The sequence below is a fragment of the Dama dama genome, chromosome 7, assembly GCF_033118175.1.
Source record: "Dama dama isolate Ldn47 chromosome 7, ASM3311817v1, whole genome shotgun sequence".
NCBI lineage: Eukaryota > Metazoa > Chordata > Mammalia > Artiodactyla > Cervidae > Dama > Dama dama.
The window spans coordinates 51,063,426-51,206,783 of record NC_083687.1 but is presented as its reverse complement, the minus strand read 5'-3'; the positions used below and the strand labels follow the sequence as shown (position 1 = coordinate 51,206,783).

Sequence of the window (143,358 nt, the reverse complement as noted above, 5' to 3'; positions counted from 1 at the left end):
GCAGCATCTAGTAAGGTTAAAAATAGGTACAGTTTCCAGTCCAATAATTCTATTTCTGAAGACACAATTGCATGTGGGTGCAAAGAGACATACAGAGATGCTTACTGAGGCATTACCTCACAACAGAAATTAATCAGAACCAGCCCAAATGTCCACCTGTACAAGGATGGGTAAATAAAATCATAGCACATTTATACAGTAAAGACCACACACAAGTCAAACTAAATTAACCAAATTTGTATGTCACAACATGCAGAAATCACAAAAAACACATAATTTTGAGTAAAAAAAAGTTACACATGGTCTCATACAATACGATACCATGTATGTAAACATTCTTAAAAATACAGAGCAACCCTAAGTGTTGTTTACAGGTAATCTTTGCAGTAAAAGTATAAAAATCAAGGCCTGGATATATACCAAAGTTCAGATGGGAAGGAAATATAGAAGAATTGCTATTAAATTTTCATATATGTTTTTTGAAGCACGTTAATCATTTTTTATTGAAATATAGTTGATTTACAGTATTGTGTTAATTTTAGGTATACAGCATAGCTATTCAGATATAGATAAATATAGTTAGCTACACATACAGATAGAAATATGTATTGTGTTGCTATTTAGTTACTAAGTCATGTCCCACTCTTTGTGACCCCATGGACTCTAGCCCGCCAGGCTCCTCTGTCCATAGGATTTCCCAGGCAAGAATACTGGAGTGGGTGGCCATCTCCTTCTCCAGGGGATCTTCCTGACCCAGGGATCAAACCCACACCTGCTGCTTGGCAGGTGTGTTCTTTCCCATTAAGCCCCCGGGGAAGCCCTGTGGCCTTCATTAGGAGCCTGTAACACTACGGCTCTGGATACTTTGCATCCAGTACAGGAAACCAAAATGTACCCCTGTCCTGCCTCCTGATGACACCAGCTAGTAGCTTCTCCCCGCCTAGCACATCAGCTGGCAGCAGGCTCTGTCGTCTTCGCGCTAACGACATGAAGTTAGTGTGTTGAACATCATTATTTGGCCAATGGTTCTCAACTAGGGACACTTTCCACCCCTAGAGGGCACCTAGCAATGTCTGGGGACACTCTGGTTGTCACCACTGGGGAGGGGGCATTGTTACCGACGCAGAAGGCTGAGCCAGGGACGCTGCTGAGCATCCCAGGAGGCACAGGGAAGCCTGCATGGCAGAGACCCGCCTGGTAGAAACTGTCACGAGGGCGGAGGTTGAGAAGTACCGCGTAAAGCCCATTGAAGACAGATATCATTGAACTGAATTTAATAGAGTAAATTTGACTATTTTTCCAATGAGCCCTTCTAAATTACCAGACATGACAAACCACCTGTTCTCGATCACAGTGGACATTGGGGCTGGATCAGAGAGAGTGGGTGACAGAGCTGCTCCCACTCAAACCCTGACCCCTGATTCTTCCCTCTGTCTCCATGCCAGGCAGGATGCTGTCAGCCAGACAGGGTGTCCGCTCTGTAATCACTCTAATTTGGCAAATCACTGTGGAATCTTTTCTGATCCTGAAAATGTTATCAGGCTTGCATCTTAATTCAGTCTAACCCTGACAGTTTCCAGAGCTATCGGAAGAAACATATACTTCTTTCCAACCTCCCAAGCAACAGTTCAGCTCATCAATGGACCAGACCTCCAATCCACATCGCTAATCAATTGCTCCTTATTCTTAAAGTTCAATTGGTCAGATCCCACAGAGACTATCAATCATGATGAGATTCAGCTTCCTGCATTGGGGGAATTCAAAACCCCCAAATACAGTGGTTTAATTAAGATAGAGTTTTATTTAGTTTTATTTATTGAGTGGGAGCAGCTCTGTCACCCACTCTCTCTGATCCGGCCCCAATGTCCACTGTAGAAGGATCTTCCGTGTCCGTTTTCCTCCATGGCTGTTTCCGAGCCATGAGCACTGAGGATGTGGTCTTCTTTGGAGCTGTATGGTTTCCACGTCCAACTTCTTGCTTGTGCAGGTGCAGAGACCCAGGGGTCCTTTTGAGAGCTGAACAATCGTAAGCTTTTGCTGGCCAAGCTGAGGGCTTCTGTCCAAATATAGTAAGCCACCAACCTGTTTGCTTCCAGTGGGTTCCAAGTGTGAGTTACCTCAATGTAAAACTGTGTCTAGAAACAGTCTTTAAGCCCAAAATCACTGATCATTCATTTTATCTGGAGCTCCTAAGCCCTGCCCAGCCCCTTCCTCTCACGTCGTCGTTGGCTGTCCTTGAGACTGTCAGAAACCAAGAAAGAAACCTGGGTGGGATGCAAGCCCCACCTTCCATCTGATCTTCTTGGCTGGGCTTGTTCCATTGTCTGGAAGTGAGTCCCAGGGAAGACGCCTGAGAAGGGCTGGGGGCCACCTTCTCCTCTCCTGCCAAGGCTGGATGGGCTTGCAGCCACCGACGGCCGCTTCAGTCTGCGTCAAGTAGTGCTGTCAGCCCTCCATACCCACAGGTTCTGGATCGTGGATTCAATCAATCTCGGAGGGAAAATATTTTTTTGTTGGAGTGTAATTGCTTTATAATGTTGTGTTAGTTGCGGCCGTACAACAAAGTGACTCAGCTATGTGTATAAATGTGCATAAGTGTATCTACACGTACACCGCCCTCTTGAGCCTGCCTTCCACCCACTCCCATGCCGCCCCTCTAGGGCATCACAGCGCTTGGGTGAAAAATTCCAGAAAGTAAAGCAAAACCGTGAGTTTGGCACACTCTGGCAACAATTTGTGTAGAATTTACATGGGGCTGTATGAGTTGTAAGTAATCTACAGTTGATTTGAAGTGCATGGGAGGGTAGGCACAGGCTACATGCAAACACTAGGCCATTTTATAGAAGAAAACTTGGGCATCGGCAGATTTTGGTATCTTTGTCGGGGGGTGGGGGGGGTCCTGGAACCCATCCCCATGAGGAATTGAGGGACAATGTGTTGGATTTTTCACCTCTGTAAGACTCCCAGGTGTAAGACTCGGTCAATTCTGACCACAGGCAGCGACATCACTTGGCAAAGGCGTTTCCCCACCTGTCTGCGCTGGCGGGAGGGAGAGCTCCAGCCCTAGTTCGTGTCTTGGCTAAAAGTCACAAGAAGCAACCGGTACAAACCAACACTTCACAGGTGCTCCCTTCCCCCCGCTGCACACGTTCCCCCTCAGCCTGCACGGCTTTTTTGGCTGCTTCAGCAGGTGATGGTCGGATCAAATGTTTTGCTAAGCATCACAGCATCACCAGGGCTTCCCTGGGGGCTCAGACGGTAAAGAATCTGCCTGCAATGCAGGAGACGCGGGTACAGTCCCTGGGTCAGGAAGGTTCCCCCGGAGAGGGAAATGGCAACCCACTCCAGTATTCTCACTTGGGAAACCCCACGGACAGAGGAGCCTGGCGGGCTACAGTCCACGGGGTCACAAAGAGTCAGACACAACTGAGCGACTAACACCTTCACAGCATCACAGGGGTCACTAACTTCCCAACTAATGAGCTCTGTTTCATGACAATTCAAGTCCTGGCTTTCTCCACAAAGCCAATGCCACTCTTAGATTTTATTATATCACCCAACTCCCAGGGGTCACATTTTCTATTGATTAGGACGAGGTTTAGCTGCATCAGGGGCTTCCGTTGTGGCTCAGCTGGTAAAGAATCCGCCTGCAATGCGGGAGACCTGGATTCAATCCCTGGGTTGGGAAGATCCCCTGGAGAAGGAAATGGCAGCCCACTCCAGTATTCCGACCTGGAGAATTCCAAGGACTTGTATAGTCCATGGGGTCGCAAAGAGTCAGAGACGGCTGAGCAACTTTCACTTTCACTTTAGCTGCATCAACTATGAAGATGCAGAATAATAGAGGTTTAAACATAGAACAAGGTCTGATACCCAAAGATGTGACTAGTCAGATGATAAAATAGGTAGAATAGATGATAAGAAACACATACATGTTTATTAATTATGACAGTTCTAGTACTGAGCATTTATGACTTAGATGAAAGACCCATGAGTGAGTGTGATAACAGTGTCTTTCCCAAGTTGGAACAGGATTTGAAATGATGTTTCTCACAAGAAGATTTACACAGATGTCGTGATTGTATTTATTAAATCCTGACTTGGAAGAATTTTGGAACTAAATTCTTTACATACCTTAGTATATACCATTTTATAGATAAGAAAACTAAGACCCAAAGAAGGCAAATAATTCACCCAAGGTTACAGCAAATGGCAGACAGAGACCTGAACTCAGGTGTCTCAGAGACTAAATTGTTAGTTGCTAACTCTCGTCTAAGACTTCCCTCATGGCTCAGACGGTAAAGCATCTGCCTACAATGTGGGAGACCTGGGTTCGATCCCTGGGTCAGGAAGATCCCCTGGAGAAGGAAATGGCAACCCACTCCAGTGCTCTTGCCTGGAAAATCCCATGGACAGAGGAGCCTGGTAGGCTACAGTCCATGGGGTCGCAAAGCATCAAACACGACTGAGTAACCTCACATTCACTCTCATCCGATTCTTTGTGACCCCATGGACTGTAGCCCACCAGGCTCCTCTGTCTGGGAAGAAATTCTCCAGGCAAGAATGCTGGAGTGGGTAGCCACTCCCTTTTCCAGGGGACCTTCCCAACCCATGGATCAAACCCAGTTCTCCTGCATTGCAGGCAGATTCTTTACCATCTGAGCCCCCAGGAAAGCCCTTTAAGCACTGTGGTATATTGTTCACAGTGACTGATTTCTGGTTTTGGTTTTTTCCCTCAAAGGAGTAACTCCATCATGTTAAGTATTCAGTCCTAGACAATCATTCATTACCTGCACAATCAATCTGGTCTTATCAGGAGGAAGGTCACTCCAGCTCTAGATTACTAATCGATATTTTTAAACCACATATTACAGTGTTAATGAGCAGAAGCGGGGTGGAGAGGAAGAAGACATTCACTTTTAGAAAAGAAGTAAAGAGACCAAGAATAGTGTGAAGCGCTTTCATCCCAGTCTTTTCCTTTCCTTCCCTCACGCCTTCCTTCCTTTTTCCATCGAGTCGGCGCATCCACTCTGTATCAGCTCCCAGAAGCATCGCCGCGCTCAGAGCCAGCTCTGGGCTCATGGGTCAGGATGGCGGTGCCGGCGGGCTGAGGTGGGGGGCTCGCTGAGCACATACGGGCAATGTCAACATCCCATCTGGTGGGGAGTAGGCGGAAGAAAGGGCTTCCTTTAGGGCGGTGGTGCCTAGCAGAGACCTAGAAGGATAAACACAAGTTAGCCGAGTTCAGGCAGTCAGGGGGGCCGCTTGTGCAAAGGCCCAGGAGAGAGAGCAAGCGTGGGTTCTGGGTGCTGTTGGCAATGGCTGGGGGCATGGCAGGGGAGTGACAAGGGCCAGCCCGATCACTGCATTCAGGTCCTGACGGTTCTAGTGAGCTGCTCCCCAGTTTGGAGTTTATCCTGAGGGTGACATGAGAGGGACTCCTCAGACACGGCTGGGACAGCTCACTGCAGCTCCAGGGCCCCAGGAAGGTGGCCGGAAAGATGACTTTCAGTGCAGAACCCCATGAACCGTCTCCCTTGTTAAAGCAGTCTTGAGATGATTTGGCTGGAACTCGGGTGCAGGCAATAGGAACGGACAGAACTGGACAGACTGGGATGCCTGCTTAAGGATGGCAGATGAGGTAGACCCAGACGCCAAGCCCAGGACCCTGGTTTCTGGTTTGGAAAACTCAGTGGCGGGGCAGAGGGAGCCGGGGGAAAAAAGCGGGTCCGGGCCAGGTCCTGGGAGTCTTGAGGTCCCTGAAGGGACATGGCCTGGGACGGAAGCTGTGCTGCGCTGGGTGTCCAAAGCCAGTGGAGCCAGGGAAGGGCTGAGCGTGTCCTCGGGCAGAGGTGGAGCTTCTCCCCTCCGCGGAGTCCCGGGCCCCCTCACCTGTGCTGCCCCCAGGGGCCGCGTCCTCCCCCAGGGTGGCCCCTACCCAGGCTGCTCTCTGGGGGCTTATGCCCTTCTTGGACAGTTGCCCTGATCCCCATGCAGAATTAACTCCTTGCTCTCGCAGCTTCCCTCCTACTCAGATGAACGATTTACTGCTAAAAGCCCATAGACATTAACGGATTATGACCTAACACACTTCTGAATTTTGATTGAAGAGAGTCAATAGGATTTAAATCCATCGCAACCTCAGATTTTCCTCTCTTGCTCCTTCTTTCTTTCTCCTTTTCTCCCTTCCTTCCCCCACCTCTCTTCCTCCCATCCTCCTTCCTTCCTTCCTTGATGTTTGGGTAGGTCATCTGTCCTGAGGCGCCCTGCCCCTTAAGACGCCCCCCTTGCCACTGTAACGCCCATTTCCTCAGCCATGGATTTTCCCCAAAATTGAGTATGGGGTTTTTCGCTTTTGAAAGCATAGGTCTAAACTGCCTTTCTGTATCCTGATCCTTTTTTGCCTAAAGAATATGTACCCACGCTCGGTACATTTATTTGCAACGTGGAAACCTCAGATTGCGGTAATTCTGGCACAGACGAGACAGGATCAGCCCATATGTCTGTTCCACCGATGCAAAGCCCCTGGGTCAGGAACGCGGGCAGGGGGTGGCGGAGAAGAAACCACGTGTGTGAGATGCCCCGGACTCGTCAGGAGTCCCCCGGCTGTAGGGCGTTTCTCACACTGCATCCTAATTCATTTGCTTACACGTCCGTCTTTTCCCCTTTATCTTAAGTTCTAAGAAGAGAAATATACCTCACCCTTCTTTGGATTCCCTGTCCCTGGGCCTTGACACAGTGCTGTGTATAGCAGTGTTTAATCCGTATCTGTTAGGCCAATGAATGAATGAGTCTGCCGTTCACAGGATGGGTCAGGCAGCTTCCTGACACATCAAGTCACAGGGGCAGCTTTTCCAAGAGGCAGCAGGTTCCTGCTGCTCCATCTGCCCGAGAAAAAGCGTAAAGAATGTGTATCAATAGCACAGGTTACGTGGTGCATGTCTACTTTGCGGTGGTGTGTGAGGAAGAATTCTGAGTCCACAGACGTGGAAACTGATAGTGAAAACTGAGATGAGAGCAAAACTGGGGCCTGATGGCATCGGGAGGGAAGGACACCAGGAGGACGGACAGACAGGACACGGGACCAGGAAAGGGAAAACTGTGTGGCTGGACAGAGAGACTGATGGCAAAGAAACTGAGAAAAAAAAGGAAATATTGATAAACTCTAAACTTGGTAAATCTTGGTAAACTGATGACAGAGTTGAGAAAGATTGAAAAAAGGAAGCGTACAAAGGCTAAGTGCCCATCCCAGAGACCACTACCATCTTATTCCCCTCTGCTGTTCAAAGCTTTTCTTTAAAAAAATTTTTATTTACTTATGTACTTATTATTCTGTTTTATTTACTTTTGGCTGCGCTGGGTCTTCATTGCTGCTCGGGCTTTTCTCTGTTTGCGGCGAGCAGGGCCCACCCCCTGGTTGCCGGGGGCAGGCTTCTCAGGGCGGTGCCTTCTCCTGGCGCGGAGCCCGGCTGTAGGCGCGAGGCGGAGGTAATTGTGGTCTCACTGCCCCGAGGCATGTGGAATCCTCTCGGACCAGGGATAGAACCTGTGTCCCCTGCATTGCAAGGGAACGTAGACCACCAGGGAAATCCCGTTCAAAGCTTTTCCAAAATCCTCTTCCTAGAAATCTTCAGCAGGAGCAAAGAAAGCATCTTAACTCCTGTAACGGAATTGTAAGAGTAGAAGGAACCCCAACAGTTTTCAAGTGCCCTTATTTCACACACGAGGCAACTGAGGCCCAGAGGATGGAGGGACGTCCGTGTCGGCAAAATCATGGTCTCTGTGCTTCCAGACCTTTGTTCATTCGCAGTAGATATTCACTTACTGTTCCCATTTCTCCAAACAGAATTGAAAAAAATGTTTGTTTTAAAAAATAAGTCAATAAACATCTCTATCTGGAGGAACAAGAAGTCTCGGAGGCAGAGGCTGTGTTTTGATTACTGTTGTATTCCTAGGACCTGGCCCAATGCTTGGCACAGAATGGCTCTCAGTAAGGTTTTGTTTGGATAGATGGATAGATGGGAGGGTGGGTGGGTGGGTGGATGAGTGTGGGTTGATGGAAGGGTGAATGGATGGATGAGTGGATGGAAGTGTAGGCGGGTGGATGGAGGGGTGGGTGGATGGATGGACAGACAGAAGAATGGACAGCTTGGGTGGGTGGGTGGATGGATGGATAAATGTACTCTACCAGGGCTACCAGTATTACGCAGATATTCGTGAACAGACATGTTTTCTGACATTAAGCACTCTCCGACTCCAGCTTGTACTTACATATGGACCATGCCTTCAGGTTGTTTTGAAGAATGCTCCATACACATTGATCAAGTGAGTGAATGTGATTATTGATAACCTAAAGGAGGCTACAATTTCATTGGAAACCTAAGACACGGACACAGCAGAAATAATTAGCAGTACAGGACAACAATGTGTTGAATGTCAGGTGACCCTACCGGCACTGTGGGCCGGTGATGTAGAGTGATTCTCTGGTTTCCTTTACTTTTGAAACTGGGACGCTTTTGAGAGTAAAAGGGGTCCTTATTAATAAATAAACCAAGAGAGTAGGAAGCAACTAGACCATATGGTCAAGGCAGATATAAGGGTGTTTGTTTGCGAGAACAGATTCTCCAGGGGGAGCCTCTGGGTATTTGCATCTACCATTCCTACATTTGGGACACCTGCCATCTCATTCCTAATTAGGAAACTACCACTTAATCTTAAATTATTAAGTATGATCATGCTGTATGTGTTCCGTCAATCACTCGTGTCCGACTCTTCGCGACGCTATGGACCGTAGCCCAGCAGGCTCCTCTGTCCATGGAATTATCCAGGCAAGAAGACTGGAGTGGGTTGCCATGCCCTCCTGCAGGGGATCTTCCCAGACCAGGGATTGAATCTGAGCTCATGCACTGCAGGCAGATTCTTTAACTCACCAGGGAAGCCCCTAATGAGTTAATAAGTATTAAATGGGAACAAAAACTGCGTGTGAATGATAAAGACTAGAGGAATAATTTTTAAAAGATTCTGTACATGCCTCAAGTTTGTAGTAATGAGTTGGCTGTCTTAAACACACACAAAATCAGACACGTCTTTCTAGAGTTTTTAATTACAGACATTTGGCTTTGAGAAAAATGCCTGTTTTAATGATCTAATGAAGGTAATCCAGAATTTTTTTTAAAAGAGCTGGAAATGTTCCTAACAAGGGAAGGTTTATGCCCTTCCTATATAACATGTAGGGGTTTCCCTGGTGGCTCAGTGATAAAGAATCCACCTTCGATGCAGCAGTTGCGGGTTCAATCCCTAGGTTGGGACAATCCTCTGGAGAAGGAAATGGCAACCCACCCCAGTATTCTTGCCTAGATAATTCCATGGACAGAGGGGCCTGGCGAGCTGCAGTCCACGGGGCCGCAAAAGAGTCAGACACGACTGAAGTGACTAAATAACAGCAACGATATCCAAGGTGTAGTCCATGGACCTCAGTGTCAGCATCACCTGGGGATATGCTAGAAATGCAGGCTCTCAGGCCCCATTCCAGACCTGCAGAGTCAGAATCCGCCTTGAACGAGGTCCATGGGTGGTTTGCAGGCACATCAGTGTTTGGGAAGCACTGTTCTGTACCACATTAATTCTTACAAAAGAATGACATTTATTTAAACACTTAAATATACTTCTAGTTTGCCGCTGCTCTCCTGTATAAAATATATCCAAAGTAAGTTTCCTTTTGCTTGTAAGCCATTTCAGCATTTAGAACTTTAATGATGATAAGGAGGATGACCATTGTTTACCAAGAGATCTGTCAAAATGGGGCTGAGACACCTGATATTCCCACAAATTGCATTCTCCATTCAGGGGTAAGGATAGAAAATAAACTCAGCGACTCCTTTCTGGCAGAGACCGGCTATTAGCTCTAGCCAACCAGTTTTGGTGTAAAAACTTCTCCCAGTGGGAGGAAAAACATCAAAATGACAGAAGAAGCCATCCTTGGAAATGCAAACTAATCCAGGAAGTCTGCACGTTCATTCACTGTAAATGTTGAACGAAAGGTTTTATTTGGTACGAGTTGAAGGATTGTGAGCGTGCTCTGGGGGTCCCTCGCCCAGCTCTCCTTTCAGCATTGCTGGCTTGGCCGCCACGGCTGTGCTAATCCCGGCAAGGCCACAGCTGCACCCCGGCGTGATTCTGCGGCCAGGAAATAGGTTCTCCAGGCCCCAGCCCAGAGTGCTGCACATGCGACCCTGCGAACCCCTGCAGGACGAAGACAGTCACGTGGGGGGCAGTGAGACGGGACGCCGGGCTTCCTGGCAGCCTCTCCCCGGCTAACATCTGCAGCGTGTCCCGGGCTGGGAAGCGTGGGGGGTCCTGAGAATTTCTCTAACGCCCCATGACTGTCCCCCAGGCTGGGCACCAGGAGGGACATGGCCACGCGAGGGCCCGAAGCACCTCCGAACACAGAGCTGCACGGCTCTTGAAAGCTCACAGTCTCTTTGCCTGCTGGCATGACAACCTGAAACATTCACACGTCCCAACAATAGGCGTTCATCCAATGTGGGGGAGGAGGAATCAGAGGTCAGGATAATACTCACAAAGCACCTGCGTGCTGCCCTCCTGACAAACACCCTGGCTCTGCCTCCTAGGGGTGCCTGTTCCAAGAAGCATGGGCAGATGCTGCAAGAATCGAGGCCGTGGTCCCAGAAGGCCAGAGAGGCACGAGGTCTCATGGTGATGATCGTAGAATTGTAGCCCTCAGAGAGACCTTTGTCCCCCCTCCCTTTCTCGGCCACTGTCTATCAAACGAGGATTAATCCTGCCCTGGCTCATCTTATGGCAGGAAGGACCAAGTCAGACCAAACGAGAGACTGTCTTTGAAAACCCTTATGTGTCTGGTTTACATGCATGTCAACCAAAAGAATATGTTTTTAAAGATCAGCATTCTTTTAAACTGAAAAAGCAGGTTCAAGGGAGTCAGCTGGTGACTTGCCCACAGTCACTAGACCGTGTGCTGTCCGTTTGCGAGCCGAGCTGGACCAGGTTGCCTTCCCGAGAGACCCCGGTCCTTCCCCGTGGTCTGCAGTGGTCCAGGCACACCTGCCTGCCCTCCATCGGACAGGACGCTCGTGCTCCAGCCTCGCACTAGAGAATCCAAGCCTGAGCTCTCTACTGGCCAGTCCTCTAGCAAAGAGTGATTTTTTGAAAAATGACGTTTGAGAATTCCCTGAAGGGTATGCAAATTATCCATTCTGCTGCATACCCTCAAATTTAACTTCGGATCAAGTCTGGGCATCTGAGCACTGAGTGATTAGATTGGAGGCACTTGCCTCCTTGCAGAACGGACTTGACCAAGCTGTGCGCCCAGAGAGGGGTGCTTTCAGACCCAGCCCAGGAATGTGTCCTCACTTCTAGCTTAGGGACTTTATTGATAGCCCAGCCAGATTCTTCTTTGTGAGGACCCACAGGAGAGCTCCCCCTGGAAATGCAGGGGAACCGTGGATTTTCCTAAACAACCTTTTAATCTTCTGCCCAGCACTGCGTGCTCACTTCCTAACTGGGAGGTTTCCTCTTTCCTCTTTGCTCTGGCCACTGGGAGACTTGGGCCAAATTTGCTTAGCAAATGGAACATATTACTCTGTAATAATTTTATCCTTGTTGCACGCTGCAATTTTCTGATCCCCCTTTCCCTCTGAACATTTCTTCTATGTCTTTGTATTGCCTGTGTTTTGTAAACCAACTCGTTTTTATAAATCAACTGTATCAACTTCACAAATTTCAGCTGAATGGAACAGAGTCCCTGGCCTCATTTGCTGGCGAAGCCTTTACTCAAAGCCTTTATGCCAAGTACTCGTAGCAGTTGGCCCTTGGCGACCATGCTCAGCTATGATTTTTCTGGGACCTATGGAAATCATAATGCAGCCTAAATCCACAAAGTTGACAGATCTTCATTGCAGAAGTTGAGTTTAGCTCCGTAAGATCTCTTAAACCTACAGACAGGTACTGAAGGGCAGACAAGGCACTTGGTCTTTGACGTTTGGTTCCTGGACTCACCCACATGCTAAACGGTAAAATCCCAATCAGATTGTATCATTTGGAATTTGTGAAAATTTGGACCAAGAATGGTTGAAGTTGACTCTTTGTTCTCTGGGTTTATTAAACAAATGAAGAGTGTAATTTGTAAGAAGGAGTAGAAGGAGTAAATGAATATTAAAGAGTTATTTCCCAACAATTTTCATTCTTATGTGTATACTAAAATGTCATTAGATTATCTTCATAAACAATACTGCTCTGGCTAGTACTTTAATATGCTGATTACAAAGTCTTCCTCTCTCTTAAATTAATATTTGATTACTCTAATTAGAAAGTCTATCCTTGAAGGTGATAAATATGTACTCTTGAAAAATATCCTAGTAGTTAAATCATTTGTAACGTATATGATCTTTTTTTAAAATTCTATTTGCCATCATTTTTACTTGCCTCCACTTTTTTCCATCTTCCGTTAGATTTGATCTTTGTCCTCTTTTTATTCATCACTGAGTTAGAATTAGTAGTGATAGTCGCTCAATCCTGTCTGATTCTGCAACCCCATGGACTGTAGCCCACCAGGTTCCTCTGACTATGTAATTCTCCAGGCAAGAATACTGGATTGGGTTGCCATTTCCTTCTTCAAGGGATCTTCCTGACCCAGGGATCGAACTCAGGTATCCTGCATCGCAGGCAAATTTTTAGAAATAATATATTCTATTTCCACTATATTAGTGGTTATCCCTAAAATTTAACACAAACATTTATTTCACTTTTTAATTTAATTTTTATTTTATATTATAGTTGATTTACAATGTTGTATAAGGTTCAAGTGTACAAGGTGATTCAATTATTCCTCTCTCTTTCTTTCTCTCTCGATATATACACACGCACACACATATGCATATATATATCCATTCATCTTCTGATTCTTTTCCCATATATTATAACACAAATGATCTTGATAGTCATGCCAATTCTTGATATCGCTCAAAAATTTAAGTAATACCTGCCTTTTTGACAACATTTGGAAACGCTCACTACTTCTTTGTTGAGATCACCCCCCTCTTTTTTTTCTGTTGGCTGCACTGGGTCTTACTTGTGGCATGTGACCCCATGTACAGCATGGGGGATCTAGTTCCCCAGCCAGGGACTGAACCCCAGGTCTTGCATTGGGAGCGTGGAGTCTTAGCCGCTGGGCCAGCCAGGGATTCGCTCACCCCTTCCTGAACTCCGTAACACTGCATCCTGTTTCTCCTCTCTCCCTAGATGAGTAAGCCTCTGTCCTGAGGAAGCCTTCCTCTTCCTCCTCGCAGCCTCCCACTTTGGGTGTCCCCTAAGTTCTGAGGGCAGAACTTCCTCTCCTTTCGTGTTTGCTAAACAATGAATCCTCCTTCAAGCATCAGCTATCACTTTGAGCAGACGACTCTCCAGTCTGAACACTCGTTTAGTTCCAATCTCTGCTCTCAGATTACCTACTACATACTTCCACTGACACATCGAATTCATCGTGTCACCATTAATAATGACTGTCAACGTTATTCGTTAGCGCCATAATAAGGCTTGGCAAAAGCAAAAATAAAAGTCATTTTATTGATCATATACACCACAGGCTACCGCTGGTGCTTTGAAATGAAATGTCATTTTTTAACCCTCTGAACCATCCTAGAGGTGGGTTTTACCACCTTCACTTTACCTAGCAGGAAACTGGGAAAGAGGGAGGCACCGCAACTTGATTTCAGCAGGTTTTTTCAACATTACAAAAATAAAATGTGAACTCACGTCTGTCATGTTAAGCTGCCTCCCCAAATTTATACCTAAAATTAAATTTCTGTATTTTATCCTAAACTTTTGCTCTGTCCCTATTTTTGCCTATGGTACCATAATTCTAGTAAATATGAAAGCTTAAAATTCTGGGTACTTGATTGGTCCTCCCTCCTCATCACCCTTCATGTTGAATTTGAATCCATCACCAGGTCCTGTAATTGTGCTTCTTCCTAATTTTTCTTTCTTCCTTCCTCGTGTTCACACACTTACCCATTAGTGTCTCCAGTAAACTGCTGCCCACTCCCTCTGCCTGACTCCTCTGCACACCCTCCTTCCCCGATCACCACCGATGAACCTTCCAAGGGCACCACTTGCCCGTCCTTTTATCTGATCAGAAGCCTTCAGCCGACCACACTGCTTCAGGTCCTGAGCCTGACAGGCTAGGCTTCCACGACGGGACCTAAGCTGTTTCTCTGATTTTATCAGCTCCTGCAGCCCAGCACTCCTCTGCTTCCTGGAATGGGCATTTGATTTTCCTTCTGAGGTTTTGTTTATAGTGTTTCCTCACTTGAAATAAATATTCTTATTCCACCTCTTGCCCATGAAAGGCCCAACTCAAGCCTTTGATTTGGTTCTGTGGTTTTTACCTTCCTCTAAAGTTCAACTACTTTATTTATCGGCTGCTCCACCTGGCTTGTAGGATCTCAGTTCCCCAACCAGGGACCAAACCCAGGTCCAGGAGTGGGAGCAGTGAGTGCTAACCAGCAGGGAGTCCTGCAACTACTGGGTTTATCACTCACATTACTCGTTCAGCTCAACCACATGTTGCCTTGGTCGTAAGGGGTGTGTGTGTGTGTCTTGCATCCCTGGTCAGATTTTAAATTCCTTAGAGGGCAAGGATTGATCTCAAACATCTTTTATGTCCCTCAGAGGTTTGGAATGAGTTATTATGTAAATCATCTAGGAACAATATAATATTCAAAGGAAGCAAATTTGATAGAGAAAATGAAAAGAACATGGATTCTAGAGTTAAGAATACCTGATTTCCAGTCCAGTCAACCATGTGAATTCCCTTTCAGATTCTTTGAGAGAAAGTGGAGTTGCTTTTGCCTACCTCATAGCTTATGAGCTTTTCAGTGAAGTATCATGTGTGTAGGCCACTTTCTGGCATGTGTGTGCTGAAAAATGAAACTGTGATGCCTGTTTGGTGACTGAAGAGAGCCTTGACTTTGTGAGCTCTATGTGAGCATCAGTGGTTGCTTTTGAACACCACTGTAGCCACGATTCATTGACAAGAATAAATGTATAGATTATAAGCTCAGACTTAAGTTTGTTCCCTATTTTTGTATTTAGAATTAGACAATTTTAGAGTTGAAACTGTAGAACGAACACCCAAAACAACACTCTTCTAGAACTAACAACCAGAAAAGATGTCCTTTTCATTATAGGGGACTGGAATGCAAAGGTAGGAAGTCAAGAAATACCTGGATTAACAGGCAGGTTTGGCCTTGGAGTACAGAAGGAATCAGGGCAAGGGCTAATAGAGTTCTGCCAAGAGAACGTACTGGTCACAGCAAATACCCTCTTCCAACAACACCGGAGAAGACTGTACACGTGGACATCACCAAATGGTCAATACCAAAATCAGATGATTGATTATATTCTTTGCCGCCAAAGATGGAAAAGCTCTATACAGTCAGCAAAAACAAGACTGAGAGCTGACTGTGACTCAGATCATGAACTCTGTATTGCCAAATTCAGACTTAAATTGAAGAAAGTAGGGAAAACCACTAGACCATTCAGGTATGACCTAAATCAAATCCCTTATGATTATACTATGGAAGTGACAAGTAGATTCAAGGCATTAGATCTGATAAACAGAGTGCCTGAAGAACTATGGACGGAGGTTTGTGACATTGTACAGGAGGCAGTGATCAAGACCATCCCCAAGAAAAAGAAATGCAAAAAAAGGCAAAATGGTTGTCTGAGGAGGCCTTACAAATAGCTGAGAAAAGAAGAGAAGCTAAAGTCAAAGGAGAAAAGGAAAGATATACCCATTTTGAATGCAGAGTTCAAAATTAGAGTTACCAAGGGAACATTTCATGTGAAGATGGGCACAATAAAGGACAGAAATGGTATGGACCTAACAGAAGCAGAAGATATTAAGAAGAGATGGCAAGAATACACAGAAGAACTATACAAAAGAGATCTTCATGACCCAGATAACCATGGTGGTGTGATCACTCACCTAGAGCCAGACATCCTGGAATGTGAATCCAAGTGGGCCTTAGGAAGCATCACTATGGACAAAGCTATGGAGGTGATGGAATTCCAGTTGAGCTATTTCAAATCCGAGAAGATGATGTTGTGAAAGTGCTGTACTCAATATGCCAGCAAGTTTGGAAAACTCAGCAGTGGCCACAGGACTGGAAAAGGTCAGTTTTCATTCCAATTCCAAAGAAAGGCAATGCCAAAAAATGTTTAAACTACCGCATAGTTGCACTCATTTCACACGCTAGTGAAGTAATGCTCGAAAGTCTCCAAGCCAGGCTTCAACAGTACATGAACTGTGAACTTCCTGATGTTCAAGCTGGATTTAGAGAAAGCAAGGGAACCAGAGATCAGATTTCCAACATCTGTTGGACCATCGAAAAAGCAAGAGAGTTCCAGAAAAACATCTACTTCTGCTTTATTGACTATGCCAAAGCCTTTGACTGTGTGGATCACAACAAACTGTGGAAAATTCTTAAAGAGATGGGAATACCAGGCCACCTGACCTGCCTCCTGAGAAATCTGTATGCAGGTCAGGAAGCAACAGTTAGAACTGGACATGGAACAACAGACTGGTTCCAAATGGGGAAAGGAGTATGTCAAGGCTGCATATTGTCACCCTGCTTATTTAACTTATATGCAGAGTACATCATGCGAAATGCTGGGCTGGATGAAGCACAAGCTGGAATCAAGATTGCCGGGAGAAATATAAGTAACCTCAGATATGCAGATGACACCACCCTTATGGCAGACAGCGAAGAATTAAAGAGCCTCTTGATGAAAGTGAAAGAGGAGAGTGAAAAAGTTGGCTTAAAACTCAACATTTAGAAAACTAAGATCATGGCATCCAGTTCCATCACTTCATGGCAAATAGACTGGGAAACAGTGGAAGCAGTGAAAGACTTTATTTTTGGGGCTCTAACGTCATTGCAGATGGTGACTGCAACCATGAAATTAAAAGATGCTTGCTCCTTGGAAGAAAAGTTATGACCAACCTAGACGGCATGTTAAAAAGCAGAGACATTACTTTGCTGACAAAAGTCTATTTAGTCGAAGTCATGGTTTTTCTAGTAGTCATGTGTGAGAGTTGGACTATAAAGAAAGCTGAGTGCCGAAGAATTGATGCTTTTGAACTGTGGTGTTGGAGAAGACTCTTGAGAGTTCCTTGGACTGCAAGGAGATCCAACCAGTCCATCCTAAAGGAAATCAGTCCTGAATGTTCATTGGAAGGACTGATGTTCAAGCTGAAACTGCAATACTTTGGCTACCTGATTGTGAAGAGCTGACTCCTTGGAAAAGACCCTGATGCTGGGAAAGACTGAAGGCAGGAGGAGAAGGGACGACAGAGGATGAGATGGTTGGATGGCATCACTGAGTCGATGGACATGAGTTTGAGTAAACTCTGGGAGTTGGTGACGGACAGGGAGGCCTGGCGGGCTGCAGTCCATGGGGTCGCAGAGTCAGATACAACTGAGCGAGTGACCTGAACTGAGAGTTGAAATGGTCTTCATCTAAATTAATGATTCCCAAGCACAACACTGCAAGGAAATGGGAAAACATTTTTATAACAATTTTTTGTAAAACTAAATAATACAATTTACAGAATTACCCAAGGGACTTCCCTGGCGGTCCAGTGGTTAAGACTCTGGACTTAATTGTGCTTCCACTGCAGTGGCGGGGGGGTGGGACGCAGGTCGACCCCTGGTCAGGAAACTAAGGTCCCGCAGGCCGTGCACCACGACTGGGAAAAAAAAATCCCTCAAGGAGCCCAGTGCAGCCAAAACTAATTTTAATTAATTTAAAAAACCCAGATTTACCCTGTACTTTGTAGTTATCACTCTCCTACTTTGTGTAAGTTAAACATAAGTTAAAAGTCTTTTGTTTTATGAAACAATGGTGATGATACCTGGTGGAGGGTGGCAGTTGTGGGTTTTGCTGTTGACTAGTGACTTTTCATATTCAAACAGAGAGGTGGCAAACTGATATTGATTTCCACAGTATTTTTGAAAGTGTTACAGGACCATGTTACCTCAAATGCTTGGAAACCCTAACCTAGCCCCAGGTCTTTGTTTCAGAATTGAAAATTATTTGACTTTCAGAAGTTAAATTGCTTGTCCGACGACACATGGCTACTGCACATCCAGCATGAGAACTCAACTCTCTTAGCTCCACAATATGCCTTATTCTTCAAGTGCAAAACTGTCTTTCTACTGATGGAAAGAGGAACCTATTTTCCATAAAAGTTTTGAAGAAAAAGTGAAAGTGAAGTTGCTCAGTTGTGTCCAACTCTTTGTGACCCCATGGACTGTAGCCTACCAGGTTCCTCTGTCCATAGGATTTTCCAGGCAAGAATATTGTATAAATTTTATTCATTTATAAAAAACATATTAAAATCCTCCCAAATGATGACTTTATCTCTGTGGAAAAACTTGATTATAGATCTTTTAGAGATTTTAAATATAGGTTTCCTACATTTAAACATTTCATATTTTCCATTTATTTTCAAATAAATTTATTTTCATTAAAAATAATATTGTTTACAAAAAACTCTGGAAAATACAGACATAAAAGCCCTGTAATTCCAGAGAGAATCGTATTGCTACTTTAGTATAGTTCCTGCTAGATATTTTTCTGTGTCCATTTTGCACAGTTGAAATTATATTGCATGTTTCGTCTTTCTTAATTTTACTTATTTAAATTTTTAAGAAGTAATACATTCACATAATTTAAAGCTCAGCGATGAGTCTTTTCTGACCTCTGCCCCTCTATCATCCAGTTCTCCTCCGTAACAAAAATTAATATTTCCAGTTTTTAAAATTTTTGATATGTGCATCCTTGTAGAGATATTTTATGCATTGTGCTAAGGTTCTTTTGCTTAATATTAAGACATATGCATTTCCCAATCTTTTGTAAAAATCTTATTCTTTAGGGGCACATAATACTTTATTATGTAAATATACCACAATTTATTTAGTCATGGTTACATATTAGACATTAAAATTATTCTCACCTTTTTTTTTTCATAACTTTGTATATCCTAGTGCTTAAGCTAAAAGAATGCATTGACCTTTTCCTTTTAGAAATTTTAGGACTTTGGCAATAACTTTCCTTGAACCGATTAAGTTCATTTTACCTCTATTTCCAAAAGCAAGTCTATTGCTTCTTCTGATGAAGTTAGTCAGTCAATGTGGGGTTGAAACAGCTTTTACCCAAATGAACTGACCTCAGGTGGATACATCACAACCTCTATACTCCAAGAAAAACATCCCCTGTTCAGTGTTCCATGAAAGGTAAGCACCGATAGAAAAAACTTTCCAGGGTAAGATGGATAAGGTCTGAGGATCTAATGTAAAACATAGTGATTGTAGTTGCTAACTATAGTTGGGCTTCCCAGGTGGTAAAGAACATTCTCCCGGCAATGCAGGAGAAATGAGTTCCATCCCTGGTCAGGAAGATCCTCTGGAGATAGAAATGGCAGCCCACTCCGATATTCTTGCCTGGGAAATCCCATGGACAGAGGAGCCTGGTGGGCTGCAGTCTGTGGGGTCACAAAAAGTTGGAATGGACTGAGCACACACACACATATAACAATGTTAGACTAGTTCACATGTTTGTATACTCTTAATACTGAATGCACATAAATTAAGAGTCACTAGGCTTATACATGCCTAATACATATGATTTATGAACCTCATATATGGATTAACGGCCAAGTGCTTATACTCAAACTGAGACCTCACCAGAACCAATTAATCTTAACGATTTCAACTTCCAGTTAAAAAAGGAATAAGTTCTGGGGCTTTAACATGGAGTAAGGTTACTCTGTTTAGTAACAGCGTAATATATACCTTAAAGTTGTAAGAGTAGATCTTAAATGTTGTAACCACACACACAAAAACGTACCTACGAGAGGTGACAGAGGTGTCACTAACTTTATAGTGTTAGTCACTTTGCCATATATACATGTATATATAATCATCATGTTGCACACCTAAGTCTACACAATTTGTTGTTCAGTTGCTAAGTCATGTCCGACTCTTTGACCCCTTGGACCGCAGCACACCAGGCTCCTCTTCCTCCATGATCTCCCAGAGTCTGCTCAAATTCGTGTCCTTTGACTTGATGATGCCATCTAATCATCTCACCCTCTGCCCCTCTCCTCCCGCCTTCAGTCTCTCCCAGCGTCAGGGTCTTTTCCAATGAGTCGGCTCTTCGTCTCAGGAGGCCAAAGTATTGGAGCTTCAGCTTCAGTCCTTCCAATGAATATTCAGGGTTTATTTCCTTTAGCATTGACTAGTTTGATCTCCTTGCTGTCCAACGGACTCTCAAGAGTCTTCTCCAACACCACAGTCTGAAACACGGTATTATACATCAATAATATCTTAATAATGCTGAGGGGAAAGCTTGGTGATTTTTTGTTGTTGCTCTGAGGGTTTAAAAAAATATTTATTTTATTTATTATTTATTGTTGGCTGTCCTGGGTCTTGGTCGTGACATGTGGGATCTAGTTCCCTAACCAGGGATCAAATCCAGACCCCCAGGGAACTCCACTGGACCACCAGGGGGACATCCCTTGATGATTTAATTATATATAAAAAAAAAATTGCCAACCTTGAATTCTATACTAAGTGACATAGTCTTCCATAAACATAAAATAGATATGCTCAGAGAAACAAAAATGAGAGAATTCATCAGCAGCAATCTTCAACAAATAAAATATTAGTTATTCTTCAAGCAGAAGAAAAATGATTCCAGACAGTAAATTAGAAATGAGTAAAAATTGAGGGGCAATTAATTAAAAGGTTAAATATGTTGGGTGAATCTAAATAAATGTTGGCTATATAAAAGAGTAATATTACTATTACACTTATTTAAGAGAAAGATACATATTGTAAGTTCTAGGGTTACCACTATGGAATTTGTAAAAGAACATATGACTTGTGAGGTAAGAAGAAGAAAAAAGATAGAATAATTATTTTTAAAGTTCTCAATCTGAAACACATCAATGAAGGGGAAAAGAAAAAAAACATAGAACAAGAAGGATAAACAGAAAAACCTATATAATATTGTAGAATCAAAACTACACATATTAGTGATTACCTTAAATGTAAATGGACTAAACTCCCCAATTAAAAAGACTTAAAGGTTGTCATATGGAATTTAAAGATAAAATTGCTACTTATAAGAGACATATATCTAAAACATAAGGATACAGAAAGTTTAAAAATACAAAGATGGAGATTTATCTACCATATAAACATAAATTTTTAAAAGTTGGTTATAGGTATCTTAATATAAGCCAAAATAGACATAAAGTCAAAAGCATAATTAGTATCTTTATAATAATAAAATGCTTCATTTAGTAGCTAGATATAACAGTTTACACTTGTATGTACCTAATAAATAGCTTCAAAATATGTAAAGCAAAAAATAACTGGAGTAAAAAAACATAAAAACAGATTCATAATCATATTAGGAAATTTTAACACACCTATCCTGATAGATGATTTGAATAACACAAACACTAAACCTGAATATATATTCATATATAAAATTCATTATAACATATATCCAAAATTCAAAGGATTGAAATTCTACAGATTATGTTCTTTGACTACAATACCATTAAACTGGAAATCAAATAGCAATAAAAAACCTAGAAAATTTCTATATTTTAAGATTAAAAGCATACTTCTAATAACCCATAAGTCAAAGAAGAAAACACAGCAGAAGTGAAAATCAATTTTGAACTTAATGAAAATGTAAAATATCAAGACTTTTGGGATGCAGAGGAATTTATAGGTTTAAAGACATGCATTTAGAAAGACTAAAAGTAAATGAACAAAGGCATTTAAAGAAATTAGAAAAATAATGGCCGAAAAAAGGAGATAATAATGAAAAGGAGATAATAATGGAAAGAGCATAATGAAATAGAACAGAGAATAGATTCTCTGATATCGAAACAGAGAATCAGCGAAGTCCAAAGTTGGTATTTTCAAAAGACTAATAAATTTACTCAGCCCTGGCAAGACTAATAAAAGGAGAGAAGTCACACAAAATGTGAAAAATGAAAAATAGACTGACCCTAACCGTATTAAAATCTTCTGAACAATTTTATGCCATTAAATTTGAAAATTTCAATGAATGGATAAATTGACATAGGAAGAAATAGAAAACCTGAATATTCCTTCATTAATAAATTTGAATCTATACCATAAAGCCTTTCAACAAGAATGTTCCAGGACAGATGACTTTACAAGCACATGCATACAGATGATAAAAGAAGAAATAATGGCATTTATACAGAAACTAAAAACTGGAAAGGAGGAAGCGCATGTCAGCTCCTCTTATGAGATATGTATAACCTTGCTATCAAAACCTGACAAGAACATATGAAAGGACAACATATTTGAACAATTTCAGGCCAACCTTTCTCATGAACATGGATTCATAATCCACATTATTAGCGTAACAAAATTAGCAATTTATAAAAGCATGATGCATCCAATCCAAAGTTTTGGTTTATTCCAGAAAGAGAAAATTGATTTAAAATTAAGAATAATTAGTGCAAGTCAACATGTTTATAAAATGAAGGGATGATATCATATGATCATTTCAACAGATGATAAAATTCAATATCCATTCACAATTTTAAAAGTTTAGAAAATTAGTATTAGAAAGGAATCTCCTTAATCTGATGAAAGATGCCTATAATATTTCTTTAACAAATATCATTCTTAATAGTGAAAACTTTCCCCCAGTAATTAAAATCAAGAAAAGATGTCCACTCTGGCCACTTCTATGCAGTGTTGCATTGGAGGTCCTAAAGGCACTGTTCATCACCTCAGATCAGGCCGGGCATGCGCTTGTGGTCAGCAAAGCATTCACCAAAATTTATTTGGAAATAATCTGATACCTAAAGAATAAGCATTCAAGTTAAGGCAATAGGGTAATCATTCCCTAACTACTTTGCCCCAACCACCTATTCTTCATAGAGCCAAGCTTTTCGAAAATACGGATCAGATCATTGCTCAAGACACCCAGAGCATTTTCATGACCCCCCAGACTTGCCTGACTGCTGATTCCATTCTATGTTCCTCTTCCGGTTCTCTGCATTCCAGCCCCAGGAGCTCTTCTCGGGTTCTCAAAGACCTGCTCCTTCCACATCTTGACCTCTGCACATTTTCTTCCCTCAGCCTGGGGCCATCTCCACCACCTTCTTACCAAGTTCATCCTTTAGATTCTAGCTTCGTTAGCTTTGTTACCACCTAATCAAAACACAAAAAAGTCCCAGTAGTAATGCGCATACCTGGCACCCAGACCTTGCTTCCTATTAATGATTCTTCAGTTAGAGGAACGATGGCTACTTGCAGAAACGGCTGGTTCTAGAACTGGGGCGGAACATATACAAGTTGAGCCTGGAGCATCTAACGATGTCAGGAAGCAAAGAAGGACAGAAGCCAAAAAGAGCTCCAAGTGGCCCAAGTTGCAATAATCGGAATAACACTAGAAGTAAGGAAGTGTGTACTACAACCCTGAATACAAAAAAATTCCTGGGAATTCATGATCAAAGAGATGACTGAATAAATTAGTAAGTGTGGGAGAACTCTGTGCAGAAGAATTCCAGGTAAGTTTTGCGGACATCCTGCCTTCGAGGAGGAGGATGGGTCCTTGCTTCTTGCGTGTGTGTGGCCTGTCGTAGCTCCTTCCCAAACAGGCAGAACTGAAAGGGCGGGATGGGGGAAGCAACTTTACTGGGGAAGCCTGCCAAGCCCTGTGTTACCCAGATGACCAAGGTCAACATCAGCAGTGAGAAGCTGTGTTGATAGTCTGTAGTTTGGATATGATGAGAAAGGCATTTTACCTCTGTGGTCTCCTCTTCAAAACACACAACCCAGTCTAATTGTGAGGAAAACATCAGACAAATCCCATTTGAGGGCCATTTTACACAATATCTAACCAAGACTCTTCAAAAATGCCAAGATCATCAGAAACAAGGAAAAAAAAATCTGTGAAACTGTCACAGCCTAAGGGGATACAATCACTAAAATGTATACAGGGACTTGAATGAGATCCTGGAACAGAAAATGGACATTAGGAAAAACTAGGGAAATCGAAATAAAGACCTTAGTTAACAAAAATGTATCAGAGTTGACTCATTAATTGTGACAGGTGTGCCATGCTAATATGAGGTAGTAATAATAGGGGAGGAACTTCCCTGGCAGTCCAGTGGTTAAGGCTCCGGGCTCCCAGTGCATGGGACACAGGTTCAATCTCCAGTTGGGGAAATAAGATCCCGCATGCCACAAGGTGTGGCCAAGAAATAAATAAGTAATAAAAATAAGAACAGAGGAAATGCTGTGGAGAGTATGTGGGAATCGCCATACTATCTTTGCAATTTTTCTGTAAATCTAAATTCATGATAAAAAAAAAATTTATAAAAACCAGCTGCATGCGTGCTAAGTCACTTCACTCATGTCTGACACTGTGCGACCGCATGCACTGCAGCCCACCAGGCTCCTTTGTCCATGGATTCTCCAGGCAAGAATGTTGGAGAGGGTTGCTGTGCCCACCTCCAGGGGATCTTCCCAACCCAGGGATCGAACCCAGGTCTCTTACGCCTAACGGGTTCCTTGCCACTAGCGCCACCTGGGAAGTCCTAAACAAGTCCTGAATACTAACAAAATATGGTATACTCCCCACCTTCCATAAATTATTCCAGTGTCTTCAAGTATTGGCTAGAATAAGGAAATATTCTTAAGCTGGGGAGTGGGTACACAGGTTTTTTAAAATTATTTTTTAAGTCAGTTCAGTTCAGTCACTCAGTCATGTCCGACTCTTTGCGACCCCATGAACCGCAGCACACCAGGCCTCCCTGTCCATCACCAACTCCCAGAGTTTACCCAAACCCATGTCCATTGTGTTGGTGATGCCATCCAACCATCTCATCCTCTGTCATCCCCTTCTCCTCCCACCCTCAATCTTTCCCAGCATCAGGGTCTTTTCAAATGAGTCAGCTCTCTGCATCAGGTGACCAAAGTATTGGAGTTTCAGCTTCAACATCAGTCCCTTCAATGAACACCCAGGACTGATCTCCTTTAGGATGGACTAGTTGGATCTCCTTGCAGTCCAAGGGACTCTCAAGAGTCTTCAACACTACAGTTCAAAAGCATCAGTGCTCAGCTTTCTTTTTTTTTTTTCTTCAGCTTTCTTTATAGTCCAACTCTCACATCTATACATGACCACTGGAAAAATCATATCCTTGACTAGACAGACCTTTGTTGGCAAAGGAATGTCTCTGCTTTTTAATATGCTGTCTAGGTTGGTCATAACTTTTCTTCCAAGGAGCAAGCGTCTTTTAATTTCATGGCTCCAATCACTATCTGCAGTGATTTTGGAGCCCAGAAAAATAAAGTCAGCCACTGTTTCCACCCTTTCCCCATCTATTTGCCATGAAGTGATGGGACCGGATGCCATGATCTTAGTTTTCTGAATGTTGAACTTTAAGCCAACTTTTTCATTCTTCTCTTTCACTTTGATCAGAGGCTCTTTAGTTCCTCTTCACTTTCTGCCATAAGGGTGGTGTCATCCGCATATCTGAGGTTATTGATATTTCTTCCGGCAATCTTGATTCCAGCTTGGGCTTCATCCAGCCCAGCGTTTCTCATGATGCACTCTGCATATAAGTTAAATAAGCAGGGTGACAACATACAGCCTTGACGTACTCCTTTTCCTATTTGGAACCAGTCTGTTGTTCCATGTCCAGTTCTAACTGTTGCTTCCTGACCTGCATACAGATTTCTCAGGAGGCAGGTCAGGTGGTCTGGTATTCCCATCTCTTTAAGAATTTTCCACAGTTTGTTGTGATCCACACAGTCAAAGGCTTTGGCATAGTCAATAAAGCAGAAGTAGATGTTTTTCTGGAACTCTCTTGCTTTTTCGATGATCTAGCGGATGTTGGCAATTTGATCTCTGGTTCCTCTGCCTTTTCTAAAACCAGCTTGAACATCTGGAAGTTCACGGTTCACATATTGCTGAAGCTTGGCTTGGAGAATTTTGAGCATTACTTTACTAGCATGTGAGATGAGTGCAATTGTGCAGTAGTTTGAGCATTCTTTGGCATTACCTTTCTTTGGGATTGGAATGAAAACTGATCTTTTCCAGTCCTGTGGCCACTGCTGAGTTTTCCAAATTTGCTGAATTGAGCGCAGCACTCACAACATCATCTTCTAGGATTTGAAATAGCTCAACTGGAATTCCATCACCTCCACTAACTTTGTTCGTAGTGATGCTTCCTAAGGCCCACCTGGCTTCACATTCCAGGATGTCTGGCTCTAGGTGAGTGGGAGTGATCACACCTTCATGATTATCTGGGTCATGAAGATCTTTTTTGTACAGTTCTTCTATGTATTCTTGCCATCTCTTCTTAATATCTTCTGCTTCTGTTAGGGCCATATCATTTCTGACCTTTATTGAGCCTATCTTTGCATGAAATGATCCCTTGGTAACTCTAATTTTCTTGAAGAGAGCTCTAGTCTTTCCCATTCAATTGTTTTCCTCTATTTCTTTGCATTGATCACTGAGGAAGGCTTTCTTATCTCTCCTTGCTATTCGTTGGAACTCTGCATTCAAATGGGTATATCTTTCCTTTTCTCTTTTGCCTTTTGCCTCTCCTGTATTCAGCTCCTCAGACAGCCATTTTGCTTTTTTGCATTTCTTGTTCTGGGGGATGGTCTTGTTCCCTGTCTCCTGTACAATGTCAGTAACCTCTGTCCATAGTTCATCAGGCACTCTGTCTATCAGATCTTGTCCCTTACATCTATTTCTCACTTAACTGTGTAGTCATAAGGGATTTGATTTAGGTCATAACTAAATGGTCTAGTGGTTTTCCCCACTTTCTTCAATTTAAGTCTGCATTTGGCAATAAGGAGTTCATGATCTGAGCCACAGTCAGCTCCCGGTTTTGTTTTTGCTGACTGTATAGTGCTTCTCCATCTTTGGCTGCAAAGGATATAATCAATCTGATTTCAGTGTTGACCACCTGGTGATATCCATGTGTAGAGTCTTCTGTTGTGTTGTTGGAAGAGGGTGTTTGCTATGACCAGTGCGTTAAGTCATTTAGAACGTCTAATATTTCATTTTTAAATGCTAAACTATAAAGCAACTGTGTGGAAGTCAAAATGTTGATTCTTCCCATGATGGCTACCTCGATGTGTTTTTTTGGTGGGTACCAAATTGTATGAAAATAACTTTTCCGTGATCCTGCTCTCTGGTGTCTGAGCACGTCTGGAGTGTCCAGGGGGTGAGGGACACTGTCTCTGGGGAAGCAGTAGAGCAGACTCGTGGCTAGGTTATGTGCGCTCACAGTTTCCTGCCGCCTTCCTTGATTTTATAACCATAGTTTTTCCTGACAATTTAATGCTTATCTTTTGCAATAGATGATTAGCTGCTTGGGAGTAGGGATGCTTGTATATACACTGATTAGCAAGGAGCCTGGCACACAACACGTGCTTAGTCGCTCAGTTGTGTCCAACTCTTGGCGACCCCGTGGACTTTAGCCCACCAGGCTCCTCTGTCCATGGGATTCTCCAAGCAAGGAAACTGGAGTGGGTTGCCATTCCCTTCTCCAGGGGCTCTTTCCAACTCAAGGAATGAACTCTGCATTGCAGGCAGATTCTTTCCCATCTGAGCCACCAGGAAGCCCCCTGGCGCACAATAAGTGGTCAATAAATATTTGCTGAATGAATGAAGGAAGGAAGGACGGTAACTTGAGGATTCTGAGCTCAGACAGCAGAGTTACCCAGTTGTTGTTGTGCTTAGTCGTGTCCGACTCTTTGCGGCCCCATGGACTGTAACCCGCCAGGCTCCTCTGTCCACGGGATTCTCCATTCAAGAACCCTGGAGTTGTCGCCATGTCTTCCTCCAAGAGATCTTCCTGACCCAGGGATCGAACCTGAGTCTCCTGGGTCTCCTCCACTGGTAGGCAGATTCTTTACCGCTGCCTCACCTGGGAAGCAGAGTTACCTGGACCTGAGTGTAAATTCTAGTGTCCCCACTTGCCAGGACTGGGGACAACAATTGTGCCTATTCTAAAAGGTGATTTATGGAAACATGTGCTTCCTGAGGCTTCTTTGTAAATGTTAGCTATAATTTTTATTAGGTGCTATTGAATGAAAGAGGTTAATATTTGAAAACGGCTTGTAACAGTTTCTGGCGCAGGGCAAGTCCTTTTTGTTTCATATTTATTCATTTTTTTAATATTGCTGTTTACCAAATTAAACTATATTCACTTTGCACAGTCTGCTAGGGATATTCTTTGGAAATGCTTTAACATTCTTTGGAAAGAGAAGGCCTAAATCCTCATTAGTTCAAAATATATTACTCTAGAATACATGTTAATTCAGAAAGGAGCGGGTCTGAACACCTTTGTAGCATTTATGGGGAAATAATTTGTTCTGCAAAAAGGGGATCATTAAGAAAATGGTTTTAGAGTACTTTGGCTACACCATTCATATATAATTAACAATCCAACTTTGCAGGGGTTTGTTATTCATCTGCCAAACAGTGGTTTTCAAATTTTTTGGTCCTGATAAAGTGTAAGAAATGTCTTTTACATTATGACCCAATGTATAATAATATACATATATATGAATGTGGGAGTATATATACCCATATGTGTGTATATACATATATATAAACATATACGTATTTATCTATATTTTAAAAATATGTGTATATTTAATGGAAACAATAGTCCCCTGGAAGGTCCCCTGGAGAAAGAAATGGCAACCCACTCCAGAATTCCTGCCTGGGAAATCCCATGCACAGAGGAGCCTGGTGGGCTACAGTCCATGGGGTCACAAGAGTTGGACATGACTTAGTGACTAAAGAACAACATAGTCCCCTAGTGAAGTATGGATGCACTCTTATTCCTTTTCCAAGTCCATTCCATTCTTTCCATTCCATCCTGTCTCACTTCAAAATGCTACTCAAGATCTACTAAAATAATCTAAAGATCCACTACTGGTTTGACATCTGTAGCTTGATTAAAAAATAAAAAATAAAAAACCACCACCCCCCCAAAGAAAACTGTTCTGAACCAGTTCTTCTCAAACTTCAGTGTGCATCAGAATCGCCTGGAGAACTTGTTTAAACAGATTGCTAGGTGCCAGTAGGCAGCTGGTGGTAGAGAATGTGTCCTTCTAGGAAGATTCAAGGTGAATCTGTTGCTACTGGTCAGGAGACCACAATTTGCGAACCTCTGCACCAGGCAATACTAGTGATTGAGAAAAATCAAGCCCCAGTACATGCTTCTGTTTGCAGGTGTGGTCTGAGCTTTATTTTCAGATTCATTTACTCTTTGCTTCAGGTTTCAGCCCCCACCTGCTCTGCTCCTTAGCTTATTCTGAGTTCCACGGCTTCTTTTGCACCTGGTGTTACCAGTCAGACTCTATGTACCCATCTCTGCCTACTTGCTCTTACTGATAATGTCTTTCTCTTTAGAAAAGGCCAGAAGGTAATAAGATTACTGGGATGGTCTCCCGTGAATGACAAACATAATGACCCAGCCATCACAATAATTCGGGGAACATTTACATTTGATGTTTTTTTCAGGAATCTAAAATGAATTAGTTACTGCCCTGTTATAAAGTCAACCGAATGTCAAGGCAGTGTCTTGAGGCTGTTTACTCGTTACGAATTTTAGTTCTGTTCTCCTCCCGGAAGGTGGAACAATCTATAAAGTTACAAATGAGAGATTTTATTAGTCTTGATCAATTGCTTCCATCAAAGAAAGATACCAAAGACCTATAACAAGGGTTCTTCTGGTAGAATCAGCTTTGGCTTAAAGATAGAAAGGAATTGTGGTTAAACACTAAATCTAGTTGAGGAAGAAAATAACCCTTTACTGTAAATTGATGAGGTTTGGCCAATGGTGGAACCTCAGCCTAAGAGGAAATTGGTGAAATCAAATGTGAAGTCTCAGAATTACTATCGCTAGGGCAAAGAGATCGAATAGTCATAGCATTTGGCCAGGAAACAGCAACGTGGCAGCCGGATTAGGCACTTGTTCCCACACAAAAGAGAAAATAAAACCTGGAGCTAAGATGGACGTAGGCAGGGAGAAGTTGCTGGTTGAAATGGGGAAACTGACGATTTGGCAGGGAGGGAAACAGCAGCTGAAATCAGGAATCAGAGGTTGCTGGTTGTCTAGAAAAAGTAGGGGCCACTGGTATCCAATTCAAGCTTTCAGGAAAGACTTGGTTGGCTGTAAATTCGGAGAAGGGCCTAGCACCTGAATTCATTTTATGAGTTTCCTGTGTTTTTCTCTTTTGCTTTCTAAGGCCTGAAATTTTCTTACTTTCTTTTGAGTGATTGAGATAGGAATTTCCCCAAGTTTTATGGATGAATACTCTATAACAAGAATGGCATTTAACTTCTCTTTGGTCTCAGTATGCACAAACCAACCAACTTAGGTTACTTCTCGATAAAAACTTCAGTTAAATTTTAGGTTTTGGTGGAGGTAGCCAAGATGGATTTTGCTTTGGGGGTGCATAATGAAGGGGATCATTATCGGCCCTTTTCCAAGCCACCCAACCTTAAAATGCCTCCAACTCTGAGAGCAGTGGTTGCTAGAGCTTGGCTGCTTTTGTCTTTCCTGTCCCATCCCCCATCTCCTTTTGGGAGACTTGGGATTCAAATGTAGATGAAATGCAGATTCTTGGGAGAATGGAAGAAGTGATTGGTTGGGATGTCGAGTGGGGAAAGGAAAGAACTTCTAATTTAAGATGTTAGCCATTGTTCTGCCAAGATGCGGAGTGGCTTTAACTCCTGATCATAAGAGCCCTGAGTGGTGCCGACTGTCGATTACCCATTGTCCGTAAAAATTTGGAAAAGGAGATAGCTGGTGTCTGCTGGTCTCCACCACACACTCACCTCAGGTAAGAATTGAAGCTTAGAACCGGTAGATGTGTATTTTAATCACATGTGTCCATCTTCTTCCTTCTCGACATTTCGGTAATCTTTGAGATTTGTGTATTTCACTAGTACAAACCGTTGTGCCGCATGTATTTTTGGCACAATGCGGATATCTTCCTTGATGTGTTTAAGGGACGTGATTGCACTTTTATTCTCAATTCGCCGAGAAAGTACTTTCACAGCACCCACACACGTGGTCATGGTAACTACTGCAAAACTTCACTTTTTGATAAAAGGTGGTATAAATTCAAAGCCATTACATGATCTTGGACATATTTGCTTCTGTTATGAGCACCGCTAAGATGTTTATATTTAAAAAGTGAGGGGAGAGAGTAGAATTTGCTTGAAAGTAAGACAGATTGAACTAAGGAGGTGAAATACATAAACAAAACCGTATTAAACAAACCAGGGGTGTTTTAGGTGAATGAAGGGAACAAAGTGGACAGCTGGCCTCAATTTCTCAGTCACTAGTTGGGTACTTCAGTACAGGTCTCCTCTGCTTTGTTCTTAAATTAAGATGGAAACCAGCTAATCACGGGAGGAGAGAGAGAGATGAGCTTAGGGGAATGGCTTGGTTACTCCTGGTTTGTTACCGAGGTGACTTCTTCCTAGTGGTTACTCTTAATATTTATGCTGGTCACAGCAGCATAAATAATCCAGGTCATCAGGATTGAAGGTCCGTATACATCGGATTTTGGAGTTACCTTTTTTTTTTTTAATGCTGTAATCCCCTCTTCCTTTTTCCCCACAGTGAGGGAAGTCTCCCTGTGTTAGGGTCGCATGTGTATCAAATGGACTAGCTCCAAATCTGAGAATAGTAGTTGTGGATGTCTTCACAGCCTCCTGTCTTCCTCCCCTCTCCTCGGTAACAGTGGGGGCTTTATATTTATTTCGGTCTGTGACTGTATAGAGGTTTGTAGTTAAGATGTGTGTGTTCATTTTATACTGAGGGTCCCTCTTTTTTTATTCGTGTTTTATTGGGCTTGTGTGACTCTGAACCACCTCCCGCAAGTCTTTGAGCACCAGCATAGGTGGGCGACCACCGCTTTGAGACTTGGAGGCTACAGGGTGCTAGTCCTTGCCTTCAAGGAGCTTACAACTATGGTTGATGAATTTGTGTGCCAGAGAGGCGATAAGCAGATGTAGCAAATAATACGTTCAGTGAAAGGCAAAGAGGCGCTCGTGTTTGGAGGGGAGAGAGAATTGCCTGGACGGGTTGAGAAGGTGAGAACTTTGCGATGCTGTTGTCAAGGTGTAAGCCAGTGGAATCAGAACTGTATTAGGTGTCAGGGGCTTTGCTGTGGACGCCGGGATTCCAATTCACAGAATAAAAACCCTGTTTTGTAGGTATAGTGTGGGGGCTGGAGAGTCAAACTTGAAGATGCGATCTGGAAGAAGGTCGTAGTCTAGAAACGGGGGTGGGAGGGAAGAGTGGACAAAACAGAGTCCGCAAAGGTGAGCTCCGAGTGGCTGCGGTGACTCATTCGGTCCTGGAAGTCAGAAGGCTTTGCTTTTGGGGTGACGTCGGAGCAGGAGTTCACGGTTGAATGGGGGAGCATTCCAGGCAGAGGGGGTTGCAGGCGGCGTGGAGACAATGGTGATTCGACTTGAAGTGACTTAAGGGCAGGCGCTGCGCTCGTTCATGGGCGTGGGGACGCTGGAATTCCAATTCACCCAGGTGGGGGTAGCTGCTTTTGTAGGTAGAGGACGGTGTGGCAGGAAGGCCTGCGGGGTCTGTGAGAAGCCTTTTGGTCATTAAACTGCGTACGGGGCACCATCGAATGGGGTTTGAAGAAGGAAACTGGTGGGAGGAGTCTTGTTTTTCGGAGGTCGGTTTCTAGTTCACTGGAGCCGAGGGCACCGGGATCGGGGCGGCCGGGGAAGATGCGCCGGGGACGGCGAGGGCTGGGTTTGATGGGGGCCACGTGAAGCGGCTTGTCCGCAGGGCCCCGCGAGGTCCCCTTCTCCTCGCAGGGAGGCTGCCGGCGGCCGGCCGTTTGGGGCAATCGGGCCACGCAGCTCCTTCCTCGTTCCGCAGCGATGGGGTGACGTCCAGGGTCCCGGCAGGTGTGCCCAGGGGGCCGGCCTACGATGCCCCTCTCCCGCGGCGAGTGCAGGGGGAGCTTGCCCATCGCCGGTCACCGAGCTATCCCCGCCGTCCCCGCCCCGCCCAGGAGAACCACGACTGACAGCCCCGTTCCCTTGGAACCCAGACTTTTCCCCGGAGCCCGGCCCCTCCTCCCAGCTCCTGTTCGGGGGAGGCGGGCGCTCAAGAGGAACAGGGAGGCCCGGCGCGGGGGAAGCTGCGGGCCGGGCGCAGGCGGCCGCGCCCTCGCACCGCCCCGGCCCCCGCCCCCCGGCCTGCCGCCGAGCGGGTGCGCGCTCCGGCTCCGGGTCTTGGCAGCGGCCGCGGGGGAGGCGGGCACGTGGCTGGGCGGGGGCTCCACCTGGCCACGCCGCTGGCCCTCGGCGGGCTGGCCCGGCCCGGACGGGCTCCGCGCGCCACTGCCGTCGGGGTGGCGGGCTACGGGCGCCGGGCGGCGAGGCCCCGAGCCCAGCCTCTGTCCCGCCGGTGTCCGCCCCCGTGCGCGCCGCCGCCCTCTGCCCCCAACGTCGAGGCGGGCGCGCGGCCCGGTCCGACCTCCGCAGGGCCCCGCGCCCCTCAGGCCACGCCCGCCATCAGGCCACGCCCCCGCGCCCCGCGGCCACGCCCCCCACGTCGAGGCGGGCGCGCGGCCCGACCTCCGGAGGTCCCTGGGGCGAGCTCGCCCCGCCCTCGCTCCCGCCCCCCGCGCCGCGACCACGCCCCCCACGTCGAGGCGGGCGCACGACCCGGCCCGACCTCCGGTGGGCCCTGGGGCGAGCAGGCCCCGCCCCCGCGCGCCGCGGCCACGCCCCCCACGTCGAGGCGGGCGCGCGGCCCGGCCCGACCTCCGGAGGGCCCTGGGGCGAGCAGGCCCCGCCCCCGCCCGCGGCCCCGCCCCCGAAGCAGACCCCGCCCCTTCCTGCCAGCCGCTCCCCGCCTGCCCGGCCGCCGGGCCCCAGCGCGGCCTGCCGCTCCCCGCGCCGCCCCGCCCGCCGGCCGCCCCGCCCCGCCCCCCCTCTCCCCCCAGCGCGGGCGGCCCGAAAACCCGGAGCGCGGCTCGGCCGGGCCGGGCGGCCGCACTGGGCATGCTCAGTAGCCGGGGCAGGTTTTTCGGCCGCAAGTAGGAAGCTTTCTGCACTACCGCGGAGAGGGGGAGCCGCGGAGCCCGCGCGCCGCCGTGCACCGCCGCCGCGCCCGCCCCAGCCCGGCCCGGCCCCGCGGCGGCGCGATGAGCCCGAGCCCCAGCCGGCCCGCCGCGGAGTGAGCGCGGCGCGGAGGGCGCGTTGCGCAGCTGCTCCTGCGCACCGACCCGGCCGGCGGCCCGCAGCGGCGGGAGTGAGCGCCCGCCCGCCCGGCGCCTCGCGGAGCAGGAAGCGCAGGCCACGCAGGGACCCGACTGGAACAAAGTGTGGGCCGCCGGCGGCGCGGCGCCTCGCCGGCCCTGCCCCGCGCCGCGCGCCCCGCCGCCCGCCATGGCCTCCGAGGAGCTGTACGAGGTAGCTCCCCTCCCCCGGCCCCCGCCCCGGTCGCGGGTTGCTGGACGGAAGCGCGCGCGCCCGAGTTTGCGGGCCGGGGGGGTCCCGGCCGCGGGGCCGGAGCGCGGACGGGGCCGAAGTGCCGGCGGCGGGGCGCGGGGGCGCCCGGCGGAGCGCTGCGGGGTGTGTGGGGGGGCTTTCGCCTGCGGGGTTGGGGGGCGGGGGGGTGCGGGGACGAGTGCGACTGTCTCCCGACTCTGTTGCCGGCCCGAGCGCTGCCCGACACCGCGCCGAGAGGGCCGAGCGTTGACCGCATGCTCTAATTAGGTTTGGCATTGTGGCCGGAGCCAGGAAATTTAAACCTAACGCGGATCCAACCGTCATTCATTTTTGCGCCGCGGCGGTGCGAGCTTCGAGAAGGGGGCCCCCGTCGGAACCGCGAGTTCTGGGCCACGGGTTTGCCAGCTTCGACTTGGAGCGGTGCGGTTGTCGGTTTGGATCTCCAGGCGTGTCTTGTGCGCCCCGATGTAACTTCTTGACGCGTTGCAAAGTCGACTTCCTGGGGAGTGCCGACGCTTGGAGAGCACTCTGTGCTTTCGGGTGCGTGTTTGTAAATACAGCTTCGTAAGAGATTTCGCTTGTGGATACTCGGTGGGTTCACCTCCGATGTGTTTAGGGACCTGGGTGTTTAGGGACGTAGGGAAGCGTCTGTAACGAGTAGAGCTCCTCTGGCCCCCCGCGATCCCTTAATAAGAAACGGCTGAGCCTTCTGAGGTGTCCTCTCCTGCCGGTGCGTTACCGCCCTTGGCACAGCATGCGGCTGTGTGGTGCCATCCGTGGTGGCCTTCTAGCAACTTTTTGTGAGAAAGTTCTCAGGAGGAGGCTGCCTTCCGTAGAATCCGTGGTCTGCCCGACATTGTACGTGGTCAGTGTACCTTAGCTGGCACTGAAGGTGTGCCATTCTGCTCAAGTCCTTTGCACACTGGCTGTCCCCTCCTGTGTTCAAGATAACTATCTTGGGTCATTTGGGTGTGCGTGCCTACTCAGTCGTGTCCCACTCTTTGCGACCCTTTGGACTGCAACCAGACCAGGCTCCTCAGTCCATGGGATTCTCCAGGCCAGAATAGTGGAGTGGGTGGCCATTTCCTCCTCCAGGGGATATTCCCAACCTAGGAACTGAACTAGAGTCTCCTGCACTGCCAGGAGGATTCTTTACCCCGAGCCACTTGGGAAGCCCCATTTAGTGTACTAAAGGGGGAAAAAACAAAAAAAAAATCTCCTGTTCTCAAGCTTTCTTTCTTTCTAAGAAAGAAAGTGGTGTTTGGGAAAGACCGGGAAGTAGAGGCTGAGACATACAGTTGGGAAAGTACATAGCACAAGGACAGGAGGGATTTTGGTTTCTACATTAGACTGTTGGTGAAGATTTTAGGCCTGAGTGTTGACGCTTTCTTCATTTGTGAGGTTATAAATACACAATTGGGTCACTTGTCCCCTTAGTGTTTGGGTGAGGGTAGCACCTTATACGTGAGTTGTATCTCATGTGTCACAAATTATTCTGAAGACAGCACTTTGAGCACTAGTGCATTATGAACCAAATTTAGTTCTTTGCTTATTCTGTATCTTCAGGTTTTCTGCTCTGGTGGCAGCATTCATTTATAAGTCACCTTCTGTGCAGAGCTTGCGTTCATAGAGCATGTCGTTGAATGCCTGCCCCGTGGAGGTTCCATGGGGAGCCAGGGAGGGATTAGGGATGGGGATGGTTTGTGCCTCCCAAGAGCTTCTGTCGGGAGAACGAAGAACATCGCAGAGGAACGACCCACCTGCACAGCGGAGCTGGTCATTCGGAGTTCTGATTTTGGGAAAAGGTGTTGCAGGGGGTCCAGTTGAGGTGACAGTCGATCCCGTGGTCAGCGTCTTTCCAAGTGAGTTTTCTCACTTCTCCTTTACTTGTAGGCAGCACCGTGTCTATATTAGGATTGCAAGTTTATTTGAAAGTCCTGCGTAGCGATTGAGAGCCTGGATTTGGAGTCAGAAAACCTAGTTTTTGACATCACCTTGAGCAAATTAACCTTGAAAGCTCAGTGTCCTCATCTGTAAAATTGGAATCAAAGCTTCCCTCATAGAGCTGTGAAGTTTAAATGAAAAAAACGTGTAAAGCAGACCCACGGTTCCCAGAGAGAGCGCTCAGAAGGAGATGGTTGTTATTGTGTTTTGACTGATCTAACATGCCTCTCTGAGGTCTGGTTTTGTTTCCAAAGGTATAGAGTTGTCCTGGTTTAATCAAGGCGATATTCCTTGTGAGGCAGTTGGTTGAAGTAAACACTGCCTCTGCCAGGCTGCTTGTCAGGTGGGGAGGGGAATGGTGTGGGAAGCACCAGGCCGCGTTAGTAACCAGTTCCTGGGGCACCAGTTGCCTGGTCTTGTCCAGTTCTGCTTAAATCGAAGAAGAAGTTTCTTGTTTGGGCTCCACCTCCACAATTCCACAGGGATATGTTGGCAGAGAAGAAGTTCAGAGTCTTGCGTTTTGAAGTAACTTGGGATGGTAAGAACAAGGCGTCTCTGTAGCCTCTTGAACTTGGGTGATTTCCTTAACTTTTGTTTTCTCACCTGAAAAGAAATGAGATCTCTGACACTTAGCATGGTTTCTGGTCTGAAGTGACAGGTCCTTGGTCAGTGGTGAAGTGGTGATGGGAGCTGTGCCTCGTGAATACAAAAGAGAGAGAGCCTAGCAAGATGGAAGCAGCATCAGCCTTTCTCAGCATTGAAGAGCTGTTGTTGTTTGAGGGACAGATCTATTTCCCTCCTGCATCTCTAGCAGCTAGGATCAGGGGAGACAGATTTTTCTACATTTACCCATCCTACGATGTCTGTAGTGTACATAAGAAGTTAAGTGTCCTTTAGGTCAGGGATCCACACACTTTCAGAGAAGGCACTGGCACCCCACTCCAGTACTCCTGCCTGGAAAATCCCACGGACGGAGGAGCCTGGTAGGCTGCAGTCCATGGGGTCGCTGAGAGTCGGAAACCACTGAGCCACTCACTTTCACTTTTCACTTTCATGCGTTGGAGAAGGAAATGGCAACCCACTCCAGTGTTCTTGCCTGGAGAACCCCAGGGACAGCGGAGCCTGATGGCCTGTCGTCTGTGGCTTCGCACAGACTGAAGCGACTTAGCAGCAGCAGCCACACACTTTGCTTCGAGGACCAGACAGTTAATACCGGAGACCTTGCAGGCTGGGGCGGGTCTGTTACACCGCTCAGCCCTGGTTCTGTCGCTCAGAAGCATCCACAGGCCAGGCTCCAGGAAAGCTTTCCATGGGTGGTAGAACTCAAATTTCATATAATTTTTACATGTTGTGTAATTGTCTTCCTTTTAAAAAAAAAGAATCACTTGGAAATGTGAAAAAAAAAAAAAATAGAGTCTTAGCCTATGGATTCTACAGAACAGGCAGTGGGCTCGATCAGTCCTGTGGGTCTCAGCGTGCTGACCTCGGTTTTCGATGGTTAGCTGTCCTGGAGGCAAGGTTTGCACGGGGCTGGGGAGCGTGGGGCGTGGGGCGTGGGGCAGTTAAAGGGCTTCTAACCCCAATCCCAGTGCTAGGCTTAGAGCCAGAGTGTGGGTTCCAGTCTTCCCTTCTGGGTCAGGAAGGGAAGAGCTGTGTATCTTAAGTAGCCGAATCTCCCCCAAACGCCCTCATCTGTGAAATGGGAATGAGACCACGGCTCCCGAGAAGAGTGAAGCCTGAGTCACGGTAGCATCTCAGAGCAGTTGGTAACGCTACTCCATGAAACATCTTTATCTTCTTCCATTCTTTAAAAAAAGAAAAGAACCATCACACTCTCAACACCCTGAAAGCAGGCTTTCTTTGCTTTGAGATTTCAAAGTGTCAAGTGAATTGATTTTATCACCAAAGAAAACTGTGAACTTGAGGATCTTAATATATCTAGTGGTCAAATAACCATCAGATTGAGTTCTTGTGGGCTGAGCGAAGAATCGAAAACAATGGAAACAGTATTCTTTTATCTTGATCATTCTTTGTCTCACTGGGTGTGGCTTATTTCCCCCTGAGAACTAGTGTAATAGCTAATTTAAATTTCAGGAAGACCTCAGTTATCTGGTCTTGGCCTTCTGAGAAAATATTTATCCAACACATGCGTGTTTCAGGCAGTCAAAAATGGAAGTAAGCTTTTAAGAATGAAATTACATCTGGTTTATAAAACATATCTTCAGGTTAATTAGTTTGGAATGATAATCAGGATTTGGGGGAGAGTTTAAAGTGATTGGAGTCTTTCTCCTCCCTTTGGGAGAAGATTGTAACCTCTCTCCTGTGCATTGCAAGACTTTTCCGTACACAGTTATCAATCAGATTGTCTGTGTAGTTCGGATGGAAGTCAAACGTCAAGAGACCTTCCATGAGTGTTGGTCAAGATGAGCCAGCATCTGTAGTGTGTGGTTTGTTGGCTCTTATGATTGAGATCCCCTGAAATAAGGAAAGAGAGACCCTAGAGCCTGTATTGCACAGTGAAGTAAGTTAGAGAAAAACAGGTGTCATATATTAAGCATACATACACGAAATTTAGAGAAACGGTACTGATGGACGTCTCTGCAGGGCAGCAGTGGAGACGCAGACAGAGAGAACACACTTGTGGACACAGTGGGGGCAGGATGAATTGAGAGTAGCTTGGGAACATACACACTACCGTATGTGAAACAGCTCGTGGGGATTTGCTCTGTAACACGGGGAGCTCGGCCCTTGGTCCGTGTCAGCCTAGAGAGGTGGGATGGGGTTAGAGGTGGGAGGGAAGTTCAAGAGGGAAGGGACACGCTGCGTCACGTTGCTGTAGGGCAGAAGCCAGGATGACATTGTAAATCAATTATCCTCCAACTAAAAAACATTAAAATAGAGTTATTTGCTGGAATTGATTGTGTGGTAGTAGAGTCACGTGTGTGTGTTTTGAAAATTAACGCAGTCTGTTAAACGTGAATTGACTGAGGGTATTTATGCATTTGCCTGGTCAGGAGGATGAGACATCTCCTATGCGTTTCCTTTGAATTTGCTTCCAGCTCCTGTGTACTTAAGTTTTTCTGTTCTTGCTGTGATACTGAAGATGTCTCATGCTCTATAATGATTTTAACCCCCAAACATATTTTCATGATATGTAGGAAATGCTTCATGAAGTTTTAAGTGTCTGAGCTACATAAAGCCGGGTCTGAATTGAGCTTTTGTAAGGGGTCTTCATTTGTATATTGCGTGTGTGTAGGCACACAGCATTGATGTGGGTCCTATTAAAATGCAGATTCTGGGTCCCAAACCCTAAGTTTGTAATTTGCTGCGTTTGGATGGAGACTAGAATCTCTGCTTCACACACCTTGCTTCTTAAGGGTGGATTTGGGAACCTCTGGATTGCACCGGCCTGTTTCGACAACACGGAGGGGTCGGGATGTGCTTTTGCAGAAGTTGGGCTCCAGGCTCTTTGACTGTTGCTGCCCCTGGTTAACCGAGTCGTTCCAGGAAGGGAGCATTAAACACACTTAGTCGTGAGGTTAAGGACTGTTTCTGTCTTCGTCATTTGGTGTACTTGTCCACCAGGTTGTAAGATTGGTGTGGACTGTCTTTAAGAATTTTTTTCTGGTCATTATTTCCCACAGTTCAGATTTTGCAGTAGTTGTGCTGATTGTTGGATTATGTTTTAAGGATAGAGTGAATTAAAGGAATGACTTAGCTCCAGATTCTTCCTCCCCAGACTTGATGCCCAGGTGTTCCTTTTACACCCAGCCCCTCATTGGCATATATGGTTTTAAGTCTGGGATGGGGAGAATGTGTAACTTTACTGTTTCCCACACAGACTTAACTCTCTCCAGCTTTTTAAACTGGTCAAGGCCTGGGAGGACCCATGTCTGGGGAAGGTCTTTTGCTTTGGTGTGAAAATTTGTTCAAGTCCTAAGAGTTTTTCTGGGGAAGAGGATCAGCAACTTTTTTCTGTTTCTCAGAGGGATCTAGGACTCCCAAAAAAGAATCAAACTTGTTCTTGAGACCTTTGAGCTAAAACTGGGGTTTCACACCCCTTACTGACCACTTTGACGTCATTTTTTTTTGCCAGACTCTGCTCTGCTTCAGCCAGAGCCTGTGGTGCAACGACGCTCAGACCTCATGACTGGGTGTGAGGTTGTATGCTGTTGGTAGTCTGTATGTGACTCTTCTTGGGATTTCCATGAGGCCTGCGGTTGGTATCTCAGCTCCACTTCTGATGGTGCACGGCCTCAGGTGCTATATCGCTGATCCACCCCAGCACTCATGCTGTTCCTTGCAGTGTTCAGCACCCTGTGTGCACAGAACCTCGCCAGGCAGAGCCTTGCTGCTCCGTGCAGACAGTGTTTCTTTAGCTTCACCTGCATCTTTGCCAGTTTCTCTGATTATCAGTCTTATCTCAGAACTTCCATCTGGGTTTTTTTTTTTTTCCCCGCCCCCTTTCTCAAGTATATCCTTCAGAGATTTCTCAAGTGAGGGGTTGTTGGTGGGAAAGTCTCTGGTTTTCTGATTACCTGGAAACGTCTTTATCTTGCCCTCATTTTTATTGAGAAAAAAAATGAGCTCCTTGAGTATTTTCCTTAAGCATCTTGACGCTGTTACTCCCGTGTCCTCTGGCTTCCGCGTTACTGTTGAGGAGGTGGTCGTTGGGTCTGGAGGAGGTCTGCTTTCCGCCTCTGGTGGCCCCGGGGTCCTCTGAGGAGGTGGTCGTCGGTCTGGAGGAGGTCTGCTTTCTGCCTCTGGTGGCCCCGGGGTCCTCTGCTTGTCTTTGGTGTTCTCTCGTCTTAACGGTGTATCTCTCTGTAACTTCCTGTTCATGGGCGGTCTTGATGGATTTCTGCCTTGCTAGTTCTGAAAGACGGTTGGCCGTCTTATCATCTGATCCCACTGGGCTTCTAAAGTCCTCCCCAGAATCCCAAGGGGGTGCTCACTGGCTCTCCCCAAGTCTTATTCTCCTGAAGGCATCTCCTTGCTTCTGTTTTGTTTGCATTCTGGGTATGTCCTTGGATCTCACTTCTGGTTCACTAATGAGCTGTGTCTAATCACCCATTAACTCATCCACCGAGTCTTTCATTTTAGTGGTTGTAGTTTTTGGTTCTAAATATTCTGATCCTCCCCTTCCCCATCAGTCTGGCTGGCTTTCTTCCTCTTTGGGGTTTGTCTGCTTTTATGACTGACTTACTCATTACGGTTGGGTTGGCTTGGAGGAAGTTCCTGGGGCTCATGGATATTTTCCTTGCTTACCGCAAGCCCAGTGAGGTGTTAAGAGTTGTATTTTATTGATGATCTAGTTATTTTGCAGTGAGAGGTCCTTTCTGAAACTTGTTTGCTTTTTTTTTTTTCTTTTTGCCAGACTCTGATTTGGAATTTGTGGTATCACAAGTAGGGATCAAGAACTAGAGCCAACACTTAAGGTTTACTTAAAGATAGAATCCAAAGAAGTGTGAACTGGATTTCAAGGGTAACTCTTTATGCAAATGGACGAAAGAGTTACAGCGTCGAGCCTCTGAAACAGAATGTACAGCACCTTCCCTCTGCCTTCCCACTGCTACGCGCGATTCTTGTCTGACTTCCCTTTGCCTGAGGTCGGCCCGTGGGCTTGGCTGGAGCCGGTGGAGCTGCAGCGGTTGGCCTGCTGGGTCCACCTCTGCCCCCGTCCCTCCCCTCCCTCTGCCAGTGCAGCCTGGCTTCACCTGCTGGGCAGCCCCATCCTCCTTCAGAACCTTATCAGAGGTCATCGTCAGCAGGAAACCTCCCTCCCCTTCAGACACTGTGTGACTCATCTCGTTTTTGTTCTGCACTACTAATAATTTGTATTGCTTAAGCAATACTTATAAGTAAGTAATGTGTAAGTAAAGTAAGCATTACTTCCCAGGTGGCTCAGATGGTAAAGAAACCACCTGCCAACGCAGGAGACCTTGGTTCCATCCCTGGGTCAGGAAGATCCCCTGGAGAAGGGGAGTGGCAGCCCACTCTAGTGTTCTTGCTTGGAAAATGCCATGTAGTCCAAGGAGCCCGGCGGGCTACAGTCCATGGGGTCTCACAGAGTCAGACACGATTTAGGAACTAACAACACCAACAGTGCATTACTTTCTCTAGGTGTTAAATACGATGAATATTTTCTCCTGGAAAGATTGGCTATTTTGGGGGTTTATTTTAGTGCCTCATCTGAGGGTGTGAACGTGGCCAGCCATTAATAATTGCTGACTTTCAGCTGAAATACAAAAGTTATAGTGACTGGAGTTGCATTATTTGAAATTATACCATATATGTGAGAACTGTGCATTTAGGTATCTTGTTTGAAAAGCCATATGGTGTTTTGGAGGAAAGTTATTTCTAAACTTGATACAAATAATTTGAAGGAGAAGTGTGTTCCTGGAAAGAGTATTTGAAACGTTGGCGGCAGCATTTATGTTTACCCTTTGGGTGAAAAGTGTGTGTGTGGGTGGGTGGGGTCTAAGCAATGGTGCTCTCTAGTTGGAGAAGTTAGCACAGTATTTTTGGAATGTCTTTGCCACCTGAGGCTTTCCAGAGGTTGGTAGTTTGCAGCCTGTGTTGGTTGACACCCCCGCTGCCCCACCCCGGGTTGGTTGCAGGTCAGAGGACCTTTGGTTACAGTGGTAATGTTTTTCATCAGTAAATGACTTGGGAGTTCAGAGCAGCCCAGAGTTGCGGGCAGATTGTCTTAGGATGTAACTGACCTGGAAGCCTCAGCTGCTCAGAAAACCAAGAACCAGGCAGAAGACATGCTCCTGACTGTAACAGGTTGTCACGCCCCAGACGCACCGAACGCCCCGGGTCTGTGCTGGAGGCCGATCACCTGTATTTTCGGCATGACACGCTTGGGCTGCCCGGCTTCCTTAGGGAGTGAGGAGCAGAGAGCTGGAAGGGGAGCAGGAGCCACTGCGGGCAGGCGAGCCGACCTGAGGACGCGTGCTCCCGAGACAGGCTGCAGAGGGATGCTGGCGGTGGCATCCGCGTCCGCAGATCACAGGGACCCCTGAGCCCCTCCAGCTGTTGAAGAGCCTGTTTACAGAGAGAAAAGCCCTGGGTTGAAAAGAGCGATCAAAAATGACTTGTAAGACGTTTGGGGATGTAAGCGACAGAGCTCAGTTTAATCCTGTGGTTCGTTCTCCAAAGTGTCCCACTCAGAGGAGAGAGAGCGAACATCGTCATCAGGCGGGGAGGGAAGGGGGTTGCAGGCCTCATCTGGCTTTGAATCCTCTCATCCTCTGGAAACTTCTGTGGAGCCAACAGTGTGTTGCACGGAATGATCTTTGGCTTGACAAGAAGTGTTTTAAGAGTAATTGCCAGTTAATGCTGCTCCATAAATCTTTGGGCCGGTTGATGCTTCGGGAAGACAAGCCGGGAGTTGGTGACTTTGTTGAGCTCCTCACCACCTCTGCACTCCGGGGTAAAGGCAGGGACCAGCCCCGTCACCTTCCGTAACGGCGCTGGGTGGTGGAAGGATTAGCTGATTTTGGTGAAATGTGAATGAGAATATTTGAACTGAATTACCGATAAACATTTTAAGAAAGCTTGTTTCAGCCCTTGTTTTTACCCTTGACGTTTGAAAGACATTTAGCTTCTATCTGAGGTCGTCTGGATGTTGAAGGAAGGGGCAGGGACTGTTTCTGCCTCCCCTGCTTCTCCGAGGGGCGGGGTGCTGGGCCTGGCCTGCCTGCCGCACGCCTCCTGACCCAGGCTGGCCAGAGCCCCCAGGAAACGTCCTGTGTCCCGGGCTCTGTCCTCCCTCCCTCCCTCCCTCCCTCCATCCCGCATCTCCCGTCCCCCGGCCAGGTTGGCCCCTCCAGCCTGATTTCCGTCCTCCGCAGAGAGCCCTTGGAGGCTCCTGACCCAGACAAGCTCTGGCTTGTTGCTCTGCAAGTGGGCGTCCAGCTGCCCCCGTGGCGCACCTCACTTCTCATCCCTGCGGTTCAGAGGGAACCCCCGACCTCCCTGACGCCTCGGGGTCCCGAGGAGGCGGCCCTGGCTCCGGTCCCCCCGCCCCCCGGACTTGGGCCTCTGACTTCCCCCCTCTGGTGAGCGTGCCTTTGCACTCACAGCAACAGGTGAGTGGCTGTCGTGCGATCCCGTAAGGCAGCAGCGGTGCGTGCGGTGGGGGGGCGCTGCCTCGAGCAGGACTCGTGCCTCCCCTCTCGGTGTGTGCAGGTGTGTGCAGGTGGTGGGCGTGCAGACACGCCTCACCCGACCCCACTGGCTTCCGCTCATCCGTGAGAAGGTGGCGTCCCCGGCCACTGTGTACAGGTGTGCAAGTGGTGAGTGTACAGACGCGCCTCACTCGACTCCACTGGCTTCCGCTCATCAATGAGCTTTCTGAGGAAGTAGGAATTCCCAGCTGGGGGAAATGCCGGGGCGACCAGCGCCCCCTTTCTCACCGGCCCGGCTGTATGTGACCTGAGGGCCCCCCCCCCCAAAGGCTCCTCTGAGTCCCCCCGGGGACAGGAGCCCCGGAGAGTGACCCTGAAGCACCCGCTGCCCGAGGAGAAAGGGGCTTGAGCGCCTCGTGTGGGGGCAGGTGGGGTTCTGGGGGCCGAGTGCGCTGCGGGCTGGTGGCCCCGGAGTGGGGCGGGTGCCGCAGGGTCTGTTCTGAAGCGAAGCTCTCGCCTGGTCCCTCTGTCTCCCCGGGTCACGGGATGGGAGCCGAGGCCGTCTCCACCTCCCGCTGCTCTGCTGCGCTCTCCCCCGCCTGCCGCGTCGGGCGGTGTGGTGTTGAACTGTTCACAGAAGTTTGCTGAGAAAACCAAGGGAACAGTAGCACCGCTCTGTCCTTCCAAACCAACTTGTGAACTAAATCCAGCTTCGCTTCCTGCGTATCTGTCCTCCCTCCCCTTTCCCGGAAGGTTCTGTCCCGAGTGGGAGACGGATCTCTCACTCCGGTTGGACGTCATTATCAGTCTAGGACAGGTCATCGGTCAGGTTTCTGCTTGTCTGTTAGTGTAAGAGGTTAGTAATGATACAAAAATGCGGCGAACGTGTGGGGAGGTTTACCTTTCTCCCTCTGGGTTCCATGTACCTTACCGGGGGTTAGCAAAGAGCCATTCGGTTAACATTCTTAAATGATTTATGGGTTTGTTAAAAGTGGCATTTGAAAAATTTCTTCAAAAGAGTTTATAATGATACCCTTTAAATGTGAACCTTGCTTAAACCTTAAAAAAATCTTTCACTTTAAGTTTGGATGAACAGTTAGCCATGACATGGCAGTACTGTCTATGTATATGTAGGTGGTGCCCGTGATAAAGAATCCGCCTGCTAGTGCAAGAGATATAAGAGACGCGGGTTCGATCCCTAGGTCAGGAAGATCCCCTGGAGGAGGGAATAGTGACCCACTCCAGTGTTCTTGCCTGGAGAATCCCATGGACAGAGGAGCCTGGCGGGCTGCAGTCCATGGGGTCACACTGAGTCAGACACGACTGAAGCGTCTTGGCACACATGCAGATCTTCTGCAAAAGCCTTAGGAAAGTTTCTTGGTCTGGGAGGCATTACCCTGGGTGGATTAGGGTTTATGTTAAGGTGTTGGAGGTGATTCTCTAAGACACATGCTAGCTAACACCTTAAAACAAAGAACCCATTAACTATTCTTGCCATGAGGACTGGAGTTTTAAGGGTTTCTTATTTCTTAAACTCTTTATAGTATAAGTTAACAGACGATGGTGGTTCAGTTATAAAAAAAACAAGCAGGATCCTAACCAGCATCCTCCCTTGGTCTCCATCCTTGGGATGACTAAGCAGATGCAGAGAAGACATGACTGAAACAGAATCATTTTCTCAGGTGGCTCCTGGGAGCTCCGGGTAATTACCGGTAGGGTTCCTGTGCCCAGCAGTGAGAAAGTCTTTGTATGGACTTAAAAGTAGTGACTAATTATAGAGTAGAGAATGAACCGGCTTTGTATGAGATTAAGTGAATTTGCCAGGAGCATGAACTTAATGCATCAACACAGATAACAGTTTTTGAATATCACCAAGGATTTTAGGTTGAACAGGTGGCTATAACGAAGCACAAAACATTGATGAAAAGAAAGATCAGAGGTTCCACTTGTCCAGAATTTTGTCCAAAAGAGAATTTGAAAGTGTGCGGGAAACCACTTTTGATTTACAGCATATCACCAACCTAACTCACTAAAACTTTATGGTTTTGAATTACTCTGGTTCTTTCTCAAATTCATTTTTGTGAATTTTTGGCACCATGGGGGATATTCAAAAGACTGTCTGAGGGCAATCCTAAAAGAGGAAAAAGTCTCAAGAATGTTTTGTGTTGTCAGCAGCTTCTTTGAAATAGTTTGGTCTCTTAAGGTCACTTCTGCTTGAATTAGCTGACGCTCGTTTGCCAGGCAGGTGCTTTGAATTTCGTGGTCTCATCACCTTACTCATGGTTTGTACATAAAGGCTCTGTGTATGTCTAAGGAGAAAAAAAGGTGGAAGTCAAAGGGGAAAAAAGGCATCCCATGCTCTAACACCCAGGTTATCCACCACAGGCGGTAGAGGCCCATCATTAGGGACAGCTCTGTGCATAAATGCAGATAGAAGGGTGCATTTACAAGTCACAGTTATTTCATAAAAACAGAATTATATCCGAACTGTTCAGAAGACACATAGACGTTAACACTGAAGGAATCGTGTAGTGTGCTGTAAAAACCTTTTTATGTTAATCGGTCCATTTTTCTTCTGCATTTTTCTTGACTTGTTGAAGTTCTTTGTAATTAAGCCTACTCTTTGTTACTCGTCTTGTAAATATCTGTGTGTGTCCTCACTCTTAAAAGATTTTAAAATCCGTAACATAATCACATATTTCACCCACAAAGTTAATGAAAATTTACATTTTAATGTAATCCAGTTTTTCTTCCTCATTTCATTTCTCGTTTAGGAAATGCTTCCTATCCCCAGGTCACTGTCGTCTTCTCATCCAAAAGTTTTGCCCCTTACGGTGAGAAAGCCCTGCGCTTTGTGTTCGTGGTGTGTGCGGGGATCTGGTGTGTCTGAGCTGTGGATCGTCTGCTGTCTGCGTTTGTTGAACCGGTCACCCTCTTCCCCCCACCTGTCTGCCCCTCTGCCGTGTGTGAAGTTTGTGAGTGTGTGTGCACTCGTGTGCCAGTTTCTTCTGCTCATCAGATGTTTGTCTCGTCCTGATCACACCTGACTGTTGTACTCGGTACGGCTTTACAGTAAGTCTGGGAAACTTGCCCTGCCGGACATGGTGACCTTGTTCTCTTTTCTGAAAGACGGCTCAGCAGTTGGTGGTGGCGCCTTCTTCACTTCCCCGCCAGGCTGGGGTTGCCTGCGGGGGTCCCTCGGTGGCATTGGAGCTGCAGCAGTGGGCCCATGCTCAGCTTCTCGCAGCGGCAGCCAGGGGCTCGGGCTGTGGGCTCATTGTATGTTCATTGTCAGAGAAGGCCCCACTGATAGGGTGATTTGGAACCTGAAAAGGAAGGAATGCCCCTGGAGGCTGGTGTGTCTGGAGCTGGAGAGGCGGCTGGTACGTGAGGTCAGGGTCTGGGGTCCAGGCGGGGGCCCTTTGTAGATGTGCCCAATACTCCGAGTTTGGTCTTTACTGAGGCGGGGAGCCACGGGAGGGGTGACATACTCAAATTCACATTTTTAAAGGGTTGTGTCAGATGCTGTTATATACGGAGAACCAGCTGCGGCAGGCACAGTTGCTCAGGCAGAAGATGCTGGCGTTTGAGACCCAGGGGGCGGCACAGTGGAGTAGTGAGGAGTGATTGCCCCCGAGGATCGGGTGTGACAGAAGGAGGAGAAACGGAAAGAACCCGGGATTTTCGGGCTTGCGTCACTAGAAGAATGGGGTTGGCCAGTTGTTCAGACAGGCGGGACTAGTCAGGGCTCACCTTTTGTTTTATCGCTGGCGAGATCTAAGGGGGTGGATAAGGGTTTTGGACGCGTTAAGTTTGAGATGATGCCTTTTAGACATCCAGGCATGGGTGGGCAGCAGCGGCCGGCGCTACAAGCCTAATGTGTAGGGCACGAGCTTCGGCGGGAGATGCTTTTGGGGGATGTCCGCCTTCAGAGAGCTGGGACGATTCCCCTCACTGACCTGGACTCAGAGTTAGGACGTCTTCATTGGATAAACCTGGGGCTTCTCAGGTGGTAACAGAACTCACCTGCTGGTGCAGGAGATACAAGAGACTCGGGTTCGATCCCTGGGTCAGGAAGATCCCCTGGAGGAGGGCATGGCAGCCCACTCCAGTATTCCTGCCTGGAGGATCCCATGGACAGAGAAGCCTGGCTGGCTACAGTCCATGGGGCCGCAAAGAGTCGGACACGACTGAAGTGAGTCAGCCCCCAAAAAAGCCGGGGAAGGATGGTACCCGGGGAGTGAGTGTAGGTAGAGAAGAGACTCGGAAGTTGATGTCCGGTACATTCCCCTGTAGAGCTGGCGGGGTGGGCGGGATGAAGATGCAGTGAAGGGGACTGAGATGCGGTGTGGGCAGGAAAGCAGGAGAGACAGCGGTGCGCTCAAAGCAGGTGAAGAACATTTGGAGGAGGAGGAAACGACTGTGTGTGTGCCGCTGGGACGACCTAGGACTGACCTTTAGGTTTGGCAGCGGCTGGTGGGGGATCCAGGGGCTACACCTGGCGTGGGCTCCTGAGAGCGTGGGAAAAGAGAGACGGAGGCAGTTCTCAGGACCAGTTTTTCCGAAAGGGAGCCAGGAGGGCCACGTAGGCTCCAGAGTTTGTTTGCTTTAAGATAGAGATTATAGAGTGCTGTATGATGCCGGGGAGGAGCTAATGGGAAGAGAGATGAATGAATCAGGAAGGCGGGGGAGGGTGGAAGCTGCCTCTCTCTCACCCCTCCCCACCTTTTGGTTCTTAACTAATGTTTTATTACCCACATTTAAAAGTTCTTCACAGCCTTTCTTAGATTTATTCAAAGTTGTATTTTCTAACCAGTTAATAATTTGTGCATAGGAAGGCCGATCGCTGTGTCCAGCCACCTTGTTGGACTCATTTGAAAATGTAGTAGATGCTTTTGGATTTATATGTAGGTAATCATCTTGTGGAAATAGGGGTGATCATGTATTTTTTTCTTTTCAAATTTATACCTGCTAGTTGTTAACCTTGTTACTTTGGCTGGGGCCATCAGTACAGTGTTGAGTATCAGTTATAAAAACAAGCATTCTTACTTTAAATTCTGAGAGTTCTATAAAATTTTATTATTAAGGAAAAGCTGTAGATAGTTGCTAAGATACCCTTTTTAAAAAAGAACCTGGTTGAAGTTCTCTTATTTCTAACATGTGAGGAATTCTTAATCCTGAATGGTTAATGAATCGTATGGGATGTGGTTTCTGCATTTATTAGAGATTGTCATTTCACCCCCTCATTCCTTTGACTATTTTAATGTATATTAATGTATTATCTGATGCTAAGCCATCCTTGCATTTCTGGGATAAACGCTAGTCACACTGTATTATTTTATGTGTTGCAGTAGTCCCTTGAAAGAAAGGTAACCAACTTATTGTTTTTTTAAATTATGAAACACTTGCTGAATCTTCGGATTTTCTGTGTTTTGATTTCCTGTTTCTGAAACTTCTACCTGTCCATAAAATCATCTGAACTTCAGTTTGCTTTCAAGATGGAAGAGCTATTTGACTTTGCATTTGAGAATTACTTTGTATTGATTTATTGCTGCTTTCTATTAAGTCAGTTGCAGCCTAAAGTTTTTTATATTAGAGTATTTTAGGATATTTAAAAACCTATAGATACTGGATCTATGATTATCTACCTTGAACATGCTTTTATTTTTTTGTGCCTTTTTCTTACAGATATTTTATCTTACTTGATTCTTTTAAAAGAACCAGTTTTTTATTTTACTGATTCTTTATATCTTTGCTTTCTACTTTATTTCTCGCTCTTGGTTTCCTTCTGCCTTTTGTTCTCTGGTTCTTTTCCTAGCTTCCTGAGTTGAACTTTTAGCTCATGCTGTTCTTTAATGAAGGCTATAAAATTACCTTGTGAGTGCAGCTTTAGCCACATCAATACAAGTTTTATTTTTTAAATCTTAAGTCTCTTTAGATTTTTCTATTTATTTAAAGTAAATTAACCTATTTGTTTGATTAGGATATTTTTTTTTGATGTTTTAAAATCCAAAAAGAATTTAAAAAATTACAGCCCCAAGGATTTTGTCTTATTTTTTGAGTACTTAAATGTACTTAAAATCAAATATTCTTAAAGTGAAATTATTTCTTTACTGTGTGTTTTCTAATTGAATTACCCTGTGGCCAGAGAATGGTCTTTATGAAATTTTAATTCTGGAGGTTTCCTTCTGTGATCTTATAAAAGGGATTAAGTTCAAGATTTGTTTGGTTCAGAGTTCTGTGTGTGTGTGTGTATGTAATGTGTGTGTGTGTGTATATGTACACACACACACAACACACATACATGAACGTGTAAAGAGTTAGGTATTTATCAGGCGCTGACTCTCTGCCCTGCAATGTGTGGTACTCCTTTTAATGAATTTTTCCCTTCAAATTAGTTTTCATATATTGCTACACTAACATGTTTTGGGTAGTATTTTCTAGTCATATCTTTTTCCTTTTTAATTTAAAAAAGTTTGGTTTTATTTAGACGTGTCTCTTGATACCAACATATAGTAAGATTTTTAAAACTTCAGTATGATGTCTTTTATGAGCTTAGTGTTAAGCTTTCTGAACCATTTGGGCTTGTTTAAAATGTTTGCTCTTTTATCCTTTTTTTTTTTTTCCCCCAGTCATTTGTTGGTTTGAGAGGTTTTTCTGTATGGATTGGATATTTATTCATTCTTCTGGTTGGAAGATACAGATTGTTTGTTTGACCTTGTGGTTGCCGTTAATTTCTTTAGAATCTGCTTAACTGTTAATCCGAATGATCAAATCATTCACTGATTTCTTCTGAAATGTGACAGGGACATTGTATTCTCTACCTTTTGAGTATATCTATTCACTGCATCTTATGCTCAATGAGAATGTTTCTTTTCTTTTTAATGTACCAGAAATGGGATGTGCATGCAATAGTTAAGTTTATCTGTCTTCCTTGAGAACATAAAGGACACATAGCTCACTATTCTTCATTGAGATCTCCAACCTCACCTCCACTTGATCAAGATTATTGTCTAGTATTTGTTCTCTTTTAAAAATAAACCAACAATTTTTTTTTTTTTTTAAATCACAAGTTTGAATGTTTGTTTCACTTATCTCTTCCCTTGTATGTGGACTGACCCTGGTGGCTCAGATGGTAAAGTGTCTATCGACAGTGCGGGAGACCTGGGTTCAATCCCTGGGTCGGGAAGATTCCCTGGAGAAGGAAACGTCAACCCACTCCAGTATTCTTGCCTAGAAAATCCCATGGATGGAGGAGCTTGGTGCAGGCTACTGTCCATGGGGTTGCAAAGAGTCGGGCACGACTGAGCGACTTCCCTTTTTTCTCCCTTTTCTTTCTCTTTCTTTCTTTTTTTGAGATATAATTTGGATATCATAGAATTCCTCCTTTTAAAGAGTACAGATCCATGGTTTTTAGTATATTCACACAGTTGTACTCATGTTTAGTCAGTTCAATCCAGCTGTGTCTGACTCTCTGCGACCCCATGGACTTCAGCAAGCCTGGCCTCCCTGTCTGTCACCAGCTCCCGGAGTTTACTCAAGCTCATGTCCATCAGGTCGGTGATGCTATCCAACTATCTCATCCTCTGTCATTCCCTTCTCCTGTCTTCAGTCTTTGCCAGCATCAGGGCCTTTTCCAATGAGTCAGTTGTTCACATCAGGTGGCCAAAGTATTGGAGTTTCAGCTTCAGCATCAGTCCTCTCCAATGAATATTCAGGACTGATTTCCTTTAGGATGGACTGGTTGGATCTCCTTGCAGTCCAAGAGACTTTCAAGAGTCTTCTCCAACACCACGATTCAAAAGCATCAGTCCTTCGGCGCTTAGCTTTCTTTATAGTCCAACTCTCACATCCATACATGACCACTGGAAAAACCATAGCTTTGACTAGACGGACCTTTGTTGGCAAAGTAATGTCCCTCCTTCTTAATATGCTGTGAGGTTGGTCATAACTTTTCTTCCAAGGAGCAAGCATCTTTTAATTTCATGGCTGTAGTCAACATCTGCAGTGATTTTTGGAGCCCCCCAAAATAAAGTCAGCCACTGTTTCCACTGTTTTCCCATCTATTTGCCATAAAGTGATGGGAACAGATGCCATGATCTTCATTTTCTGAATGTTGAGCTTTAAGCCAACTTTTTCACTCTCCTCTTTCACTTTCACAAAGATGCTCTTTAGTTCTTCTTCACTTTCTGCCATAAGGGTGGTGTCATCTGCATATCTGAGGTTATTGATATTTCTCCTGGCAATCTTGATTCCAGCTTGTGCTTCCTCCAGCCCAGCGTTTCTCATGATGGACTCTGCATATAAGTTAAAAAAACAGGGTGACAGTATGCAGCCTTGACGTACTCCTTTCCCGATTTGGAACCGTCTGTTGTTCTATGTCCAGTTCTAACTGTTGCTTCCTGACCTGCATACAGGTTTCTCAGGAGGCAAGTCAGGTGGTCTGGTATTCCCATGTCTTTCAGAATTTTCCAGTCTGTTGTGATCCACACAGTCAAAGGCTTTTGAATAGTCAATCAAGTAGAAGTATATGTTTTTCTGGAACTTTTGCTTTTTCGATGATCCAACGGATATTGGCAGTTTGATATTTGGTTCCTCTGCCTCTTCTAAATCCAGCTTGAACATCAGGAAGTTCATGGTTCATGTACTGTTGAAGCTTGGCTTGGAGAATTTTGAGCATTACTTTGCTAGCGTGTGAGATGAATGCAATTGTGTGGTGGTGTGAGCATTCTTTGGCATTGCCTTTTTTTGGGATTGGAGTGAAAACTGACCTTTTCCAGTCCTGTGGCCACTGCTGAGTTTTCCAAATTTGCTAGCATATTAAGTGCAGCACTTTCACAGAATCATCTTTTAGGATTTGAAATAGCTCAACTGGAATTCCATCACCTGTACTAACTTTGTTCATAGTGATGCTTCCTAAGGCGCACTTGACTTTGCATTCCAGGATGTGTGGCTCTAGGTGAGTGATCACACCATTGTGATTATCTGGGTCATGGTAACTTCTGTACAGTTCTTCTGTGTATTCTTGCCCCCTCTTGTTAATATCTTCTGCTTCTGTTAGGTCAGTACCATTTCTGTACTCATGTGACTGTTACCTAATTTCAGAACATTTCCACACCCCAGAAAGAAGCTCCGTACCCGTTGGCTGTCAGTCCCCACCCTTGGACCCCTGTGAAGCACTAATCTAATTTCTCCATCAGTCTGTCTATACTGGACATTTCAGGTAAATGGGGTCATAGTACAATATGTGGTTTCTCTGCCTGGTTTTCTTTTCTAATAAGCTTATGATTTAGCATAATGTTTTCATGTGTCAGTATATTGTTTCTTTTATGACTGAATAATACGCCATTTTGTGACTAAACCACGTTTTGATCATTCATCATTGATGGATATTTGAGTTATTTCTATTTGTGTGTGTGTTAGGAGTAATCCTGCAGTGAACATTTATGCAGAAGCTTTTATGTAAATATATACTTTCAGTTCTCTTGAATATATATTTAGGGGTAGATTGTATTACATCTTTTAATTATTTTAGCAAGGATTTGAGGTAGTAAATTCTTGACATTTGTACATCTAAAGATAATCTTACTATTGTCATTGTTAATGACTTTTTAGCTGGGAATAGATGTTATTGGTTGACAGTTAAAATTTATTAGCTTTGCAGCTGATGAAAAATCTGCTTCTCTTTTCTTTATAAGTCATCTGAGTTTCTGGTGGTTTAAGATTTCTTACCCATGATAGTTGCATAGTTTTATTACTGAGTCTAAGAGTGGATATGATATACTTTTGATCTGAGTGTGTGAATGATCTGAGGATGTTTGGTCCTTTTAATCTTTGTTACTGCCTTGAGGAATTGTGTCCCTATCTTCATACAGTAAAATAGGTCTGTAGTTTCCTCTTCTTGTTTCATGTCAGAGTTATGTTGGTATCATAAAAAGAGTTATGAAGCATTCCCTTCTCACTTTCTGAAGTTGATTTTGATTCTTTATGAATGTTTACTAGAATTTATCAATGGAACCATCTGAAATTTTCTTTGTGTTGAGTTAGATTATGAATTCACTATTTTTTTTGGTTTTTGTGTTTGTCAAACTTTAAATTTTTCATTTTAATTTTTCTGTTGGTTTTCTGGCTGTATGTCATTGCTGTTTTTTTGAGGCATGTGTAGTGGTTGCTCTCTGGGGACTGCAGAGCGCACTGGGCTTTGCCCCAGTGTAGTTAGCGTCGGCGTTGAGCCGCCTCGGGTGAGGCCCAGAATTTCCTCAGTAGCATATTTCAGTTTCCTCCCTCTTGCGTGTAGTAGTAGCATCATATGTATTTCATCTAAATAGTTTTTCCTGTAGTGTATTTCCATTTCCTCCTCTAATCCTCAGTATTGCCATATGTTACATTTATATACTTTGTAAACTCATTGGTAGTACTGTAATTTTTGCTTTTAAGTTGTCATCTTCTATAGAAGCTAAGAAATTATGTATTATATATATATCTAGTCATCCCTTGGTGTCCATAGGGAATTGGTTGTAAGGCACCCATGCCTAAAGTCTGCAAATACTCAAGTTTCTTATATAAACTGGTGTAGTGCCTTCATATAATCTGTGCACATCCTCCCGTATACTTTAAATCATCTCTAGACGACTTACAATATCCAATAGTGTAAGTGCTATGTAAATGGTGGCCAGTGTGTTACAATTTCAAGTTTTGCTTTTTGGGACTTTCTGGAAGTTTTTTTCCCTGAATATTTTCAACCCACTCTTGGTTGAATAAGTGGGTGTGGAACGTGTGAACACTGTGCTCACACAGTGACTGTTTCCGGCTTTATTTCTTCATGTACATTTAAGTGACCGTCTAGTGTGACTGCCATTCAGACAAGAGAACTTTTTTTTTTTTTTAGCATTTCTTATAGTCACATCTGCTCATGATAAATTGTTTACTGTTAGAAAATGTTCTCGTTTCACCCACAACTTTAAAGAATAGTTTTGCTGGATACTAGAATTCTTGGTTGACAGGTTTTTTTGTTTTTGCTTTTGCTTCCCCCCCACCCTGCCGCCTCCCCTTCTTTGGCAGTTTGAATATTTGGTTCCAGTGTCTTCAGACTTCTATAGTTTCTTAATGAGAAGTCAGTGTATGTTCTTATCTTTATTGTCTTTGTTTCCCTATATATAATATGTCATTTTTCTTTGGCTGATTTCAAGATTTTATCTTTGGTTTTTAGCAGTATGACCAATGCACGTCTTAGTAGTTTTGTCTTTATTCTGTTCAAGGTATGTTGCACTTTCGGCAGATATTTCAGACATCTTCAGAAATGGTTTTCGTTTCTCTTCTGGGATTCCAATTAGCGTGCTGCTTCCTGCTGTCACACGTCTTTGAAGATTCTACTCATCTTTCAACCCTCTCTTGCCTTCAGATTCTTCTGTATTCAGGGTCACTATAGATGTTAGAAGAAAGCGTCCATTTGTTGTTCAGTCCGTCTGCTGAGTTCATTGTACTGGTTGTCTTGTTCATTTGTTTCTCTGTTGACATCACCTTTATACGTTTACTCACTGGTTTCGTATTTTCCTTCAGTCCTTTGAGCTTATTTTCCAAGTCTTTTGAACTGTTTGTTGGCAGCCTTAAATCCGAAATCAGCTCACTTGCAGCCAACTTCTATTGACTGTCTTATCTACACATGGGTCACTCTTTGCTGTGGTTTTGCTTGTCTAGTTGAAAACTGGACATGTTGTAGTGACCCTGGACTCTGGAATTCTTCTGAGGATTATTGGGGTTTTATTAGGTTGGTGCAAACATAATATGGCTTCAGACCATGAATTTTAAATCATTATAACTAGGACATGAGTCTGAGTAAACTCTGGGAGATAGTGAAGGATGGGGAGGCTTGGCGTGCTGCAATCCATGATGTCAAAAAGAGTTGGACACGACTGAGTGACTAAACAACAAGGCTCAAACACATCGTTATTAATCAAAACAAGAACCATTACAATCAACTAACACATTTGCCAGTTAGAAATAAGTTTTGGCATATTATGGCATATTCCATAAGAAATATGGCATATTCCTTATGCCATAGGAATAAAGTGAAAAATCCATGCTTTGGGATTCATTGAACTCTTGGAAAGCATTTTCTGCATCCTGCTGGTTGTAGAAGCGTTTTCCTTGCAAAAAGTTGTCAGGATCCTTGAAGAGGTGGTTGTTGGTTGGTGAGAGGTCAAGTGAGTATGGTGAATGGCAAAACTCTAACCCAATTCGTTCAGCTTTTGAAGCATTGGTTATATGAAGTGCAGTCAGGTTGTTGTGGAAAAGAAATGGGCCATTTCTGTTGACCAGTGCCAGCTGCAGGCTTTGCAGTTTTGGGTGCATCTCATCAGTTTGCTGAGTGTACTTCTCCTATGTAATGGTTTTGCAGGGATTCAGAAATCCTGTCGTGGATCAGACTGGCAGCAGACCACCAGACAGTGGCCAGGACCCTTTTTGGTGTGAGTTTGGGAAGCGCTTTGCAGCTGCCTCTTTGTCCAGGTGCTAAAGCTGGTTGTTGCTAGTTATCATGTACAATCTACTTTGCATCGCATGTCACGATCTGATCAATTTGTTCACCGGTTTGTTGCACAGAATAAGAGAAGATGACACTTCAGAACAATGTGTTGTTTTTGTTTTAATTTCTGGTCAGCTCATGAAGCACTATGGAAAAGGAGATGGCAACCCACTCCAGTATTCTTGCCTGGAGAATTCCATGAACAGAGAAGCCCGGCAGCCTACAGTCCATGGGGTCGCAATGGAACAACTTAACACACACGAGACTCTCACTTATCAAGCCTTTTCACCTTTCCGATTTGCTTCAAATGCCCAGCGACCATAGAATGGTTGACGTTGAGTTCTTGAGCATCTTCCCGTGTAGTTGTAAAAAGATCAGCTTCAGTATTCTCTCAGTTGGTCATTGTCAACTTCCAATGTCCGGCCACTACGCTCCTCATCTTCAAGGCTCTCATCTCCTTGCAAAACTTCTTGAACCACCACCGCATTGTACATTTATTAGCAGTTCCTGGGTCAAATGTGTTGATGTTGCGAGTCCACTGCTTTAAACCCATTTTCAACTCAAATAAGAAAATCGTGTGAATTTTGCTTTTTGTGTAGTGTAGTTTCCATAGTCTAAAGTAAATATAAAATAAACAGCCAAGTTAGAAGTCATTAGCAAAAAACATAAAGCAAGAAATGTGCATTAAAATGATGTATAATATAATCACATTTAAGAATGTATCCCAATATCAAACGGCAAATTTCAACAAGCAAAAGCCACGATTACTGTTGCACCAGCCTAATATTACAGCAGTTATTAATAAATGCTTGGAGTCAAACTATAAACTTCATTTTTCTTGTGATAGGCATCTTACATCTCTGATCTGTTCTTGTCTTTTTGATGTTTCTTCATGCTGGCACCCGGGGCCTGTAAGATTTGGAAGTTGGCTTAGCATCCGGGTAGAAAGGGCCTTGCTCTCTACATGCTCTTTCTTCTGGGGTTTCCCTGGGTTCTAGTTGCCCTGCGAGCTTTGGGCTTTGTACTTTGACGTCTCAAACCTTCTGCAACCCCAGCTGAGCACAGCTGGGACAGAGCATCACATTCACAGATTTGGCTCCATGCTACTCTTTAAAATGAAATGATTTCATACTGGTCTCTTGACTGCTTTTTCCCCAGGCCACTGGTGGTTTCCTTTGAGCATATATAGTTCAGCTGTCAGCCAGAGATTTCAGCATTTTATGCTCCAGATTTGAGTGTTGCTCCTTCTACAATTCTGGTGCTGCCTAAAAGCCCCGAATTTCTAGTTGCTTCCCCAACTCTGAACTCGTGCCCGGCACCTTCAGCTGTTAAGGCTCTGGTCTTTTCCCACCACCGTTTTTGCAGCCATAACTTTGTGGATTAGGCAGTGTCCCGAAGCCGGGGAAACACACACTTCTTACCTTTCTTAGACCTTAGGGTTGTCATTTTTGAGATTGAATCCTTCCCCTGGCTTCTGGATGAGATGGCATCACCGACTCGATGGACATGAGTTTGAGCAAGCTCCAGGAACACAGGGAAGCCTGGCATGCTGCATTCCATGGGGTGGCAAAGAGTCGGACACGACTGAGCGACTGAACTGAACTGGCTTCTGTAAGCACTGTCTTTAGGTGTTTTTTTTTTTTTTTTCCAGTTCATGTTTCATAAATGTTATCAGTGTTCTCATGACTGCCTCAGTCTTCCTGCCATTACAGAGAACTGACTTTGGGTTTGTTTGGAACTATTAGGGAACATTTATCTGTTTCAAGAGCATGTCTTCCTGTGTGCGTTCATTACTTTGTAGGGTTATTCTTTTTTTTCCCTTTGTAATATATTTGTGTGAGATTCAACCACCATCCTTTTTCTGTTCGTTTTTATTTAAAAGTAGCCTCTGCACTTCCGGACGGTGGGCACGGGTCAGGAGGTTTCTCAGTGCGCAGCCCTGACCTCCCTCGTGTTGGCACCCGGCCTGGTCCTCCTGAGACCCGGCTCCGCCCTGCATCCTCGCCTTCAGCGCTCCCCTGGACCTCCTCTGGCCACTGCCCCAGCTGTCCGCATCTGGTCGAGTTTTAGCCGGTCCCCGGCGGTTTCCCTCGGCGGAAGGATCTCTGGCCGCTCGGTCTCGAGAACGCCCAGGGCCTAGCCAGCCGCAGACCCCTGAGCCCCGGCCCGGATTCCGCGCTCACCCGTGGGCGCGGGGCGGAGGTTGCCGCCGGCCCCCGTGGGCGTGCGGGGCTCCGCCGTTGCATCCATCACGCCCCGTGGCTTCCCACCTGCACGGATGGCGGCCCATCGGAGTCTCGTGGCTCTTCGTGATGTTTCCCTTCTCTGCAGTATTTTTGTGGTTTGGGGTCTTCTGGCTGTTCCTGAAGACTTTGATAATTTGTTCAGGGCCTTGGGAAAACTGACACCCTCTCCTTTCCCCGTCCTCCCTGAGTTCCCTCCTGGCTTGAGAGGAGACGGGGCCTTTGCTCTGCTTGAGGCCGGAACGTGGGTTGGAATTCTCGCCGGTGCTCACACCAGCTCCCTCCTGCGGCCGGGGCTGTCGATGGCCGGCGTTCCCTGGTCGTCCCTCTGCTGGAGGGGGACGCCTGGCGTCTCGTCATTGCCTGTGGGTCTCTGGCCTCCTGTCCCGCCTCGCAGGCTCGGTCTCCGGGCCTCTGGATCACCGGGCGTCCGTGGGAGCTTTCAGGGAGGCATCGGACTGCAGATTGTGTTTATCCTGCTGCTTCGTTGGATTTTCATGTTTATGTTCTTAAAGGTTTTCCTACTTGCCCGCTTATGAGTGGTACATTTTAAAATAACTCAACTCTGTGTTTCTTTTCTTGTTGAACTAGAAGGTTAAAGCATTTTGTCCACCATAGTGGCAAAAATGAAAATGTTCATTTCTTTTTCCGTGACGTAAGTGTCTCGTTACTTAGCATGCCTTCTGTGCTCTCTTAACCTTTCTGATTTTTGAAATACCTTTGTTCTCTGTGCGTGTTCTCAGAGTTTGCCATCTTCCCCTTAGGAAGCCAGTGTCCGTGCAGTAACTTTTGTGAAGCTTGGGTTTTCAGTCACTTAAGAGACATAACTGGTGTAGACAAAAGGCAGAGAAGGCAGTGTGGTTAGACCACTTGCCACATTTCAGAGACTCAGACTATTAGTGAGAAAGGTCTTTGGCCGTCACCTTGCCTGATCCACCTTCTCCCAGTTCTCCCCACAAGGATGCAGTAACCGAGATTCAGAGAAGCTCTTGTTGAATTGCTGTTGATGTGCAAGACTCCAGGGCCTCCCCTCAGACATCCTCACATCCCTGCCAGGCGGGTGGTACTTACCCCGTCTGAGAACAGTTTGTGTTGCAGAACAGAGGCCTCAGTCACCCCATCGGGTCAGCGATCCGAGTGCGGGAGAGACCTGGCCCTGGTCCTGGACACTTGCCTTCCTCTCTCCCAGGAAGAAAGGCTAGCTCAAGCTCTGGGGTCTGCTTGGGGTTTCGTGTTTTCTTCATGGGTACTCTCAGCATTGCTCTCTCTCCACCCGGTGGACAGCAGAATAGCCTTCGCTCTCCTCTTTTCCGAGCGTGTTTCTCGGACTTGAGTAGCACACACCCTGTTACGGGGGCGGGAGCTCTGACGCCCCTCCCAGAACGCAGTCTCCCTGCCATGCCAGTTGTAGGCATGCGTTCCGTGTATCTTTCACTGGCAGAATAACCCTTAAGAGTAATTCAGCTTAATGATCGAGCTGGTTTTTGTTAGTTCGTCATTTAAATGAAAACACACAGTTAGAAAATCTTGTAGAACTCTTGGCCCGTTTAGCTTGACTATTTACTGCATCTCTGTCTCTGCCCCGTGTGTCCCGGGTTTCTTTCCGCGTGGTTCTTCCTCTGCGTTCCCCATGTGTCTCCTTGATGGACAATAGAGGGAACACAGATCTCCTCGACTCCGTCCTGCAGTCAGTTTCTGCATACCTGAGATTGTTTGCACATTGAGTTCAGCTGTATTTGTTTTGAATCTGATAAAAGAGGGAGGAATTGTCTCTTGAAGCTCCATGGTTAACAATGGCTTTAGCTAGAATAAAGGTTTGAATTATATTTTCACACTAGACAAAAAATTAGGCTCGACTAGACGGTGCTTTTGAATGGGAATAATGCTTATATAAACCAGTGTCTACTTCAAGACATGAAGACCTATTAAAAATATGCTAATCAGAGAGTGAATTAGCTACCCCCCCCCCCCGACCACCACCCAACCTGATGAGTAAATTTTGCTTTTACTTTTAGAAATTTCTGAAATCGAGCTTGATAGCTCGTGTTCATCCAGCGCTCTTGGCGGTGAGGGTACCTGGTTGGTTAAAGGGGGCAGGAACGTGGTTGCTGTGAACGGCTGGGAAGGCCAGGCCAGAACTTAACCCGGAGCAGGCGGAGCTTCGGGGTCAGGTCCCTCCCTTGTCAGGTCCAGGCCTGGAGACTTTTTCCTAGCTGTCACCATAGAAGGGGGCTGTCTGCGCATTTGTTAATTCTTCCGTAGTTAAGAATGATTTCCTCTGGAAAGATTAATTAGCAGGAATATTCAATAGAGATGAAGCACACAGTAAGCCACGTGAAAAACTTCTCAATTATGTTGCGTAGATACGACTTCAGATAAAAATAGCAGTTGTTTATTTTTAATAAACTTACTTAAAAATTTTCAGCAGAGATAGAATACTTGATTTAAAATAGTGTTTGTAAGAGTGCCTCTGCAGTGGGGGTGGGCTGTCACCCCCAGCTTAAGTTCCTTCCAAGGGGGCTCTTCTGACCAGTTACCCAGCATCTTCTGAGGGTAGAGCAGCCATCACTGGAACCCCCCCCCCCCTGTGATCTGACCCCCCCCAGGAGGGCCCTAGCATCCAGCAACTAGACACTCAGGAGTGGCCTATAGCGGTTTTTTAAAGCTAGCTTTTAATGACACTGCACTTAGCCACGTTGTTCTTAAACAGTAAATGTGAACCTTACCAGTAAGGCAGGCGCCCTCTTTCACCCTGGCTCCTGATTGCCTGTCTTCTCACCAGCGACCCCCGGATCAGTCTCCTCAGGAGCTTTCAGAGCATCTCTGCGCCCTCGCTCCGCTTAGCCGTCAGCATCTCGTGGAGCTGGTCAGAGATGTAGAAGTTTCGAACCTGGGCTCGAAGCCTGCCTTCTAACAAGACTCCTAGGTTTTCGTACCGTGTGATTTTGTGTGCATACGATGAGCGTAGAAGACACCGCCAGTGCCTTTAGAATTTACACCACTGGTCTACTGTTGTAACTTTCTCCATCCCCAAAGTGCCCCTGGAAGCTTCTAATGGTCTCTGTCTTGGTGTCCGGTGGGTCTGTCTCTTGACCTTCCTTGTGCATCATCAGGTGACCCGTCACTTCCCCACTGGAGGAAGTGAGCCTGTCTGCAAGCCCGTTGTTTTTCTGAGACGCCCAGAGCCGCAGTGAACCCTCCGGGGCACTGTGTCTCGTACACACGCCGAGGAAATAGCTGAATGGAAGAGTGTGAGCATTTTTAATTTAAAATTGCCCTCCAGATTGGCTGTGTCGGTTTGACTCTGATTTTGTTTTGGTGGTCAATTTGCATATTCTTTATTTATAACATTGTTTTAATTACTGCAGCTTTGTGTTTTCGTATCAAGTCCCGACTTTCTTGGGATTCAAAACTATAATGACTTAAATTTCACATTTGTCTTGTATAGGAAATTTAAAATCAGCCTGTCAAGTTTTGTGAAAAGTTCTTTTGGAGTTTCCATGGCCGGAGATTGTATTGAATTTCTAGATTCATATGGACTGGAAGTTGGAGCCTTCTGCTCCTCATGCCCGAGCATGGTATTTCTCTTTATTTTAGCTGTAATTCCTTCAGCTAAAGCTTCATAGTTGGTTGTATGTGTGTCTGCGCATTTATGTACATGTGGGTTGCATATGGTAGTTTTGTTTATTTTCTGTTAGGCTTATTCTTAGGTAATTTTTCTAGCTGTTATGAATGAGAGTTCTTAAAAGATTGGCTTTTCATTGATTGCCAGCCTGTAGGAAAATCACTGGGGTCCTTTTGTGTGTTGATCTTGTGCCTGGTTCTCTTGCTCGACGCTAATCGTTTTAATCATCAGTTAGACCGCCAGGATTTTCTGAGTAATTACGGTTTTATACACGCGTCCCCCTTAGTATTTACACGTGGATTTCACTTTCTCACCCCAAGTGGGCCGAGGGCTCCTGGGCGGCGTTGACAGAGGCGGCAGGACAGGGGACACCAGCCGTCACTCTCATCACTCACCAGGAGCACGTCTAACACACCACCGTCAGAGTGTGGTCGTTTCTGAAAACGTCTTACAGTAGCTCTTCTCCTATCCAGGTTTTTCTCTTTTTATAATTTGGCTAAGAAGTCTTTCTTAATTGTTTGAACCCATGCGAGCTTTTCCAGCATCTGGTGATAATGTTCTGCTTTACCCATACCTGAGAGCTTCCTTGTGGTTCAGCAGTAAAGAATCTGCCTGCAATGCAGGAGACCGGTGTTCAGTTCTTGGGTCAGGAAGATCCCCTGGAGGAGGGCATGGCCACCCACTCCAGGATTCTTGCCTGGAGAATCCATGGACAGTGGAGCCTGGTGGGCTACAGTCCATGGGGTCGCAAAGAGTCGGACACGACCGAGCGACCAACACACGCAGCCCTGTACCTGAGGGCAGGGGTGGATGTCCTCAGGTGAGTTCCCCGGCCGCTCCTGGGGCCACCCCCACCCCACCCCCGTCACTGTTATTCTTCTGCCCCTGCCGTGTTATTCTTCTGCTCACTTGCATGTTTAGGAAGTTTAGATCTCTGCCCTGAAATTGACCCATAATGTTTTTTTCACGTTGGGCTATTCTGATTTGGTTTGGGTATCAATTGTCGTCAGGATGAAATTGTTTCTCGATGTTTTGGTGGAATTCATCTTAAGATCTCCATCTCAGACTCGTGAACAGAAGCTTTGGTGCTGTGACATTCGTGTTTTTTATTTCTAATAAAATGAGCATTAACTTTGGTGGGTCTGTACTGCACTCACAGTATTTTCATTTCCACTTTTAGTTAAAATTATTCTTAGCAAACTTTTGGGAACAACACGCGTTTTCCGAAAATGTCGCGAGTAATAAGTTCTCTTAAACTTTGTGTGTAAGCAGCTGTTTTTATATTTAGCGAATTATTTTAGAGTTGAAATCATGAGGGAAGAAACAACCTTTAAGAAAATTAAAGTTGAGCCTCTTGGAAAAGGAAGCTGAGCAGCGGCTCAGCCGTCCACAGCAGGCCCGAGAAGTCGGAGGCCTTGGAGCTCTCGGAAGCTCTGTTGTGGGTCGCCGAGGGTTTAGGGGTACAGGAGCAGAGCTGACAGACCCTCTCGGGGGTGAGGTCCCTGTGGGCTCCTGTCGGCACGAAGGCGTTGGGAGAAGGGGTCCCCTGAGATGATGGGACGTCACAGGGCCAGCTCTCAGCCCCACGCGTCACGGAGGATCCTGGCTTTCTCTCTGAGACTCAGTGCCCCCCGCCCCTCCGTCGCAGAGTCAGCTTTGTCGCCTGTGAGTCAGGACTCCGCAGTGCCTGCTGAGATCTCAGTAACAGTCGCAGGTGGAAAGGGGACCTCTGTTTCCTCAGCCTCCCGCCTGCCCTTTCAGAGCTCACGTGCACCCCTGTGTGTGTGTGTAGCTGTGTGTATTGGAGAGAGACAGGACTCATACCCAGATGTTCATATGAATATGGCTGTGTCGCTTTTTCTTGTAGAATTGAAGTAGGTTTTATGTGTGGTCACTGGTCACGGTACGTGTCCACCTGCCCCACCTCTTCTGAGAGCCTCCTGGTTTTTATTCCTAAGTATGGATATACTAGTAATTTATTTAGTTTTTCTTTGTTGACATTTAGGTTATTTACCGGTTCTGCAAATAGACTGCTGGGCCCAAAGGTACACACATTTAAAAGTCCTGTGTGTCCCTAGACTGCTTGTTCACATTCCCATCGAACGGCTGTTTTCCTGTATTTGTATCGACACTGCTCATTACCAGCCGGTGTCTAATGGACCGGAATTGGTGTACAGTTGCCTTAATAGAGAGACCGGACCTACTTTTCTTTGGTCATTTTAGTTCCTCTTCTTTTCCAAGGCGTGCTCGCGCTAATGTCCCTCCGCCATCGACTCTCTTCACGCTGTAAGTAACTGTGCTTTTTCCTTGTCTCCCACCAGCTGCAACTTTTAAAAACACGTATCTTTTGCTCTACAGAATGTACAATATTATAAATCAACTACACTTCAGTTCTTAAATTTTGATATCTCACTTTTAAAAATTTGATTTTTTATTATAGTTGATTTACAATATTGTGATAGTCTTAGGAGTATAGCAGACTGATTCCGTTTTATATATGTGTGTGTGTATACTTTTTCAGATTCTTCACCGTTACAGGTTATTACAAGATGCAGAGTACACTTCCCTGTACTGTTTGGTAGGTCCTCGTTGTCTAGCTATTTCATATATAGTAGTGTGTGTGCGTCGACACGAAGCTCCTAATTTACCCCTCTCCTACCCCTTCCACGAGTCTTGTGTTTTGTAAACAAGTTCGTTTCTTCTTACATCACGTTTGGTTGTACGGTCTCGTTAATGATGCCATGTAGATTCTCACCGACGTTGCGGCTGTCGCCTCTGTCTCACCTCCTCATCGGGGGAGCCCTGGTTCCTTCATGAGCCGAGTGCAGCGAGTGAGGGTTCAGAAGTCCAGCACGCACAGCAGGGGGCTGGCGATCATTGTCACAGAGGAATTCTTGTGTAAAAGTGTCTTTGGGGATCTGTGTGTTCTTAAAAAACTGTAGATTAAAATATGCATCTACCTTTTCCATTAGGTAATTGCTGCCACACCATAAATCCCCAAGCTGAAGTTCTCGATTTTTGCAGCATGAGTATCACCCATACTGTTCACTTTTTCTCTAAATTAGCTTACCTTCTGTTTTTAAACTCTTACTGCCGTAAATGGAATCTCCTTTAGCTCGAACAGTATATAAAAAAATAAAGGAAGAATATTAGTTTGGGGAGGGAAATGCAATAACTAGCAAACTGATTTACAAGAACGTATGCCTGAATGTTTGTCGGTGGGAATATCGTTGTTCCTCATCAGGCAGTAATGAAGGGACTGCTTCATGTTCCTTGGTGAGCGGAAATGAGTTCCTGCGTCAGTGACACTGCTGATTGATTGATGATTGGTTGGTTAAGTCTATAATTTTGTGTAAACCAAGCAGGGTCAGTTCACACGTTGAGAGCTGAAGGCGGAAGAGGTGTATGTAACCGACTCACCCGATAGGGCTGAAGGTCAGGAGCTCCTAGTTCAGGTGATGAAAGCAACCTCGGTTTCACGGAGCCAGCAGAAGCCCCCTCTCTCCACAAACCATGGTGAGCGCGTCTGCTTGTTCGGCTGCCTTTTCAGACCATGGCTGGGGCGGGGGTTCCCCTCGCCACTTATTCCTGCCGTCCAGTATGGAGAATGAAACCCTTGTTTTGTGGTCTTGAAGTTCTCATAATCATGTGCAAGACATTTTCATCTTTCAAATGATAACCAGGTCATACAGAGAGCAAATCTGTGGCCCCAGAGCACCACTTTTGTGCTCTAGGGTTGGGGGGCTCCGTTGATCTCGCCGTGGGATGCTGCGGTGTAAGGATGAACCTGGGGGGCATGACAGAGCCAGAGTCCGTGCGGAACGGGATGGTCCTCAGAGCTGTGCCTCACCCTGCCTGAGACCTCGTGGGCGTCTCTGCTCACACATGCGAGACTCTTTCTGCCGTGAGGATGGCAGTGTCAGCTTGGGAGCGTCGGGCTGAAGTGGCAGTCGGAGTCCTTCCCCATCTGTAGAAAGCAGAGGCAGGAGGATTCAGCATCTCTCCTTAATAAATGTTAGCAGTGAGTTTGCACCTCTGTATAAACAGGGGGATAGCTTTCCTCAGTTCCCACTAGTATTCATATTTCAATGATGACCTTTACCTTTAAGATTCTTAATCTTATCCGTGATGAGTTTAACAGAAAGACTAAATCTTCAGAGAACAGTCCCATTTCCCAATTGTGTATACTCGTATGACTCTTTGTGACCCCATGGGCCATACAGTCCGTGGGATTCTCCAGGTCAGAGTACTGGAGTGGGCAGCCGTTCCCTTCTCCAGGGGATCTTCCCAACCCAGGGGCAGAACCCAGGTCTTCCGTATTTCAGGTGGATTCTTTACCAGCTGAGCTACCAGAGACGCCCACAAATCGTAGAGTGGGTAGCCTATCCCTTCACCAGTGGATCTTCCCAATGCAGGAATTGAACCAGGGAAGCCCCATACTTGTACACAGCACTTTTAATAAAATACTGCCAACTTCTGGGAGTAGCTGTCGGTCTGTCTCTGCTAAGAGCGCCTTTCTTGTCAGTGTGGGGATTCCAGGCTCAGAAGTTGTGATCAGGTGCTGGGTGTTGTATCTAATCTATCTGTACCTTCATTATTTACAGTGATAAAATACACATAAATTTGCAGTTATAGCCATTTGAAGTGTGAGACTCAGTGGCAATGGGCAGCAACGTTCAGTGTTGTCCAACCGTCACCACTGTCTATTACCAAAACTTTTTCATCCGCCCAAACAGAAACTCTGTAACTCAAGTAAAAACACCTCGTTCTCTTTGCCCAGTCCCTGAGAGAACCAGACGACGCTGCTTTTTGTCTCAGTGAACTGCGCATATTCTGGGTGTTTTATGTAAGTGGACTCATGTAACACTTGTCCTCTCGTGTCTGACTTCCGTCTTTTAACATATGGTTTCCAAGGTTTATCCTTGTTGTAGCATGCATAAGAACTGCGTTTCTTTTCATGGTTGAAAATAGTCCGGTGTGTATTTTATTCCTCCACTCATCTGTCAGTGGACATGTGGGTGACGTCCGCATTTTGGCTACTGTATGTAATGCCGCAGTGAAAATTAACATAAGTTTATGGGTGTCTCTTTTCAATTACTTTGGGTATACAGGCCCCCCACCCCATTTTGTTTAAAAGATTGCTTTACGCCTGTTAACTTTTACAAAAGACCTCCCTTAGTATCTGCTTTCAGTAACTGAAAGACATTGGGAGAAGAGTTTTACTTTTCTGGAAAAAGGTGAAAAGCAAAGTGTTGATCACGTGTCTTGCAGCGAGCTGCCGTGCAGGTAGCGGGCACCCCGGCAGTGAGAGAGGCCGCCCCGCGGGCTCCCCGCCGCCAGAACTGCACCCAGCGTCTGACCGTCAGACCGCCGAGGCCTGGAGCTGCGTCTGAACATCTGTTCACTCTGTGCATCTGAGAGCAGGACGTGCCCCGAGTCCGCCAGTTGTCCATCTCGCAGCATCTCGGTTTGTGAGGCTCTCCTAGGAACACGCAGGATAGTGAGAGAGCTCTGTGTCTAGGAGCGGGCCATACGGGTGGTATGGTGGGTCACAGTTTGGTCATGTGGCGTTATAATTCTGTGTTTAGCTGTGTTTAACCACCAGACTATTACATAGCAGTTAACTCCCGTTTTACATTCCAACCAGCAACACCACCAACACTTATTTTCTCTCTTTTTTTTGTTGAAAGCATAGCCATCCTAGTAGGTGTGAGGTGTATCTCATAGTAATGATGTTCTCCATCTTTTCACATATTTATTAGACATTTGTATATTTTTGGAGAAATATCTAGTCCTTTGCCCATTTTTTTTTCCATTGAGTTGTTTGTGGTTGAGTTGTAGGAGTTCTTTGTGTTCTGAATATTAAACCCTTATCACAGACAATGATTTGCAGATCTTTTCTCCTGTTTGTTGGCTATGTTTTCACTCTCTTGATAATGTCTTTTGAAACACAGAGTTGTAAAATGGAACACCAGTTTGTCTGTTTTTTTTTTTTTTTTTTTTTTCTTGTGCTTTTTGTGTTAAGAATCCACTGCTGACTTCATTGTCATGAAGATTTATCCCCGGTTTTCTTCTAAGCATTTTGTGGGTTTTGTTCTCACATTAAGATGTTGATCCATTTTGAGTTCTTTCGCATGTGGTGTAAGGTGTGGGGTTCCACCTTCATTCTTTCGCTGGTGGCTCTCCAGCTGTCCCAGAAGCCTTTGTTAAAGAGACTGTTCTTTCCCCACTGAACAGGCATCGTTGTCAACAATCACTGGGCCGTGGATGTATACATCTGGAGTCTCAGTTCAATTCCTGTGTGTTTACCATTATGCTAGTACCACAGTGTTTTGATTCTGATAGCATTGGGTTGAATTTTGAAATTGGGAAGTGTGAGCCTCCTGTTACTTGAAGGTTGCTGTGACTCTCCAGAAACCCTTCCATATGAATCTGAGGATCAGCTTTTCCATTTCTGCAAAAAAAAACATTGCCGTTGGAATTTCGATAGCAGTTCCATTGAATCTGTAGATCTCTTTGAGTATTATCCATCACCAGGTGTATAGAAACACCCTGACTGACATTTGTGTGTTTATCTTGTGTCCTGAAACTTTGTTGATTTGCTTTTGTAGCTTTCATGTGAATCCTTTACATATATTTTCTATATACAAGATCCTGTCATCTGTGAATAGTGATAGCTTTACTAAAGCTCCTTTTTAAATTAAGATGCTTTTTATGTATTTTTCTTATCTGATTGCTCTGGCTAGAACTTCATTACAATGTTGAATAGCAGTGGTGAAAGTGGGGCATCCTTGTCTTACCATTGAGTAAGATGTTAACTGTGGGTTTTTCATAAATGCCTTTCATCATGTTGAGGTTCTCTACGATTCCTAGTTGAATGTTTTCATCATGAAAGGGTTGGATAATATTAGAGCCTTTTCTCATTGATTGAAGTGATCTTGTGGGTTTTTTTTTTTTCTCTTTGTTTTATTAATGTGATACATTAAATTGATTTTCTTGTGTTGAACTACCCTTGTTTCTGGGATAAATCACATTTGGTCATAGTCCCTTTAATATGGATTCAGCTTGGTTTTACAGTTGATCCTCATTTGTGTATTCCATGTTTGAATTCTCCTACATGCTAAAGTTTATTTGTAACCCCAGAATGCGTATCACAGTGCCTTCCTGGTTACTCATGACGCTCTGAAAGGGGTGGGCATTCGAGTCACCTGACGTGCGCCCTCAGCTGAAACCAGCCCAGGAGACACTGCCTTCCTGTCTCAGCATAACTGCCGTGGGCATGGAGGACCTGCTGCATGTTGTTGAGGGCTTTTGCTTCTGTATAGTCCAAGGTATGCAGGTCAGGAAGCAACAGTTAGAACTGGACATGAAACAACAGACTGGTTCAAAACAGGAAAAGGAGTACGTCAAGGCTGCATACTGTCACCCTGCCTATTTAACTTATATGCAGAGTACATCATGAGAAACGCTGGGCTGGAAGAAGCACAAGCTGGAATCAAGATTGCTGGGAGAAATATCAACAACCTCAGACATGCAGATGACACCACCCTTATGGCAGAAAGTGAAGAACTAAAGAGCCTCTTGATGAAAGTGAAAGAGGAGAGTGAAAAAGTTGGCTTAAAGCTCAACATTCAGAAAACTAAGATCATGGCATCCAGTCCTATCACTTCATGGCAAATAGATGGGGAAACAGTGGCAGACTTTATTCTGGGGGGCTCCAAAATCACTGCAGATGGTGACTGCAGCCATGAAATTAAAAGACGCTTACTCCTTGGAAGAAAAGTTATAACCAACCTAGACAGCATATTAAAAAGCAGAGACATTATTTGCCAACAAAGGTCCGTCTAGTCAAGGCTATGGTTTTTCCAGTGGTCATGTATGGATGTGAGAGTTGGACTATAAAGAAAGCTGAGCGCCGAAGAATTGATGCTTTTGAATTGTGTTGGAGAAGACTCTTGAGAGGCCTTTGAACTGCAAGGAGATCCAACCAGTCCATCCTAAAGGAGATCAGTCCTGAATTTTCATTGGAAGGACTGATGCTGAAGGTGAAACTCCAGTACTTTGGCCACCTGATGCGAAGAGCTGACTCATTTGAAAAGACCCTGGTGCTGGGAAAGATTGAGGGCAGGAGGAGAAGGGGACCAAAGAGGATGAGATGGTTGGATGGCATCACTCGATGGACATGAGTTTGAGTAAACTCTGGGAGTTGGTGATGGACAGGGAGACCTGGAGTGCTGCAGTCCATGAGGTCGTAAAGAGTTGGACACGACTGAGCGACTCAACTGAACTGAAGTGATAGTCTGTGGGGTTGCAAAGGGTCAAACATGACAGTGACTTTCACTTTTGCTTCTGTATTTGTAAGAGATGCAGATGTGTAGCTTTATTGTGACATTTTTCTGGCTTTGTTATCAAGATATGCCTTACAGGATGAATTAGGAAGTATTCCCTTTTCTCTTTGGGGGAAGAATTTAAGAAGGTTTGGAGCTAATTCTCATTTTAATGTTTGAGACAATTCACCAGTGAGAAGGGCCTGGAAAATTGGTGGTTTATTGCTGGTTGACTTTCAGATGTAACCACGTGTTTAAATGAGAACTCTGTTCACTGCACATGTGTCTTGCACATGACCAGTGAGTTCGTGGCAGAAGCAAGGTATATATAGTGGGGGTTTATCAAAACAAAAACTTAGGTTAATGGTGGTGAACTATAATACTTAGTTAAAAATGAAAAAAGGACATGTGTGAGACCAGATTGGACATGGAGACAGCAGATGTGAGTCAAGACTGTCTTAGGCAAACCGGCACATACGCGTATCTTGTTGAATCTATAAAATTAAGCTTCTCCCTAACTTCTCTTTCTGTTTCCCAGTTGGGGCAGCAAGTAGTTTCCTGATAGGTTTCAGCTACAGTCTCAGGCCCACACTCACTTGTACACAACCACCCCTCAAGCTAATAATTCCCAAGTTAGGTCATGTCGATCCCGCGCTTGAAACCCAAACTTGACTTAACCGAGGAGTCGCTAGTGGTCCTGCCGGGGCCGTGTGCACATGCAGTGTCTGTGTGTGAGGCCGGCTGCAGGTCTGGGTCCTGTCCCAGGCGTGAGAGTCAGGAGGCCTTGGGAAGACACTGGCACGTGAAAATACCCATCTCCTTCGTTCATGAGGTACCATGATGCCACCCAGCTCTTGGAGGTCCCCAGCGTCCTGTTGGGTGGACTGGAATGCCTCTTTTCCACCTCCTTCCGTCAGCCAAGAGGCTGTTATAGGTTGAGCATCCTGTGCTACTCGGGTCCAGGTCTCAAATCACTTTTGTGTCCTAAACCTGACATTCAGTGGTGACAGTTGAGTGATTTGTAGGTAGAAAATTCAAAGTATAGGGGTCTTTGCAGTTTCTTCTTGTCATGAACTGAAGAAGTTAAGAGTGAAGTAGGATTTGTCTAGTCACTATGTGAAGCTCATGATAGACATCAAGTTCTGACTTTTAACACTTTTTTTCCCCCAAGGTTAATATGGTGATTTTTAAATTCAGATTTGTAATATTGTGCTTTAGAGCAGACAGAAAACAAACCACCCCTTAAACATTCACAACCACTGTTTTATTTTACTAGCAACAGTCCCTGGAAGATGCAGGAAGCCTCCAGCACTCTGGGGACGGAACCGGGAACTATCTGCAGGAGTTTTGGGGTTTTACCTGCAGGTTGGGATTGCCATAAGAATGTTTAGGAAGATCTGCTAAAGCTTTTCTGAGCATCTCACACTTAGAGACCTGGGAGAAGTCTGGTTAAAATTTCCGTTACTTGTTCTTTCACTTACACATAATGAAGTTCAGTAAAATTCAATCATAATCACCTATTCTTTGAAATTTGGCAGGCTTTTTCCAGAAATAAAGTAACTTCTGTAAGGCAGGATTTTGGGGGTGGGGGCAGAGGAATCCACATATAATATCCAAGGTCTCAAACAAATAGTGGCACTCAATATTTGTTTCATAAATGAATGAATTTAGGGTAAAGCTCAAGGATAGCAGATTGATTTTTTGCTTAAAACTTTTTCCTATAGCATATTTTTATACAATTGGGAGAGTTCTGTGAAGACTTTTAGACAGAATTACCTTTGACATCCTTTACCAAACATTACCAAACAGTCAATTTCACATCAGTTGCTAGTACCCAGGGCCAGATTTACACCTCTTGTTAGGACTTTGAAAATGTTCTGTTTTTGACAAATGAGTAAATGAGCAGGACTGTAAGAACAAATCACAACTTTCTTGTTGAAATTGATGACAGCGAAGGTCTCACAGGCAGGCAGGAAGCTACATCATGAGTGGCTGACCTGAATTTTTCTTTCCGTTGAGTGAAACGCCAGATATTTTGACCAGGAGAAGAAGAATTCCTGGAGAAGTGATAGACCAGGACGGTTTCGATGTGTGGCTGTGTACAGCCTTCTGATGGTGCGTCTCAGTCCTGATTTGACTTTTTAGGGGGTACTCAGTGTTGGGGGTCTGAGGCCTTAACCGCATGGATGCCGATCTGAGATGGTCTCTTTAAGGCCTCCCTGTGAAGCCCCTTATGACACTGGTGCAGGTCAGTCTATTCGTCATTTAATTTTTCTAAATCTTACTGATCTACAGTGTCGTGTTAATTCCCGCTGCACAGCAGAATGATTTATTTACACATATAAGTATTCTTTTTCACATTCCTTTCCAGTGATGGCTTATTTTAGGGTGTTGACCATAGTTCTGTGCTCTACGTAGGACCCTGTTTGGCTCTCCATCTAATATGGGATAGTTTGCATCTGCGAACCCCACACTTCAAGTCCATCCTTCCCCCACCCCTTACCCTTGGCAGCCACAAGTGTGTTTCCTGTCTGTGAATTTCTGTTTCATAGGTAAATTCGTTTGTGTCACAGTTTAGATTTCACACATAGTGATATCATGTGGTATTTGTCTTTGACTTACCATGACTTAATCATATTGATTATCTCTAGGCCCATCCATGTTGCTGGAAGTGACATGATTTCATCCTTTTCTACAGCTGAGTAATACTCCATTGTGTGTGTGTGTGTGTGTGTGTGTGTGTGTGTGTGTGTGTACACACTCCACATCTTTACCTACTCATCTGGCAACGGACATTTAGGTTGTCTCCATGTCTAGACTATGGTGTAGAGTATTACTGTGAACATAGGGGTGCATGTAATTCTTTGAATTATAGTTTTGTCCAGATATATGCCCAGGAGTGGGTGGGATGGTCTTTTGTTTTTGAAGGTGATAGAGGCAAGAGACAGATTACTGTAGTAACTAAGTTGGACTATAAAGAAAGCTGAGTGCGGAAGAATGGATGCTTTTGAACTGTGGTGTTGGAAAAAACTCTTGAGAGGCCCTTGGACTGCAAGGAGATCCCACCAGTCCATCCTGAAAGAAATCAGCCCTGAATATTCATTGGAAAGACTGATGCTGAAGGTGAAACACTAATACTTTGGCCACCTGATGGAAAGAACTGACTCATTTGAAAAGACCCTGATGCTGGGAAAGATTGAAGGCAGGAGGAGAAGGGGACGACAGAGGATGAGATGGCTGGATGGCATCACTGACTTGATGGACATGAGTTTGCATAAACTCTGGGAGTTGGTGATGGACAGGGAGGCCTGGCGTGCTGCAGTCCATGGGGTCGCAAAGAGTCGGACATGACTGAGTGACTGAACTGAACCAATTACTGAAACAGATAACACTAATTTTTGGCAAAAGGAGTCTTTATGGAAGCATGTGTGCTCAGTCACTCAGTGATGTGTCTGACTCTCTGTGGCCTCATGAACTATATGTGGCCCGTCAGGCTCCTCTGTGCATCGGATTTTCCAGGTAAGAACACCGGAGTGGGTTGCCATTTCCTTCTCAGGGGATCTTCCCGACCCAGGAATCGAACCCAGAGTCTCTTGTGCCTCCTGCTTTGGCAGCTGGATTCTCTGCACCAGCACCACCTGGGAAGCCCTTATGAAAGCGTACGTCAGTGGTTACCTGCCTAGTGCTTTTGGAGGTTAACAGAATTATAAGCAGAAGTTACAGAAAGTAAGGCCAACACTGAACAGTGTGATACTTGCATAGTATGTTTTTTCCAAAGATTTTTAATTTTAAGTTCTCTGTGCTTGGTATGTTACTTATTATTCATAGTTTATTTGGGAGCAATCATTTAAGTATATGTTCTTTATTCTTTCTCACTTCAGTGCTCCTGAATATAAACTTATTATTCAAAGGACTTTGTTCATTTTTTATTTTTAACATAAAATATCCCCTAAATGGTCATACCAGAACAGAGTCCCTCCCCTACAAGTTTAAGCTGTTAGATCATTCCTCTGGGACTTCCCTGGTCCAGGGATTAAGACTCTGCCTTTCAATGCAGCCAGTGCAGGTTTGATCCCTGGTCAGGAAGCTAAGATCCCACATGCCTCTTTGTCAAAAAAATAAAACAGAGACAATATTGTAACAAATTCAGTGGTCCAGGGATTAAGACTCTGCCTTTCAATGCAGCCGGTGCAGGTTCGATCCCTGGTCAGGAAGCTAAGATCCCACATGCCTCTTTGTCAAAAAAAATAGAAGCAGTGTTGTAACAAATTCAGTCGTCAATGGCTGAGTCATGTCCAGCTCTCTGCAACCCTGTGGACTGGAGCACCCCAGGCGCCTCTGTTCTCCACTGTCTTCCAGAGCTTGCTCAAACTCATGTCCGTTGAGTTGGTGATGCCATCCAGCCATCTCATCCTCTGTCGCCCGCTTCTCCTGCCCTCAGTCTTTCCCAGCATCAGGGTCTTTTCCACCGAGTTGAATCTTTGCATCAGGTGGCCAAAGTGTTGGAGTTTCAGCTTCAGCATCAGTCCTTCCAATGAATATTCAGGACTGATTTCCTTTAGGATGGACTGGTTGGATCTCCTTGCAGTCCAAGGGGCTTTCAAGAGTCTTCTCCAACACCACAGTTCAAAAGCATCAATTCTTCCATGCTCAGCCTTCTTTATGGTCCAGCTCTCGGGTCCATACATGACCACTGGGAAAACCGTAGCTGTGACTAGACGGACATTTGTCAGCATAGCGATGTGTCTGCTTTTTGATACACTGACTAGTTTTGGCACCTCACACACACATCAAAAAAAAAAAAAAAATCGTAAAGAGAATTCCTATTTATTTTGCACCTGCTGTGTGCCAGGCACTTAAAAGTTGAAGGGATGCAGCTGGAAACAAAACCTATGAGCTCCGTGCCCCAGTGATGCTCAGGTGCGGACTTGGCACGGTGGAGAAGTGAAACTCTCCAGGGCAGACGGGCCAGGGCGGGTGTGGGGGAAGGTGCCTCGGCCTCGGGGGGAAACAGGAGCAGGGTGCAGGCGTGGGACTGGGCAGCAGGGACCCGAGGGCCAGTCCCAGCCCTGCCGCTGCAGAGGGCATGCTGGCCAGGGGACCTCGGCTTTCCCTCCAGAGCTGTGTCCTCATGGATAAGCTGGTAAAAGTAACACGTGTTCAACCTACTTCATAGGGTTGTGTGGGTAAAAAGGAATATTATTAGTAAAAAGGCCTTATAAATAGTGCAGGCAATAACTATTAACTTCTTAGATAATTGAATCTTCTCAGTCACGCTGCAGCCAAATGCCATCATTGCGTGTCTTTCCTTGATTAACTCAAGAGATATTTACTGACTGTCTATGTGCCGGGCACTGGGGAGGTAGCTGGCTTTTAAACAGACAAAAGCAGCTCTGCCCTCCTCCTCGTTGAGGTATAATTGAAGATGTAGCGTTCAGTACCTCTTAAAATTGCTGCGTGTTTTATTAAAAAGTTGGCTTTGGTGACCTTTGGTTAGATCACCAGTAAAGTTTGTATTTTAGTGAGAAAGTCTGTATTTTAATAAAGGTGGTGATGGGAAACTCAGTGTGGTTTTATTTTCCCATTAATGATTTTGAGACCACTTAAAATACAGCAGTCATTGTTCTGTAAAAATCCGTTTTTAAAGTGTTTGTGGAATTCCTTCCCTTATAGAAATTCTATAGCTCTAGATGTATAATGGTGTTCAGGGAGACCACTGAATATAATGCATTTTGTGATGACACGGTAGGAAATAGAAATACGTTATTTGATAACTGAGAGCAGTTAGGTTATGAAAACCGCACTCTGGAATCTAGTTGCGTTGGTGAAGTGCTGACTGGTGAATGGGGCGACTGGTCCTCCATTTGGGAGTGTGGAGCAGGAAGGGTGCAGATACTTGGATACTTAATAAAGATTTTCAGCAGTTAAAGTATTATTTGGAAAAAAAAAATGCATTAATGAGTAATGCAAAGTTCTTAATTAAACGAGTGAATAGACAGTCCTGCAGATTATTTTTAAAAGCTTTTGATTACTGGGGAGAAATAGCACATCTCAAGCATCATCACTATGACTGTTTAGACTGAGTCAGGTTTGTCGCCGCTGTGCTGGTCCAGGTCTGCTCAGAGCAGAGCGCCTGCCGGAGCTGAATTATCCCCACTTCACTCCTCCACTTACAAACCTTTCAGCCCCTGGGTTGCACGGCTGCTTGAATCTGGTTATCCTGACCATCTCCTTGGAATCCATCAGCCAGCACAAAATATATATTCCCCGTTAAATCCCAGCAAGCCTTCTTAGATAATTCAAAGCCCTAGTAGTAAACAAGAAAGGAACCAGGAGCAAAAAATGATCCGAGTCCTGGTCTCGAGTTACCAAGCGGGTCTCCGTGTGTCTGGCCTTCTGTTGTTGTTTTCATGTTATGTTAAACAAACAACACTATAGGGTGAAGAGTGGAAAGCCTCCCTTCCCTGTAATTATATCTGATCCCCTGATACAGTCCATATGTCCTAGCTTTGAAAGAAATGTTCAGTGTTTGTGCGTTGAGGCTTTTGTGGATGCATGGACTGATTTTGATTTAAGCCTATAAAGCAACCCTAAACCCATTCATAAATAAGACGCCAGCTCGGCCTGGCAACAGCTTACCCTAATTGTTTTACTCCAGCCATATAAACACAAAACCCACAGTAAATAATAAGTGTTGTATCCATTAAAATGGTATTCCCTGCAATGAAGTCAGCTCAGAGCTGCAAACGTGGCCTAATAAGCTAGGATTCCCAAAGCCGCCTTCCTCTGGGGCAGAACACCAACAACGTTTGAGGATCTGTCGTCCGGCAGCGCCCTCCAATGCAGAGTTCTCCCTTCAGGACAGCGCTTTAATTTTTCTCATCCTTAGTTTATAATTCCTAGACCATGTCCTCACTTACAGCTTCAAAGAGAGTTTTGCAGCAGTAATTTCTGAGATTATCTGTGGCGGCTCTCGGGTTTGACTTGGTGCTAATGACCTGACAGCTCCTCCCAGCTCATCAGCGTCTGATGGTTTGAGCACGAAATCTTTTCAGATAGACCGCGTTATTGAGAACATCTTCTTGGCAAAGACAGGAAAAGCAGAGTCGAGCGCTTCCTTGTCCTTTTCGGATTAGCAAACGTCAGCCTCACGTTGACCAGGATGAGCCCTGTTTATTTAGATCTTCAGTTTCTCCCAGTAACATTTTGAAGTTTTCAGGGTAAAATTTTTGAACTTTGGTCATTAAATGGATCATTGATTCCCAAGTAGGTTATTCTTTTTGATATGTTGGATGGGATTGCTCTTGGATTATCCATTGCTCTTACATAGAAATACAGTCTATTTTTATATGTTGGACTTGTACCCTTCAAGCTGGCCAGACCCACTTATTAGTTCTCATGGTTATTTTGTATATTCCTTAGTGTTCCTCAGCATACTGAATCATATCATTTTCAGAGAGACAGTTTTACTTTCTTGACCTATGTGTGTGTGCCTTTTTGTGCTATGTAGAACCTATAGTCTGATGGTCAGTAGGGATGCTGAGAACTTACATCTTGCTTGTATAGTTTCTAGGGTATTTAGGGGAATGTCTTCAGCCTTTCACATTGAGTGTTACAGTAGCTGTAAGGTTTTTGTAGATTTCCTTACCCAGCTGAGAAAGTTTCTAGTTTAAGTTTGGTCATAAATTTATATTTGTCAAATGGTTCTTGATGGTTCAAGATTTGTCAAATGGTTCTCAGATAGCTTCACTTATGAACTGTACAAAATACATAATGAAGAAAAGAGCATGTCTGGGCATCAAGGTGATCCTGTAGCTTTTATCCTCTATTCTATTAATAAGGTATTACATTAGTTGATTTTCAGATGTGAAACCATCCTTGCATTTTTGGAAACGATCCCACTTGGACAGGGTGTTTAATCCTGTTTATATGTTGGTGACTATGGCTTGGGATTTCCGTGTCTATGCTTACTGGAAATACTGTCCTGCAGGGTTTTTTTTGTTTGTTTGCTTGCTTTTATTTAGCTTTGTTTTTATGATGTCCTTGTCTGGCTTTTCTGGTCAGAGTAAAAGTGGCCTCACAGAATGAGTAGGGAAGTGGTCTTTCCTGTTCTGACAGTGCTTGTATAGTGTTGCTTTTTTCTTCATTACGTATTTTGTACAGTCCATAAGCGAAGCTATTATCCGAGCCTGTGCTTTTCTTTGTTGGGAAGACTTTAAATTACTAAGTAATTTATTGACTTGTAAGTCTGTGTAGATTCTCTGTTCATTCTGAGGTCCATTATGATCATTTATATTTTCCTAGGCATGTCTCCATTTCATCAGAATTGCCTAGTTTGTTGGCATAGAGTTGTTCTTGCTATATACTATTTCATTGTAGTCCTTAAAATTTCTGTCACATAGTGACGTCCCTGTTTCATTTCTATTATTGGTAAATTGTGTGCCCTCTTCCTCTCCCCCCCACCCCCGCCTCCCCGGTCAGTCTAGCTAATGGTGTATTAGTTTGTTGATCTTTTGAAAGAACCAACTTTTTATCCATAGTTGTGTTGTTCCACTGTTGCATTGATTTCTACTCAGGTCTTTATTGTTTACTACCATCTGCTTGTTTTGGGCTTAATTTACTCTTCTGTTCTTGTTTTCCAATATGGAAAGCTTAGATTATTGATTTTTTTTTTTAAGCTTCTTGTTTTCTGAATAAGTATGTAAAGCTATAAAATTTACTCTTAAGCGCTGCTTTGACTGCATCCCATAAATTCTGATGCATTTTCATTTTCATTTACTTCCAAATGCTTTCTAATTTCCCTTGTGCTTTTTTTCTTTGACCAGTGGGACATATTTAGAAGTGTGTTGTTTAATGTCAATTTTGGGAAATTTTCCAGAATTGAAATTTAATTCCCTGTGGTCAGTGAACAAGTTTTCTCTCTGTCTTTAGCTTTTGATAGTTGAGTACGATGTGTCTAGGTCAGGATATCTTTGTATGCCTTGAGCCCTTTCAGATCTTCTGAAGCTTGTTTTGGGGCCTAGAATATGGTCTGTGGTAGTACATGTTTTGTGTACATGTACATGTACATTGAAAAGAATGAGTATTCTGTTACGAGATGGCATGTTCTGTAAATGCTGGGTGGGGCGAGTTGGATGACAGCATCCAGTTTTCTATATCATTTCTTATTTTCTATTTTATTCTTTCAATTATCGATAGTAGGATATTGAAATCTTCACCTATAAACGCAGGCTTGTCTATTTAGCCTTTGGTTTCTGTCAGGTTTTGCTTCATATATTGGGACTCTCAGGTGTATGCATACATTTGTAGTCATCTTGTCTTCCTGATCTGCTGACCTTTTATCATCACGAAGCGCTCCTCTCTATCTCTAACATTTCTTGACTGAAAGTCTGTTTTGTCTAATATGAATATAATCACTCTCAAATGGTTACTCTGGACATGGCACCTGTTTCCGTGTTCTTTTGCCTTATTTTTTAACTTTGAGACTAAAGTTGAATCTCTTTACAGCAGAATGTGTCTTTATTTTTATATGTATATTTATATGAATATTACATATTCATATGTAAAAACATATGAATATGTCTTTACAGCAGACAGCTGCTTTGTTAAATCTGTTCTGCCGTGCTCTGCTCTTTGTTGGCGTGCTTGGTTCTATGATATTTCGTGTCATTATTGAAGTGGTTTTCATTTGTCAGTTTCCCAGTTGTTTTCTGTTTATCTCATGGTTTTTGTTCCCTCTATACTGCCTTTTTTTCTTCCTTCCTTTTTCTTTTTTTTTAAGGAACTTTAAAAATTTTATTTTTTGGCTGTGTTGGGTCTTTGTTGCTGCACGAGCTTTTCTCTGGTTGCAGGGAGCGGGGACTGCTCTGGCTGCAATGCACGGGCTTCTCACTGCAGTGGTTTCTCGTTGCGGAGCGTGGGCTCCAGGGCAGGCGGCCTCAGTCCTTGTGGTGCGTGGGCTCTGTAGTGTGGGGCTTGGGCTTGGGCTTGGTTGTCCCATGTGCTATGAACCAAACCATTTCTACTGTTTTGGCAGACAGACTCTTTACCACTGAGCCACCAGGGAAGGTCCCTGTTTTCTTTTACGTTAAACATTTTTTGCCTTTATCATATTAATTTCTGTGAGTTTTAAAATGTCTTTATTTTCTTAATGATTGCTCAAAGGGTTATAATACACATTTTCACTTACCACAGTCTACTTCTGGTTAATATTACCTTGAAAGTCAAAGTTGCTCAGTCATGTCCGACTCTTTGCAACCCCTGGAATTCTCCGGGCCAGGTTACTGGAGTGGATAGTTGTTCCCTCCCCCAGGGGATCTTCCCAACCCAGCGATCAAACCCAGGTCTCCCGCATTGCGGGTGGATGCCTCACCAGCTGAGCCACCAGGGAAGCCCAAGAATCCTGCAGCGGGCAGCCTATCCCTTCTCCAGCGGATCTTCCTGACCCAGAATCGAACCAGGGTCTCCTGCCTTGCAGGCGGATTCCTCACCAACTGAGCCACCAGGGAAGCCCCCTTGTCTCCCCCTTCCTTTGTGCTATTTCAGTTACACACCATTATATATAATATGTTAGGTGTGTACAGTGTTGCAGTATTGGCTTTATATAATCTTGTTTCATTTGGTAAGCTGAGTAGGGAAAAGAAGCCATATCCAACCAGCCTTTATGTTTACTGTTTCCACTGCTCCTCCTCTCTTCTGCTGCTTTTGCATCACTGTCTGGAATCTTTTTCTTTTAACCTGTGAAACTTCCCCTGGTGATTTTGGTCAGGCAGCTCTGCTGGCAGTGTATTTTCTCAGTATCGTTATTTGGAATGTTTTTATTTTGCCTTCATTTTTGAAGGATAGTTTAGCTGGATACAGAATTGTTGCTTTTCTTCTGGTGCTTTGAATATGTCTTTCTTCTGCTTTCCACTTTCCATGGTTTCTGATGAAAAGCCAACTATTGTTGTTTCCCTAAACATGTTAGCTTCTTATTTTCCTACTGGTTTCAAGATTTTCTCTGGACTTAGCTTCCAAAAGTTTTAACAGCTGATCCTCTAACTTAAAGATTTCCTTTTATTTATATTGATTGGGCTTCATTGAGCTTCTTGAATCTGTAAATAATCACTTTCATATTTGAAACGTTTTCAGCCATTATTTCTTAAAGTATCTTTTCTGTTTTTCCTCTTTTTTTTTTTATGTCCTCTTTATTATGTACGTCCTTTTAATATTTTTTTCCTCTCTGTTCTTCACTTTGGGTAAAGTCTGTCAGTCTCTCAGGTTCACTGATTCTTCTCCCTTCTCATCTGCTGTTTAGTCCATCTAGAGAATTTTTTATTTCACTTACTGTATTTTTCAACTCTGGAATTTTTATTCTATTTTGGTAGGGTCTATTTTTTACTTCCTATTCGAATCATTGTCATGTTTTCCTTGAGTTCTTTAAACATTGTTCTTTTTGGAGGTGGTTGGTGTGTGTGTGTGTTTTCAGGTTTTAAAAAATATATATAAAAGAATTGATCTGAAGTCTTTTTCTGCTAAACCCAAATCTTGGTTAAACTGAGAGATGGTTTTTATTGTTTTATTTTCTGAGTGTGACTCATACTTTACTGGTGTTTTATGTGTATTTCAGAATTTTAATTTTTTTTCTGAGTTTCTTGTTTTTATTTTGCAGGGGTGTGTGTGTGTGTGTGTGTGTTTTAAGTCCACTGTGAATGTAATCTGAGGAATCCTGTAGCCTTGTGTTGTGTGGCCATGCATTTCTTTGCTCAGCTCCTTCCAACCCAGCTCTTACCTGGATTTTCCTCTTGACTTTGCAGAGGTCACTCCTGTGTCTGTGTAGTTTGTGGTCAAGTTGTGGTCAGAGGCTGTGGTCAGACCCCTTTAGCCCAGAAGTCTTTACCTCTGCGTTGGGTTTGTGTTTGGGTCGGGAGTGCAGTCAAAATCCAGACAACTTGCAGGGCTGCCCTGGGTTTGCTCTACGCTGGCTGCTGGCCCTCTGGAGTGTCCACTGTGTGCAGAGCATGTGGTCTGTTCATCACACCCCTCGGGGCCCCTCTCATTTCCAGGCCCTGCCTTTAAATTTCCGCCTGTTCCTCCACTGTCAGCCACCACCTCTGGGACCTCAGCCTTTGGCCAGGAGACCTGCAGCCTTTTCCTGGCGTGGGTTTTCTAACCTCTTCTCCCAGTCCTGTCAGTGCCCTTGACAGCTAAACTGCAGACTTTCCAGGCCAGCCCCGCAGCGGTGGAGTCACTGATGTGTCGGAGCTGGTACCAAGGTCCCCGCCCTCCACTCTTCTCACAGACTTCAGTCGATTTTCATGAGTATATGCTCGTCAATCTGTTGGTCGCCTTTGTTGGATTTCTAGGCCCAGAAGTAGTTGTTTTTCAACTTTGCCAAGTTTTGTAGTTTTTTCCATGGAAAGGATTTGTCAACCTCTTCTTTGCTCTCTCTGGGTCTGATTGGATCTGCTAAGACCATGAGACGTGATGGGCTGACCTTTTAAGACACCTGTTTTGGGGCACCACTTCCTAGCTCCCCTCCAGCGTCTCTCCTTCCTCCTGCTCTTTTGCAGTCTCTGCTGGACTCCCCTGTTCCATTTTGTAAATGTTTGAATGTCTCGGGGCCCAGTCCTCAAACTTTTTTTTTTTTTCCCGTCTCTCTTGATACTTAACTCCCTTCGTGATCTCGTGGATTTAATGACTTTTAATTCCTACAAATTCCAGATTTCTATCTTTAGCTCACATTCCAGATGTGTGAGTCTCATGACCTTCCACGTTTCCTCTTAATGTGTTTAAAGCTGAATTCTTGTATCTTCTCGCATCCCAGTAAATGTCAGCTTCATCTTCCAGTTATTCAGGCCAGATATCCTGGTTAGCCTTTTTTCTTCGTTTTTCTCTCCTTCTCTTGTGTTTCGCCCACTAGGAAATCTTACCAGCGCTCCATTAAAACAGAGCCCAAATCCAGCCACTTCTCACCATTTCTCCCACATCACCAGCCGAGTCCAGGTCACACCTCTTCGCACTGGGATTAGCACAGCTGCCTTGCCGTTCTTAATTCCACAGAGTAGCTCTGAAGTGCAAGCAGACATCATTCTTCTGCCCGGAACCTTCCATGGCTTCCGTTGTATTGATAGCGAACCTTGAATAAAGCTTGGCTGTAAGGCACTAAACTTAGCTCTGTCTGCACCCCAGCCTTCCTAACCTGGTCCTTCCCTCCCCCTCTCCCTCCGCTCAAGTCCCCCGACCTTCCTCCTGCTGCCCTCACGCTGCGGGTTCTCGCCCGCCCCTCGGGGTCTGTGTCAGCCGTTCCCTCTGGCCGACCGTTCTTCTAGGTGTCCACAGATCACCTCCTCCTCATCAGCCTCTCTGCCGTTACCCTGTCATCCTCTGTGATTTTTCTCTTCTTCACAATTATGTGTATTTAATACATTTCACATTTATTAATTAGTCTGACTCCATTCACTTGACTTTAACTTCCGATATAGAAATAAATACTGTTTTTGTTTCCTCCTGTACCCTCAGAAAAAGCAGAAACCCAACAGGTTGCAGGGACTTCATACGTCTTGGTGGAATGGGCAGGTGGGTTGACGCTGGTTAGCAGGACTGGATTTTAGAATCCTTCCGCTTCAAGGGCCTGCAGCCAGACTGTCAGGGTCTCACGATCAGAACCTCTACTTGGCAGACTGCAGAGCTGGTTTGTCAGGCTCAGAGTCTGCAAACGTTGACTCCGCTTACCCCTTCCATGATCATCCAAAGGCTGTTGGGGTTCTGCATAGAAATACTATTTGTTAGTGCCCCTCTGCCCTAAACAATCTCCCCTAGATGGGGTTCGGAGGAAACAGAAGCGGGTGTGGGACGTCCCTGGCGGTCCAGTGGTTAAGATTCCATGCTTCCAGTGCGAGGGAGATGGGTTCAATTCCTGGTCAGGGAACTATGATCTGACGTGCCCTTTGGTGCAGCCAGAAAAGAGAGAAATTTACGAAAGGGGCACATGCTTACAAACACGCGTCTGCACCCCGGTTCAGCTTGCATGGTCTCTTGCTTACGTTACGGTGGGAGAGGTGAGCACGGGTCCCGCTTCTGCACCGCCGAGCGGCCTGGCTTCCATGGCATCTCCATGCAGGAGCTGAGGTTTGGGTTCCCGGCCAAAGCAGTTACATTCTGGCTCCTAAACGGTTTGTCTGCCATTTGTCCGGGTCTGTGTGCGCACATGTGTTGGTGCCGAGTTTCAGTCTTTTGTGGGCTGTAGAGCAGTTGCATTTCCTCCAGAGAGGGTGGTGGTATTTCTCTGGTGGGTGTACTCCTTCCTGTTAGCGGAACACTCGGGGGGGTTTCTACACAAAGGTGTCCTCTCCATGACCCAGCTTACCATTTATGAGAAAGATTTTCATCAGAGGGCATCAGTGAAGTCTGTCACAGATGTTACGTTTACTGAGTGCTTCGTGGGCACCTGGTATATTTATTTAACTTAATTTTGGCAAGTCTTGGCATTTAGGCTTGGCTTTCTTTGTGGAACATGTTGGTTTAGAAGTGAATGCTTTGAGAGAGTTCTTAAAATTGAGGATATATGGAGGCTTGCCTGTAGGACTGTAGTTTCTAACTTTGCTATTTTGTTAGGAAAAGGAACATTCTCAAAGTCAGAAATCCTAGTTTATCTGTTCTCACTTCCTGAACAATTTCATCTTTGTCTCCATCCATTTAATAAAACCAGACAGTAAAACATTCTGATTCAGAACAGGAATTTATTATTTCTTCAGGCTCTCTATTTTGCATCTTTGGTCTGTGTTGTCAATGAAAAATAAGAAATGCTTTTTTTCTATTTTGAGGTATCTGAATACCTCAAAGACTAATACAGATGTTATGAAATATGTTTTTATAGTTTTTCAGTTGTAGCAGCTGTGCGGGAATAGTTCTGATTCACTCTTGTTTATACAACACACATATATAGACTGGGTTCAAGTTGTGGTTTGTTTGTCAAGATGCAAGAAGCAAGTGGTTTCATTGGTGCCAGATACCATCCTACTCTTATTCAGAACAAAAGGCCAGAAATGTGACTTAACTGGTGAAATTTCTAAGTGGCTTACTCTTTAAAAAATTTGAATCTGTTTTCACTTGAAGAAAAAGTGGATGGCTGGGGTGAGTGTTATGACTTTTAGCAAACAGGGTCCATGTAATGTGTGTGCATATTGAGTTCCTGATCACTTGCTGAGAAGGGAGACAGTAACAATTTCTACAGTTTCACCTTCAGTATCTTGTCTTCTCACTGGGAGGGAAGGTGAGAGTAAGGATGGGACGTTCTGTGCATTTTTCATGGGGCAGATGGAAATCCACATTTGCTGATAGCCTAAATCATAACATGTTTGTTTTTGTTAGAAAGTTAACTTAGCATTTAGCACTTTGTAAAACATGGCCATCAAAAATTTTTATCCATCAAAATTTTTATCCTTACATTCTACCAGCCTGCTTCAAGAATAAGTTAATGGATAGACGTAGCAGAGCAGAATTCAGCCAGTCACTCCTGAAGGAATCAGGACTGACTCTGTGTCTGTGGTTAGCGTGTGGCAGTGTGAGTGGCAGTGTGTTGTGTAAATAAGGGGCTCCCGGCCTGGCTCAGAGGTGGAGCATATGCCTTCTCCAGGTGCCTGGATCTCCCCCCGCCTGCTCTCTCTTTGCCCCCGCCACCATCTTTGGTCGTCCGCTCTATTATTTCTTGGGAGTCCATCTCTCCGCTGACACCGCTGGGCTCATTTCTCACCACGTGTTGCTTTCGCCTCCCTTGGGCCCTTGTGCAAGCAGTGTCACGTAGTGTGCTGCCTCATTTCACTGGAAATGATGACGTTTAGATTCACTTGTGTCTCACAAGTTGGTGCTTGTGCTGTTTTGTTGTGGGCAGCAGTTCAAGCGTGGACATACCTTGTTTCGTTCAAACGCTTTCCTGTTGATGGACACTTGCATCAGCTGTTTCTGTTAGGATGAAGCTGCTGTGCCCTTTCTCCTACAGGTCTGTCCATGGACATATGTTCCCTTTTCTCTTGGGTAGATATGTAGGAGCAGAATTGCTGAGGTAGGTATGTATTTAAGGCCGTTGCACAATTTTCCACACTTGCTGATGTTGGCCTGAAGCAAATAGCCAGGTATTTCTCTAGCAAAGATGTATTTATCCAGGATCAGCAGAGAATTAGAATTCAGGGTCTCATCTGTGGCAGCCACTTGCAAGTCTGGCCCTCAAGGGAAGGAGCAGCTTTTATAGAGGGAACAAGTGAGGGGGCGGGCCTGGTAAACAGAGCCTTGGCTTCTCATTGGCCGATTCCTGGCGGGAAGAAGGGGAGTCTTCTCCTCCCCTGCTCTGCTATGGATGCAGGGGTGAGAGCTCCCCCTGCTGGTCGGTCAGCTCTGTTTAAGTGGATTTTCTGTGCATTAGCATTAAACACCAGCATGTGTGAAAGTTCCAGTTGTCTTGATCCTCATTGGCATTTACTCTTGTTGTCTTAATTTTAGCCCCTATGGTAACTCTTAAGTTTAGCTAATATAAGCCCTCCAACTTTGTGCTTCTGTTTCAAGGATGATTTGGCTATTCTAGATTTTTAAGTTTGACATGCAAAATTTTAATTTGTCAATTTACATAAAAGAGCTTTGGGATTTTTGATTGGGATTCTGTTGTATCTGTGTTTCAATTTAGGAGAAATTGACAAATGCTGAGTGCTGATTTATAAACATGGTGTATCTTTCCATTTATAGGTATTTGATTTCTCTCAGTCATGTTTTGTCATTTTCAGCATAGATATTTTAGATGTTTTATTAAATGTATTTCTGATATTTTGCTTTCTGGTTATATTGTAAATGGAGATTTAAAATTATCAGTTTTATTTAATACCACTACATAAAAATACCTAATTTAAAAACATTTGTTGACCTTCATTGATTTTAATTCTGTGGCTACTGAACTTCCTTGCTTTTTCCTAACAGTTATTGTAGTTTCCTTTATTTTTGCATTTTTAAAATCAAGAATGAATATTGACTTTTTTTTACTCAACATGTTTTAATGACAGAAATTTTAAACATGTGAGTTGAAAAGATTTTATAGTGAGCATTCATAGGCCCACTGCAGACTGTTCCCTGAGCATCTACTTGTCATCCTGCCATCTGTCCATCGGCACATCGTAAGTGCCCACATCAGGACACTCCCCACTAACAGACTTCATTTAGCACGCAGTTGATTAACTTGAATTCCGTATTTGTTTATGGCTTTTTTCTATTGATGTAAATTTTTCTGACAGTCTTAAATACTATAAACACTTAAATAGTACTGTTGTTGTTCGGTTGCCCAGCCGTGTCTGACTCTGCGATCCCATGGACTACAGCATGCCAGGCCTCTCTGTCCCTCACCATCTTCCGAAGTTTGCCCAAGTTCATGTTCAGTGCATTAGTAATACCATCCACCCATCTCATCCTCTGACTCCCTTTTCTCCATCTGCCCTCAAACTTTTCCCAGCATTAGGGACTTTTCCAGTGAGTCAGCTATTCACATCAGATGATGAAAACACTGGAATTTGAACTTCAGCATCAGTCCTTCCAATGAGTAGTCAGGGTTGATTCCCTTAAGATTGACTGGTTTGATCTCTTTTCTGTCCAAGGGACTCTCAGGAGTCTTCTCCAGCACCATAGTTCAAAGGCATCAATTCTTTGGCGCTCTGCCTTCTTTATGGTCCAGCTTTCACCATCTGTACCATAGCCTTCACTATACGGACCTTTGTCGGCAATGTCTCTGCTTTTCAACACACTATCTAGGTTTGTCATAGCTTTCCTGCCAAGAAGCAAACGTCTTCTGATCTCATGGCTGCAGTCACTATCCTTAGTGATTTTAAAGCCCAAGAAGAGGAAATATATCACTACTTCCACCCTTTCCCCCTCCATTTGCATGAAGTAATGGGGCTGGATGCCATGATCTTAGTTTTTTTAATATTTAGTTTAAGCTGGCTCTTTCACTGTCCTCCTTCACCCTCATCAAGAGGCTCGTTAGTTCCTTTTCACTTTCTGCCATTAGAGTGACAGTCATAGTCTAGTGTAGTAAACTATAGTCAGAATATATTATTGTCCTAAATACTATACAGCTGACCTCAACAAAGGCATATACCTCAACAAAGTGCAGCCCAAAGTCTCACTGAGCTAGAAAGTATCACCCCAGGCAGGAGGCTGGCTGATGCCCCTTCCCAGTCAGTTCCCTAAGAACATTTGTTTTTTTCAGTAATAGGGGCGGGGAGTGGCGGTGGGATGGGGTGGGGGGTGGGGGGGGGGGCGGATGGCTTGTTCAAGAATTTTCATTTAAATAGAATCATACAATGAGCAGTCTTTTAAGGAATGTTTTTTCATTCAGTGTAAGGTTTTGAGACTCACCCATATGTGTGTATCACTAGTTGATTTCTTTTTGCTGAGCTTATTGTACATACTCATTTGTCCAGTGACTTGCAAACATGGACTATTTCTACTTTGGGTCCATTATGAACACAGTTTCTATAAATAGTTTTGTACGAGTCTTTTTGTAGATGTATGTTTTCATTCCTTTTGGCTAAGTAATGATTGAAATTGCTGCGTCATAGGGTGGGTATTTGTTTAGTTTTATAAAATGCTGACAGACCTTTTACCAAAATGGGTGTGCCATTTTAAAATCCTGCTGACAGTGTGTGTATGAATCTTCCAGTTGTACCTTCTTGGTGTTTTTTTCTTTTTAGCCATTTTAATGGGTATGTAGTGGTATGGCATTGTCTATTTGCATTTCCTCATGAACCATGAGGGTTCATCCCTTCTTAATGTGTTTTACTAGGCATTCAGGTATCTTCTTTTGGGAATGTATGCTTAAATCTTTTGCCCACTTTTAAATTACATTTTGGTCTTTTCATTATTGAACTCAAGGGATTCTTTAGTAGTCTTAGGGACCAGTCTTTGGAGATATTTTTTCTGGATATTATCTTCCAATCTGTGGCTTGTTTATACATTTTCTCAACATTATTTTCTGATGAAGTCTGGCTTACCGATTTTCTAACATGGTTATTGCTTTTTATGACTTAAAACACCTTTGCCTACCTCTAGGCACAAAGATGATGTCTTACTTTTGCTATGAAAGCTTCATATATAGATTTCCCTGGTGGACCAGTGGTTAAGACTTCTGTACTTCCAATGCAGGGGGTGTAGGTTCCATCCCTGGTCTGGGAACTAAGATTCCACATGCCGTCGGAGAACCTTTGTTTTCTTTCTGTCCTGTGCAACCCTCAGCCCATCCCAGCTCATTCCTGGGCCCTGATTACTGTGTGCTCTGAGGTCCGTGAAAGTGGGCTGGGTTTTGGAATGACCCTTTTTGATTAATTCTACTGCTCTGTAAACTGTCAGAGGACTTTGCTGTGTTAAGGAAGGTTTGGCTTTACTTCTTTCACATTTTGATTTTGCAGATTGAGTTTTAGAAGGAAATCCTAACAAGAAAGAACCTTTGTCTGCAGTTCGGTACTTTTATGAAGAATTTGTCTTATAAAATTTTTTTGCGTTGAAATTCTGTAACTAGACGTGGATACTTGGGATATATTAACGCTTTAGGAAAGACAGTGCGTCGATACTAGCTGTCAGAACCAGTTATGAGGTGGATTTCAAGAGGAAGGGGCTGAAAACCCAAAGAAAGATTTCTTCATGCGTTGTCTTGTGATCAGATATTCCTCACCACAGAAGTGCTCTGAAATAGCTTCGGGCTTCTAGTAAAACATTGTTGAATCCAGGTGATGTGCCTTCTTGGAGATGATTTCAGCCAGAGAAGGAATGAAGACGCTTCGCCTTCAAGCTTTCATGAGGGGGGAGGACGTTTGTCCTTGAAGAGGGGGACGTGTCCGGGTTGGTGTGAAGTTGGTGTGAGGGGCCCGAGGCGGCGGTGGCCTGACTGGCCCACCCTGTGTCTCACACCCAGCGCGGCCCGTCCCTGTACCCGCCTCAGCTGCACGCCTCGTCCCCACGCGCCACGCCCACGCGAGAGTTGGTGGAGTCGCGCGAGATTGCGCCCTGAGCGCCGCGTCCCTGCGAGAGTTGGAGCTGCACATGCGCACTCGGGGCCATCGCGCCTTCCTGTTTGCTGCTGGGTCGTGTGCTGGGGCCCTTCCGGGTTTTAAATAGTAGAAGGAAACCCAATGCGTCATCTTTTCGGGAACGCGTGAAATGATAAATCCCAGCTTTAGTGTCCATGAGTGGAGTCGTGGTTGGAGGCCCGCATGGCCTCTCACAAAGCTCTGGCCCCCTGGCTGCGCCTTTGGCCGCCGCCCCTGTCGGTGTCCGAGCAGCGGCTGACCGCCGCACTCACACACAGCGCCGCCCAGGTCCTGGGGGACCCGCTGTGGGGATCCGGTGGGCCTTGATCGTCCCGGAGGGGGGGCCCGCCCTTCCTGACGAGACCCTGCGGCAGCCTGAGGGGAACGGGCTCCGCTGGGTCAGCCTCCCTCGTGCTTCTGGGGTAGAAATTGACACAGAAAGGAAATATTAAACATAGTTCGCTTTTACAAGATAATCTCTTTAGTCCCTTGTATTTAAAACTTTTTTAAGTTATTTCTGCCATGAAATTGATTTGCGTGGAATTTTCCAGAAATACATGTTTCAAATGGAAATATTTACGCCTTTAAACACAACTCTTCACAAGCAAAGGAGTGAGAGAAAAGCCACTTTGAAAGCTCCATGCCCTGCCGTGCATACCCTGTGGGCCCACCAAGCGGGCATGAGGCTGGTGTGATGGGGGGTCAGCTGCTGGGCCTGAAACAGGGCCTTTCTTCACCCTTCATCCTTGTCGCACAGAAGCAGTAACGTGTATGTAACTTCAGGCTTTTCTGTAGTTGTTATTCAGCTGCTCTGTCGTGTCTGAGTCTTTGCGACCCCCTAGAGTGGAGCACACCAGGCTCCCCTGTCCACCGCCAACTCCCAGAGTTTACTCAAACTCATGCTCATCGAGTCAGTGAAGCCATCCAACCATCTCATCCTCTGTCGTCCCCTTCTCCTCCTGCCCTCAGTCTTTCCCAGCATCAGTGTCTCTTGCAGGGAGTCAGCTTTTTGTGTCAGGTGGCTAAAGTTTCTGTAGTTTTTGGGCTTTGATTCTCTGTGCCCCAGGTAGATACACTGGAGGGTTTGGGGGGCATCTTGACAATAGGGGAGATGCTGGGGGAGGTGTCCCCGGCTGCACTCAGCTTTTGCTGTTTGGGAATGCTGGAGAACCAGGTACACCGTTGTCATTTGTCCTAACCTGTGTCTTTGCTGAAGACCTTGATGGTGGCTCAGACCTATGTCCTTAATTAAAGAGTTGGCCGACTGTGTGGCTGAGGCCTCTTCCTACAAGGGATGAAGTGCCTGCTGCCACTGGGGAAGTGGGCTGGTGGTTTCTGTGTTGACCAGAGAGATAACAGCAGATTCTAAGTATTTCCGCAAAACTTGGGAGACATTTATGTTAAATATATTTTGTTCACATGAGTCATAGGCAGTCCCCTCCTAACATGTAGGGTGTTAATTAAGGTGGTGGAATTTGTCACAGTAATGGTAATAGCAATATGTTTCATGGCAAGGGTGCAGGAATTGTTGTGGGATGTGTTGATTGTGAAATCCAAAGATTAACAGCATCTTCCTTTAAAGATGTTGGCGTTAAAACTAGTAAAAACCCAGTTTGAAAGGTAAATAACCCGACTACCAAGAAAGCATTAGGTCCTCTGTTGACCGTTTTGGTTTTAACCGAGTGTTTCTGAGCGATACTTAGAGTGCAGACCCTGTTTCCTCGGCGGGCTGGTGCAGACCACCTGGCATAGACCACAGCTGTGCTGCGTCTGGAGCACCTGCTGCTGGCACCATGATGACCAGGCAGAGGGCTGGTGATGCCCGGCCCTGGCCAGTTGTGACTGAAAACTGGCTCAGCCGGTCAGGGTTCATTGTAAAAAGTGAAGAGAGAGCCCCCTTTGAATCACACCAAAAAAATGACCGACGTAACGCACGTTCATACATCCTGAGCCTAAGATTTTAGTACTTTGACTTCATCTTAGGAAAACCATTAAAACCTTGAGTGTTGTGTTACTGTTCTGTTTGTAGGCGGATTGGCTCCAGAGGGGTCAGCCATTTACATCACCTCTTAACAATTTTTATCGTTTTTGATGTTCCATTTCTCCTTGGAAGAAAAGTTATGACCAACCTAGACAGCTTATTTAAAAAGCAGAGACATTACTTTGTCAACAATGGTCTGTGGTTTTTCCAGTAGTCATGTATGGATGTGAGAGTTGGACTATAAAGAAAGCTGAGCGCTGAAGAATTGATGCTTTTGAACTGTGGTGTTGGAGAAGACTCTTGACAGTCCCTTGGACTGCAAGGAGATCAAACCAGTCCATCCTAAAGGAGATCAGTCCTAGGTGTTCATTGGAAGGACTGATGTTGAAGTTGAAACTCAAATACTTTGGCCACTTGATGGGAAGAACTGACTCATTTGGAAAGACCCTGATGCTGGGAAAGATTGAAGGTGGGAGGAGAAGGGGACGACAGAGGATGAGATGGTTGGGTGGCATCACTGACCCAATGGACATGAGTTTGAGTAAGCTCCGGGAGTTGGGGATGGACAGGGAGGCCTGGCGTGCTGCAGTCCGTGGGGTTGCTAAGAGTCGGACAGGACTGAGCGACTGGACTGAACTGATGTTTCATTATTATGAGTTACCCTCACAGTTTATTTTTCAGATGATGCGTTCATAATTTTCTGTTTTCCTCTCTAAACAGGTTGAAAGGATCGTTGACAAGAGGAAAAACAAGAAAGGGAAGACAGAGTATTTGGTTCGGTGGAAAGGCTACGACAGTGAGGACGACACCTGGGAGCCCGAGCAGCACCTGGTGAACTGCGAGGAGTACATCCATGACTTCAACCGGCGCCACAGCGAGAAGCAGAAGGAGGGCACCTTCTCCAGAGCCAGCCGGACCTCCCCGAACAATGCCCGGAAGCAGATCTCCAGGTCCACCAACAGCAGCTTCTCCAAGGCCGCCCCCAAGGCCCTAGTGGTGGGCAAGGAGCACGAGGCCAAGAGCAGCCCGCTGTTTGCCGCCAGCCAGAAGTTCCGGAAGAGCCCCGCGCCGGGCCTGGCCACCCGCAAGAACATGGACCTGGCCCGGTCGGGCATCAAGATCCTTGTGCCCAAGAGCCCCATCAAGAGCAGGACCGCGGTGGACGGCTTTCAGGACGAGAGCCCCGAGAAGCCGGACCCCGTGGAGCAGGGGCCGGAGGACACGGCGGCCCCAGAGGCGGCAGCCGAGAAGCCGGTCGGGGCCCTGCTGGGCCCAGGGGCGGAGCGGGCGCGGATGGGGAGCCGGCCCCGGATACACCCGCTGGTGCCGCAGGCCTCGGGCCCCGTGACGGCAGCCATGGCCACGGGGCTGGCCGTGAATGGGAAAGGTGAGTGATGCGCCGGGGCGGGGGCGGGGGAGGGGGGCGCGGAGCGGAAGGGGGCGCCCCCTTACCACCACGGTTCTGTCCCGGAAGGCGGGCTGGCCGGCCTGAGCGCGGGGGCTTCCGCGGGCCCTGCTCTCAGCAGAGCAGGTGTGAGTCTGGGAGCCCTGGAGAGAGCTCACCAGCCCCTCATCTGTTTACTGGAAGGCTGGAGCGTCGGCCTCTGAAGTCAGCTGCCCACGGGCTGGCCCACTGCGTTTAAACAGCGCCCCTCTAGGTAGGTCGTGGCTGGCATTTCTTTCCTTTCTACTTTTATGCATCTTAACACACTGGGTCTCATGCTAGGAATCCATCTGAAATTTCAGAGTGTGAGCAGTATTGATTAGAAGTCACGGTTCTTACTGTCCTCAGCCATCTAGGTAACCAGAAACGGTTTTCAGTGAGGGTATCAACGACTAATAAATAAGAGACTTTAGGGGTCTCTCTGAAGCAGTCAGCTTTGGGATCTTTATTTCAGAGTAGGGGTCCGTTCAGCATGGGTGCTGCTCTCTGTTGCGTTTTTACGTCGTTCTTCCCCTGGACCATGCAGCTCAGGTGGTCACCCTGTGGCCTGCCCGACCCCTGGGTCGCACACCTGGGTGTCAGCAGACGGCTTCCTTCCCAGTGCTTCCCCAGGCCTGGTGAGCCGCCACTTCTGAGATTCTACTGCGTCTTCTCTGGTGTAAGCCTTGCCTCTCCATGGGTCCCGGTGCCTTCCCCCCTGCCCCGGCTGTCTTACTGGCCCCCTTGCTTCCTGCCCTCCGACAGCTCCCATCCACTTCCCGTCTGTTCTTGAACGGGATAGGCATCCCCAGTCGCCAGGCTGGTTGCTCCACCGTCGCCTCAGTCAGCCAGTGCCTGTGAGTCTGGCTGGGCCTCCGCTGCCTCCGGGGCACCCGCTCTTCTCTGCCGGGAGCTGCCCGGCCCTCCCGCGCCTCGTGGACTCCGGTCCCCTCTGGTCCGGGACCCACTGCTCCCCCACCCCGTCCGTGGGCAGGACGGGGGCCGCCTCTGTCCTGTGCGTGTTCTCAGCCCACGCTCAGTGGACTTGTGCGGAACGAGACGCAGGGGTGGTGTGGGGAGCTCTGTTCCCCTGAGACACCGCTCGGCCCGCTTGCTGTGGTGGGTCCCGTCGGCTAGGTCTCAGGCCCTGGATCCCAGGGAGGAGGACAGGCTGAAGTCGGGGTCCCCTTTGCACAGTAGCGGTCCCTTGCCGGTATTTGTCCGACACGTACTTCTCCTGGGTGCTCTGCCCCTCCCTGCCCTCAGCCTCCCCTGGAGCTCGTGTGAGCGCGTTTACAGAGCTGACCCCTCAGACACGGGCCTGGAGCTCGGTGTCAGGAAGGACTGTAGAGGTTCGGGGTAGACAAGACCTGGTGGTGGCCGATAGAAGGCTCCACTTCACAGGGAAGTCGAGTCCGGAGAGCTTGTGGGGTTCAGGCAGAGCGGGAATCAGTGCCGTTTCTCAGTTCCTCCCAGTTTGTTCTCCTCCCCATTGCTGGTTGCCTCTGCCAGGCAGGCAGACAGACCCGTCCTCCTGCGTGGCAGACGCTGGGTCCTGCTCTGTGCCCGTCTCTGCTGCTGCAGACGGGGGCCCGGGCCTGCGGGCCAGACCCTGTGTGGCCTATGCAACGTGGCCTGGCAACTGAGAGTGGTTTTCACATCTTCCGATGTTGAGAAAATCAAGAGGAATAATACTTCATGAGCCATGAAAATATAAGAAACTCTGATTTCTGTTTCATAAAGTTTTATTGGAACGTGGCCATGTTTGTTCACGCTGATGGCCTGTGTCTGCTTTCCAGCTGTGGGGACAGACTTGAGTCACTGTGACAGAGCCCACGTAGCCCGCGGGGTGAAGGAGGTACACACTCACACACACCCCGCTCTGGGTTACACACACACAGCACACATGCTCTAAGAACTTGAGTCATCGTGACAGAGCCCGTGTAGCCTGCAGGCTAGAGGTACACACACACGCACTCGCTGTGGATTATACACATGCACACACAGAATCCTTGTGACAGAGACCGCATAGCCTTTGAACTGAAGAAGGTGTGTACACACACACACACACTCAGTCACTCTACTGGTCTAGGAAGCCACGGTCCCGGCGGGCAGACTCAGACTCTGTGGTTGATCCTCACAGACCTCCCCGGGGCAGGGACCCCCCTGTCTGCACATGCCGCCCTTGGCGCAGCTCTGCAGGGCTGGCTGCCCTCAGCAGAAGCCTTCAATTCTGTGCATGCGGTGTGCCGTGGCTTCTGTTTGAAGTTAAAGTTGGTAACTTCTTTTTTCAGTATTCTGACCATTTCAAAAATTTTTTCAGTATCTGTAAGGGTGACTGTGGTTAAAACCACAAGGGGCATGTGAGCATAAAACCTCACACGCCTTTCATCTTGTTCTGTGGGGGTGGGTGGATTGGGGTGAGAGTGATGTACTCCCCAGGGCCCCCGGGAGCGCCCTTCGCTCCTGCTCCCCTGAGTGGCCGCAGGTTGAGAACCTCCCCCCACGCAGATGGTGGGAAGGCCGGCAGCCCCCCGGGAGTGTCTGCAGGGCCGCGGCGGGCCCGTCTTGCAGGGGCGTCGGGGTCGGGGCGCCTCTTCCTCCGCGGGGCTGAGCGCCCCACGCCCCTTAGCCAGAGCTGGGCCTGCGTGTGGCGGGCGTGAGTCGGGCGGGCCAGCGCTCGCTGCAGAAGAGCTGTGGCCCCGTCCCTGGGTTGCGCTCAGCAGGAGCAGGCGCATGGGCCGGAGCACGGAACCTTCCAGAAAAGCCTGTCCTCGCCCATGGCGTGTCTTTTTCACAGCAAGCTGGGCTGAGGCCCTTCTGAGGAGTTAGTCCACGTTCGCACTTTGTTAACACAGAGTTAATTTTAGAGCTGCATCAGAACCCTGATTTGTTTTTCTGAAACTAATTGAAGCACTGCTTGTGGAGTCATTGGGAAACGAACCATCTCCTATTCAAAACATTAATCGTGTGGGGGGATATTTTTGCTACCAAGCACAACAGATATTTAAATGTCTGTTACCCAAAAGAGTAAATGTTTCTGGAGAATTTTAACATACACGCAGTGACTCTTACAGACTAACCGTATGTGTGTTTAGTTTTTGATGATTTTAAGTATGAAACAGAGGTTTAAAAGATGAATATGTTGCTTTACTCAGAAATAGAAAAAGTTTTAAATTTAGGCAGTGCAGCTCTTTCCAGTCTATTTTATTAATAAGTTAATGATTCTGTTTTTATGCTCTTTTAATTGCCTGGTGAATTAATCCTACAAAAGCAATTGCTTTTAAAAACTGTATTATCATTACTTTGTTCTTTTGTGAATTCAAATATGTTGTTGATCACCATTCCACAAGTATGACATTTGAGAAAAGGTTATTAGCAAACTTTTTTTCCTAATGACGTCTAAACCTTATCAGTGTTACAGTGTAGGGTTGGCAGCTGGATTTTAAGTCCAAACTAACTGGCTCATCATTAAAGAACCCGCCTGCCGGTGCAGGAGATGAAGAGTTCAGTCCCTGGGTCAGGACTATCCCCTAAAGGAAGGCATGGCAACCCACTCTAGTATTCTTGCCTGGAGAATCCCATGGACAGAGGAGCCTGGCGGGCTACAGTCCATGGGGTCGCAGAGTCAGCTACTAACAACAGATTCAGGAGGAGAATGACTGAGGAAACACAACAGACCACATGTTTTCCATCTCATGAGCATTTTCAGTCGAAGCAAGGACCTGGGAGGAAGCGTGCTTCTTCCGAAGAGGTGCATGTAAAGTCCTCCGATAAGAAAGTGAGACAGGTGGTGGGTCCTCGCCCCTGTGCGTGTCAGGGAAGCCCAGAGCTGCTGCCTAAGTGCCGAAAGTGCTGAAAGAGCCTAACCCCAGGGAGGTTAAGAAACCAGGAGACTGGGGCGCAGAGTCCTGGCAGGGCTGCCGCAGGAAGTGCCTGCAGGACAGGGGACGATTGAAGCCGCACGGTAGCAGACAGTTAAACGTGCGCCCGAGGGCGAGACGCGAAGGGTTTCTCTTAGAAACCAGCAGGTGTCGGTTGGCGTCTCCTGTCTGACGGGCCCCGGCGTCCTGGACGAGCCTGGGTGCCCTCGGGAGGAGCCCCGCCCCCACCAACCTCCGCGCTCTGTCCTCTGCTCCTAGGGGACGCCCCTCCTCGCTGCCCCTCGAGGGTTTTTAGGGACACTCAGGGATACCTGGCACTCCGGGCAGCGTTGACCCAGCGAGCCCACTTTGGGGTCCCAGTGACGGTGTGGTTTCTCTCTTCTTCCCACACACTGTGGTGTCTCCTCCCGTGCCCGTGGTTCTCGGGGTCGTGGTCCCCAGAGCAGCGGCAGCACCCGGGCACCTGCCCAGGCCCTGTCCCGCCTCCCGAGCTGGACTCTTGGGGGCCAGGGCGCCCGCCAGGGGGTTCCGGTGCCGTCCCATGCTGTTTTCTGTGACTTGGTGGTTTTGTGGAGCAGGATGGGAAGTGACTGCCCGCTAACACAGTTCATCTAACTGTCTGCTACTTTATTTTGGGTTCTTATAGTTAGATTTAGTTCCTATTCGGTCTTGATTTAAAATTGTCTTCAGGTGTTCGTAATTGCTTTTTAGTAAGTATTTTAACAGTAAATTTTTAAGTAACAGGAAGACATAAAATATTGGGTTGTCAGAAAAGTTCTGTCTGGTTTTTCTGTAACATATTAAAACATCCCAAAGGGGAAGAAAAAGGTAAAAGTCCCGCCTCCCCCATCCCACCACCACCTCCTCCCGTGAGAGCTGCTCCTAACCGTTCTCTCCTTCCAGAAACGGCACAGACATGCGTGTCTTTTAAAGACGTCAGTGGGTTCCTGCTTGTCTTATGGTTCTGCCACTGAGGTTCCGTTTTTATTTTTATGATCCGTCTTGGATGTGTTTTCACACTCACGTGACCAGCCGTTCGTTCCTTAAAGGGCTTGTGGTTATTTTATGGCGTGAACGTCTTCTGTATCGCCTGCGGTCGGAGCTGCAGTGTCGAGCTTCTCAGCAGGGGGCGCTGTGGCCTTGGGCCCGGGCGCTCCCGCTCAGCGTCCCCGGCTCTGCCTGTAGATGCTCGCGTCGCCTCGGGCACTGGGACCTGTGGCAGTGTGTCCTGCTCCCGTCTGCCTGCACACCCGCCTTCCCAGGGGCCTGTGTCTGGGTGCGTCCTCTAGGGGAGAACCGCATTATATTTTTTCTAAGTGAATGTATTTTATTGATGCTACCACTGCAGAAAAGGTAGTGTAAGCCCCGCCCTGTCTTAAACACAAGTAATCCGTGAATGCTGTGAATTTGACAAGTACGCTGAGCAAAACAGGAGAGTGTGCCGTCACCCGCTCCCTCAGAATCCCACGTCCTCCCCCAGAGGGAACGCTCACGATTTGCCGTGTGTCGTTCCAGATGTTTTTCTGTCTGCTTGGACTTCTCAGCGTGGAGTCGTCCTCCGTCAGTGTTCCTGGGTTTGTCTTTCTCACTTGACGTCACGTCTTGGAGAACTTTCTGTGTTAAGACTCATATCTCTGCCTCTCTTCTTTTTAAGTTGTAAACTTGATTATTTTTTTTTAATATGATTTCAGACTTACGGGGATGTTGGGAGACAGCGGAAGGGAGGCACATCTACCCTTTGTCCGTGTGTTCACCATTTTCCATGTTTCGCCTCCCTTACTCCCTCCCCGCCCCCTGCCCCACATGTGTGTGTTCATACCCACATGGATGTACATGTAGAGGTGCTGTCCTCTCGAGTCATTTGAGGCTCTGCGCTTGCTGTTGAGAACAAGGGTGAATGCAAGGGCTACAGCAGACCTAAGGTTTTGATAGATGGGAGCAAATTCATCTCGAAACAAACTTGAAGACCAGGTGCCCATTCACCTGTTCTTTAATCAACCCTTAATAAATCTGCCTGATGAGAAGGTAGAAAATGAAATCATTGTTTTAATTTTAAAACATGAAAACTGTTTCACAAGCTACATTTGCCTGTTTGCATTCATTTTTTGTTGATTTTCTTAATGTATCCCTTACTTGTTGGGAAGGGGTGGGGGCAGAGGGGTGGGTAGTTTAACTTTCTCAAAATGTGAAGTCTTCGCGTCCATGTCAGCCTTACCGGGGGCCACATCTTGTGTCTGAGCCCGTGTGTGCGCGCCCTCCTGGCCCCATGCAGGACAGGGCTCCCACGCCAGGGGGTAGCATGGACCGGCCTGTCTGGTGTCTGCCTTAAGGGGTTTACGGCAGCCTGAGGAGAGTCTCAGCGCCTTTTCTCCCGGGACAGGCTTCATCCTGGGGTGGGGGTGATCAGGAGCCCTAAAGTCTGCTTTTGAAATTAAACATTTGGCTCCGTCTGGGTCGGGGGTGAAGGCCATGGAGCCTGATACGCATCCTGTGTCTGGAAGCCCCTCGCTTCCCCGGGGCTGGCAGCTTGAGTGGGGGTCCGCTTTCAGCAGCAACCTTCTCTCTCCAGCCTGCAGGACTGATGCTGCTGATAGCTGTCATCGTGGCAATTTCTGGGAGTCTACAGGGATCAGAGCCTTAACAGGGACAATCTCTGGTTGTAATTAAACCCTCAAGTCAAGTAGTTCACAAGACATGGTGTGTTAGGAGGCATGCCCACGATTTTGATTGTTTCATGTTGGTAACAGGGTAAGGGTCTTGTATCTCATCCCATGAGTGAGTCCACCTGTCACATGTCAGACGGGGGCGGCAGGACTGAGACACCAGCGCGGTGTTTGCACAGACGGAGGTACCACGAGAGGTGGGAGAGCGCAGGATGGCCGGACGCCCCCTGACCTCGGCCTCCACGGGAGCCTGTGGGGTTGTGAGGGGAGGTGCGGCAGGAGCGAGGCTCCTCTTGCTCCCTGTTTCCAGGCTTTGGCATTGAGCCTAATCGCTGTCACTGCGGAGAATGACAGGTTAACTGCTCTGCTGCTCTGTTTTATGAATGAGAAGTTGCTTTAACTGCCAAGTGTTCCCTTTTAGTACAGGACTTGGAGTTTTCGAAACCATGAGATAGAAACGGTATATAGTCCTTTCTGTATATAACATGGATATATAACATGGCTTGGCATACACCCCAGGGGAGAATCAACATGGTGGTTGGGGTTTGAAATCAAGAAACCAATGCTGGGTGGCTGTTTCTCAGCCTGAAGGTATCTGGTTTTTAAAATATTGTTAGCTCACCTGAAAATTGAAGCCTGCTTTTCAAGTCTAGTAATGACATGGACACATCTGTATCTCAAGGTGGTTGATACCTGTTTACGGTTGACCCTTGAGGAACACCGTGGGGGTGTTGGGGGTGCCAGCCCTGCACACGGGTGAACGCCCCTGGGGAACTCACGGCGGCCTCTGTGTCCACAGCTCCTCCTGCACAACGCTTCTGTGTTGTGCAGTGGTAAATTCTGCAGTGGGGTGTGTGTGTGTAAACCCTACATCTCTAGCCGTTCACCTACGGACACTTAGATGGTTTCCCTGTCTTGGCTATTGTAAGTAATGCTGCTGTAAGCAAAAGAGTGTGTGTATCTTTTTGAATTAGTGTTTTTATTCTCTTTAGATAAATACCTAGAAATGGGAATTGCTGGATAGTATGGTAATTGTATGTTTTAAATTTTTGAAGAGCCTCCGAAATGTATTTCCATAGCAGCTGCACCTACTTATCAAAGTTGTTGATTTTAGAACTTTGATCGAAGGATCCAGTTATAGTGGGCTTTAAAGCCCTCATTAATAATCAGTGTGAGAGCGCCTCTTCTAAGCGTTGAATAGACTCTCGGTTTCAATTCTGAGATGGTGGTTTTGTGTCTTGAAAGATGACACGGCTGTTAATGTCAAGAAGGCAGCAGCTAACTGACTTGATTGGCCTTGCTTCCCCGTGTGCACAGAGGAAGTCTGCCTGTTGCGGGCGTGTTTTGGAAAGGTACAGCGGATCACAAGATTGTTGGAGGGGACAGCCAGGAGGCGAGGACTCTGAAGTTATGAGTAAAAAGTTGAGATACAAGAAGAAGCTTTTGAGATGTATAGGCATATCAAGGAGTATGAGTTAGTTCTCATCATTTGAGAGCATAGAAGTTACTCTCTTCCCCGGAAACATCAGACTCTTGCTGGGGGTGGTTGAGGGAGCAGCAAAACCATGTGTGATTCTGGGGATGTCCTCCCTAAGGCTGTCCTGTGAGCCAGGGGTGCTTGTTTTATTTTTGCTCTCTCTGAGTTTGTGGAAAATAAGCAGACCCAGTATTGACACTGATATCATATGATCAAGGTCAAAATTATATGGTTTCAAGATGAAATTTTTTTCTCCTAAAACTACCATTGCTTTCATTTGTTTTTAATCATAATACTCATTTTGAAGTTTCAAATACAATTAAGGAGAAGACAGCTCAGAGGGGAGCCTGGGTTATTGTTTGTTCGTTTGTTCTCAGAGCAGGAGAAGTAGCGGTGGAGTCTGTCAGAAGGAATGACTTCCCTGGTGAGGGGCTGTGGCGGGGGCTGGGTCTCGCTTCTCACAGGAGTGTTACACCTGCCCTCAGACGGGGGTGCGTGGAGGGCGGGCAGCGTGGTGCCAGGACGCACACGCGGTTGCCTGCTGAGCTGCGGTGCTTCGCCCCTCGGCATTACAGACACCTGACTGTCTGCTCTGCCCCGAGCAGAGAGAGACCACTTACGGGCGTCTGTTTTGGAGCAAACGTGGTTTCTTTCAGGCAGCCCAGAATCACTTTTTTTAAGTGAAGAGTTTCTAAGCACAGGCCATGATTCTCGTCTTAAGCAGTTCACTTTGGTGATTCTGTGACTTTGCCATACTTCTTGCTTTTCGCCGAGGACACAAAGTCCGGTTGTACAAAGCAGATTTAGACTTTAAAAAAATAATTCTCGGCTCAGAAATAGTCCTGGTGCTGAATGGTGATCCCCTTCAGGCCTTGCGGGGGATTCCCTCTCTCCAGGGCCTCGCGCGGTGAATACTTTGGACCAAAGAGGGCAGTCTAGCCTAGGGGTCCGCACGCTTGCTGTAAAGAGCCAGATGGGAGGTGTTGTGGGCTTTGGGGCCGGACGGGCTCCGATACAACACTCAGCTCTGCTGTTGAGTGTGAAGGTGGCCACCGGCAGCGGAGATCAGACAGGCGGCTGGGGTCACACCTGGGTCTGTCCTGAGGGTGCTGTTGGTAGGCCCCTGGTCACCCATCCGCCGGTCACCGGGTTCTTCCCTCCTCGCCCTCCCCAGCCCCTTCCCCTCGGGGAGCACAGTCTGCTCTCGTGGAACCAGGGCCCTCACCTCTGAGGATCCTGAAAGCACCTCGACCTGCCTCACTGCTCCGCGTGAACAGGGCGTGGCGTGGCATTCCAGTGGCTTATAGTGATTTGAGAAGCCCTGTGTGTGCTCTGTACACAGCGCCTGAGACAGGCCTCTGGGAGCTGTGATGCGGGCCTTTCCCAACCTGCCGATGAGTTCTTCAGTTTTCTGATGGTGTTTTTTTTTTTTTTTTTTTTTTTTTTCTGATGGTGTTTTGATGAACAAGAGTTCTTTATGTCATGTACTCCAGCTTATCCATTTTTTCTGTTGCTTTCTGTGCTGTTAAATCTGTTCCTCATCTCCAGACCCATTCTCTTTCGTTGTCTTCTAGAAGCTTTCGTGTTTAGGTCTCTGTGCCTTGGAGGATGTGTAGCTGTCAGGTTCAGTACACGGTCATCCCTGCTGCATAGCCGCCTCTGGCCTACACCCAGGGACTGCCTCTGCAGGTCCGTCTCAGGCTGCAGTCTGTCCTCTCGTCCTGCAGCCGGTCCCACGTTGTCTTGACTGCAGTGTCTTGAAGTCTTGGCGTCTGGTAGAGGAAGTCCTCCCGCATGTGCTTGTTGAGGAGTGCCCCGGTCGCTCTTGGCCCTGTCCACGTCCAGGGTAGGGTCAGCTTTCAAGTTTCCACTCCCCAGGAGAACAGAGCCCTCCTGGGGTCTGAACGAGGTTGTGGTCACTCGGGTCATTTAGGGAGATTGGCACATTTACAGTTAGCACTTGTGTTTTTTAGTCTTGTGAGTAGAGACCTTACATGTCTTTCATTAGCTGATTCCGTTGGATTCTTTTCTAATACTATTGGATGTTGTTATAAATGGCATCATTTAAGGTTTTGTTTTCATGTTCTGTTTGATCTTTGTTCTGATTCAAGGTTTCCTCATTAAGGTTGTTTGCTGTAGAGTTACGTCGGGCATGTCACTTAGCCGTCGTCATCATAAGGCCGTTACGTGCGATCTGAGGACCTCCGTGCGCACAGCATTTATTATTTACACATCGGGGGGGTGGGCATCTCTGATCTTGACGGGGCTCCCTCCAGGTCTGTGTTCAGCTGCCTGTCTAAGAGCCACAAGACCGGGACTTGCTGAACATTTCCATGGGACCTCTTCTCTTAGACCCAACTTATTTTTATACAGGAACGTATCAGTGTTGAATTTGACCCTTATTTTTAAAGGTGTAGACCAAGGATAAAAATAGTGATACATGAAGCGATGTTCTAACATCACTAATTACTAGGGAAATGCAGATCAGAACCACAGAGAGAGTACCTCATGCCCATTAGAAAGGCTGTTACCAGAAAGGTGAGAAGTAGCGAGTGTTGGGGAGCGGGGAGAAAAGGGAACCCTTCTGCACTTCTGGTGGGCATGTAAACCGGTGGGGATGTAAACCGGTGGGATGTAAACCGGTGGGCATGTAAACCGGTGGGGATGTAAACCGGTGGGGATGTAAACCGGTGGGCATGTAAACCAGTGGGATGTAAACCGGTGGGCATGTAAACCGGTGGGATGTAAACCGGTGGGCATGTAAATCGGTGCAGCAGCTACAGAGGACAGTGTGGGGGTTGCTCAGAAAACCAAAAACAGCTACAATCTGTCTGTTCCACTTCTGGGTATTTACCCAAAGAATGTGAAGGCACTCATTCAGAGACATGCACTGCTGTGTTCACCGCGGCGTTTACAATAGGCAAGGTGTGGAAGCAGCCTAAGTGCCCATCAGCAAATGAATGGACGAAGGAGATGTGAGGCATAAACACACACTCACACACTCACAAAGCAATACTAAGCCATTAAAAATCTGATCTTGCCGTTTGAGACGGCATGAACTTAGAAGGTATCATGAAGTAGATGAAGAGAGACAAATACTGTATGTCACTCACATGTGGTATTTCTGTGCGTGTGTACAAATGAACAGAGAACAGAGTGGTGGTTCCCAGAGAGAAAGGGAGGTGGAGGAGGGCACGATGGGCAGACGGATCAGCGGTGTGGGGCAGACGGACAACAGACGGACGCTGTGGACTCCGCTGGTGAGCACGCTGCAATGTGCACAGAGTTGAATGATAATACTCTGCACGTGAAACTTACACCATGTTATAAACCAGTGTTGCCTCAATTTAAAAGCTATAGTCACAGTCTTTAAAAACACTCTCTTCTCTCATTCTCGGCTTATACAAGATGGACATGTTTGCTACTGAAACACACTTGAGGTGATGAGAGACAGCACAGTTAGGTCCGAAGGCGGTTTGCAAGGAGCAGACTGCACTGCCGTGTGTGCGGTAAGCGCCGCGTGTTCCCCGCGTGTGTGGGACGCTCGTCAGGGCCTGGGCAGGTGCTTTACGCCTGTCAGTCACCGGACCCCAGGGCAGCCACGTGGGGTGGCTGCCGGTGAGCGGGGCGGCCAGGGAGGACCCAAGGCGGTCTGACTTGGGAGCCCAGCCTCAGCCGGAACCGCCCGCGGGCAGCAGCTTGGCCTCTCTTCGTCCGGCTGATCTGGTCTCATCCTCCACAGAGAGACCCCACCTGCCTCTGTTCCAGCTTCAGGGCTGCAAGAGTCCGCCAGTCCACAGCAGGACACCCAGAGACGGCAGAGGGTGTGGGCATAGAGGAGTTCAGAACTGGGGCTGAAGTTAGTTAAGAGTTTCGCTCTATTTCCAGCAGAGTGTTTTATCACGAGTTAACATTTCACTGCCTACATCTGTTGAGATTTTTCTTTCCCATTTGTTCCTTTAAATGGGTCAGTTACTCTGGGTTCTGCTCTGTCCTCATCCCCTCCCCCTGAACACCAAGTCAGCCTTGAGTTCCTAGAATTGACTCAGCTTAGCTATGATATTTTATGCTGTTTATACATGGTTGCGTTTGCTTTACTACATAGTATTATAAATGTAAGATCCTAACTTACTACTGACATTGACCTGTGATGTTCCCCTCTTGGAATAATAATCTGACTGCAAATTTCACTGTTTTTAATCTTACAGTACCTTATATAATTTGAATGTAAACATATGTATTACATCAACAACTACCTTACTGAGCTTCTGTTATTTGAGTAGGTACTTTTTTTGCATTTAGAAAAATGAGACAGATATCACATACCATAAAATGCATGCTTTGAAAGTGTTGTACAATTCAGATTTTATTAAGTACATTCTCATGGTTATGCAACCATAGCCACCGTTTAGTTCCTCAACATTGTCTTCACTTCAGAAGGAAACTTTGTACCTGTTGGAATCACTCCCCTTTCCACCTTCCTCCCAGCTCCTGGGAACTAATAACTTACTCTCTGCTTCTGTGGGTTTGCCTGTTCTAGACAGCTCCTGTAAATGAAATCAAACGTGTGGGTTTTCTGCCTGTATTCTTTGACTTGGCGTGTTTCCAGAGTTCACGCATGTCACAGTGATAAGTGGATGCTTCATCCCTTTTATGGCTGGATCATACTCCGTAGTGTGAATATTCCACATTGCTGATGGTGTCTGGGTCATCCCACGTTTCGCTCCTGTGCGTAACGCTGCCGTGAACACGTGTGTCCGTGCCCTTGCGTGGACATGTTTCCAGTGTTTTTGGTTAAATCCCTGGAGTGGGGTCGCTGGGTTAGTTACTGTGTTTTTAATACAGGCAACATACTTCACCCTTCTCCCAGGAGGTGATTCTTCACACCAGATGTTTTGAACTTTTTTCTATGTTCCTATGAGTAAATTTCCTCTTGGTCATCATGAGATAAATCTTGACTAAAAAGAAGCTGAATGCTGAGTGAGCATCACAGGTACTGAGAACGGCTTCTCAGAGTTCCCTGTGGGTTGAGCTTTGACCTCGTTCTCATGGCCTGAAAGCTCCCTGAACGTGCAGTTAGAGCCTGTCCGGAAGGGCAGGTGAGGAGCCCACGGCGGCCCTCTCTGGCCCTGGGCCTGCCCTGTGGCCCGTCTGACCCTCCCCTTCGCCCGAAGGGAAGGAGAGGACCGGTTGCTCCAGCCCAGCAGCGAAGCTCCGAGGACAGGCAGCAAGTCCACGTCACCCGTTTCCTTTTAAAGTAAAGCCACACCTTCTCATTTTCTCACAGGACCTCCTAAGTCCAGGGACGCTCGGTGTTTCTCCGGGCAGGTCCAGCCCCACATCCATGCCGGGTGGGTCTGGGGGCCGACGAGGAGCTGGCACGTCCACCTCCCCTCCCCTCTGCTTGGATCAGCTCTGTGTCTGAGACTGTGTTAGTCTGTTTAAGGAGGAAAACCCCGTGTGTGGGAACGCTGGGAAAGCTGCCGCCTTGGTGCACTCCGGGGACCCACTGAGCGTGCGGTCTGCTCTCTTGGTGCTCAGTCATGTCCGACTCCCTGTGACCCCGTGGACTTGGCTTCCCTCATGGCTCAGCTGGTAAAGAATCTGCCTGCAATGCAGGGGACTCGGTTCGACTCCTGGGTAGGGAAGATCCCCTGGAGAAGGGCTAGGCTACCCACTCTAGTATTCTTGGGCTTCCCTTGTGGCTCAGCTGGTAAAGAATCCGCCTGCAATGCAGGAGACCTGGGTTGGGAAGAGCCCCTGGAGAAGGGAAAGGCGACCCACCCCAGCCTTCCGGCCTGGAGAACCCGTGGACTGCACAGACCGTGGGGTCTCAGAGTCGGGCTCGGCTGAGCGGCTCTCACTCACTCCCGGTGTGTGCTGCGCGTCTTGTTCCCTCTCGTTTGGGGAGGCTGAGCGTGTGTGCGTGTGTTGTCTCTCGATCTTTCAAAGACCCTCAGGAGTGACTTCTCTTGGGTCTTAGAAGTACCAGGTCGTCGTCTTACGCAGTACATTTCTCATTTAGGGTCGTCCTTCAGTGGGATTTCCAGCCTTGCCCTGGCCTCCAGGAAGCCCAGAGCGATCTGTGTTCTGCTCTTGGGACCAGGTGCAGCACCTCAGCTCCCCGCGGCCCTGTCTCCCCGGCTTCATCTTGTTGAGGGCGGGTTGTGTGGTCAGCAGCTTTGCCTTTGTGGCTTTCCTGATCTCTCCTGCCCGTCGAGGTCTGGAACACTCCCTGAGCTGCGACCCTCGAGTCGTGGTAGCGTTTGAGAACACAGTTGAAGTTACTGCAGGTGCTTTTCTGATTTAAGCTGTTGCTCATTTAGAGATGAAGTGAGGGTTAGGGAGGGAGGCTGCTTTAGGAAGTCAGTTCACACAAAGAACCCAGGAATCAGCCTGCAATGCGGAAGACCTGGGTTCGATCCCTGGGTCAGGAAGATACCCTGGAGAAGGGAAAGTCTACCCACTGCAGTATTCTGGCCTGGAGAATTCCATGAACTGTACAGTCCATGGGGTCACAGAGAGTTGGACACGACTGAGCCACTTCACTTTACATGAGGAAGTTGTGCTGTCCTCTGCTGTCCTCTGACGTGTGAATACGCAAGACCCAGAGTGCGATGGGAGCACGTGGAAAAGACGGAAAGGCCAGATGACAGGTGGTCATCCCTGGTCCCTTGCCGTTGACTTTGCAGATGGAAGGCTGAAGTAGGCCTCGCTGTGAGTATCGGCAAACACCTTGACCTTAGCATTACTATGGGTGATACTGTGTGACCCAAGAAGGGGTTTTCGGAGTCGTGGCCTCAGTGAGGCGCCTGCACCAGCACTAGGAAATCGCAGTTGAGCATTTCAGCCGGAAGCACTGGGTGCAGAGTCCATGCGGACTGAACTGGTTTTATCTGGAGTAGGACTTGCTTGTAGTCTACATGTGTCTGACCACGAGTGTGTCTTCCTTTAATATGTAGAATTTAAAATTACTGGGCAGACACTCTTAAAATTAAACAGGGAAATCAGATATAATCGATTACTTACTTCTCTTACTGAAACAGCAGTTGCAAAAGCTGGTTCTAAAAGTCAAGGCAAATTTTGTAAAGGAAAGTGTTGAGTGAATTCAGTCCTGTATCAAATAAGGTAGAATCATTTCTGCAAGAAATAAAATTTTTGTAGGTAAGATGAATAGTAAGATTCCTCTGCTGAAGATTCATGCCATGTAGGTAGTTGTTATCCTTCTCATGGTTTTGTTTTTCTGGTGACTCCTTTATTTCAGGACTAAAGAAGAGTGTGGGTCTGATCATTTTCTGTTCCATTTTTGAAACTTTAAAGTGACACAGCATAAAGATTTTTGCCCAGTTTTTTTCTCTCCAGCATATGATTTACACTGAAGCTGTTGATGAGAAACTAGAGTGCACTGCATTTAAAGCATCTCCAGTCTTACTGGACTCACCTTAGGAACTTACCCTGATGTGTGTATTTAGAATGATAGAATTTATATTGGTGGTAGTTTTTCCTTTTCATTTTACTTTTTCATAAGTAAAACTAAATAGCTTGAGTTTGCATCTGTAATTAAAATTGACTCCCTGCTTGAAAGTTTTCCATCAGCCTCTTCAGAGAGCACACTTCACTTGTGAGGGTTCCCAGCCCCTCAGGCTGAGCTGCTGCTGCCAGCCATGGGGTGTGTTACTGCCATTTCTGCTGAACTGAGGAGAAACGATGCTCAGGTTTCCTCTGATCACTGAGGGCTCCCTGCTTCTCTGGATCCAGGAACCCAAGTCCCCTGCGGGATGAGTGCCCTCCGGGGAACTCAGCTGAACCGCTGGGGAGGATCGGAGCCGGCAGCAGACTCTTCTGCACAAGACAGGCTGCAGAGGACTGACCTTTGTGCCAGGAAACCTCCAAACACAGCACGGACTCTCCGTGTCCCCGGTTGTGACCGGAACTGGTCAGAGACGTCTGCAGAGTTTATGGTGACACTGCTGACCAGAGTGTTTTATTCCAGAGAACAAAAGTCTTCAGGTTCCTTTTACTCTCCTTCTGTCCGAGTGTCGTCAGCAGAGTCAGTCTCTGACGGCAAGGCTAGTGCTCAGGACCGGAGGCGCAGGCTGGTGAGGCCCAGATCCCACCCTCAGGGAGGCAGGCGGCCTCACGTGAACCTGCAAACTGCAAGGCTGGCTGGGAGAAAGTGGGTCCTGGCCGTAGAGAAACAAATAATGTGTTTTATGAGGATTTTGCCTCTAGATCAAGAGCTCAGAACCAGCGACAGATGCTGGTACAGTTTGTGTTTGATTGTACTAACCCTTCCAGCGTTAGTCTCCTCCGCTTCCCTATCCCAGGAAAACCAGAGAAAATTAGCGAGAAAGTGGAGGTCATCACAGTCCAGTCCATGACTCGGATCTTCTCCAAGGTCTGGTTATAATTGCTAATTAAACATAGTAGCTAATTTAGGAAAAGGCTAAATATAACTTAGTAAGATTAAACATGGAATTACTGTATGGTCTATTTTTCTGTCAGCAGATACAGATTTGTATATAATCCATGGAATTACCAGTTCTACTTCTAGGTTAGTATCCAAAGAATTGGAAGGAGGGTCAGGTATTTATCCACTCGTGAATACGAATGTCCGTACAGCATTATTCACAACAGCCAGAAAGTGGAAGCAACCCAGATTGCCATTGGGGAATGAAAGTGAAGTCGCTCAGTCGTGTCCGACTCTTTGCGACCCTCTGGACTATAGTCCGCCAGACTTCCCCTCTGTCCATGGGGTTTTCCAGGCAAGAAAGAATACTGTGGCCTGGCAGGCTCCTCCGTCCATGGGATTTTCCAGGCAAGAATACTGGAGTGGGTTGCCATTTTCTTCTCCAGGGGATTTTCTCAACCCAGGAATCAAACTCCCGCATTGGCAGGCAGACTCTCCTCTGAGCCACCAGGGAATCCTTGAACAAATAAAATGTGCTGGGTTTTTTTTTTTTTTAATATTGGAATGGAGTATTATGCATCCTTAGGAAAGAATGATGTTCTTACACAAGCTCCAGCATGGATGCACCTCAAAGATATTATGCTAAGTGAAATAGGTCAGACACAGAACAAATACCAAACGATTGCGCTTACGTGAGGTGTCTAGAGTCGTCATGTTCGTGGACGCAGGAAGTAGGAGGATGGTTGCCTGGAGAAGGAGGGTTGAGCGTTGAGTGGTCCACAGGCTTGCCGTGGGGAGTGGAGGGTTCCGAGGTGGACGGTGGTGGTTGGCCATCAGTCTGGGCGTACTTAATGCCACCGAACTGTACACTCAAAAGTGATTAAAATGGTAAATGCCGGGTGGTTTTGCCATAATAAAAAATTATGTTCCAAATTATGTTTGTTAGTATTTTATTTAGGACAAAAAAACATAACTGTGTATGTATGAAAGCTAAGCTGAAGCTGTTTCTCTGAGGGCGTAGATAGCCCCTTCCTCATGCCTCGCCTGGCAGCAGGAATTCCAGGTGACGGACAGCCCCGAGGTTTCCCACAGGACAGGCAGATCCGGGGTGGGGGGGCTTGCAGGCACCCTCTGCCCTTCTGGATGGGGACTCCGTGACCTCAGGAGGGCAGATGAACGCTGGACCTCAGTTTTCATCTTGTGAAACCGATTCAGTGAGACACCCGGGACCCCGAGTGCTGACAGGCTGTGTCGTCTGTCATCGCCCTCTGCCTCCCCATCGTGACTTCCTGAGAAGCTCCATTGATTCCTGGTGTTTCCCCTCTTGCTTTCTGGGAAGAATGGGGGAAAGTGAGGAGGAGGAGTCACTGAACGGGAGGCTATCTGACGGGAGGTGTGGATGTCTTCCAGACGTGGAGGTGTTTGCGCTCCTCTGTGACATCAACTGCGAACAGTCTCAGAATTATAACCGTTCGGCTACTGAGCCATGAACGTGCAGATGCAGCTCTGAACCAGAGCGGTGAAGTCGTTGTTTCTTTTGACACCAGACTCCCCACTGGTTCCCCAACCCCGAGACGTGGCTGTCGCCTGTGATTCCCTCGTTGCCTTGGCTGATGGAGAGCAGCACGCGCGCTCGTGTGGACTGTTTTCTGCATCCCTGACGCCCCGACTGACGCTTCAGCATTTCCCGTCTCCCTGCGGTCTTCCGGTCCCCGTCCTTCACTGCTCGGTCTGTGTAACCTGGTCTCTCCCTTCTTTTGATCCCCCTGTTTCCCTGTTCCACCACCTGGGCATTAATGACCCTCCTCTGATGGGGGGAACATTCCTGCTGACTGGTCTCCGTCCTCTGACTGAGGCTGTTCCCTCTGAGGACCCTGAGAGTCCTGTTAGGACGGAACTTGTGCTGGTCAGGCAGTGGGCGTCAGAGCCATGCACAGGGGTTACTTCCCCGCCAGGGACCCCAGAAACCCCGGGTGGTGGGGAATGGCCCCAGGAGCATGGTTTTTCAAGCTGCGCCCTGATGCTGCTGTGAATCAGTTTGAGAATCTGTGGACCGAGGGATGTTGCACTTCTCACATCAAGTGTCACACAACCGTGAACCTCGCAGTTCAAAATCTTTGGTTTAATCAGGCTGATCCTATGTAGGTTTTAGGAAATTTAATTAGCTAACATGTATTTAAAATTGCATAGTCTTCATTAATTGCAGCTTTTTGTCGCAAAACAGTATTTATTTTTTTAAGCCTCCTCATTGCTTTTTCATACGTAACATGCCTAGATTGATTCCCTCCAGAAACAAGACAACATCAACTGAAGAAATCATAGCTCGTGTTGTTTTTGCTCTCGGTTGTCAGATTTCTTAATTTTGGTACTTGTAGATTTTTAACTAATTCACTTCACTGTTTTCCATTTACCTGCCTTCATATATCTCTGGCATTCATGAGCTATTTAGTCATTTCAAGGAATTGTGTGTGTGCTTCATGCACTAGAGCCGCTTTTTTGCACCCTCCATCCTTTGGCATTATTTTACTCTTTAAAGATAACGAGTTAATTGCGTACAGATGCTATGCGCGTGGCTCCCCAGTACAAAGTTTCGGAGCCCCCTGGCTCGGGCTCAGTATGGCTGCAGCACATCTCAGGAAGCTGGGATGCAGGTGGTCCTGCCTGGATCCTGGAGCATGTGGTGGCTTCTGATTGATTCCCAAGAGAGAGACCCAGCTTACAGAAAAACCGGATTATTCACCGGAGGCATTTTTATTTAAGTTGGAAGTTTTAAAGTTTCTTGTCTTGCAGGAGAAGCACTGATAAAAGGTTGGAGGCGCACTGCTGTGGCCTTGGAGTTGGACGCAGGCAGTGAGTGTGTGAGTTGACTGCAGTAGAGCTAACACAGCTAGTCATCCAAACTAGAAGGCAGAGAAGCAGCGAGGCCGACAGGCAGACGGAGGCAAAGCAAGAGGAGAAAGACTGGGAGCGGGGCAGGTGGGGGGTGGGCACCGGACGTGGTGTGAACGTGCCGGGAAGCCGAGACCCCACGGGTCACCAGCCGAGACTCGGGACAGGCGTCCTTCCCTCCCCTCCAGCCGCCCGCCTCCCAGGGTGGTACCAGCCAGGGGGAGGGAGAGCCTGGGGATGCTGTTGAGGCGGGAGGCGTGCGGACACGGTGCTGGGCGCTCAGCGCATTCACCTGTGACGTGTGTCTCCAGTGCGCTGGGTGCCCTCCTGCTCCGAGGAGTCAGCTCTTAGGGCCCAGAGCTGATGAGGGCCTGGGGGCTCAGCCTGGGGGGACCGGGGGGTCACACTGAGTCGGGACCGGCAAGCACAGCCCAAGCTTCCTCTCGACGGGCGTTGGGTGCACAGGCGCTCAGACTGCCCCTGATGTACCAGCCACGCTGCAGCAGACCTTAGAGCAACACCTGCTGCATGTCAGTGTCCCTGTGAAGAGAGCCCAGGGCAGCCTATAAACCTTAAACCCGGAGGCCCCCGTGGGCCGGGGACATAACGGAAGGAGCTGGAGGAGAGCCGTGTACAGTGATTGATTAATAAAGGGCTCACTGATTGATGTATTTATATATAAAGAGCTCCTTGCACGTGTTGTGGAAGCAAGGGGTGAGAAGGTTTAAAGCCTGTCTACCTTTCGTTCCATGTTACTTGAAAAGCTTTCTCTCAATGAATTCAGCTTGTAGGTTATATAATCTGAATAAAATGATAGGCTTTTATGTCATTAAATAGGACTAGGTTTGGTGAGTGTGGATAACGGTATTTTGAAATGTCAGACTCCGTAAAGGAGGGCTGAGGATTCTGTCGGCTCTGTTGCTGGCTCTCTGGCTTTAGACTGCAGAGGGGGATGACCACGGCTGTCCGAGATGCCCGGGTCCTCCTCCTCTTCCAGCCTCCCGGGCCGCCTCGCCTCCAGTCTGCGTGCCCAGGTCAGCCTTTGCCTGTAGCATGGACACAGCCTCCAGGCCAATGGCTGGTGAGTCGGCAGGCTTGCTGTGTCCGCCTCCTTTGCTCTGGCAAACACGGTCCTCGCTGCCCACTGTCCGCTGTCTGAACCGGTTGTGTGGTGGGTTTTGTTCTGTTTTCTGGGTCTCGTGGGCCAGTGAGGAAATCCAGACTGACTCTCTCATGGTTGGAAGCACATTTCATTTTAGAAATATGCTTTTTGAAGCAGTGAATTTTAACAGGTCAGCAGTACTTGTTTGAGGGTATCTCTTTTGCTCTTAGGATGTTTTAAAATAAAACTTTTTTCGGGGCGACACTGAAACGTGGGTTTTCCTGGCTGGATTTCAGGCCAGTGCCCCCTAGGAGAGCAGCTGGTGGTCTCAGACCTGCCCCTTCAGGAGCTCTCGGCTCACAGACAGCTTTGCTCCCGCGTTTCCATCAGTCAGAGCTCGGCTCTGAGTCGGACCACGTGTCCCATGGCTTCTGCGGTGAAAGCAGCTTTGCCCTGGATCTCGGCATTTGCCTCTTCGCTGAGTCCTGAGCCGTGGCTTCTGCTCTGCAGTGTGGCTTCCCGGTCCCCGCTTGTCTGAGGCTGGGTGGCCCTCTGGCCTTCTCCTCGGAGCAGAGGGGGCTGGGCTGAGGGGTGTCAGGTTCCCTCCCCTCATTTGTTCGGTCAGCGGTGACCACGTGTTCTGAGCTCGATAGAGGGGACCCTGCCCTCAGGAACTTGGCAGCGTCCAGCCACGATCTGTCAGTAAAAGTCAGATGAGACAGACAGGGCTGGGGTGAGGACAGAAAACCAGAATGGGCCGGCACGTGGGTGGTGCCAGGAGGGGCCATGGATGTGGGTCCAAGAAGAGGCGGCGTTGCAGTTCCGTTGAGATGAGCAGAAGAAAGCAGCTGTTCAGAGCTCCAGGCCCGGAACATTCCAGGCAGAGGGAAGAGCGAGTCCAGAGGCCTCAGGGGAGTGCGTCCCGGGCACAGACGTCAGGAGGGAGGTGGCCTGTGCGCCCAAGGTCAGTCCGGCCGTGAGCACTCCTCCACACGGCACAATCAGGAGGCCCCAGGGGCGGGCAGCAGAGGGTCCCTGGGCTGGGGGTGGGGCTCGAGCCCCTGGTGAGATCGCAGGGCCCATGATGTCCCCAGAGAGCCAGCAGAGTGTCAACAGGGAGATGAAGGCCAGTTGAGCAGGGCTGGTCACACGAGCCAGCAGTCCATGACTGAACGTGCAGAACCACGGAGAGCTCCGCGGGACCTGCTGCTTCAGAGGTGCAGAGCTTGCCGCCAAGCTACGGGACACCAGCTGTCCAGGCTGGTGGACCCGTAGCCTGGAAACCCCGCCTCTGTGGACAGGGGTCTCCAGGGGACACTTGGAGACGTGAGGAGCAGGGCAGGGGCGGGAGGGCCGGCCCCGTGCCAGTTAACCGCCCAGGCCCTGACGGCCTGCTGCCGCCCGCACCCCTGCTCGGGTGAGCTATGGGCGCCGGCCCCGCCGTCCACTCACCTCCCTTCCGTCACCTGGCCCCCAGCACTCATTGTGATGCGCGCAGGATAGGCTGGAGGTTCACAGAGACAGGAAGGGCGCCTGAGGGCTGCCTCAGGAAGACCCAGCTGTGCCCCCTCACTGGGGACCGCTGCTCGAACGCTCTCCCGTCAGAAAGACTCAGGTTCCGAGTCCGTCAGCCGCTGACCCTGCAGGTTCGCCGGCACGTTGGAAGGAACAGCAGGCCCGGGGTATGCGCTGCGGCTCCCGCGGTAGCATCAAAGGGTCGCTGGTGAAAAGCATTACAGACCGTCCGGTCAGGGCACCGCTGAGCAGCCTGCGAAAAGCGCAGGGAGACCGAGCTGATGGGCGACAGCGCCTGAGGTCCCCTCTGCTGAAGGTGAGCGCGGCAGGACGCCGGGTCTCCTCCGTCACTGTGCGCGTCTGTTAACGGCGGAGGGAGGGCGGCGTTTGTGTAGTGTTTGCTGCTGTGTGGAGCCTGTCTCTGAGGAGAATCCGGACCCGGCGACTGGGGTGGTGGGGGGACCCGGACTGACGGGGGAGGCCTTCTGCCATGCCCTTTTTTATTCTCATACCATCCGTGTGTTACCGCTCCCAGACTGTCCCCAGAGTGAATCTGTTGTTAATTTCAGAAATCTCCAGTTCCACCGACTGAATGAAAGTGCGCCTGTTTCAGCAGTGAGATGATCTGACTTCTAAACTTCCACCAATCCTCCAGAGGCTCCAGCTTGTCATCTTTCACGTTACAGGAAATATCTGACTCGTAATTCATCATGTTCTTCTCAGAGAACTTCTCACTCATTGAATTAGTAAAGCCTCATCCAGTTTTCTTAGGTTTCTTTCCCTTTCTTCCTCCACCCAAAGGCCCTGAACATTTATTACCAGGTTAGATGATATTTAGACAAGTCACACCAATAGGAGGATAACTATTTGCCTTAACATTTGAACTCTTGTTTCAAAAATTACTCCTTTGGCTGCGCCGGGTCTTGGTTGCAGTGGGTGGGATCTTATTCCCTGACCAGGGATCGAACCCGGGCCCCCTGCATTGGGAGCGAGGAGTCTCGGCGGGAGGGGACGCTGTCTCCAGCCGTCTAGGAGGCTCTTGGAAAACGTGGCCGAGCCGGGACTGTGGACCGAGGCCCAGACCCCCAGTGGAGGAGCCCTGGGGGCTGCTGCACCTGTCTGTCTGAGGGGACCCTCACCCGGAAGCAGTCTCGGCTCAGTGCCAGGCAGCCGTGGCTCTAGTAATGCTTTGAGTCCATTTCCTTTTTTCTTTCAACTTCTTGTGCCCAGGATGTGTCCTCTTCACAAGAGCTGTTCTCGTTGAGTTCCGTTCTTCGAAAGTCTCAAGTCCTGCAGCTTCTCTCCAGCTTTTTCCTTCCCATCTTTCTTTGTTAGGAGGGGACGGTGAGGGCAAACTCCTTGGCAGACAGGTGAGGACAGCAGATGCCTTTGAAAGCGGACTCTGCAGAGGCTCTCCTCTGCCACCTTCTTGGATTATCAGCCCTGGGTCTGTCACGGGTGTTTCTCGCCAGTCCAGGGCAGGCTGGTGGTGGGTGCTCACCACTGTGCTCCTGGGCCCCCACAGGCACCTCTCCGTTCATGGACGCGCTGACGGCCAACGGGACGACCACCCTGCAGACGTCAGTCACGGGCGTGACGGCCGGGAAGAGGAAGTTCATTGACGACAGGCGAGACCAGCCCTTTGACAAGCGGCTGCGCTTCAGCGTGCGGCAGACGGAGAGTGCCTACAGGTACCGGGACATCGTGGTCCGGAAGCAGGACGGCTTCACCCACATCCTGCTGTCCACCAAGTCGTCTGAGAACAACTCGCTGAACCCGGAGGTGAGTGCCGTCTCCCCTGGGCCCTTCTCACCTGCCCGCCCCGGGCCGGGTCCGGCTGTGAGCAGGGAGCTGCAGGGTGCCCTGAGCCCCCACCTCCTGGTCAAGAGCCCGTCGTCCGCCCAGGTGGGGGAGATGGGCCTCCCTGAAATCACGTGTGAGGTGTGTCCTCATGCCCCCCCCTCAGGCTCTCGGTTCAGGCGAGGTTAAGGCCCCCCGGGGTCCAGCCCTCCAAAAGCTCACCCCACCTTCCTTCCCATCAGCCTCCAGCTCCACGTGGAGCGGAGCTTCAGCTGCAGTGATTCCTACATGGTTGTTGCTGGTCATTAAGTAGCTTCCACGGGGTGAGGGAAACGGGTGCCCCCAGTGGCTCAGAAGCATAGTTCTGTGATGCGTCTCACATCGGGGCACCTGAGCTATTTCACGCTTAACAACGTGAGCTCGAGCACTTGTTCGTTTCCCACTTGTGGGTGGCAGGTCAGGCTTTTTCCAGGTGAGAAAACTGAACCACAGAAAGCGAGAGTGTCTGCCCAGTGGTCAGGGGGCACCAGGCCGGGGCTGGCCCCCGGCACCTCGTTAGAGCGTTGGTATTAAACCTTTTTAAATGGTTTGTACCCACTGAAAACGCCTCCGTGCTGTGCTTGCTCTTACTACCCTTGTGCACCAAACTTGAGGTTTCCGTCCCAAGAATGGGAGCCCGACGTCAAAAACAAAGCAGCACCAAACCAGCAGCTTCTTTGAGCTGGTTGCCTGTGCCACCTGCTGTCCAAACTCTAGAAATGCCAAGAGGATAGAACAGAACTCGCCCGCCAGGAGCCACGAGGACAGCAGTGCTTAGCGGCTCAGAGCCACACGTCTCCCTAGTTACACTCCATTCCTCACGGGCTCTGTGATGACACTCTGTCCCCACTGTTCCCCACCCCTGGCTTCAGAAAAGAAGGAAACTGTGAGTCACTCGGTAGACTCGGGCCGCAGGGTCAGGCCGAGAACCCACTTCCGGTGAGTCGAGCGGGTCAGCGCAGTGAGGAGACGCTCTTGGGTGCCTTTCAGGTGATGAAGGAGCTGCAGAGTGCGCTGAGCACGGCCGCGGCCGATGACAGCAAGCTGGTGCTGCTCAGCGCCGTGGGCAGCGTCTTCTGCTGTGGCCTGGACTTCATCTACTTCATCCGGCGCCTGACGGACGACCGCAAGAGGGAGAGCGCCAGGATGGCCGAGGCCATCAGGTACGCACCACGGTCCATGGGAGGGTCTCCTCCCTGCACCGCTGGACCCTGCTGGGGAGGGTCTCCTGCCCTGAGATGAGGGATGAGACAAGTGAGGGGTCTCCTCCCCAGAAGATGGCTGAGGCAATCAGGTACGCACTCCAGTCTGCCGAGATCACTGGCGTGAGCCGGACCCCATAATGGGTCTTCTCCCCTGAAACCCACTGCTAGCAAGAGTTAATACATCTTTTATTCTGTGGGCCATTTGCCTCAAGCAGGTAACTGATGTCAATGCTGGCTTGAGCCCAGCGCGTGTTGGAGGGGGTGGGGTCCAGGGTGAGAGCCCAGGGTACCACATGGCTGGACTCGCCACCCTGTGTGTTCACGGCCTGCAGCCCTGGAATACGGATGCCCTCTCCTTCATGTGATAACTTACCATTTGGTCAACTCCAGAATAAATCAGCTAAACTTTATGACACGCTAGTTCTATAACGTCACGCAAGAAGGGTCCAACTCAATGGACATGAGTTTGAGTAAACTCCAGGAGTTGGTGATGGACAGGAAGGCCAGGTGTGCTGCAGTCCATGGGGTCACAAAGAGTCAGACGCGACGGAGCAACTGAACTGAATGTTCTTTTTAAAATACAAACACTTATGCCTCAGGTGGTGACTTTGCATGTTTTCCGTAAGATCACACTGAATTTCCACCTGATGGTGTGATTTGGGAGCTGGTTTGTCCACCTCAGTTCCGGCCCCCCACCCTACCCCAGGCGGGGTTGCCCTTGACTGGGGCGTAGGCTTGTATTGTCGGGATCAGACAGATCTGCGGAAGCAGCAGCAGCAGCAGCCGTCTCGCATGCTGAACTCCAGGTGCTTTAAATGCTTGTTTTCTTCGGCAGCCCACTCCTTTCTTAGACCCCAGCACGCCCCACAAAAGCTGGGTTGGTCTTCTAGAGAAATGCCAAATCCTGCTTTAGGAAAACCCACTCAGTTCTTCCCTAAATGATGTGTTTTGTCAGTGTGAAGTTCTGTTAATGCAGGATCCAAAAAACAGTCACACCAGATCTACTTAACCTTTACCTTGGCTCATTTGCACTGAAATTCATGTTTTGTGTGTAAAGTTGGCTTATTCATGCAAAGCTATTACTGTGTATATTTTTTGTTTCTATGGTGTCCTGTCTCAAATTCCTTAAATCTTTGGGCAGAGAACATCACTGCCATGAGTTTCCAAAAGGAAGGTAGGAAATAGGAAGGTCAGGCATAGACTGTGAGCTTCTCACGTGTCTGTGGGGCTAACTCTAGCTGGGATTGTTGGTGGTAACCAGTTTGCAGATGAACTGTGATAAAAAATACTCAGCACATGAGTGATAAAGTTATTAGGGATCGGGTTATAGCATTAGGCTCTTGGAGTCCGCGAGACCAGGAGGAGCCGAGGCTTGAGGAAGGAGCAGAGCCCGTGAGGAAACGCGCGCGCCCTGCACCCTGACCTTGCCACGTTCCGTCCCGGCCCAGACCCGCTGGTGCAGGGGAGCTCGGCTGAGAGAGGGCGGCAAACTGGCCGTAGACAGCTCAGTTCCTGTTTCCCCAAAGCGTTTCTGAGACTGACCGTTCGTAGGTGGTCTTCTACCTTTTTGGTGAGGTCTGTGGGGTGGTAAATATTCTCCAAAAGAATGGATAGAATCTTGATTTTGTTGAATGGTCTTTTTAAGCTTTAAGGGTCTTCCCTGTAGCTGCAGTGCAGGAGACCCAGGCTCAGTCTCTGGGTCGGGAAGATTCTCTGGAGAAGGGAATGGCAATCCACACAGTATTCATGCCTGGAATATCCCATGGACTGAGGAGCCTGGTGTAGGCTACAGTCCATGGGGACGCAAAGAGTTGGACACGATTGAGTGACTTCACTTTGACTTTTTAAGCTAACTTTGTGGCAAATATAATCTTTCCTTCCCACTGTTCCCAGCATAGCCTCTCACTCAATTCAGAGGAAACTGAAGTTTAAATTCAGTGTGTTGTATGGGGCACATCTGAATGCTCATGCATTTTGATTTTAAGGTTTAAAATACACTTGCTTTTCGCCCCCCACCAAAGCAGCAGACAGATGGTCCCGAGCATCCAGGGCCCAGAGGCGCCTCCCGCCTCCAGCAGCCGTGGGGCTGAGCCTTCGTGTTTCTACTAAACAGAAAAGCCGTTGTGTGAACTTCTGTCTGGCAGGTTTTGTTTCTCACATGAAAGGGATTTCTCTGTGGACCGTGCTCGCTCTGGCATCACAGAGTCCTCCCCATGGCTTGGTCGAGTCCTCTGAGACAGGACGATGGTGTCCACTCCAGAGCGAGCTGGCTGATTCCTGCTGCTCCCAGGAGGAGCCCCGGGTTTAGAGCAGGTCATCATTCCAAGCAAACATAAAAATAAAAGTCATCTTAGGGGAAGAAATTCAGCTCCAGACATTTCTCTAAACATACAACATGAGAAGGATTAGTGCTACACAGAGTAATCCATTCCCTTTACCATTTCTCTGTCAGTCACTTCAGTCGCTTAGTTGTGTCCAACTTTTTGTGACCCCATGGACTGGAGCATGCTAGGCTCCTCTGTCCACCACCAGCTCCCAGAGCTTGCTCAAACTCATGTCCATCAAGTTGGTGATGCCATCCAACGATCTCATCCTCTCTCGGCCCCTTCTCCTCCTGCCTTCAATCTTTCCCAGCATCAGGGTCTTTTCAAATGAGTCAGTTCTTCGCATCAGGTGGCCAAAGCATTGGAGCTTTAGCTTCAACATCAGTCCTTCCAATGAATATTCAGGACTGATTTCCTTTAGGATGGACTGGTTGGATCTCCTTGCAGTCCAAGATTCTACCGTTGCTCTGTAGAATCTCTTTACTGTTACACTGGTTTGATCCCCTCTTTCTTGTGAAGCTACCATCCCTGTCTGTGGTTTCCACTTGTCAGTATTGGAACCGTCTCCACTTTGCCCCCGTTCACAGGAGCAGCTGAATTCGGGGCCACTCAGGGAAAACATCTACTTTAAGTCAGGGAGACAGTTTGGCAGTTACTTTGTCGACAGTCGTCTGTAACTGAGCATAGATGATGCGTTTCTGTCATGGGTCGTTGATCTGAAATCCTCAGAAGGTGGCAGAACTGAATAGCTTCATGGAGATGGTCTGGGATTATTTCAAGGACCTATTTTGGAGGTTATCTGGCTCTCTTTGTGTCCTTGAAACCCAGGCTGAGGACTGACTGCAGAGGCCTTGGAGAACAGTCCCCCGAGTGAGGCGTGTCGCTGCTGAACTCTGAGGCCCCCTCTCCCCACTGTATATACACACACCCCCGTCTCATCCTGCCCTCCCAGAAATCTGTGGCCCCTCATGTCTGTGTCTGTGGAAGAGGGGAGAGTGCATGCGAAGTCGTGCCTTTCAGAGCCCGTCTGAACAGACTAAATTGCTGGATTGCAGGGAGCAGCACCCGACTCTTAGCCTTTAGTGCTGCAGCTGGGGGCTGTCGGGTTTAGAATCTGGAATTCTGTCCTTCTGATCTCAAGCTCAGACGGCCTTGGAGGAATTACCTTGTATTCATTTTGGGTGTGTATGTCCTTCTCTTCACTGTGTTCAGTCTTGACAAGACACAGCCTCTGAACGTAGTTAGATTCCAGTGTGGGGAGGAGGCTGCACCAGCCGGCCCTAAACTGAAGAGCAGCCCAGCTTTCCAGCCTGATCCTAAAACAGACCCCAGCGGCGTTGTCTGGGCTGTGAGACCCCTTGCCCCCTGTGTGGGGGAACCCAGGCTCCCTGGGAGGCCTGTGTGACGGTTGTCGTGAGTGGCGGGCTTGGGGATGCTCTGTTGGATCTTGGGTCTCACACCAGCCTCTGAGCGTCTCGTCTCTGCGTCTGAGTCACTCCGTCCAGTTCCATGTAAACTCAGGGATACTCGTGTTTCCAGTTTATCAGCGAGCTGTCTGAAGGCACAGACCACGTCCAGACCCAGGCGCTGAGGCTCCTGCCCCACCCCAGGCCGTCACTGTGGCCCCAGGTCCAGTTTCATCAGAACAGCCAGTTACGGTCAGGCGCACGACCTTCACATCTTGATGTACTGAATTCCATCGAAGTGGATTTCTTTGTGTTGCTCAAATGTGCAGTGTTTTGAGTAATCGCCCATTTGTTTTCTGTTTTAGAAACTTCGTGAACACCTTCATCCAGTTCAAGAAGCCCATCATCGTGGCCGTGAATGGCCCGGCCATCGGGCTAGGAGCATCCATCCTGCCTCTATGTGATGTGGTCTGGGCCAACGAAAAGGCGTGGTTCCAGACGCCCTATACCACTTTCGGGCAGAGTCCAGACGGCTGTTCCACCGTCATGTTCCCCAAGATTATGGGAGGAGCATCTGTGAGTACCTCTTCTCAACATGTCCTGGGAACCGTCCTTGGCTAACTGTGTACAAGGCGTCGCTCTGTGGGCAGTTCCCATCAAATGCATGCGTCATTCAGCTCTTGTCCTTACGTCGTGAAGTTGTATTCCTCATTCATGAACCCATGGGAAGTTGTCATGTTTTGGTATCATTCCCCAGAGGCCCTCCTTCCACGAGGCGCCTCCATGTCTGCATAATTAATGCGGATCCCCCCCAGGAGTGAATACCTGTCTGTAACCCAAACCAACCAGAGTTCGCAGTGGAAAGGGTCTTGACGTAGTAGCTGCACTTCTGAGGGAACGCCTGACGGAGCAGGGTTGTTCTGCTGCGTGATCCGCCCGCACCAGGAGTCGGGGATGTATCCCAAGATGACATCTGGTGGTCCTCGCTCCTGGAACCAGGGCAGGAGGTGTCAGGGGCGGGGGCCTTCAGAAGCAGACACTGGGGCAGAGGTCGTTGGGGGCGGGGCGGGGAGAAGCTGAGCTGGGAGGCAGCCCCGCAAACCCGCCCGCACACCCCCAGGGAGCTCCGGGGCACCCGCGCCCGCCGTGGACCGGAGCAGCTGGCAGCTTTGTGTCTCACTGCTGAGCGCGGCCTCCGGGGTTGCCCTTTGACAGTCCCTGGGGGTCCGGGCGTCTGTCCTGAGGGCCTCCAGCAGCTGGGCAGCCAGGTACGGGGCAGCCCCTCTGGGTGCAGAACTCGCCTCCCCTCGCCTGGGAGAGACACCGAGGAGGACTCCACAGGATGCCTGCCTCAGGCAGGAAGCACCGCCAGATGTTAAAATCAGGTGATAAAAGTGGCAGAAAAAGGACGATCCATCTTCCCCCTCACCTGGCTGCCCCCCTGCGGGCCTCAGGGCCCGTCCTGGGGACACTGGTTGCTGCCCTTGGCCGGGGGCAGCTTGGTTGGGCAGGGAGGACTGCAGGGTCCCGGGCTTCCCAGGCAGTGGGTGTGTTTCTGAGGCCCGTGGGACCCGCCACGCCCAGAGTTGCGAGGAGAGACATGTCCTTGGGAGGGGCGGTCACACCTGCCCCCATCACCTTCTCAGGGCTACAGGTAGGCCAGCGCCCACAACCCCAGAGGGCTTCTCTGCCCGGTGCCACCCGAGGCCCCGCCCAGGCGTCCAGCTGGCGGCCCCGCTGCGTCCGCCACTCGCTTGCGTGGTGGGCGCCCCCTGCCGACGCGACCCAGCTCCCCGCCCGCGCAGCCGTGTGTCGCTGCAGCTTGATCTAGAGCAGATGGACCTTAGATTTCTTGGTTCGTCCGTGTGATTCTGCTCTACGTGAGCCTCTCAGATTCCGTAAGACTCCCCGGCAGGTGGGCCACTCCCCACGGTGCTTGCTTCACCCTCGGGCACCGTCTGACCTCGGAGCGGAGCGTTTCCGGGCTGGGTCTCCCCGCAGCTCACATGGCCTCCGCTTTTCTTCCTTCCAGGCGAATGAGATGCTGCTCAGCGGACGGAAGCTAACGGCGCAGGAGGCGTGCGGCAAAGGGCTGGTGTCCCAGGTGTTCTGGCCTGGGACCTTCACCCAGGAAGTCATGGTCCGCATCAAGGAGCTCGCCTCCTGCAACCCCGTCGTACGTCCAGCTCCTCTTCCGCCCTTTCTCTGCAGGGTCACGCGGAGCCAGGCCGAGGCTGGGCCTCTGCACCCAGCGGGAGCCAAGGGAGCGCGGTTAGACAGACTAGTCACTGAAAAACGTCCTGTGGAGGTGTACAAAAAGCATTGTTTTTAAATTCTTCACCGTTTCCAAAGCCTTGCATCTCTCCACGCGTTTTATCCCCGCAGTGAATGTAGGTTTGCATTTAGTAAGTGCTGGATATGTGCTGACAAAAAAGTACATCCAGCAAATGACAGGGTGAAACGTTATTTCCTATTGACTCACACAGCTCCCATATAAGCTGTCCCAGACATGTTAACAACTCATTACAGGGAGTAAGTTGCGGTTTGAGGTCCCCTCGGAAGGCTTTCTCAGCGAGCCTCCCAGGAGTGTGCGTCACCGGTGGGGTTCCTGCAGAGCTAGCGCAGGCCCGAGGCTGGGGAGAGCATGACTGTCAAGAAATAACTTAACAGCCCTTTGAAGTCGGGAGTTTGCCCCACGTCCACAGTGAGTGAAGTGCGTGGTACATGCTCGTCAGGCCTGGCACGTATAGGAGAAGGCGTTTGGTCCTCCTCTTGCCAGGGGCTCCTAGGGTCTGGTATCTGCATCCCGAAGTGTAGGGGCCGTGAGGCACCAGCGCTTGCGGCCACAGTCCCCGCTCACTCCCTGCTTGTCGTCTGGCGCAGGTGCTCGAGGAATCCAAGGCCCTTGTGCGCTGCAACATGAGGCTGGAGCTGGAGCAGGCCAACGAGCGGGAGTGCGAGGTGCTGAAGAAGATCTGGGGCTCGGCGCAGGGCATGGACTCCATGCTCAAGTACCTGCAGAGGAAGATCGACGAGTTCTGACGGCCGGGCCGCCCGACCTCACCAGGGCCACGCCGCGCCGGACCTCACAGCCCGGGCCAGGCTCTCCCGGAGCTCCCGCTGGGAAGCAGGACTTGACACAGCCAAGCTATTTATTGCCAAGGAGTTTTTAAGTACTGTAACTTTAAAATAAATAACTACAAAACTCCTTTGTCCAAACGTCATTATTTTATACTTAGTACACACATGAGTGTAAAAGTATAAAGGTGAGCTCTGGGCTGCTCTTTGAGGCTCTAATTTTTGTTATCTTCGGCTAGTACTGTATAAAAATGTGTTTTCTTGGTTTGGGTGTCAGAAAAGTCTGTTTTTCCTTGTTTTTTCCTTCTAGAAGAAAAGAAAGAGGTGTTAGCCAGCCTCACCATCCCAGCCCCAAATAGAAATATGGAAAGATCTGAGATGTGCCCTTATCTCTAAGAGGTCCAAAGTCTCAGAGATAGAAAATTCTAAATCAAATTGGAAGACTTATCTTTTAAGATAAACACCCACTGATGGAAATACCCCCAAAGTAAAATACGCCTCGGATTCATGCTATCAGTTGATTGTTCCCGCTTTTTTAAATGTCTGATTCTTACCCAGTTAACAGGAAGAAACCACTCTCTCTAGGGGAAAGCTTGTTTTGCAGTATTAGTGAATCACTGACTAGCTTCAGTACGCTATCTTAAGTTATAAGTTAATCTTAGCAGGTTTATAATTAGTTTTTCTGACCCTTTTGAAAAATAACTACATAAGTGCTTCTTGTTGCTGGGTGAGAACTACTACTTTATATACAGTTTTGGTTTTCTATTTGCAGATATGATCGATGTATTACACCAAAAATAAAAAGTATTTTTATGTTTATAAAGTGTAATTTTTAGGTTCACTTAGAATATATTTTATTTAATAAGTTAAAATTCTTTTGGCACACTATTAAATGCAGAAACTCCTTTTTAAGAGAACTACCTTATTATATCGATGTTTCATGTTCTTGGTCTCTGCTTTCACGTCCACACAATATACCAAGTACAGGATGCTGTCCGAGAGTGCCCTGTGTAAATAGACGTCCGCATTCCTGCCAGGGGTGGGGACGATTCCAGAAGCCTGTCCCCCGGCAGGCTTCTGAGCTTGCAATCATATTGAATGTATGAAGAGTGAAATAAAATCAAAACCTTATTTTTGTACAGTTTTGAAGTTTCTACTTAGAACCGACCACCTCCCGGCCTCGCGGAGAGCTTACAGAGTGTAAATCTGCCTTTACTTGGATTGGTTGGTGCAGTATTTTTGCATCTGTGGGACCTACTTTTTTCGTTCTGTAGTTTGAACTATATATAAACTGTACAATCTGTAAAGTTTTTATAGAATAAATATTCAGCTGTGAAAACTGGTTAAATAAAACTAATATTTCTTAACACATTTAAAATGTTTCTCTTAATTCTTTCTTCACTTCTGAAGTTTCTCCTGTTTACTTTTTGTATGAGATGACAGGCACGGGCAGGCACATCACATTCGTACAGTTGAAAGATGGACCCACCCACCAAGCGACCTCGTTACTGACACGTATAGTAATAATGAACATCCTCAGGGAGATCAGCCGTCACGTGCATGCCAAAAACGAAAACTGCACCACTACCATCCGTGAAAAAGCCCAGAACCTTCCAGAAAACATCTACAACTATAGGTAAAAAGAACGGTCTGCATGTGTAGGAGGCACAGTCGCAGCGTTGCCAGGTCCCCTGCGCCCCGGTGGGCAGCCCGCACACCGCAGGGCCGTCAGGTCCGCCTGCAGGAACAGGGGCGGCCCTGCAGGCCGGGTGTCCGTGCAGCAGTCACCGGCCAGGCGCCGGGCTCAGGCCTACCCGCTGATCCTGCAGGGCGGGCGGGGGGCAGCCAGCGCTCACCCCGGGCACGAGCACCGTGGCGGTGGTTTGGACCCTGGTGCCGGCAGTGCCGTTCGGGTCCCCCTCCAGCTCCTGGCCTCAGGACCCAGCCCCTCCCCCACCAGCCTGTGGGCACCAGGACAGATGCCACTGGCCACACACCCCACCCCCCAAGCCAGCACACACACGGAACCCACAGCCGCCCCTGGACAGCGCCCTGGCCGCGTACACCAGTGCACAGGCGTTCACCCGGGACCCCCGGGGCCCTGCGGCCAGAGGGCCCAAGACCCGTCCCCACCCACCAGAGGCCCAGCACCCAGGCACAGCAAGCCTGCTTCAGCCTCAGGACCAGCCTCGCCCAGCAGCAGGCAGACGCCAGCCCTGGGTACCCATAGCCCTGCAGACTGGCCAGCAGGCCGACAGCTGTCCTGGGACCAGCTGGGCCCCGAGTTCTGCCCGTTCACAAATGAAAACAACAAACACAACTATCTGAAAACCTATAGGATACAGCAGGAACAGCTGGGGGAAGTTTATAGCAATACAAGCTTCAGGAACAAAAAAATCCCAACCTAACCTTAACACCTACAAGAACTAGAAAAACAACAAAACCTTAAGTTAACAGAAAGATCAGAGCAAAACAAAAAGGCAGAAAAGACTAATGAAACTAAACTAGTTCTTTGAAAAGATACACAAGGTTCATAAACCTTTAACCAGACTCACTAAGGGAAAAAAAGCCCAAATCAATAAAACCACAAATGAAACAGAGCAAGTTAACTGATGCTGTAGATAAACAAGAGATAAAAGAATACTACAAACTTTATAACCATATACTATACCATATAGCTATAGACCAATAAAATGAACAACCTAGAAGAAATTGATAACTTCCAATGTGTAAACTTCCAAGACTGAACCAGGAAAAAAAGAAAAAATGTGAGGAGACCAATTAACAATAAAAGTCTCCCAAATAAAAGTCCAGGTCTAAATGGGTTCACAGGTCAATCTGCCCAAACATTTAAAGAACAGTTAATATCTGTCCTTCACCAAACTTTTCCCAAAAAATTGCAGAAGGAACACTTTCAAACTTATGAGTCCAATATCACCCTGATACCAAAACCAAAAATAGCACAAAAAAGAAAATTATCGGCCAGTATCACTGATTAACATAGATGAAAAAAAAAAAAAAACATAGATGCAAAAATCCTAAATAAAATACTACTACCAAACCAAGTCCAGTAGTAAACTAAAAGAATAATACACCGTGCGTGATCAAATGGGATTTATCTCAAGGATGCAAGCATTTTTCAATATCTGCATTGATATTGCATTTTCAAGATCAGTATTAAGCAGCACATTAACAAACTGAAGAATAAAAACTATGATCATCTCAAGAGGTGTAGAGAAAGCAGCTGACAAAACTCAACATCCACCAGAAAGCGGTTATAGAGGGAACATCCCTCAGCATAAAAAAGGCCAAAGGTGACAAGCCCAGAGCTAACATCACACTCAGGGTTAAAGAGCTGTAAGCTTTCCTCTAACATCAGGAAGATATTATCATTCAACACAACATTGGAAGTCCTTGACAGACTTAGAAATAGGAGTTTTATGGGGACCTAATTAAACTTAAAAGCTGCCACACAGCAAAGAAAACCACTGCCAAAAAAGACAACCCAAAGGAGTGGGAGAAACTATTTGCAAACAATATGATCAATAAGGGGTTAATATCTAAGCTATATAGAAAGTTCATACAACTCAATATCAAAAATACAACCAACCAGGTTTTTTAAAAAATGTGTGCAGAAGAGCTGAATAGACCCTTTGCCAAAGAAGATACACCGGCACATAGATGTTCAACACTGTTAATCAGAAAATGCAAATCAAAACCACAATGCGGGATCAGTTCACACCCGTCAGAATATGCCTCCTTGGGACTTCCTAGTAGTCCAGTGGCTGAGACTCTGTGCTCCCAATGCAGGGGGCGTGGGTTCGATCCCTGGTCGGGGATCTAGATCCCACATGCCACAGCTAAGAGTTCACAGGCCATAACTAACTAAGTTCACCACCCTTATGGCAGAAAGTAAAGAGGAACTAAAGAACCTCTTGATGAAAGAAGACAGTGAAAAAGTTGGCTTAAATCTCAACATTCAGAAAGCTAAGATCATGCCATCTGGTCCCATCACTTCATGGCAAATAGATGGGGAAACAGTGGCTGCCTTTATTTTTCTGGGCTCCAAAATCACTGCAGATGGTGACTGCAGCCATGAACTTAAAAGATGCTTGCTCCTTGGAAGAAAAGTTATGACCAACCTAGAGAGCATATTAAAAAGCAGAGACATTACTTTGCCAACAAAGGTCTGTCTAGTCAAGGCTATGGTTTTCCCAGTGGTCATGTATGGATGTGAGAGTTGAACTATAAAGAAAGCTGAGTGCTGAAGCACTGATGCTTTTGAACTGTGGTGTTGGAGAAGACTCTTGAAAGCCCCTTGGACTGCAAGGAGATCCAACCAGTCCATCCTAAAGGAGATCAGTCCTGGGTGTTCATTGGAAGGACTGATGCTGAAGCTGAAACTCCAATACTTTGGCCACCTGATGTGAAGAGCTGACTCATTGGAAAAGACCCTGATGCTGGGAGGGATTGGGGGCAGGAAGAGAAGGGGACGACAGAGGATGAGATGGTTGGACGGCATCACCAACACAATGGACATGAGTTTGAGTAAACTCTGGGAGTTGGTGATGGACAGGGAGGCCTGGTGTGCTGCAGTCCAGGGGGTCGCAGAGTTGGACCGGACTGAGTGAAGTGAACTGAACTGAATTAAAGAAATAAAAACAGCTTCACTGCTTAGCAACAGGGGAAGGACTGACAACATTTCAAGGACTTCCTCTCTGTCCTCCAGGGAACATTATGACAGCATCTCTGAAGATGCAGAGAAACGATAAACATCTGCTTGGTGAAAATGATACTGGATGATGTGAACACTGGTTTAAAAGGTACTTTTTGGCGGGAATGAAATCCTGAAGTTTTCTGAGTTAAAAGTAGTCTTTATGAGGCCTTCCCTGGTGGTCCAGCGGTTCAGAATCCACCTTGCAAGACAAGGGATACCATGCAACCCCTGGTCCCGGGAGTTCCCACAGGCCCTGGAGCAACAGCCCGTGCACCCCCACTACTGAGCCGGCGCTCTGAGCCCGGGAGCTGCAGCCGCGGAAGCCGGGTGCCTCGAGCCTCTGCTTCATGAGGGAAGCCCCTGCAATGTGAGGCCATCAGACCACAGTGAAGAACAGCCCTCACTCGCCAATAGCTGGAGAAAGCCCACAGGCAAAGATCTACCACAGCCAAAAAGTGGAATAAAAATAAATCTTAAAAAAAAAAGTTGACTTTATGATCTTAGAGCCATGTTGTGTCCTTGGGTGACAGATTTTTTTTTTTTTAAATAAGCGCCTCTACTAAACAAAGGTTAACAAAGGTTAATGAGTTTTAACATTAATTCCTATTTTCCTAAATTTTATGTTGTATTCTAAAACTGAACTTAAAAGAATTGAAATCATACAAACTATATTTTTCAACCACAATGGAATGAAATTAGATATCAATAACAAATATAGAAAATTAAATACATGGAGACTAAAGGTCACATTCCTACACAAAGAATAAACTTTTACAAGAGAAAGTAGAAAATATTTGGAGATAAATAAAAATGAAAACTATAGTTATATAATAACTAAACACCTCTGTTTAAAAGTAGAAAAGTAAATAGATAAGTCAAAACATTCCACCTTAAGAAATTGGCAAAAAGAAAAACAAACAGCCCAAAGCAAGCAGAAGGAAGGAAATAGAGATTAGAGCAAAAATAAGTCAAATGGAGAATATTAAAACTTCAGAGAAAAATGAAGGAAACCAAATGTTCTTTGAAAAAATTAGACTGATTAAAGAAAAAGAATACTCAGTTACTAATGTTAGGAGTGAGACAGGAGACAGCAGGATCAGACTTACAGGAATAAAAAGAACCGTAAGGGGATTCTATGAGTAACTATGTCGACAGATTAGATAAGAAACATGAGGTGAGCTAATTCCAGGAAAGGAACTCCTGAGACTGACTCAGGAAACAGCCAAGCTGAACACATCTATGGAGAACAAGTCAGTAATCAAAAATCTCACAAAGAAAAGTCTAGGACCACTGGCTTCACTCATGAAATTCTGTCAAATCAGTACCTTCACAGATACTTCTGAGAAATGGATGGAACACTTTCTAACATTCTTTGTGGTCTGTATTCCCTTAATACCAAAAACACAGATATCACAGCAAAAGGAAACTATAGATCAATATTCCTTATTAATATAAGCATAAAAATTCTCTGCAAAATAATCTGGTACCATATAAAAATACACCATGACCAAGTGGGGTTTATGCTATGAATGCAAGGTTAGTTCAAAGTTAGTTCAGAGATGGCTTTGCTAACCAAAACAATCAATGTAATATGCAACATTACACTGTGTATAATACAATATAATACACAATATTGGTAAAATAAGGATAGAACCATATGAGCATCTCAAATGTAAGAAATGCAATTGAAAAACCTAACAGCCATTGTAATGAAAACACCCAACAAACATGGGATAGAAGGGGTTTCTTCAACTTGACAAAGGTCATCTCTGAAAACCCCACACTACCATCAGACTGAACAGTGAAAGCTTTCACCCTAAAATCAGGAACAAGAGCAAGATGCTTGTTCTTGCCACATCCATTCAACATTGTATTAAAAGTTCTAACCAGGACAATTACATAAGAAAAATAGTATTACTCAGCTAGAAAAAAATAATGAAACCTTGCCATTTGTGACAATATGGATAAACCTCAAGGGCATTGTGCTATGTCAGAGAAAAATACCATATGGTCTCCCTAGTAAGTGAAATTCAAAATAAAAACCACGAAGCTCACAGATACAGAAAACAGATTGGTGATCTCGAGAAGGTAGGGGGTTGGGAGGGGTGGTTGAAATGGATGAAAGGGGGTCGAGAAGTATTAACTTCCAGTTACAAAATGAGTAGGTCATGGGAATGTGATGTACAGCAAATGTAGTTAACACTGTATTTATTGTGTGTTTGAAAGTTGCCAAGAGAGTAGAGAAGGTTGCAAGATACAAAATCAAGACACAAAAATCAATTGCATTTCAGTACATTAGCAATAAACAGTCTGATGATGAGATTAGAAAGCAATTCCATTTATAATAGAATCAAAAAGAATAAAATTACTAGGAATAAAGTAGCCAAAGAACTGCAAGACTTGTGCGCCGGAAACAGAAGACTACTGTAAGAAATTAAAGGCACCTAAGTAAATTAAAAGACATTCATATGCATTGGAAGACTTAATATTGTTAAACTGGCAAAACTAAATTCGTCTACAAACTCAATGAAATCCCTATCAAAATTCCAACTGCTTTTTTTTTTTTTTTGCAGAAATAGATAAGCCAGTCCTAAAATTGATATGAAAATGCAAAGGATCCAAGTTAGACAATTCAATCTTGAAAGTGAAGACAAAGTTGGGAGGCTCACACTTTCCAGTTTCAAAACTTACTGCAGGGCTACAGAAATCAAGACGGAGGCTCTGATTCCCCCTCCGGGGGCTGCCTGCTTGGGAGAGACTGTGCAAGGGATAGTGAGTCAGAGTGGTAGATTTTGTGGATATGCATTTGTCTGCTGTAATTTATATATATATATTAAACTTACTGCAAGTATACAGCTCATTCCTGTTGTAAAACATCATTAAACCATTTTCCAAGTGTAAAAAAAAAAAAAAGATAGTGTCATACTGGCATAAAGAAAGACATATGGATCAATGGAACCAAACTAAGAGTACAGAAACAGACCCTTACATCTACAATCCATTGATTTTTCAACAAGGATGCCAAGGCCATTCAACGGGGAAAGAATAGTCTTTTTAACAAAAGATTCTGGGACAACTGGATATTTCATGCAAAGGCAGCAAGTTGAACTCACCATAAACAAAACTCAAAATGAATTAAAAGAACAGAACTAGATTGAAGTCCCGCAGATATCAAACTTTCAGAGGAGACATTACTCATGATCCTAAATGAGGCAGTGATTTTTTAAGATATGACACTAAAAGCACAACCAAAGAAAAAAACAAATTGGACTTCATAAAAAACGTTAAACTCTGTACTTCAAAGAACACTACCAAGAAAGTGGAAAAGTCAACTCACAGAAAGGAGAAAGTATTCGCAATTTATATATGTGATGAGGGTCAAACTCTTACAATTCAACATCATTTGATGTAAAGAGACAACATCATTTAAAAATAGGCAAAGGATCTGAACAGGCATTCTCCAACAATATACAAATGGTCAGTAAGTACACGAAAAGATATTCAATATATCATTAATCATTGTTGTTTGGTCGCTAAGCTGTGTCTCTTTTGTGACTCCATGGACTGTAGCCCTGCAGGCTCCTCTGTCTGCGGGATTTCCCAGTCAAGAACACTGGAGTGGGTTGCCGTTTCCTCCCCCAGGGGATCTTCCCAACCCAGAAACTGAACCTGTATCTCCTGCATTAGGCGGATCCTTTACCACCGAGCCACCAGGGAAGGCCCCCTTAATCGTTAGGGAAGTACAATCAAATCCACAAAGACACCACTTCACAACACGAGAGTGGCTATAATGGGAAAAAGTGGAAAATAACAAATGTTGATGAAAATGTAGAAAAACTGGAAACCTATATTGCTAGTAGGGATATAAACTGGTGCAACCACTGTGGAAAACAGCTTAACAGCTTCACAAAATGTTAAACACAGAGTTACTATATGATTCTGCAATTCCACCCCTAATTATATACCCAAGAGAACGGAAGGCAAGTATTCAGGTGTTCGTACACAAACATCTATCACATCATTATTCGTGGCGCTCAAAAATTGTGGAAACAACCCATATCCATCAGCGGATGGATGGATAAACAAAATACGGTGTATCCAGGTAATGGAATGTTACTTGGCAATAAAAAGGAATGAAGGACTGATACATCAGCCACCGCCAAAGCATTATGCTAAGTGGAAGCAGCAGACTCAAAAGGCCACGTGTTAGTATGATTCCACTTAGACGAGAGGCCGGGGTAGACAAGCCCATGGAAACATAAAGGAGACGAGCAGTTGCCAGGGACTGGGGTGGGTGGGCGGTGGGGAGAGGGGAGTAATGCTAGCAAGTATACGGTTTTATTCGGGGGGAAATGAAAATGTTCCAAAACTAGTGACTTTTGCACAACCTTGTTGAATATACTAAAAACCATTGAATATTATGCTTTAAAATGGTGAATTTCATGGTCTTTGGATTATTTCCCCATTTTTAAAAAGGAACATATCTTCAAAATAGGGAAAAGTGGTAACATGCTTAATTGATCCAAAGGAATGAAAATGGCCAAATAATAAACATACTTGATGTGACTTTTATTTCAAAGTATTAATAAATATATTATGTGAAGGCAGACTAAAGGCTTGTGTGAAGAAGTCTAGATGTATGTACTTGCTCTTTACAAATAAGGTCTAAAACTGAAAACTTGACGGTTAGAAAGGTAGAAAATGTGTACTTTGTAAATACTAACTGCACCCCCCCAAAAAAAACAAACCAAAAAGCAAAACTGGTAGCTGAATTAACATCAAAACATTTGTTAAAATAAAAAGCATGTTAGAAAGTGTTTCTTCATAATGAAGTCTAGTGACTTCTAGACTCAGTAGACTTCAGAGTTTTACTAAAAGATGAAAGTTACAAATGTGTGCATCGCCTCACCTATCCTCAGTAAATAAAGGAAAAATGGATGTCACCACTACAGAAAACAGACAAGTGCAAAACCAGTAAGGGAGACTTTGGCCCAAGCTTGCAGCTGATAGACTCTGACCTTCTCGGGTCATCAGTGGAAATGGGATATTAATGACGTTAACTGGTTTTATTTTTGCAAGTTTCCAAGTGAGTATAGAGACTCCTAAATTTCCTCCCAAGGACCCCACCTCGCACTCTCCAGTAATCCCCTCCCCTTTCGTGGGGACCTGACCAGCAACTTTTTAAACAAACGGAAAATGACAGAAGTGACAGATTGTCGTTTCTGAGATCAGACTGAAATAATGAGACTTCTACCTCGAGACACCTGCTCTTCCTGCCTCTTCCTACTCACTCTGGGGAGGCCAGCTGAAGCTCTGGGGCCCTGAGGCCCACCCACCAGCAGAGGAACGGAGGGTCGTTTCCACCACAGCAAGGACCCGAGTCCGTCAGGTGAGCAGAGGCCCCAGGAGCCAGCTTGGACGGCCTCCCTCCCCAGCTGAGCAGTGAGGAGACCAAGCTGGTGAGAGACCCCGGCCAGAGGACCCAAATCAGCAGGACTGCTGTGTGTCCTGGGAACTAAGAGATCACACACTTTGGTGGTTGATAAATCCCCCCAGAAGATCAGCCTCACAGCTCACTCTGGCCCTTGACAGATCCACCCCTGCACATACAGACGACAGACAGACAGTGATGTGGGCTCTCAGCTGAAGCTTTCATTTAACGTTCTCTTTATTCTCTGCACTTAAGCATCACCTTATAAAGGGACTGCTACATAGATGGTTTTATGCCTAAACAATGGGCTGCAGGGCAAGTCATAATGTTGGGAAAACTCGATTTTTCAGGTAAGAAAACAGACTTAGAAAGGTTACATGTTTTCTCCAAGGTCACCTCCTTGTAAGTTTTGGAACAGGTGTTTGACAGCAACCAAACCACACCATGATGGCAGAAAGTGAAGAGGAACTAAGAGCCTCTTGACGAGGGTGAAAGAGGAGTGTGAAAAGGCTGGCTTAAAACTCAACATTCAAAAAACTAAGATCAGGGCATCCGGTCCCATTACTTCATGGTAAACAGATGGGGAAAAAGTGGAAACTGACAGATTTTACTTTCTTGGGCTCCAAAATCACTGCAGATAGTGACTGCTACCATGAAATTATTTTAACTTTAAACAATTTTTATTACACAAAGGTTGTCACATAATTGGATTTTTCTCTACTCTGTACACAATTGTCCTTACTCTCCACAGAAAGGCTGCTTCTCAACTTCTCATCTGTCCACCATGAAATTAAAAGACGTTTGCTTCTTGGAAGAAAAGTTATGACAAACCTAGACAGTATATTAAAACACAGAGACATCACTTTGTCCGTATAGTCAAAGCTACAGTTTTTCCAGTAGTCACATGCAGATGTGAGAGTTGGACCATTAACAAGGCTGAATGCTGAAGAATTGATGCTTTTGAACTGTGGTGCTGGAGAAGACTCTTGAGAGTCCCTTGGACTACAAGAAGATCAAACCTGTCAATCCTAAAGGAAATCAACCCTGAACCCCTGGACCCTGAATTGGAAGGACTGATTTCCAATCTTTGAAGCTCCAATACCTGATTCAAAGAGCCAACTCATTGGAAAAGACCCTGATGCTGGGGAAGATTGAGGGCAGGAGGAGAAGGGGACGACAGAGGAGGAGATGGCATCACGAACTCAATGGACATGAATCTGAGCAAACTCTGGGAGATACTGCAAGACAGGGAAGCCTGATGTGTGTGCTGCAGTCCATGGGGTCACAAAGAGTCAGACACAACTTAGTGACTGAACAACAAGTCACACCCAGGATCAGGGACCTGCCCCTCATGGTCCCCAGGGCCCTGCGGACCCCAGGGTCCAGGCGCACGTAAGCAGGGCAGGGGAGGAGCCAGGAGCACCTGGACTTTCACATCCGCCACTAACGAGCAGCTGAGAAGTAACTTGATTTTATCTGGAAACAGATGTGAATGCGACACTGACCGCCTCGTGACTTTTAGAAGCGTTCGTGTACTTGTGATGTGTACCAACACGTGTACCCTTGCTCTCCACACTTCCGCTGTAGCGCTTGAGTCAATGAAGTCAGTTTTTAGATCTTTTGTTATATAAGCTCTTGCTACTCATGACCTTAAACTTAGGAGTCAAACGCATCTGGAATACGTACTGTTCCTCCTGACTCAGGTTTGGCACCTGACTCCCATTATCTAAATCAGGAACCAGAGAGAGGTGGGTGGTGAGGGAGAGTTACAGACGCACACAAAACACAGACTTTCGGTTTGGCTGACACTGACTATTTCCAGTAGGTATGAGGAACTCCTCAACACTGGCATAAGTGGTTTTAACTTTACGAGAATGTTTACATAACTTTTTATAAAACACACCTGTTGGTAGAATGCGCCTTTTGTTCCCATGTCAGGAACCATCAGCCAGGTTCCCAAAGGGGCCCAGCCTGAATATTCAGAGACTGACGCCCTGGGATTTTCTTGGTGGTCCAGTGGCTAAGATCCACGTTCCCAATGCAGGGGGCCCGGGTTCGATCCCCGGTTAGAGAACTAGATCCTACACGTCACAGCGAAGGCAGACGATCCTGCCTGCCACAACGAGGACCCGGCTCAGGCAAATAAATAAAGTTAGAAGCCGACGACCTCTGAGACGTGAGTCTCAGGGAACTGATCCCCCTCGTCTCCGGGAACCCCCCTCCTCGGGCTCTCTGCTGCACCCGCTGGGTGTTTCCTCCTCCCGGCAGGTTCGGTTTTGCCCACCGCCTGGCAACCTGACACGCCTGGCAACCTGACACGTCGAGGTCTGCAGCGGAGAGAGGGTTTATTCAGGAAGCAGCCGAGCACAGAGGCAAAACCCACCTCAAGCCTGCCTCCCGGGAGGCGAGGGGCTGGAGTGTTCCTGGGATGAAGAATCAAGAAGAGGGTTGGTCAAGGCTCGTGGGGTGAAGGGAAAGGTTGGACAAGGTGCAAACCCATCTCTCTGCACAGGCACAGCTAAGCTCCAGGCCGCTCAGAAGGGCGGGGAGCGGGCGCTCCCGCAGGGCCAGGTGAGGCCTGGTGGGCCGGTCCAGTCTCAAGCAGCTCAGCTCCAACTACACACAGGTGACTCCAAGACCCTGGAAAACACCGTAGGGCAACGTCTTGTTGAGGCTACGTGCCGCGTGGAGGAGTGAAAGCCTCGCAACGACCTTGATTAGCGCCGGCAGGTGGCGTGAATTTGACTCATCACCCGGGGTTTCCCTCCTTTCCTATCCACGCAGCCCTGGAGCCCCTGGTCTATGTAAACAGACTCCTCTGGATCCTCATCTGCTTACACAACAGTGTGTTTGATGTGGCTCTGTCCCCAGGACATCACCCCTTCTCCCACGGGAGACCCCCACCTGTGGGATGCAGACAGGGCTAGCGTGCATGCCCTCCTGGCCCCCACGGCCGTATCCAGGCCCGCCCTCTCCAGTGCAGGAAGGTGTCTGGACGTCGTGAAGCCACGGAAAATGTCCAGCATTTGCTCCACGTCCTGCTTTGGGCAAATGATGATAAAGATAATGTCTGCCCACAAAATGGACAATAACACCTGTGAATGACCTAGTTCATTTCTGACAAAAAAAGCATCGAAAAAGTGGGGCTTAGTTCAGTCACTCAGTCATATCCAACACTTTCAACCCCATGGACTGCAGCACGCCAGGCCTCCCTGTCCATCACCAACTCTCAGACTTTACTCAAACTCATGTCCATTGAGTCAGTGATGCCATCCAGCCATCTCATCCTGTCGTCCCCTTCTCCTCCTGCCCCCCAATCCCTCCCAGCATCAGGGTCTTTTCAAATGAGTCAACTCTTCACATCAGTGGGCCAAAGTATTGGAGTTTCAGCTTCAGCATCAGTCCTTCCAATGAACACCCAGGACTCATCTCCTTTAGGATTGACTGGCTTGATCTCCTTGCAGTCCAAGGGACTCTCGAGAGTCTTCTCCAACACCACAGTTCAAAAGCATCAATTCTTCAGCGCTCAGCTTTCTTTATAGTCCAACTCTCACATCCATACATGACTACTGGAAAAACCATAGCCTTGACCTAGACGACCTTTGTAGGCAAAGTAATGTCTCTGCTTTTTAATGTGCTATCTAGGTTGGTCATAACTTTCCTTCCAAGGAGTAAGCGTCTTTTAATTTCATGGCTGCATTCACCAAATGCAGTGATTTTGGAGCCCAAGAAAATAAAGTGTCTCACTGTTTCCACTGTTTTCCCATCTATTTGTCATGAAGTGATAGGACCAGATGCCATGATCTTAAGTTTTCTGAATGTTGAGTTTTAAGCCAGCTTTTTCACTGCCTTCTTTTCACTTTCATCAAGAGGCTCTTTAATTCTTCTTCACTTTCTGCCATCAGGGTGGTGTCATCTGGGCACATACAAATTTTTAAAACTTATCAGGACAGACAGGTAAGGATTTCTTCAGCAGAACACAAAAAAGAATAACCCAGAAGGAAAAGACCAATACAAATTTCTTTCTTCCCCCAGTTTTGTTGAGATATGACTGAGATATAACATCGTATAACCTTAAGGTACACAATGCAATAATTTGATATAGTGAATGATCACATTAAGTTAACATCCATCACCACAGTTACACTTTTTTTTTTTTTTCTTGTGATGAGAATTTAGAAAAATCTCTCTTGGGAATTCCCTGGTGATCCAGTGGATGCAGGGAAGGGGGTTCGATCCCTGGTCAGGAAACTAAGATTCCACATGCCTTGCAGCAGCTAGGCTGGTGTGCTGGAACCAGAGTTCAAACGCTGTGACTAAAGATCCCGCCTGATGTGATGAAGATCCAGCCTGCAGCAACTAAGACCTGGGGCAGCCAAGTAAATAAACAAACATGAAAAATAATAATAGTTTAAAAAATCTCCTCTCTGAGCAACTTTCCAATACAGCACCAGATGACAAGGTGGTGATAAAAATAAACAGCCTCCGTGTCCTCATCTGTGAACCTGGAGGGGGAAGAGTAGACGCCCCTCACAGGACTCAAGGATGAAGGGAGACCCGCCAGCCAGCCAGGTGCCCGGCACCCAGGAGCCGCTCAGCACAGGACTTCGCAGCATCACTGTAACCATGACGACCAGACCGTGGTTCTCATCGGGACCAGAGCGCCTAGAATGTGATGGAGGCGCCCAGACCCAGCATGGGACTTCAGGGACCCCTTTCTGCAGGACATCTTAGAGGAGGAAGGGCTTGAGAGGGTACAACAGAAAAGCGAAGAGCAGTCAAGACAGCCAAGACAGTCCTAGACAGTGAGACAGCGGGTGAGATCAGGCAGCCCCCAGGGGCCCAGGAGGAGCGTGGAGCAGAGAAGAGACCTGGGAGGGATCCTGGAGGGCTTTGGTACCAAACCAAGGAGCTGGCGAGTCACCCTGGGCAGGGAAACACTGATGGAACTTTTTCAAAATACCTTTGAAGTGAAGTCAACAGGACTCGGTGTCTGGCTGGGGTTGAAGGAGAGAGGAGGCTGACGGCTGCCAGGCTTCTGGTTTGCAGAAGAGAGCAGCGGGCTGGGGAGGACCCGGGGTGGTGGGAGAGCACAGCTGGGGACAGGAGGAGTCTGAGATGCCTTGGAACAACCCGGCAGATGTCCACTCAGCAGCTGGACGCACCATCTAAGACTCAGGGGGACTGCAGAGCTGCGAGCTTGTGGGTGCAGCTAGGGCAGTAAGACAGCTCTTGGGGAGCACAGGTCAGGGGAGAGGAGACAGCACCTGGAGGCGGGTGGTGGTGACGTGCACAGCGGTGTGAATGCGCCTCGGGCCACTGGCCTGTGCAGGTGGGAACGGCTAAGATGCAAAGTTTTAAGTTCTATTTTGAAAAGTGAAAGTAAAAGTGTTAGTCCCTCAGTCATGTCTGACTCTGCAGCCCGCCAGGCTCCTCTGTCCATGGAATTCTCCAGCCAAGGATACTGGAGTGGGTAGCCTTTCCCTTCTCCAGGGGAGAAGAATCTGGGGATCGAATCTGGGTCTCCCTCATTGCAGGCAGATTCTTTACTGTCTGAGCCCCCAGGGAAGCCCTGTGTATTTTATGATGCAAACAAATATTTTAAAAAGACTTTTATAGAGTTTGTTTTCCTCCTTGACATGCATATTTGAATACTGGAGACAAAATATCTCTAGCACTCTGGATTAGCAAAATGTGTTTTAAGATGAGCATGGCAGGGATTCGGGGAGCTGCATCTAGGCAGCGAGATAACCTGGCTTTCCCGAAGCGCTCGGGAGGGCTGGGGAGCTTGCAGTTGGTGAAACTCAGTTCAGTTGCCATCTCCTGGACACCTGTGGTGTGCCAGGGCTGGAAGCGGGGAGGAGGTTGGTGCCATCATTTGCATGTCTCCTCTTTGCTTTTTCTCAGATGGTATCTTGGTCCCTGGAGGGCAGCTGAGCGTCAGGGAGGCCCCACTCTGAGGCGCTGCCTGGCTCCCCCACATCCTCACCTCAGAGGTCTGAGAGCCCTTCGGGGCTGAAGCTGAAAGGCACCAACCTACTGCTGATGTCACTGGAATTCCAGGAAACTATGAACGAAAATAGCACTTGCAAAATGGAGTGGCTTGCAAACTGCAGGTTCTTTGCCGGCGGTCTTGGGTTTGGGCAGGAAAAGTCGAAAATCTGCAGCTCAAGGATCCAAAGGGAGCCTTAGAAGGCGACCGGGAAGCCCGAGCGGGACCCCAGCTCTCCTGGCGCCCCCCACCGGCTCCTTCGGCTGGCCCCAAACAGTTCCGGCAGGGCTGAGCAGGTCTGCTTTCAGCCGAACTCGGCGGCCGGTGTCATCCTGGGAGGCGGGCTGCTCTTGGCTCCAGGGAGCCAGGCTTCCTCTCCCTCGGAGTGTCTCAGATGGGCCAGCAGACTGCTGTGAGCGCCAGGTCTGCGATGGAGCAGACTGCAGATGCAAATCAAGTATTTAAATAGATGTTTTCCCTCTTTGGCGAGTCCCATGCGTTGTTGCTTTTTTTTTTTTTTCTTTTTTAAATTCAGACTCCTT

At 47.0% G+C, this 143,358-nt stretch overlaps 2 protein-coding genes across 2 annotated transcripts; one reads left to right on the top strand and one right to left on the bottom strand.

Moving 5' to 3' along the window:
- Positions 1–33,161: 33,161 nt before the first annotated feature.
- Positions 33,162–34,583, bottom strand: LOC133059334 (collagen alpha-1(I) chain-like). The gene has a single exon (XM_061146306.1). It carries the CDS (start codon positions 34,581–34,583, stop codon positions 33,162–33,164), a length of 1,422 nt encoding a protein of 473 aa, XP_061002289.1.
- On the top strand, positions 34,431–128,054 carry CDYL (chromodomain Y like). The gene is made up of 7 exons (XM_061147709.1): positions 34,431–34,605; positions 94,182–94,848; positions 118,350–118,606; positions 119,654–119,826; positions 123,964–124,174; positions 125,631–125,774; positions 126,482–128,054. Exons 1-7 carry the CDS (start codon positions 34,582–34,584, stop codon positions 126,638–126,640), a joined length of 1,635 nt encoding a protein of 544 aa, XP_061003692.1. The 5' UTR covers positions 34,431–34,581; the 3' UTR covers positions 126,641–128,054.
- The last annotated feature ends 15,304 nt before the right edge of the window (positions 128,055–143,358 follow it).

Excerpts from the sequence above, each read along its gene's own strand:
- LOC133059334 (XM_061146306.1), bottom strand. The coding sequence starts at position 34,583 with ATGGCGGGCGGCGGGGCGCGCGGCGCGGGGCAGGGCCGGCGAGGCGCC.
- CDYL (XM_061147709.1), top strand. The coding sequence starts at position 34,582 with ATGGCCTCCGAGGAGCTGTACGAG. Across the intron at positions 124,175-125,630 it reads AGATTATGGGAGGAGCATCT|GCGAATGAGATGCTGCTCAG; the intron begins GTGAGTACCTCT and ends TCTTCCTTCCAG. Across the intron at positions 125,775-126,481 it reads TCGCCTCCTGCAACCCCGTC|GTGCTCGAGGAATCCAAGGC; the intron begins GTACGTCCAGCT and ends CGTCTGGCGCAG.